The following is a 144,179-nucleotide window of genomic DNA, read 5'->3' as shown; positions in this document are numbered from 1 at the left end:
TGGAGAACTAGTCCCACGAGATTCTACCCTCCCCTCAATCTACCCCCTCTCTCTTGTTCCCTCGTGCGCGCGCTATCGCTCGCTCGCTTGCTCTATTCTCTCTCTCTCTGAGCATGGTGTTGTGTTGAGCCTGTAATATCGCCCACACGGACTAGGCCTCCTGGGTAGTCTAGCTTTCACAGGGTTTTTTTCTCTCCTTCTCAACCTCTTTTTTTTGATATTCACAAAGACTTCTTTCTGTGCCTCGTCTCCCCTGACATTGGGCAGATAGCTTTCATCTTAAGTCTCTCATAAAGAGAAAGTGTGTGTGTGTGTGTAAGAAAGAGGCAGAGATCAGACATGCAACATTTTATGTTTTAGTGTGTAGTAGTTTGAGGAAACCTTGACATCACCTTTTTGATACCAACATGAAATGAGAGATTTGAAATGTTTCTCCCAGAGTTGGTGTCTCCCTGTTAAACACATTCTCTGTAAAAACAAAATCAGAATGAAAGTGAATATAAATGTTGCTCTATTAGTTCTGGTGACCTACCTACTAATTATGATTGTGGATCTTTTAAAGTTAACAGCTGTTTGTATTGCTCACAATGACGCATCTGCAATACTACACACGCTGTGTGTATGTATGTACAGTGGGGAGGACAAGTATTTGATACACTGCCGATTTTGCAGGTTTTCCTACTTAAAGCATGTAAAGGTCTGTAATTTCTATCATAGGTACACTTCAACTGTGAGAGACGGAATCTAAAACAAAAATCACATTGTATGATTAAGTAAATAATTTGCATTTTATTGCATGACAAATATTTGATACATCAGAAAAGCAGAACTTAATATTTGGTACAGAAACCTCTGTTTGCAATTACAGAGCATGCGTTTCCTGTAGTTCTTGACCAGGTTTGCACACACTGCAGCAGGGATTTTGGCCCACACCTCCATACAGACCTTCTCCAGATCCTTCAGGTTTCAGGGCTGTCGCTGGACAATACGGTCTTTCAGCTCCCTCCAAAGATTTTCTATTGGGTTCAGGTCTGGAGACTGACTAGGCCACTCCAGGACCTTGAGATGCTTCTTACGGAGCCACTCCTTAGTTGCCCTGGCTGTATATTTCGGGTCGTTGTCATGCTGGAAGACCCAGCCACGACCTATCTTCAAGGAGGTTGTTGGCCAAGATCTCGCGATACATTGCCCCATCCATCCTCCCCTCAATACGATGCAGTCGTCCTGTCCCCTTTGCAGAAAAGCATCCCCAAAGAATGATGTTTCCACCTCCATGCTTCACGGTTAGGATGGTGTTCTTGGGGTTGTACTCATCCTTCTTTTTCCTCCAAACACGGCGAGTGGAGTTTAGACCAAAAAGTTTGATTTCTGTCTCATCAGCCCACATGACCTTCTCCCATTCCCCCTCTGGATCATCCAGAATGTCATTGGCAAAACTTCAGACAGGCCTGGACATGCGCTGGCTTGAGCAGGGGGACCTTGCATGCGCTGCAGGATTTAAATCCATGACGGCGTAGTGTGTCACTAATGGTTTTCTTTGAGACTGTGGTCCCAGCTCTCTTCAGGTCATTGACCAGGTCTTACCGTGTAGTTCTGGGCTGATCCCTCACCTTCCTCATGATCATTGATGCCCCACGAGGTGAGGTCTTGCATGGAGCCCCAGACCGAGGGTGATTGACCGTCATCTTGAACTTCTTCCATTTTCTAATAATTGCGCCAACAGTTGTTGCCTTCTCACCAAGCTGCTTGCCTATTGTTCTGTAGCTCATCCCAGCCTTGTGCAGGTCTACAATTTTATCCCTGATGTCCTTACACAGCTCTCTGGTCTTGGCCATTATGGAGAGGTTGGAGTCTGTTTTATTGAGTGTGTGGACAGGTGTCTTTTATACAAGTAACGAGTTCAAACAGGTGCAGTTAATACAGGTAATGAGTGGAGAACATGAGGGCTTCTTAAAGAAAAACTAACAGGTCTGTGAGAGCCAGAATTCTTACTGGTTGGTAGGTGATCAAATACTTATGTCATGCAATAAAATGCTACTTAATTACTTAAAAATCATACAATGTGATTTTCTGGATTTTTGTTTTAGATTCCGCCTCTCACAGTTGAAGTGTACCTATGATAATTTTTTTTACAGACCTCTACATGCTTTATAAGTAGGAAAACCTGCAAAATCAACAGTGTATCAAATACTTGTTCTCCCCACTGTATTTGTGTGTGTGTGTGTGCGTGTGTGTGTGTGTGTGTGTGTGTGTGTGTATATGCACGTACGCACGTACGTACGTACGCACGCACGCACGCACAGACATCTTTAATTATTGGCACCCTTGATATATAGAGCAGCAAAAAATTATGTATAGAATAAATAATACAAATACAGATCAATATTGCATGTTTAAAATAATTGTGACATTCTATCATTTTATATTAATATAATTTCTCAGAGAAAGAGATTTGTTTAACAAGCAATAACAATAGGTGTCAAATCTATTGGCCCCTCTTCAATATTCTGGCACACACCTCTTGTGAGGATAATGACACAGACTTTTTGGAAAGTGTTTTGTGAGATTGGAGAACATGTCTGACCATAGAGCTGCCTGGAGTTTGATAAATGGCATTGGTACTCGGATTGGAATTGGTGCTATGGTCAGGCGACATGAAAATAGAGCTCTGTGGCCATGCACACCAGTGGTGGGTTTGGCGTTGGAAAACAGAAACATATGCAGAAAAGTACCTCATACCGAAGGTAAAATGTGGGGGTGGATCTTTAATGTTAAAGATTCAACTGGTCCAGGGGCCCTTGTTAAGGTCAATGGCATCATGAACTTTACCAAGTACCAGGACATTTTAGCCCAAAAAAATGCTTGCTGCAAGTGGCTCTTCCAGCAAGACAATGACCCACTCACACATCAACATCCACAAGGAAATGGTTAATTGAGCACAAAAATCAACATCCGTCTCTGGACTTGAACCCCATTTGAAAACCTGTGGCTTGAATTGAAGAGTGCTGTCCATAAGAGCAGACAAATGATATTAAGGATCTGGAAAGATTCTGTATGGAGGAATGGTCTAAGATGTATCTGAACATGTTGTCCCATCTCATAGAACATGTTAGAAAACAATCTGTGTCATTGTCTTCACAAAGGGGGGAGGGGAGGGGGGTGCACTAGTATTGACAACAGGGGTCCCAATAATTTTGCCCCTTATCATTTTTAGATTTGTTTCTCTCTCTTTCTCTGAGCAATTGTATTAGTAAGTATAAAACAATATCATGTATACTTTTTTTGGAGCATACAATATAGCTCAGTATTTGTTTGATTTATTTTATACATTTTTTGCTCATATTTATTAAGGGTTACAAAATGTACGGACCTGTATGTGAGAGACATTGCACCCCTGCTTAGGACCTCCCCATCCATGTTATATCCTTACATCTGTTTTATGATGACAGACATGTTTGTGTAAACGTGTGCATTGTGTGGTTGATTTGACATGACCTTACATCTACCTGCTCTGTACCTCCCTGGTTAAAGAAACCGTACATTCCTTCCTAATACGTGTAGAAACACGGGCAGAGCCACGGTGCCAAACCAGGACAACGTGTGCGATCTGACACGGTCAAATGTTTTAATGGTGAAGGTGCCAAAACAAATGACTGCACCTCTAGCAACTCCAACATGATGTGTGTATTGTCTTATTGCCCAGTTCTTTGTTGTTTTTCTATCCCAGCCATTTTGTTCTTGGCTCTCTCTAATGGAGGTACTGAGAGAGGTAGTTTCTGGTATGGTAGTTAAAAGGGACTAGGGAGCGCTGAAAGAACAGAAACAACCAAGGTGGTGAGTGTGTGTGAGACCGCGGAACCAGCATTTTTTGCCGGGTTTTGTCCCCCCCCCCCCCAAAAAAAAAAAAAAAAAATGATACGCTGATAAATAAAATTGCTGCCGGTCAATTGTCCGAGAGAAGAAAAAAAAATCTCATTGCGAAATAATGCATTTTAGCCTGTTCATTGATTTGAAATACTAGTCGATGTAGCGCGAGAGATGCTCCTACAGCCCATCAAACAACTGTTTGTTGCTGCTGGAGTGAAAAGTGCTTTAATAAGCCAAGTCATTGTGTAACAATTCTGAAGACAATTTAGTGTAAAAAGAAAATTACATCGCCATGATTAAAAAGCACTTGGCCTACATCATATCTTTTTTTCACAAATTGATCATTGAAACGTGCTTCCCATTCGCCAAGTGCATAGGCAACACGTGACATTTTGAAAACATATACCTGATTGTTTGAAACCTGAACGTTTTACTACATCATTTAGGCTAATAATATAACTCAATCACTGTTCGCAAAAAAAAGACTGTTCAATGCAGTGTGTTGAGATACTTTTTTGCTTAATTAAGTTGAGAAATGTGATAGTTAAAAACAGATTGGAGTCGTTGTCTTCTATTTACAGCAATAGTCATTTTACTTTCCAAACTGTTTTTCCGTGATTTGCATTTTTTTATGTTGCTATATGCCTGGCTTGGGTCTCTGATTTTCACCGACAGTCGCAACTCAACAACTATCTATTTGGTATTTGCTGCGCGCTCGGCCCAAATTGTGGGCCCTTCAGCCTGTATTCTATGCGATTTAAAACAATCTACAATTTTTTAAATAAGCTAATGATCCTCTGGCCAACTCATGCTTTCTGGTGTAATAGCTTATTTTTAATTATTTTATTTCTGTATATACACGAGTAAGCTAATAATGTTCTATACTTTTGTCAATTAAATTTGCTTTAGGGAAAGTTTAACACCCGAGCCTTATGGACGTGCCGCTTATGTATTCTAACATCTTCAAATTGCTCATCGTAAGAATGACGCTCTCTGTTGCATGCTCTGTTAAGGTGAATTACCATGAATGTGTTTTCTGGCATTCTGAGCACTGTGGGTGGACACCTTAATCAGGTTGCAACATGAATCAAATACATTTATTAAATGTCCGGTGCCACATTTTCCTAACGAAAACCCGAGTGTGTGTATTTTTATGGGCCAGAAACCAGTGTTGTCCCTGAATCATTTTCTCAGGTCTTTTTAAATGAGCTTTTCCTGTGAGCACACACAGGAAATTGTTTCTGAGCACTTGGCTGTGGAGTCTGACAACTCCTGAGGCTCTATGCGTTTTTGTGTACTGTATGTGCTTGCTTGGACACTTCTGTATGACTTGTTGTGTGTGTGTGTGTACTTGGACACTTGTGTATTTGTGGAGTGGTTTCAGGGGGGTCATCACTATTTTCCCAGCCTGCACCTCTGTATTTCTGTCAGAACAAGCCTCTGTAATTGTTTAGTTACATTACCTACGTTCACTTAGTTACAACTCACCAGTGTATCCTGTAAGGGCCTCTTGAGTGACAGTTGCCTCTTGCACTATCCTTGTTAGTTCTCCACTCAAATGTTGTTGATGTTGACTCTTAACCCTTCTCAACGGAGTTGACATTTCAGCTTTTTCAGTAGAGTGGGTGTAACATTATGTCAGTGAAAGGGATATGTCATGATTTTTTATCCATTTGCCATATAATATAGTGTGTATAGCATCCCCTCCTATGCACTGCTGTGACCCAAGGCAAGGCTTATGACCACCACCTGATACACTATAGTCTCTATGGCACTACACTTTTTGGCTTCCTTCTCTTTCTCGCTCAGTTTTTCTGTCTCTGTTTTTCTCTTTCTTTCTCTCTCTTGGGTTTCTCTCTCTCGGGTTTCTCTCTCACTCCTTCCCTCTTTTCTTGTTTTGACCAACTGCAGAAAGATTTACTAGATGACAGGGAGATGGAAAACAGAGCAGAATTTGTTCCATTGTCAACTTTTTAAGCTAAACTGTTTTTGTAAGGGAAGCCATGAAAGCTTGACCTGTCAGCACTAGACGCCGATTTTTCACTATGGCTTCTCTGGGAGACCCCAGATATAACACACACAATACCTCAACACAAAACCACTGGTCAGTTAGGACACATGGTTGAAGGTTATTATCCTAGACAACACTTTAGATGTGAAGGAGATGAGCTGGGCGATTTAGAGATGGCGATATGGAGTGATTTAATGAGCCCGTAATTAGGGTAAAGGGAAGAGAAAGGTCGTGAAGCAGTGGGAGTGAGAGAATTCTGGAGGAGAGTGTGTGTGTGGGTGTGTGTGTGTGTGTGTGTACGCAGGGTTTAAATGTCAAACCTAATCACTGTAGAGAGATGGATGAACTTTACACGTCACATACCTGGCTGACTGATGCTGTTAGTTGCTCTTCACTCCTCATTTCTTCTTCCTTGTTTCATTTAGCTTTTCAAAGTGTGGTTTAGCACATCTTTCTCACTTGGCCACGATCTCTCTTCCTCTCCCCTTCCTCTATATTTCGCAAAGACAGTACCCATGTCTACTGACTATAACTGCCCCACATTTCACACAGTGTGACTGGATGCCCTTACGGGAAGTGCTTCTAAGTGTGTGAGGGGGCACATGTTTGCATGTCTGTATCTTTGTGTGTCCGGTGGGGTGTCTGTTTTCAGCCTCAGGGTTTAAAGGGGATTCTGCAGTATCTCTGAATTGGGGAATATATGACCAATGAGAGATAATTGGTGTGTATGCATGTTTGTTTTTGTTTGTTTGCTTTTGGCATCTGGCTGGGACGGTGAGATTTTTGCACAGCTCTCCGAGATAGCTCTCCACCTACTGGTCACCATATGTCATTGCAGGGTACTATCATCCAATCTTTTTACAATAAAGAGAACATTCCCTTTTATCACAACAATTTAATATGGGCTGTGGTTCCTTAATTTTGAAGGTGAAAATGCAAATAAATGAATAGCAACTTTTCCTTCTGTGTTTTAATTTCTTTTTCCACATTTATTGTCTGCATGTTTGAATGTATTTTGGATGGATCTGATGATGATTGGTGTGTTTGTAGCCTTTGCGGAGTAGCCAAAAACCGGATGTTCTTGGTTTTAGGGACAAAGCTATTTTCAACCTAGCTTCCTTTTCTGCTGAAAACCGCATGTGGGAACTCTGCGCAGGCGTTTCTCTTATGCCTGCTACGTTAGGTTAGTGTGTGTGTGTGTGTGTGTAACCTTATCACTTTTTCCTCTGGGTGTTTTGCAGGTGTGTGTGGTGTGGCGGCATGACTCGTGGGCAATTCTGGGTAGAGTGCTAGTTTCCTGAGGATTGGCTGACAGCAGGAGAAGGGAACAGAGGTGAACAGGAGGAGAGGAGTGCCAGCATGGCTCTGCCTGACAAACACAAAGTGAAACGCCAACGACTAGACAGGATCTGTGAAGGTAAGAGACACTTCTCTTTTCCAACTACTTTCCCCGTTTCCTCCTCTGTCATACTGCTGAAACTGAGTCGCCCAGTAATGAGACAAAGATGTTCTTAGCCTGAGTCATATCTGTTCCACTGGAAGAAGTACATCACAAAATCATGGGCATTAATATAAGTTGGGGCCCCCCTTTACTGCTATAAGAGCCTTCCCTTTTTCTGGGAAGCTTTCCACTAGATGTTGGAACATTGCTGCGGGGACCTGCTTCAATTCAGCCACAAGCATTAGTGAGATCGGGCACTGATGTTGGACGATTAGGCCTGGCTGGCAGTCTGCGTTCCAATTCATCCCAAAGCTGTTCGATGAGGTTGAGGTCAGGGCTCTGTGCAGGCCAGTCAAATTCTTCCCACCGAATTCGACAAACCATTTCTGTAGACGTTGTCATGATAAAACAGGAAAGGCCCTTCCCCAAACGTTTGCCACAAAGTTGGAGGCACAGAATGTCATTGTAGGCTGTAGTGTTAAGATTTCCGTTCACTGGAACTTAGGGGCTTAGCCCGAACCATGCAAAAACAGCCCCGGGCAGGACGCGCTATCCTGGCATCTGCTAAACCCAGATTCATCCATCGGACTGCCAGATGGTGAAGCGTGATTCATTACTCCGGAATGCGTTTCCACTGCTCCAGTGTCCGATGTCGGCGAGCTTTGCTCATTGGTGATCGGATATGGAAACCCATTTCATGAAGCTCCCGATGAACAGTCCTTGTGCTGACGTTGCTTCCAGAGGCAGTTTGGAACTTGGTAGTGAGTGTTGCAACCGAGGGTAGATGATTTTTGCGTGCTACGTGAGCTCTGTGAGCTTGTGTGGCCTACTACTTCTCAACTGAGTCGTTGTTGATCCTAGACGTTTCCACTTCACAATAAGAGCACTTACAGTTGACCGGTGCAGCTCTAGCAGGGCAGAAATTTGACAAACTGACTTATTGGAAAGGTGGCATCCTATGACGGTGCCATGTTGAAATTCACTGACATCTTCAGTATGGGCCATTCTACTGCCAGTGTTTGTCTATGGAGATTGCATAGCTGTGTGCTCGATTGTATACACCTGTCAGCAACGGATGTGGCTGAAATAGCCGAATCCACTTACTTGAAGGGGTGTCCACATACATACTTCGGTATTTGCTGCAGTGTGCAGGGGATATAGGCCTAGTGGTTGAGAAGATCTCTCTCTGTATCTCTCTTCCCCCTACCCCCACTCTCTCTCTGTATCTCTCTTTCCCCTACTCCCTCTCTCTCTCTGTATCTCTCTTCCCCCCAACCCCCCTCTCTCTCTGTATCTCTCTTCCCACTACCCCCCTCTCTCTCTGTATCTCTCTTCCCCCTACCCCACCTCTCTCTCTCTCTCTCTGTATCTCTCTTCCCCCTACCTCTCTCTCTCTGTATCTCTCTCTCTGTATCTCTCTCTCTGTCTCTCTCTCTCTCTCTCTCTCTCTCTGTGTATCTCTCTCTCTCTCTGTATCTCTCTCTCTCTCTGTATCTCTCTCTGTATATCTCTGTATCTCTCTTTCTCTCTCTCTGTATCTCTCTCTCTCTCTCTCTGTATCTCTCTCTGTATCTCTCTGTATCTCTCTTTCTCTCTCTCTGTATCTCTCTCCCTCTCTCTGTATCTCTCTCTCTCTCTCTCTCTCTCTCTCTGTATCTCTCTCTCTCTGTATCTCTCTCTCTCTCTCTCTGTATCTCTCTCTCTCTGTATCTCTCTCTCTCTCTCTCTCTGTATCTCTCTCTCGCTCTCACTCTCTCTCTCTCTCTGTATCTCTCTTCCCCCTCCCCCTCTCTCTCTGTATCTCTCTCTCTCTGTATATATCTCTCTCTCTCTGTATCTCTCTCCCCTACCCCTCTCTCTCTCTCTCTGTATCTCTCTCTCTCTCTCTCTGTATCTCTCTCTCTCTCTCTCTGTATCTCCTTCCCCCTCTCTCTGTATCTCTCTCTCTGTATATATCTCTCTCTCTGTATCTCTCTTCCCCCTACCCCACCTCTCTCTCTCTGTATCTCTCTTCCCCCTACCCCACCTCTCTCTCTCTGTATCTCTCTTCCCCCCACCCCCCTCTCTCTCTGTATCTCTCTCTCTCTCTCTCTCTCTCCCTCTGTATCTCTCTTCCCCCCACCCCCCTCTCTCTGTATCACTCTTCCCCCACCCCAACCCCCCTTTCTCTCTATCTCTCTCTCCCCCCCTTTCTCAGTATCTCTCTTCCCCCACCCCCCTCTCTCTGTATCTCTCTTCCCCCACCCCACCCCTCTCTCTCTGTATCTCTCTTCCCCCCACCCCCTCTCTCTCTGTATCTCTCTTCCCCCACCCCCCTCTCTCTCTGTATCTCTCTTCCCCCCACCCTCCTCTCTCTCTATCTCTCTTCCCCCACCCCCCTCTCTCTCTCTGTATCTCTCTTCCCCCCACCCCACCTCTCTCTCTCTGTATCTCTCTTCCCCCACCCCACCTCTCTCTCTCTGTATCTCTCTTCCCCCACCCCACCTCTCTCTCTATCTCTCTTCCCCCACCCCCTCTCTCTCTGTATCTCTTTTCCCCCCCACCCCACCTCTCTCTGTATCTCTCTTCCCCCACCCCACCTCTCTCTCTCTGTATCTCTCTTCCCCCACCCCACCTCTCTCTCGCTGTATCTCTTTCCCCTACCCCACCTCTCTCTCTGTATCTCTCTCTCTCTCTCTCTCTCTCTCTCTCTCTCTCTCTCTGTATCTCTCTCTCTCTCTGTATCTCTCTTCCCCCACCCCCCCTTTCTCTATCTCTCTTCCCCCACCCTCCCTTTCTCTCTCTCTCTCTTCTTCCCCCAACCCCCCTCTCTCTGTATCTCTCTTCCCCCCACCCCCAACCCCCCTTTCTCTCTATCTCTCTTCCCCCCACCCCACCTCTCTCTCGCTGTATCTCTCTTCCCCCTACCCCACCTCTCTCTGTATCTCTCTCTCTCTCTCTCTCTCTCTCTGTATCTCTCTCTCTCTCTCTGTATCTCTCTTCCCCCCCCCCCCTTTCTCTATCTCTCTTCCCCCACCCTCCCTTTCTCTCTCTCTCTTCCCCCCAACCCCCCTCTCTCTCTGTATCTCTCTTCCCCCCACCCCCAACCCCCCTTTCTCTCTATCTCTTTCCCCCCACCCCCCCTCTCTCTGTATCTCTCTTCCCCCACCCCCTCTCTCTCTGTATCTCTCTTCCCCCCCACCCCCTCTCTCTCTGTATCTCTCTTCCCCCCACCCCCTCTCTCTCTGTATCTCTCTTCCCCCCCACCCCCCTCTCTCTCTGTATCTCTCTCCCCCCCCGCTCAGTATCTCTCTTCCCCCCACCCACCCCCCTCTCAGTATCTCTCCTCCCCCCACCCCACCCCTCTCTGTATCTCTCTTCCCCCACCCCTCTCTCTGTATCTCTCTTCCCCCCCCACCCCCTCTCTCTCTGTATCTCTCTTCCCCCACCCCCTCTCTCTGTATCTCTTCCCCCCTACCCCCTCCTCTCTCTGTATCTCTCTTCTCCCTACCCCCTCTCTCTCTCTGTATCTCTCTTCTCCCTACCCCCTCTCTCTCTCTGTATCCCCCCACTCTGTTATCTGTAGCCCATCCATCAGCAGAGGTTAGCAGTAAAGCCTGCTGTCAGCACTGTGTTAGAATGGACATGGCCACCCTGGATAGAGTCACGGTGTATGAGTGGACCTGGGCTGGCTACTGTTCTACTTGTATCAGAGGGACAATATCAGTCACCCTGGCTGGATCAATCACTTGTACTGAGATCATGTCAGCAGATATCATCTTTGGCTGACCAAATGAGCTCGTCTTTGTGTGTGGGTGTGTGCGTGCATATATATCAAATCCCATCATGGACTTAAACCCTATAACTTCGTCAAAATGTAGAGACGGACTGAGTTAACCTACTTAATGGCGTAACCCTCTGTCATCGTCATGCGTCACTGTGATGACTCATCACATCCCTCACTCTACCTTCGAGCTGCCTCCCTCCACGTTAACCCCAACACTAAAAGTCAATGAGAGAGATGGTTAGTCACAACAGGGCCTGACTGTCACGAGGAATGACTCAATCCAGCCAGAGTTATCCAGGCCAATGTCACAACTTCACGGGAAAGCCGGGGGGAGTATCTGTTCCTAGGATAGTATGTGTGGGTGTGCGGGATTGGAAGGACGTTTTGATCCTTTCCCACCTCATGTGATAGGGACTTGTAGTACCTCCATAAGGTTTATTCAGGCTGGTGATTGGGTTACTGGCTGAGCTTTTGGAGGAACATCCACACACACTCTCTCACTGACAGGAACCATTATTCATGGGTATGTATACTGAAACAGCTATATTATACATACACACCACCTCCACCCCCTTACTGTACTGTAGCCTTCCAGAGCCTCAGCCCGCCATGCCCTGCCCTGTCTTTAACTGCCTTTACTGTGTGTGCTTCCGTGCGTGTGTGAGAGAGAGAGAGAGACCCGTGGGACCAACGGACCTGCCAGCCCTCCAAACCACAGCTTTGATGGTTGTCTTACAGGGCCTGGGAGAGTGGGTAAGGAGCCTCAGGCCTGGCCAAGGAGAGAGGGAGGGAGGGAGGGAAGGAAGGGAGAGAGGGGGTTTAGGAGGTTGGAAGTGGGTTAGTGAGAGACTCTTAAAATCTAGTTTGATGTTTCCAGATTGCTGCTGAGTAGGGAATTTGTAATAAAGGGATTATGTGCGTCAATGTGTGTCAGAGCAAGAGAAAGAGAGGGGGAGCGGCTCTCAGCGCTCGGCTCTGACAGTCATTTTTTGTTTCATGAGAGCCACTGGGGGTGTGTGTGCAAAGCACCACCACAACGCGTAATATTTGACCACGAACCGTGCAGCAGAAGCAAGTCCCTTCTCCGCTACTCTTTAATCCGCGTGAGGCTACAATACATTGCGTTTCCCAGGGAAGCTGTGAAGCCGAATGCTATTGAATGATTGTGTTTGAGTCTGTTATTAAAGCATGTGAAACAGTGTTCTGTATGCTAACTATTGCACAATTGTGTTCATGAGTCTTATTAAATGGGTACTTTGACTGCTTTTCATGAAATCATGTATGACTACAAATATGGTCATGGCCTAAAATAAAAGTTGTTCATCTGGGTATATAAAGTGTGGTGCCTTGAAAGCACATCAGCTACAGCATGTTTGTTTGTCTGAAACGCTACACTATGCCTTTTTAAATTCCCCCATGAAACCTCTGGAGAGTTTCGAACCACCACTGAATGGGCATTTAACTTGTCTGTAAAGGAATGCTGCTTCTCAAGTGGGGCTGAAGTCCATCACTAAGCAACCAGAACTGTCAATCAAAGTATCTCAAGCTGCCTGTGTGCAGACCACTCACTCCTAAGTACTTTGAAGTTTAAATACAATGACGTACCAATACATTTAGTAGAAAGAAAACGCATTACTTACCATAAATAAAAGGAAAATGGATGAAAATTGGTCTGTTTCATCCTGGGTCCGCAGGCTTCTCTCCTTCAGGCCATTCATCACCTTTTTGGATCCGAATCCGAGCATTGTCTGGGTTATCGTTGTGCTCTCCAGATAACCCTCACTGATGGGGTTATCTCCAAGTTATGCGACCTCTGCATTCGAAGCATCATATTCAGTGCACTTCCAGGAGGACTTTTTTGTGTCCCGTCGTTCCCGTCTGTAGGTGTGGCCTTCATGTGCCAGCATATTTTTTCTACACACAGAAAGGACACATTTGGGTTCCATTGATTGTTCTGCTCCTCTGAGAATAATGAATGTGGAAGGTAGCAGTGAAATATCCTTTTAAGCAGAATATTTGGATTATTAGCATATGAATGACTTGCAATTTGATTGCTGGACTATTGAAGCCATCCATCCAGTCTTTTTAATTGAAATGTCGGCCTTTTACCAGATACATTTTTCCCCCATTAAATTATTTATTTTCATAACTGATAACAATTCGGTATGTTATAACCTATAAATAATATTCTGCCCATATGAACACATTCATTTTAGGACATATAAAGAAAAGCAATGCATGATTTAATGAAAATTGTTCTACATTCTTTAATAAGACTCAAACAGTCTATATAGCTGGCTTCACAGTTTCCCTGCCAAATAGGCCCACAAGAACTTGATGTATCTCGATGACGTTGAGTATGCAAGGGGGTCTTTTTTTTAAATGATTTTCTTTTACCCCTTTTTCTCCCCAATTGTTAGTTAGTCTTGTCTCATCGCAGCAACTCCCATACGGACTCTGGAGAGGCGTCCTTCGAAACCCAACCAAGCTGCACTGCTTCTTGACACAATTCCCACTTAACCCGGAAGCCAGCCGTACCAATGTGTCGGAGGAAACACTGTACACCTGGCGACCGTGTCAGTGTGCACTGCTCCCAGCCCGCCACTGGAGTCGCTAGTGCGCCATGGGACAAGGACATCCAAGCTGGACAAACCTTCCCTAACACGGACGATGCTGGGCCAATTGTGCGCCGCCCCATGCGTCTCCTGGTCGTGGCCAGCTGCGACAGAGCCTGGACTCGAACCCAGAATCTCTAAGACTGTGTGATCACGCTCTCTGCAGCCGATGTGAGTCAGAGCTTTTGAAGAGGTCAACATTCACAAGGTCGCAGTGCCAGACTGATTTCCAGGACGTGTACTGGGGGCATGTGCTGACCAACTGGCAAGTGTCTTCTATGACATTTTCAACCTCTCCCTGTCCGAGTCTGTAAAGTAATGTTTTAAGCTGACCACCATAGTCCCTGTGCCCAAGAACACAAAGGTAACCTGCCTAAATAACTACCGACTCGTAGTGCTCACGTCTGTAGCCATGAAGTGCTTTGAAAGGCTGGTCATGGCTCACATCAACACCATTATCCCAGAAACCCTAGACCCACTTCAAATTGCATACCGCCCAAACAGATGATGCAATCTCTATTGCACTCCACACTGCCTTTTCCACCAGGACGAAAGGAGCACCTATGTGAGAATGCTATTCATTCACTACAGCTCAGCGTTCAACACCATAGTGCCCTCAAAGCTCATCAATAAGCTAAGGATCCTGGGACTAAACACCTCCCTCTACAACTGGACCCTGGACTTCCTGACGAGCCGCCCTAGGTGGTAAGGGTAGGTAACAACACATTCACCACACTGATCCTCAACAAAGGGGCCACTCAGGGGTGAATGGTCTGTCCCCTCCTGTACTCCCTGTTCACTCATGACTGCACGGCCAGGCACGACTCCAACACCATCATTAAGTTCGCCGATGACAACAGTGGTAGGCCTGATCACAGACAGCATCGAGACAACCTATGGGGAGGAGTTCAGAGACCTGGCCATGTCATGCCAGGTCAACAACCTCTCCCTCAATGTGATCAAGACAAAGGAGATGATTGTGGACTACAGGAAAAAGAGGAACGAGCACGCCCCCATTCTCATCGACGGGGCTGCAGTGGAGCAGGTTGAGAGCTTCAAGTTCCTTGGTGTCCACATCACCAACAACCTGTCATGGTCCAAACACCATGGTCCAAACACGTGAAGAGGGCACGACAAAACGTATTCCCCCTCAGGAGACTGAAAAGATTTGGCATGGGTCCTCAGATCCTCAAAAGGTTTTACAGCTGTGCTATCGAGAGCATCCTGACTGGTTGCATCACTGCCTGGTATGGTAACTGCTCAGCTTCCGTCTGAAAGGCACTACAGAGGGTAGTGCAAACGGTCCAGTACATCACTGGGGCCAAGCTTCCTGCCATCCGGGACCTCTGACACCGCCTGGTATAGAGGGAGGCCTTAAAACCTGTCAAAGACACTGGCCACCCTAGTAATAGACTGTTCTCTCTGCTAACTCACGGCAAGCGGTACCGGAGCGCCACGTGTAGGTCCAAGAAGCTTCTAAACAGCTTCTACCCCCAAGCCATAAGACTCCTGAACACCTAACTACATGTACCTCAACTAACCGGTGCCCCCGCATATTGACTCTGTACCGGGACCCCCCTCTATATAGTCTCGCTATTATTATTTTACTGCTGCTCTTTAATTAGTTGTTACTTTTATTTGATTTGTTCTGGGCATTCATGACAAGTTATAAATAGCTCTCTAAGGTCTGCATTGACTGACACGACAAGAGAAACTGCTGATGCACTGCCCATTTTCAAAATTGCACCTTGTGCATTTTACTATTTCAACTTTCAGGAGTAAGTTGAAAGCCAGACTGAGTTCCTTAAAAAAAAAAAATTCTAACCCCCATAATGCATCTCTCTCCTCCAGACAGATATGAGAGCCACATGTGTATCCCTGGCCTATCCAAGCCACTAACCCTCCACCCTGGGAAATGCTTTTCCAGCATGTCTTTTACAGAAGCATATGGGTTTCAACTCACTTTATTGGTTGATATAATGAAAATTTTTAACTGTGCTATTGGTGTTTTGCTTCATGGCCATTGGATGATTCGGCAACAGCAGGGTTTCCTCTGTTTACAAACAGTTAGGTCATTATATCAGATACAGTGCCTTTAGAAATGATTCATACCCCTTGACGTATTCCACATTTTGTTGTTACAGCCTGAATTCAAATTGGATTACATGGATTTGTTTCTCACCCATCTACACGCACTGTCCCACAATGACAAGTTTGAAAACACGTTTTTAGAAATGTTTGTACATTTATTGAAAATTAAATACAGAATATCTCATTTACATAAGTATTCACACGAGTCAATATTTTTTAGAAGCAACTTTGGCAGCGATTACAGCTGTGAGTCTTTCTGGGTAAGTCTCTAAGAGCTTTCCACCCCTGGATTGTGCGACATCTGCCCTTACATTTTTCAAGCTCTGTCAAATTGGTTGTTGATCATTGCTAGACAACCATTTTCGGGTCTTGCCATAGATTTTCAAGTAGATTTAAGTGTGAACTCTTAACTCCGCCCCTCAGGAACATTCAATGACATCTTGGAAAGCAACTCCAGTGTATATTTGGCCTTTTGTTTTAAGTTATTGTCCTTCTGAAAGGTACATTCAACTCCCAGTGTCTGGTGGAAAGCAGGCTTAACCAGGTTTCCCTCTATGATTTTGCCTGTGCTTAGCTTCATTCTGTTTTTTTTTTATAATCCTGAAAATCTTCCCGGTCCTTAACAATTACAAGCATACCCATAACATGATGCAGCCACCACTTTGCTTAAAAATATGGCGAGTGGTACTCCGTAATGTGTTGTATTGGATTTTCCCCAAACAACACATTTTTGCCAGTATTACTTTTGTGCCTTGTTGCAAACAAGATGCATGTTTTGGAATATTTGTATTCTGTACAGGCTTCCTTCCTTATTTTCACTCTGTAAATTAGGTTAGTATTGTGGAGTAACTACAATGTTGTTGATCCATCCTCCAGTTTTCTCCTGTCACAGCCATTAAATTCTGTAACTGTTTTAAAGTCACCATTGGCCTCATGGTGACATCTCTGAATGGTTTCCTCCCTCTCCGGCTACTTCGTTCGGAAGGATGCCTGTATCTTTGTAGTGGCTGGTTGTCTACCAATAGATGCCCTTCTTCGCAAGGTATTGGAAAACCTCCCTGGTCTTTGTGGTTGAATCTGTGTTTGAAATTCCCTGCTCGGCTGAGGGACCTTACAATTATCTTTATGTGTGGTGTACAGAGATGAGGTAGTCATGTTAAACACTATTATTGTGCAACTCTATAATGGGCCTGTTCTGCAGCCCTGAATCTAACTGTGTAGTAAATTATGCTTATTCATGTACTTCACACATTGTGCATAAGTCAATCAGATATTTAACATGCAATGTAAAACTATGAAGTAGGCCATGGGTCATACAGTACATGGTCTTTATGGACATGATGTAGATTGGTGATGTAATGCAGTTCTGGTCTATCATGATGTGTAAATAATTCCACACACCATTGCTTGCAAAGTACTTGAATGAGTAGTTGTGGGGGTGGCGGGGGGGAACAATTCTGAAGCAAGAAATGTTCTGTGTGCACATTTTATTTCCTTCATTAGAACAAGCTTGACAAGGTAAACAAACCAACTGCTTGAATCTATTACCAGAACTGAAGCACAAAATAAGTCAATATTGATGAATGAAAACAAGATTGGTCTTTGTAAGTATGTCACAGCCGTGGACCATAATGACAGTGTGATTGGGTGTTCCATTGGTCTCATTTGGAAAGCCGAGCAAACTAACTGCATTCCTGTTCTAAGAGTAACCGTGTCGATATAATCTCTGTTTATTAGCTGACTATTGATTACATCGTTAAAGGTCCTGAAGAGCAATTCCTTACCACTGAAGAAAACAGTAAGTGTTTTAGTTTTCAGTCTGATTCGTGTCCAAAGTGTATGTAGACTGAAGGGTGGTTTCATTTCATTTCCCAGGTGGTAACTCAAGGACACATATTTAAAGACATTAGCCAGGAATCAAAACAAAAAGCCTTCACTAAGACCCACACACTTGGTTTACAAAGAAGTGAAGGGGCCGCACATTTGACTAGAAATGAAAGTTACAGAATTGACCTTTAACCCCTTACACTCGTGGGAATTGGTCTATATCTATGGCACCCACTTAGGTGATGCCTCAGCAGCTCTGGGCGCCAGAAATGTCACCACACACTGTTGTAGCCAGTTGTCCTCATTACGAGCACTCTGCCTCAGCACCTCATTCCTTTACTGCATCTTCAATTCATCTCAAGCTTCAGGTGACTCTTCAATTGATGTTTTCAAAAGATCAGGAACCTGCAGCCAGGTGAAACTAAAAGGCTGGTACAGGCCTCCCGAGAGGCACAGTGGTCTAAGGCACTGCATCGCTGTGCCACTAGAGATCCTGGTTTGAGTCCAGGCTCTGCTACAGTCAGCAGCAACCGGGAGACCCATGGGTCCGGCGCACATTTGGCCCAGCGATGTCCGGGTTAGGGAAGGGTTTGCCCTTCGCCTCTCCCGAGTCCGTGCAGGAGTTGCAGCGATGAGACAAGGTTGTAGCACTTCAATTGGATTCCACGAAATTGGGGAGAAAAAGGGGTAAAACAAATAAACATTAGATCAAAAACAATTAGCCAGCTAGGCAGCTAGACAAGCCAAGAAGTGTTGACCTGCCAGTTCATTTGCAAATCTGTGGGTCAAAACCACCAGACATATGCAGAAAAACTCAATGTTATCAAAAACAAAACAGCTGATTAAAAAACTAAAAATATTTAAAAAACTAAAAATATTTAAATATGTAGCTACATATTTATAGGATCACTCTGCTTAGGCTGCTGCTGGGGTGCCATGGCAACTGCAGAATATGGGAAAGTGTTTAGACTAAGGGCACGTTTGCAAATTCACCCTGGCTATCTACTCCGATTTCAGACCATTCACGTCTGAGTGTGCCAGAGCGCAGAATTACTGATGAATTTTATGAACACTCAACACGCGTTGAATATGGCCGGTGTCAGTAAACATCGGCAAAAAAGCTTAATTAAATTGTTGCCAGCAGCACAGTTAGTCTGGATAACATTTAAACAGCCAGTAAAATGGTCAGTGAGGTGTTCTATCATTTATGTCTGGAAGTAGCTAGCAAGCTAGATAACTTTAGCCAGTTAGCTTGGGTGCTTGACTGTCATTGTAAGGTCAGAATACTTCAATCAACCCTACTACTCGGCCAGAGGGTCCAGTGAGCGAAACACTGAATTTACAACACCCAGAGCGCACTCTGAGCGTTCTCTGGCACTCCCGAGTGAATTTACGAATGCACCCTAAAGGTGAGGACACAGCAGTTCACCTGACATGACTGAATCCAAACATTACAAAGTTGATTTTATGTGCATTTCACATTATCTATACTTTCTGCCACATTTGTTGATATTGAAATGTGAAAATACTCTGGACACATTAGGTAACATGATAAGAATATTTATGGGAAAATCTGGGCTAGGTGCAAAATCAGAGAAAGAAATCACGAGGGATTGAGTGAGGTCTAACTGGTGTTTCCATGTGGCCACAAGCCTCCCCAAAATGTGCACAATTCCTAGGTCATTTCAATGCATGTTTATGACTCAGTCTTCAACTATAAGGTGCTTTTTAAAAATCTCTCCTAGCTGTGCCGTTGAGGAACTCTAGAGAAGCACACTTGTAGTTGTTTTCTTTGGAACACAGCCCCACATCCCCGCTTTTACACAATTATTGTTGTTTATACAATCCAAAAACGGTCCATTATAAATCACAATCTGGGTCAAGTAGGCATAATTTGAAAGGTTTTTCCATTGCCAACATGACTAGCTATACTGAACACAAATATAAATGCTACATGTAAAGTGCTGCTCCCATGTTTCATGAGCTGAAATAACAGATCCCAGAAATGTTAAATATGCACAGAAATCTTATTTCTCTTTAATGTGTTTACTTCCGGCGCCGACAGAGATGGCCGCCTCGCTTCGCGTTCCTAGGAAACTATGCAGTTTTTTGTTTTTTTTACGTGTTATTTCTTACATACCCCAGGTCATCTTAGGTTTCATTACATACAGTCGAGAAGAACTACTGAATATAAGAGCAGCGTCAACTCACCATCAGTACGACCAAGAATATGACTTTCGCGAAACGGATCCTGTGTTCTGCCTTTCACCCAGGACAACGGAATGGATCCCAGCCGGCGACCCAGAAAAACTACTTCGTAAAAGAGGGAAACGAGGCGGTCTTCTGGTCAGACTCCGGAGACGGGCACATCGTGCACCACTCCCAAGCATTCTTCTCGCCAATGTCCAGTCTCTTGACAACAAGGTTGATGAAATCCGAGCAAGGGTATCATTCCAGAGGGACATCAGAGACTGTAACGTTCTTTGCTTCACGGAAACATGGCTCACTGGAGAGACGCTATCGGAGTCGGTGCAGCCAGCTGGTTTCTCCACGCATCGCGCCGACAGAAACAAGCATCTTTCTGGTAAGAAGAGGGGCGGGGGCGTATGCCTTATGGCTAACGAGACGTGGTGTGATCACAAAAACATACAGGAACTCAAATCCTTCTGTTCACCTGATTTTAGAATTCCTCACAATCAAATGTCGACCACATTATCTACCAAGAGAGTTCTCTTCGATTATAATCACAGCCGTATATATTCCCCCCCCCCCCCAAACAGACGCATCGATGGCTCTGAACAAACGTTTTTTGACTCTTTGCAAACTGGAATCCATACATCCTAAGGCTGCATTCATTGTAGCTGGGGATTTTAACAAGGCTAATCTGAAAACAAGACTCCCTAAATTGTATCAGCATATCGATTGCGCAACCAGGGCTGGCAAAACCTTGGATCATTGCTATTCTAACTTCCGCGATGCATATAAGGCCCTGCCCCGCCCTCCTTTCGGAAAAGCTGACCACGACTCAATTTTGTTGATCCCTGCCTACAGAAACTGAAAGCGCGAACCACTGCTTTTAATCAGGGCAAGGTGACCGGAAACATGACCGAATACAAACAGTGCAGCTATTCCCTCTGCAAGTCAATCAAACATGCTAAGCGTCAGTATAGAGACAAAGTAGAATCTCAATTCAACGGCTCAGACACAAGAGGTATGTGGCAGGGTCTACAGTCAATCATGGATTACAAAAAGAAAACCAGCCCAGTCACGGACCAGGATGTCCTGCTCCCAGGCAGACTAACTAACATTTTGCCCGCTTTGAGGACAATACAGTGCCACTGACACAGCCTGCAACGAAAACATGCGGACTCTCCTTCACTGCAGCCGAGGTGAGTAAAACATTTAAACGTGTTAACCCTCGCAAGGCTGCAGGCCCAGACGGCATCAATCAATCCCTATCCCAGTCTGCTGTTCCCACATGCTTCAAGAGGGCCACCATCGTTCCTGTTCCCAAGAAAGCTAAGGTAACTGAGCAAAACGACTACCGCCCCGTAGCACTCACTTCCGTCATCATGAAGTGCTTTGAGAGACTAGTCAAGGAGCATATCACCTCCACCCTACCTGACACCCTAGACCCACTCCAATTTGCTTACCGCCCAAATAGGTCCACAGACGATGCAATCTCAACCACACTGCACACTGCCCTAACCCATCTGAACAAGAGAAATACCTACGTGAGAATGCTGTTCATCGACTACAGCTCGGCATTTAACACCATAGTACCCTCCAAGCTCGTCATCAAGCTCGAGACCCTGGGTCTCAACCCCGCCCTGTGCAACTGGGTACTGGACTTCCTGACGGGCCGCCCCCAGGTGGTGAGGGTAGGCAACATCTCCACCCCGCTGATCCTCAACACTGGGGCCCCACAAGGGTGCGTTCTGAGCCCTCTCCTGTACTCCCTGTTCACCCACGACTGCGTGGCCACGCACGCCTCCAACTCAATCATCAAGTTTGCGGACGACACAACAGTGGTAGGCTTGATTACCAACAACGACGAGACGGCCTACAGGGAGGAGGTGAGGGCCCTCGGAGTGTGGTGTCAGGAAAATAACCTCACACTCAACGTCAACAAAACTAAGGAGATGATTGTGGACTTCAGGAAACAGCAGAGGGAACACCCCCCTATCCACATCGATGGAACAGTAGTGGAGAGGGTAGTAAGTTTTAAGTTCCTCGGTGTACACATCACAGACAAACTGAATTGGTCCACCCACACAGACAGCATCGTGAAGAAGGCGCAGCAGCGCCTCTTCAACCTCAGGAGGCTGAAGAAATTCGGCTTGTCACCAAAAGCACTCACAAACTTGTACAGATGCACAATCGAGAGCATCCTGGCGGGCTGTATCACCGCCTGGTACGGCAACTGCTCCGCCCACAACCGTAAGGCTCTCCAGAGGGTAGTGAGGTATGCACAACGCATCACCGGGGGCAAACTATCTGCCCTCCAGGACACCTACACCACCCGATTTTACAGGAAGGCCATAAAGATCATCAAGGACAACAACCACCCGAGCCACTGCCTGTTCACCCCGCTATCATCCAGAAGGCGAGGTCAGTGCAGGTGCATCAAAGCTGGGACCGAGAGACTGAAAAACAGCTTCTATCTCAAGGCCATCAGGCTGTTAAACAGCCACCACTAACATTGAGTGGCTGCTGCCAACACACTGACTCAACTCCAGCCACTTTAATAATGGGAATTGATGAAAATTGATGTAAAATATATCACTAGCCACTTTAAACAATGCTACCTAATATAATGTTTACATACCCTACATTATTCATCTCATATGTATACATATATACTGTACTCTATATCATCTACTGCATCTTTTTGTAATACATGTATCACTAGCCACTTTAACTATGCCACTTTGTTTACATACTCATCTCATATGTATATACTGTACTCGATACCATCTACTGTATCTTGTCTATGCTGCTCTGTACCATCACTCATTCATATATCTTTATGTACATAATCTTTATCCCCTTACACTTGTGTGTATAAGACAGTAGTTTTGGACTTGTTAGTTAGATTACTTGTTGGTTATTACTGCATTGTCGGAACTAGAAGCACAAGCATTTCGCTACACTCGCATTAACATCTGCTAACATTTACATTTACATTTAAGTCATTTAGCAGACGCTCTTATCCAGCTAACCATGTGTATGTGACAAATAAAATTTGATTTGATTTGACATCCCTGTTAGTGAGTATTTCTCATTTGCCAAGATAATCCATCCACTTGACAGGTGTGGCATATCAAGAATCTGATTAAACAGCATGATCATTACACAGGTGTACCTTGTGCTGGGGACAATAAAAGACCACTTTTAAAATGTGCAGTTTTGTCACAACACAATGCCTCAAGTTTTGAGGGAGTGTGCAATTTGCATGCTGACAGCAGCAATGTCCACCAGAGCTTTTGCCAGATAATTGAATGTTAATTTGTCTACCATAAGCCACCTCCAACGTCATTATAGAGTTTTTGGCAGTACGTCCAACTGGCCTCACAACCGCAGACCATGTGTAACCACGCCAGCCCAGGACTTGCACTTCCGGCTTCTTCACCTGTTGGATCGTCTGAGACTAGCCACGAGACAGCTGAAGAAACTGAGTAGGATTTCTGTCTGTAATAAAGCCATTTTGTGCGGGGAAAAATAATGTTGCCTGGCTCCCCAGTGGGTGGGCCTATGCCCTAACAGGCCCACCCATGGCTGCGCCCCTGCCCAGTCATGTGAAATCCATAGATTAGGGCCTAATTAATTTACATTGACTGATTTCCTTATTTTACCTGCACCTCAGTACAATCGTTGAAATTGTTGCATGTTGTGTTTATATTTTTGTTCAGTATAAATGATAAAATACGTTCTTACAGAGTTAGGCTTTCACAAGGCAATTCAGAGAAGCAGATACAAATTTTGTTGCGCATTGAATTAAGTCATGAGTGCATTCAGATGCATAGTCCGTGGCCAATTTTCTACACAATACAACAAACAGGCTCATTCTGTTCAGGACAACCCAGGGTATAACCCCATATCATCTTGTAGCTGTACATCAAACATAATGATCATAAACGTTGACACTGTATATTACAAGTTTTAAGATATGGAAATGTGAAGTGCACATTTGGACTCACGGGTGTTTTGGTTTATCTCATCTTTCAAAAGAGTTCTCGTTATTGACAGCATTTCCCTCTCAGACAACAAACAATTTGCTAAAGTTGCCTAATTGGTGGGAGGGATGGGGGCAACTTCTGAATATGAGCACCGAGTGCAACAAGAACGGCTGTCACTCAAAACCCATACAAAGCTGTGTAGCGGAGACCCTTAGCTCTGATGTCATGTATAGCATGTTACTGTACAGCCACTGCGTTCCAATTTAGGCGCTTATATCAATGTCCAAATCTGCCATTTTGAACCTGTATACAGGTATGAGTGTAATGAGTTTAATGAGGAGATGGTTAGAAACATCTGCTGTCAGACATCAGTTGTCATCTGCGTATGACTGCATCATCTTATTCTTGGCCCAGCTGCAGCGGCTTGTTGCCCGACATCGCCCTCCACCCCACCTCACCAACACTGGAGCACCCCCTCCCTCGCCCCCTAGTCTCGTCTGCCTTCCCCATCTGTGTACCCAGCATGCTCTGGCTTTGCTACTTCTACGGCTGCTGGGTAACACTCCAGAACACAGTGCCACAATATTTAGTCAGACCTAAGTGATGTTGTAGGGTGAAGGTGAGGGTGATAGAACAAACCTAGATGGTGAGTGTGGTTATTTTCACATGCATGTACATGAAAATAATCACCACAAATGTTTGTTGTAAAATGTTTCAAAACCTCTAACAATGTTAGTTGGTCACTTAACATTTACTTCCAATTTGCAGTAACTTCCTGGGGTAATGCATGGCATCACATTTACACCAGATGGTAAAGCATTAGTTGGCTATTGCAGTGGAGAGGTGAGGGGTTTTTGTGCCATCAGCCATGATAACATTTTAGAGAGATAGAGAACAGGAGAGGTATCCTGACGTATACTTCCCCTGTATGGGAGCCTTTTACCCAGACTGTGAGCACAGCCTGGGCCCCTGATACTTCCAACCCCCTGCTCCTGGCATCCAGTCAGGCGATGAACTCACCCCAACCAACCCCCCCCCCCCCCGGGTTGTGTTCCAGGCTTCCAGCCAAACCCCACAGCCCCTTTATGGGCTTATGGAGATGGTCATAGAGGACTGTATGTTGGGGGAGAAGGAGAATAAATCATCTGGGGTCCATAATCTCACAAATCCCAGGGTAGGAGGAGTGTGTGTGTGTGTGTGCGTGCGTGCTAGAGTGCCCATTCTACAGTATTTGTGGGAGCTAGTTTGTATGTGTGGTTGCCTTCAAGACGTGGAAATTAGTTCTCGGAAAAACAAATCTACTGCAAAGAGAAAACAATAGGCTGTTTTAACAGAGCTGTGTCTGGGCTGGAAGGAGGAGGGGCTAATGGGAGATTGAACGCGGATAGATGAGCAGTGTGGGATGCAGGCTGTGACAGCTGTAACAGGGTTGACACCTAGGAAATCATTACCATCGGCTTTAGTTTCTGTTTTTTTTTTCAGTTTCTGCATCGTAAATTGCCCTCCTGAGCAGTGTATGAATCTTGGAGAGATGTTGTTTAAACATTAATACCATAGAAAGTAATATGATATGACTGTAGGTAAGACCAACTACATTTAGCAAGCGTATCCACATGCCCCATTACAATCTGATCAGTCACAATGCAGTCATGGTATTGCTATCAGAGTCGCATAGCTACATACAATGTGTTGAGGTCAATCTGTCCTGTGTAATTGAATCCCTCCCTTACAGTTTGCCTACTGCCCAGCTCATCCATATGTCAATGTGTGTTTAACATTTTAATCATGAAATGAGGGAACCGATGTGTATGAATATTAACATGCTGACTACACTGGGCACACACGTGCGTCTGTTGATTTTGTCTATCCACACCAGAACACCATGAAATATCAAAATTAACTCTGAACCAACTATATTAATTTGGGGACAGGTCGAAACACATGAAACATTCATGGACATTTAGCTAGCTAGCATGCTGTTGCTAGCTAATTTGTCCAGGGATATAAACATTAGGTTGTTATTTTACCTGAAATGCACAATGTCCTTTTTGTCCTGGATATTTGTAAAATATTTACCCATTTTGAGTTACACACAATTGTTGTGTTCTCGACAATTAATCCACAGATATAAGGGGAAACTTAGTTAGTTTATAGTAGTCTCTCCTTCAGTCGTCGTCTTCTGCATTACCAGCACCAACGGGACCCGAGTGTGGACCTCCATCCCGCATTCAATCACCCACGTGGGTATATGCTTCTAAAAACCAATGAGGAGATGGGAGACGCGAGCAGTGTGGTCAGCATGTAAGGCAGTTGTTTTTTTTATGTGAAGTCAGTATTCATGCCTTGTCCTTGTTTCATGTATTCATGTCAGAACAAAGCTGGCTACAGCAGTGGCATGTCTAAATGTAATGGGACATTAGCGAAGTCGCTGTAGCATGTCAGAAGACGAGGAAAGGAGTTGCCTTGAACAGGGTCAAAGGCTCAGAGCAGATCTAGGGTCACACATGCTTGCGGTGTACTGAGTACAAATGAGCTCATAGCATGTGAGCTTACACACACACACGCACACACACCCTCCACCCCTGCCTCTGTTTGACTGAGATGTATTATTAATATCGAGGCAGAGAACTAGGATTTGACTGACAGTGAGATGTAGGGGGCATATTAAAGGTAGGCATCTGTGTGGGTAGCCTCTTTCACAGATGTCAAGCATGCAACAACAAAGAACACCAAGCCCCTTATGAATAAGGAAGACCTTTTCTGTTCATGTGGCAAGTATTTACAATGCTAAGGTTTACCGAGAAATATTGTGTGGCGACTGAGGTATGTCTGCGTTGTATTGATTGATTTTGTTTCACCTTCCACTTGTAATGTATAATACTGGGTTTGTACAAGTGGCTCACTTTTGTGTCTTCTCTCACATAATTGTGTATGTGCCTCCACAAGTATTTACATTTGAATGTCACAGTGTTTCAAAAGGGAGAGTTCACCAAAATTACAAACTGTAAGCAGTCTATGGACAAGGTATGACTGCAATCCATTCTTTGGTTTTGTTTAGCTGGCTACTGTTTCAAATGCTAACTTTGCAGCATTTGTGGCACAAATCTAATCGATTTGTAGATCAAAACAATGTCATTTTGTAATTTGGGTGACGACCTACAGTCGTGGCCAAAAGTTTTGAGAATGACACATCTTAATTCCCACAAAGTTCTCTGCTTCAGTGTCTTTAGATATTTATTGACAATTACAAGAACTTGATGCAAAGAGTCAATATTTGCAGTGTTGACCTTTCTTTTTCAAGACCTCTGCAATCCGTCCTGGCATGCTGTCAATTAACTTCTGGGCTCCATCCTGACTAATGGCAGGCCATTCTTGCATAATCAATGCTAAGAGTTGGTCAGAATTTGTGGGTTTTTGTTTGTCCACCCGTCTCTTGAGGATTGGCCACAAGTTCACAATGGGATTAAGGTCTGGGGAGTTTCCTGGCCATGGACCCAAAATATCGATGTTTTGTTCACCGAGCCACTTAGTTATCACTTTTGCAATATGGCAAGGTGCTCCATAATGCTGGAAAGGGCATTGTTCGTCACCAAACTGTTCCTGGATGGTTGGGAGAAGTTGCTCTCGGAGGATGTGTTGGTACCATTCTTTATTCATGGCTGTGTTCTTAGGCACAATTGTGAGTGAGCCCACTCTCTTGGCTGAGAAGCAACCCCACACATGAATGGTCTCAGGATGCTTTACTGTTGGCATGACACAGGACTGATGGTAGCGCTCACCTTGTCTTCCCCCGGACAAGCTTTTTTCCAGATGCCCAAACAGTGGGAAATGGGATTCATCAGAGAAAATGACTTTACCCCAGTCCTCAGCAGTCCAATCCCTGTACCTTTTTGCAGAATATCAGTCTGGCTTCTTTGCTGCCCTTCTTGACCCCAGGCCATCCTCCAAAAGTCTTTGCCTCACTGTGCGTGCAGATGCACTCACACCTACCTGCTGCCATTCCTGAGCAAGCTCTGTATTGGTGGTGCCCCGATCCCAAAGCTGAATCAACTTGAGGAGTCGTTCCTGGCACTTGCTGGACTTTCTAGCCTTCTTCACAAGAATTGAACTGCTCTCCTTGAAGTTCTTGATGATCTGATAAGTGGTTGATTTAGGTGGAATCTTACTGGCAGCAATATCCTTGCCTGTGAAGCCATTTTTGTGCAAAGCAATGATGACTGCACGTATTTCCTTGCAGGTAACCATGGTTGACAGAGGAAGAACAATGATTCCAATGCACCACCCTCCTTTTGAAGTTTCCAGTCTGTTATTTGACCTTAATTAGTATGATAGAGTGATCTCCAGCCTTGTCCTTGTCAACACTCACACCTGTGTTAACGAGAGAATCACTTACATGATGTCAGCTGGTCCTTTTGAGGCAGGGTTGAAATGCAGTGGAAATGTTTTTTGGGGATTCAGTTAATTTGCATGGCAAAGAGGGACTTTGCAATTAATCTGATCACTCTTCATAACATTCTGGAGTATATGCAAATTGCCATCATACAAACTGAGGCAGCGGACTGAAAATTAATATTTGTGTCATTCTCAAAACTTTTGGCCACGACTGTACACACCTTGGGACTCAACAACACACCGGCCTGGGACCTTGCCGCAGCGTGGGGATCCATTTGTTGAGGCACTATGCTCCAAGGAGTGTGCAAAGATGAAAGATGAGTGAGTGAACTGTCCCATTAATGTCCTGTGTATACTCAGGCGTAGGGATCCTTCATCCTTGGTTTGGCGACAGTGTCTTTGCTTCGTGTTACTGTATGATTAGATCTACAAACCCAGAACACACATACTCTATCTAGAACTGTTCCACCCTGACTGTTTGATAAAGATGTGTAGTCTAGTCTAGCACACTCTTGGGAATCAGATCACAGAAGTAAATCAATGAAAGAGGGGAATAGCGCTGTTTAGGTTTACCCTGATGGAGTTGAAACACGGGTTGTTGTACACAGTCTACGTGGGTGTGTGTTGGCGGCAGGACAATGGCTTCCAGTGACCAATGTTATTGTTAGTTTTTTTGCTAAGTGAATTGAATCCTATTCCCACAAGGCATGTGCTACGTAGGGTTGCTGTTTCATAGATAACTGCGTGTGCATGCTTCTACATATGTGTATGCCTTTCGGTTTCCACAAAGTCCCCAAAGACTTAATTAGTTTACTTTTCACCCTGCTATTCATTCAAGCATGAAACTGAATTGAGAAACTCTCGCTCTCATTTTAATATCAGTGCCCCCAGCTGCCTCCTGTCTCTTGCTTTCTCATCCATCCATTTCCTTCTCTCTCCATCTCACTTGCCTTATTTCCTTCTGTCAACTATGGTTTCCTGGAACTATAAAAACACAGGGAAAAAGTCAGTTGGTCTGAAGTCAATTCCACTATCAATGATAATCCCCCCTTTCCTGTCAACCCATAATGCAACAGCATTGGGCGCATTAGCATTTCCTTTGACATCCAGTCCAGTGTTATCGCTTCTCTTCCTAATTACACAACACTGATTAAAGAACGATAGCACGATCCACCACTGCAATCCAGCAGGTCTTCACGATGGTCTAAAAACCGAATGCAGGGTAAACTCGAGTATAATTTGCCAATGAGGTGGGATATTTGAGAGGGTCCCTAGCTGTCATGGGAACAGAAAACATGATGCCCTAGCACTGATCCCAGGACAGGGTTAATGAAAATGGAGGCGTCTTCTCCGCCTTAACATCTGTTCTCATGCATTAGTTAACAGGGAACCTCTCCAACAGGAATCAAGTGTCAGCTGGCCAGGCAGGTAGGTAGGCCAAAGAATTATGTACCACAGGGGGACTGCGAGGATAGGAAGGATTCATAGAGGTTTTCAAGGATTGCTTAGGGAAGTGTGTGTGTAGTGACAAAAAGTGCATTCTCCCCCCAGGTCTCTCTGACAAGGGGCAAAATCCAGACACAGAGCTTCGCTTGGTAAAGGGGATCAGCAATGCTTTGGGTGGAGTGCTGTGGTAACAGCAGGTTGACAGATTGTGGTTGGAGCAAATGGCTTTAATCCAATAATTGTACATGCAAATAGTTGCTTTGAGGACAAGCCTTGCTTTTGTCACTTTCTTTCACGCTTATTATTTCTAAAGGGTTGCAGGCAGTATGCTTTAATAACGTTTTCAGATGTTTTTTTAGCAGTCAGTTTCCCATTGCCCCCTGTGGGTTCTGTGTCTCCGGGTGCCAGTCGTCTTGTGACATTTTACTAGGTCCTCTCAGTGAGGGGGGAGAGTGTGACAGGAGTTTCACAGGAGTTGCGTGGTCACTCTGTCAGCGTCGGCCCAGGCAACGGATTAGTGTCCAATCAGAGTGGATTTGATGTTTCCTGACGGCACATGAGATTTAGCAGGGAGATCTGTATTCATTTCAATCACCCGCCTGCCTGCCTTCCCCTCCCTGAGGGCTACTAGCGGGGTAGTGTAAATCTCTCATGCTCATTGAACGAGACCCAGCAAGTCATTGACAACAAAATCAAGTGATCAGACCCAGGTAAGTGTCCCGGGCCACGGATTTGGATGGAGGTTTGCCCTTACGTAAATGAGCAGAATCCTCAGAGATACTTTTTAGTTGGTTCACGTAACGTCACGGTGGGTAGCAGAATTAAGCCGTCTTTATTTAGACTGTAATCCCTCATAGCAATCGCCAGAGTGAGTAAAATGTCCCAGAGTAAGGGAAGGATAAACCCTACTGGATTAGTACAAGCCCCTGCCTACAATCCCATCCCACCCCCTCCAATATTCCCCCTTTCGTGTATTTTTCCTCTCACCGCATCCGGTAGCCTACATGGTTGGTGGCCAGCAAAAGCACGGACCCTGTCATTGTGGTTCAATGGAGTAGTTGGGGCTGCCTTTGCAGCATTTGCACAGTGTGGTGTCCTCTCACAACTAGCAACAATATTTCCATAGATTAATTATTCAAGGATTGCCTGTCAAGGGGGAGCCACTGAATAGAAAGGACCTCAGAAGAGCCCCCAAAAATTACAACTGGATATCAGGTGAAACAATATACCCCACTGCTTCATCTCTTTTTGCTCCTCCTCCGTCCTCCCTCCCTCCTTTCCACTCTTTTGATGTAAATTGTAACTGAAGACTTGAAAGAAAACACCATCTACTCCCTGCTTGTTTTTTGTCCTCTGTAAAGCTGTCCAGTTTTTTTCTCTCCAATGCTCGTCGCCAGCAAGCAGTTGAGTATCGGTCGCTCCCACAGTTGGGACACCCTGGGGGGGAATGAGGGTCAGTGGGCCGGGGGAGAAAGCGTGTATGACCAACAAGGCAGGATAGCGGGTCGACGAAACTCGCTGTCTTACGGGGCAGAGGGAGGAGGTTACTATGAGACTCCCCCTGGGATGCGTCCTCCGGACCTGGATCTAAAACGAGACCCCTACTCCTACCAAGACTCTCTGTACAGTCAGCAAGGCTACGCTACCGATCCCCGGGGAATGAGAAAGGGCTCAGTCCCTGAGCTAAACAGCTACGACCGTCCACCCATGGCTAATAGTCCCAGAGGATTCATCGCCTCTCAGAACTATTATCCCCATGACCCTGCTATGGCTCCCCGACCACCAGAGGACCCCCGGGGCTTCTACCGGGTGGAGCAGCAGACTCAGGAGCAGCCTCACCCGCTCAGCAGATCCCCGTCCCACTACGGGATGAACCCAGTGGGACGCCCACCATGGGACCAGGGACAGGGAGGGAGGCCCTTACCTCCGGGTCCTTCGTCTTCTTCTCCTCTTCCTCCTCGCCCTCTTCCGCCAACTGCCCATTGCATTAACCAGGTTTACAATCAGCCTGCAGCTGTAGCCGCAACCGCCGCTGCCAATATGATGCCAGATGGCCAAAGCTCTCCTGCTCACTATGGAATGGAACAAGCCTCTTCACCTCGTTACACATCTGAGCCAACCCCTCTAGCCGGCCAGACAGTCTATACCGACATCAACGGCCATCCCGTGGACCCTCGGCAGCAGCCTGCAGCCACCTGCCTGGTGGTGGACCCTAACACTCAGGGGCTGGATGGGAGCATGCAGCAGCGAGGTATGATGATAAGGCAGGAGTGCACATTGCCCTACAGCGTTCAACAACAACAAGCTCCGCAGCCCAACATGCAGGTCTACAACCCCAACCCTCCTCTCGCCGCCCCTGTTCCTGCACCTGTTCCTGCTCCTCTTCCTATCCCACCTGCCCCTGTAGCCCTCCCCGCTCCACCTCCCACAGCCCACCAGACACCTGCAGCTCCACTGGATCACAAGAGGAACGCCGACCCAGAGTTCCTGGCTCTTCTTCGAAACGAGGGTCTCTCAGAGAGTACCATCTCCTCACTCATCCAGCAGGGCTTTGACACAACCGGCATGCTGGCAGTCATGGAGGAGAATGACGTACGTTCAGTGGCTCCCAACCTAGGGCAGGCGCGGGTGCTGTCACGGGTGGCCATCAGCGTCAAGAGGCCCTTCGAGCCCCCTCCCACGCCCCAGCAACAGGCCCACATGCGGGGCCGCTCCAACAGCTTCAGCCACCGCTCTGACATGTACCTCCAGCAGCAGCAGCACCAGCAGGCCATGGGCATGGACCCCCGGCTGATGCCACCACAGACCCCTGGTACCATGCAGACCATCTCCCCCACCATGGCTGAGGCCCTGGCCAGGAGGCCCAACAGTGCTCCCTCTCAGCAACTTCTGGAAAATACACAGGGCTACCCAGGACCTCGTACTCCAGGGACCTACAATGGTGCCATGGTCCCTGTCCAGTCCCGGCCCATGTCTGCATTCTCCCAACACCCGGGTGTCCCCATGACGCCGGGCATGCAGATGATGGCTGCCATGCCCCAGCAGATGCAATCCATGCAACAACAACAAATGCCAGTGTGCATGCCGGCCCAGCCGTCACCTCAGCAGGCCCCAAGGGCATACTCCACCAACTACACAGTGCCCATGGAGCTGATGAAACGGGACCGCAGCCTGCAGCCCGTGCACAGCACCCACCCCAGCCCTCAGATGATACGCAAGCCTGGGGGCACCCCGTCCGATGGAGCCATGATGCCAGTGGGTACCAGCGTGCAGAACCAGAGTACTATGGCCACCAACCAGAAGCTTAGCCGCCGTACTGGCCCACCTGTCATCGTCTCCACCATGGCATCACCAGATACAAGTAAAGCATACTTTTATCCCCTCAACCATTCCCTCCTCTTCCTCCTCTCCCCTAGTCCTCCTGTATAGAATGTCTCTTGGCTGTAGTGTATTTGTTGGCTACTGAAGGAGTATGGTTACTGAAAGAGTATGGTTTCTCTTGGGTTATATAAAAAAACATTGGTTATAGATGTTTTCTATTTGAAATGGAAGCTCTGGTTAGATAACCATTCACTCTGTACTCTAAGACAACAATTAGGTTTTGTGTTTTTGCAATCAAGTTAATAATTATTTTATACCCTTATCAGGATAGCCCCTTTCTCAAATAACAGTTGAATATTTAAGGCTATGAAACTGCTCTCTTTATGACAGCTATTTGGCATGAATTGAATACAGGATACTGTAATGCAGTGCTCTTAAACCAAGTGCCCGAAAAGGGCCATTTATCTGGTTCCCACTCAACGTTGAAGTGTTTGAAATACTTTTTCTGTAGATTGATATGAATTTATCTCTTTGCTGCTTTCACATCATTTCAATCTACCCTTTGGCTGTGTGGAGCTCTGCTTATTGTTAACCTGTGTATGCGCCTTTGTATTGGATTGACAATGGAAAAACATCTCAACTTAATACGGGATCGGTGTCCCCTCCACGGGACAGTTGAGCTAACGTAGGCTAATGTAATTAGCATGAGGTTGTAAATAACAAGAACATTTCCCAGGACATAGACATATCTGATATGGACAGAACACTTACATTCTTGTTAATCTAACTGTAGTGTCCAATTTACAGTAGCTATTTCAGTGAAAGAATACCATGAAATTGTTTGAGGAGAGTGCACAGTTAGGAACTTGAAAATGTATTAATAAACCAATTCGACACATTTGGGCAGTCTTGATGCAACATTTTGAACAGAAATGCAATGGTTCATTGAATCTGTCTAAAACTTTACCAATACACGTCCGCCATCTAGTGGCCAACATTTAAATTGCACCTGACCTGGCATAGTACATTACCGCCTTTTTCTTGCATTTCAAAGATGATCATACAATTTTTTTTTTTTGTATTCTCTTTTACTAGATCTAATGTGTTGTATTCTGCTACATTAATTTCACATTTCCACAAACTTCAAAGTGTTTCCTTTCAAATGTTATCAAGAATTAGTTAGATTTGCAGTTAGGTTTGGTTATGGGTATGTCATTTTAGGCGAAAAATGAAAAAAAGGTTCCGATCCTTAAGAGTTTGTCTACCATATCTTCCGTGAATGGCGTTAGTTAAAGTATATCCATATTTGAGATCATGTTTTTTTAAATGAATGGCTTAATTAATGGCCTAAAAGTGTAACTTTTTAACAATATCAGCCTTTAATCCTCCCCATGCCCTAATTATTTATAGTCCGCTTTTGTGAACCTAAAATGACAGAGTCCCCATTGAAAAGCTCTGAGAGTAGCCCTACCTACCTCTTTCTGAATTCTATTTTAGACACTCGTGTACTGTCAGTCATCTGTGAGATGCATGCTGTTCTGTATTGTTTATTTTTTTTGCCACACATAATGGTTGTGATGACCAAGATGGAGGGTGGGAGTGGGGCAAGGACAGTGTGATGTGGTACGATGTGAGCTGTCATCTATCTGAGGTAACGCTGCTTTTTAAAGCAGAAACAGCCTGTCAGTAGTTGTATTTGTCCAACCAATCTGGGTGGACAGTATTCCATGGTCACGATTAAACATGGGAGAATTGGAGCCTTGAGTTTATGCGTGCCTGTGTGAATTGCATTGGGTGTGTCTGTCTGTGCGTGTGTGTGTGTGGGAGAGAGAAAAAGAGAGCTGTTTTTGCTGTTGAGCTATATTCCTTGCCCTTCACCTCATCTGTAGGCATTTGAAGCTTGTCCACACAGAACAAAGGCATAATTGTCCACATGCTTGTCCACACAGAGCATAATCTTCAGGACTGATGACTTGGTGGGAAGGGTTATGTAATATTGGTTTCAGCATCATCACAGCATCATTCTGCTTGTAGTGCATTGAAGTAGCCTGGAGCTGTACGTTATGTGTAGTGTTGCATACACTTTTATTGTCTCTGTTCAGGTGCAGCAGTGACCATTGTAGGGAATGTTGAAATGAACTATATTTTATACTGTAGCTCTCTAACGTTGGTGCTACAGAAATGTGGAAGATGTGAGAAATTACCAGCACTAGCTATGATTTCAACAAGTATGATTCATTATCAAAGTTGTTCAATAATAATGCTATTGGACAGCATCCATCGGGTTGGACAACATCCTAGCTGTGCTGCTGAAATGAAATGAATGTGATGATCAGCAATTGTGTCTTTTCTCTGAGTTACTGGAATGAGAAGCAAAATGGCTTTAGTCCTTTAGATCTTCTTTTTACAACACTGCTAATCCACAGATTCACTCCGTTATTTATGGACGAGGCTGACATCTTTGGATTCCCCCAGTACTAGAGCTATAACCATTGGCTCCGACAGCTCCCCTACAGATTGAGAACAAATGGATTTATGAAGTCTGTCTAGTCTCAGGGGGGGGGGAAAGATGGTACTTCTTCTGTTTATGTCTAAAGGACTCTTTCTGTTTAGCGATCTTTCTCTGCTGTAAAAATCTGCAGCCATGATAATAGCTCACCCTAGTTCGCTTTTGCACATAAGGGTTTCCTCATGTTAAACACATACTCAGTACAACAAATGAATGTGCATGCGGCTGACATTTGTTGCTTTGGTAATTTCATCTGTTAATGGACGCCTGCAAAGCCTCTCTGAAAGCATATTCCTTAATTGTGTGTTGCTAGGCAACAGGGGTTTGGTCATAATCACAGAATGATGATCTTTTAAGGAGCGGGCGAAAGGTTTCACTAGAGTGGGGACTGGTGGAAATGGCTGAGAATCTGCATTTTATGGCACTGTGTAGAAAAAAGGGTGCTTGAGCTAATACTGTGAGCTAGAGGAGAGTCATAATAATGACATTTTAGTCACCTCGTGTTGAAATATGACCACGGAGCAATAATGGCATGTGCCCTTTTTGAGAGCAGGAGTTAATATAATTTTGCATTGTAGAAATTGTCAGAGTCAACCGTTTTTTTTGGTTGCATGGAGTATGTCTGAGTATAATTTCTGACATTTGACAACATGATATAGGGAATATCTCAACCATTTGAGCTGTTCCTCTGTACCGTCTTCATAATTAGTAAGCCTATATAAATATTTAGATATGATATGCCGATAGCCTCAATATGTTCATTAGTAACACCTAGGGCTACACGATTTGGACAAAATATCTCATTGCGATTTTATGGCCAGATATTCTAATTGCGATTATGAATTGTGATTTTCAAACGCTTGGGTGAAAACGTAGTTATTCAGTCAGACGTGGTTAAAACAAATCTCAGGGTAGATTACATCACTTCAAAAATGAGATCATATGAACGAATACATACTGTGCTAACTGATTACAAAACCAAATTCAACAAATATTTTCCAACATTGTTATACATATGATAATAGGTAGGATTATTACACCTACATATTAACAAACATACATTTTTAACATGATCATCAAAATATACACTGAGTATACCAAACATCATAAAAACAATATTTATTTTTTTCTTTAACCTTTATTTAACTAGGAGAGTCAGTTAAGAACAAATTCTTATTTACAATGATGCGTACTGCGGCCAAACCCGGACGGCGATGGACCAATTGTGCGCTGCCCTATGTGACTTGGGTACTGCAGTGATGCCTCTTGCACTGAGATGCAGTGCATAGACCACTGTACCACTCGGGAGCATCTTCCCATCTTCCTAATATTATGAAAATCTTCCTAATATTGAGTCGTCAGCTTGAGGTCCTGAGCGCACTGGAGCAGGTTTTTAAGGATTTTTCTGTACTTTGCCTTGTTCATCTTTCCCTCAATTCTGACTAGTCTCCTAGTCCCTGCTGCTGAAAAACATCCCAACAGCATGATGCTGCCACCACCATGCCTCACCGTAAGGATGGTGCCAGGTTTCCTCCAGACTTGACGCATGGCATTCAGGCCAAATAGTTCAATCATTGTTTCATCAGACCAGATAATCTTGTTTCTCATAGTCAGGGTCCTTTAGGTGCCTTTTGTAAACTCATCACTCAACATGTGCCTTTTACTGAGGAGTGGGTTCGTTCTGGCCACTCAACCATAAAGGCTTGATTTGGTGGAGTGCTGTAGAGATGGCTGTCCTTCTTGAAGGTTCTCCCATCTCCACAGAGGAACTCGGGAGTTCTGTCAGAGTGACCATCGGGTTCTTGATCACCTCCCTGACCAAGGCCCTACTCCCCTGATTGTTCAGTTTGGCCAGGTGGCCAGCTCTAGGAAGAGCTCTAGGAAGAGCCAGGTGGCCAGCTCTAGGAAGAGCTTGGTGGTTCAAAACGTGTTCCATTTAAGAATGATGAAGACCAATGTGTTCTTGGGACCTTTAATGCTGCAGAAATGCTTTGGTACCCATGTGCCTCGAGACAATCCTGTCTTGGAGCTCTACGGACAATTCCTTCGACCTCATGGCTTGGTTTTTGCTCTGACATGCACTGCCAACTGTAGGATCTTATATGGACAGGTGTGTGCCTCTCCAAATCATGTCCAATCAATTGAATTTACCACAGCTGGACTCCTAGTTGTAGAATCATCTCAAGGATGATCCATGGAAGCAGGACGCACCTGAGCTCAATTTCGAGTCTCATACTTGCGTAAATATGTTTTTTTTGCTTTGTCCTAATGGGGTATTGTGTTTAGATTGTGGATTTATACTCTATCCATTTTAGAATAAAGCTGTAACGTAACAAAATGTGGGGAAAAGGGAAAGGGTCTGAATACTTTCCAAATGAACTGTACACAATCCATCCATGTCTCAGTTGTCTACAAGTTTTAAAAGTCCTTCTTCAGCATGTAGCCTCCCCTTCATCTACACTGATTTGAAGTGGATTTAACAAGTGGCATCAATAAGGGTTCATAGCATCCACCTGGTCAGTCTATGGCAGGGATCATCAAATAGATTTAGTCCGAGGTCCGGCGCGCTATCGACTGTGCTGCAAAAGCATGCTCAAATGGCAGAGTCGAATTCCGCGCTTATAATCCCAGGGTCGTTAAACATCATTTCAAATCTTGATTACTTGTGTCTCTCTGTTATGCGTGAATTCTTGGGAACAGTTTTCCAAAATTAAAATCACTTGGAGACGATTTCCTGGTCTTGTCTTTTATCTCCGACAAAAACCTGGGGAAACCTGGTCTATGGCATAGAACTCAAAGAAAGCAGTGGTATACTCAGTGTAGTGTGCTATAAGCACAGCACTGATTCATTATTTAATTAATATCATTGCATTACTATTTTTTTTACCATTATGAGTTATTAAATAACCTAAGTTAATTAGTTTCCAGGCAACCATAGGCTGCAGTGGGAATAGGAAGCTGATGATTGTGTAATTATGTACAAGTAGGCTACAATTGTTATTATAATAGAAATGAAGTCAAGGTCCCTTAAAAATATGTAACACGTATCCTACCGATTACAAGGTGCAGCCTGTGTCCAAAACATTGGAATCTGGTCCAGTCATTCAACGCGATGGCCTTTACCACATTTGCGCTGTTATAGTTATGCACACCTCATTCAGGCCCTAGGCAGCTAATGGTGTTTTCACACTTGGTCACTTTCAGCCAATCTTTGCAGTGTGAACACATTCCAAAGGAACTCAGAACCCTAAAAAGAGCCCCCGAAGTGAACCGAACTGAGACCATTTCGAGAGGTGGTCTGAGTTCAGTTCGCTTGAATTCCGTGTTCTGGTTCCCTTTTTTAGGGCAATGTAAACACACAGCCCCCCAGGTTCACTTGTCATTATTCCCACACCACACACCCTTCACATTGGTGCCACGAAATAGAGAAGATTATGATATCATTACGCCGATTCTGATGCAAAATGTTTTTTCAATTGATGTAGATGGAACGAAAGGGGAAGATCCTACCTGAATTTGTACAGTAGAAACTTTGTTTTTAGTTAACTGTTTGGCTAATGATTTGAATATTGTGAAAAGACAACATGTTTGGTAAGAATCATCACAACATAGGATACAACATCTATTCTAGCTCTTAAAGGGGCCTACATTGGGTGTACAATTTTCAATTACAGCATTATTTACTCTACAGTTATTCTTCTGCTATATATTCTGTTACCAATAATATTTACATTTTAATAGTATCTTCTGATTACAATTATTATGTCTCATATTTTAACAAATGCAATCTATTAGCTATTAATATGTAAATAGGTATATCTAGCTGTCCGATAACACATTCTGATGGAATGGCTTGACCTGCATGCACACTGTAAAAACGTAGAGTGCATTGAGTGAATGTTGCAATGAACACAGCTGCTGTCGGGAGAGAACGACTCGACACTGAAAACTTAGGAACTCAAGAACTTGGATATCTGTGTCAACACCTGCTACCAACTAGCCAGCCAGATAGCTAGCTAGGTTGCAATGGAGCCTGCTTCTCCTGGAATAGCTAACAAACATTTCCAGTGGTGTAGAAGCTATGCTTATTTTGGTCTTGTCCTCGACAATATTGACAATTGGAGTTCCAATGCGGTAATTGTTTGCTAGCGGAGGACTACAGAAATAAGGTCGCTATGCTTAGCAAGCAAATCTCAATACTACGCAAATTGGAACTTTCTCGTTCTCAACTCCTATGGATGCCGCTTGGGCCTAATGGATGTTTCCCCCCTTGTCATCTGTCCCTATCCGAATGGCCTGTGCTACCTGGAACTTGCCTGCCAAGGAAGTGGTCTCCTTCTGCTTCTCCTCCTCCATCCTATAGTGAAGTAGATGAAGAACAGCAAGAAGACTGTTCCAATCAGCTGCTGGTCAATGTCACAAGTCGTGGAAACCGCAGGCAGCAGCATACTGCTAACCGGACGGGGGTGACTGAGGGGTCCGAGCAGATTGACATTAGGAATAGCTTCACTGGTGCCTGATCTACCTGCACCTTCATCGCTGGAACTGCCTGTGTCTGCAACGGAGGTGTTAACTCTAACTACGCTGACTCCAGCAGCGCCGTCGTTGTCGTTCGGCTCCTTTCCCCGTCTCTGGATCTGACAGGGCACTGCCTGCTGAGGTCTGAACCTATTGCCGGGAGCAGCGGGTGTACCATATCCTGCTTCTCGTGGGCCCGTGAAAGGCTCAACAAATTGTGTGAGGGGTGGGAATGGGTGGATTTCTCAATTCCCTTCTCTGGCTGTTGTATTGGGCAGCTCAAAGGTGAGAAATGCCTCAGTCCCTGGAGCAAAAATGTTATGCTATTCAGGAGCACGAGAATAGGATATCAATAAGTCTCTCCCAAACAAGTATATCATAGTTCATGTGGGATTCAATGACATATGCTCAGAAAAGCTGAAGATGGATTTTAAAGAACTGATTGGGTCACTACTTGACAACAACAAACTCCCTATAATATTTGACCCTGTGCCCTCCCTAAATTGTGGTATTGAATGGTTCAGCAGACTTTTAGCCCTCCATAACTGGCAACGAGACTATTGCAGCTCTGTGGGTGTAACATGTATCTACACCCACATAATTTTGATACCTTCTGAAAACAAAGCTCGTATTATTATTATTATTATTATTATTATCCTTTCACAGCATTATAAGGCTGTGTTGAGACAATGACTTAACAAAGACCCAAGCCCAGCTCATTTAATACCTACCATTGTTTCACTGAGTTGTCATAATGCTTCAGCAAATGTACATTATCCCAGGAGCACTGGAAGACGCAATGTAATTAACCTAATTTATGTTCCTCTTACTGCCCTGAATGCCTCTGCTGATCCTACAGCTGTTGTATATATAATCATGTGCCTATGAACCAGAGTTATACTGTTAGCACTTAGTTGGTGTGTACTAGCAGGAAGTCCACTGTGTGCAGCTCACCCTGCACTAACATAAATAACCTGAGCATGTCTACCGCTGCTAAGCTTCTCAGTAAAGCAATTAAAACAATCAAGCATCCCAGAAAAGTGCAATAGCAATAGCCCACGTTAACATATGTAGCTTAAGAAACAAGGTTGATGAAATCAATAATTTGCTAGTAACAGATGACATTCAATGGTACAGTGGTAGCAATACATGGTTATAAGATCTACAAAAAATACAGAAATGTGACTCACCACCTGTATTCGGTCTTCTGTAGCAAAATTTGAAATGTTTTTTTTTATACATTGGATAAAAGTAGAGACTCAGAGCTACAAAATGGTATATCATACACTGCATTTGAGGAACAATGGGAAAGTAATTCTGCTTTGAGAGTTGATCAACTCACCTTTGAGATAATCACCGTTGAATGTTTTGGTATCTAGTGAAGAGCTCTGCTTTGGCTACACACATTCAGCATCGTTCACACCCTCTTAAGTTTTAGCCACACCCACCTTGTTTCGCTCTTGGAGCGCACACTTGACGCTCTGGTCGATGATTTGTTTACTTCTGGATAACATGAAAACAGCCTAACCAACTCTGCTGGCAACAATTTCATTACACTTTTTGCAGACGTTTGCTGACACAAGCCATATTCAATGGGGGTTGTACACACATCACTTAACGTTAGCTAACGAACCAACCAACTAACGTTAGCTAGTTAAACAACAAAGATCAGTGCCAGCAATGCCACAGTGCTGGGAACTAACCAACCGGGTTCAATGTTAGCTAGCTAACATTAGGCTCTAACTAGAAAAGCAAACAGCTCTGGGAAATGAATAATAACATCAGCTAGGGAGCCAGCCAGCTAACATAGGCTAGCTAGCTAACAGTACACTTTAGCTTGAAATGAAACCACTTTCTATCAAAATTTGAAACATGTAATATCTGAAAATGTTGCTAGCTAATGCTAGATTATCTTACCTGTATACATCATCATGCATGATGGACGCATCTCCCTGTCAGGAATGCCATACCACAGTTGCCCAGTTTGAAGACAGGTGTTTTCTCCATCTCTTTAGCTATCATACTCTAATTCCACTGATTTCAAAACTTGATCTTCCATAAAATGGAGAGCAAAATGTTTATGCAGCTCCAATGCATAATACAGAAAAAAAAACATAGCTAGTGGGAAGGTTGCCAACTTTTTCTGTGGCTTAACCAACAAGGCTCGCTATTTAACCATTTTATTAGTATTTACAGATGGCATACAAGTGTGCTATTAAGGCACATGAAAGTTCACATGTTCGAGAAGGCATTTCTGCCAAAAAAACGAGTTTTGATAAAACATTTTATATTCAAATGGCTCTCCTGTGAAGTTGTGACTTCCAACATACGCCTAGTTAACTGAATTGGGTCACAAATGCCGAAGGTGGGGGTGTGTGTGGCCATTTATATTCAGAACCACATCCCTGTAAAGCTTAGAGAGGATCTCATGTTAAATACTGTTGAAGTAATATGGCTACAGGTTCATCTGCCTCACCTAAAGCCCATTCTAGTGGGAAGCTGCTATAGACCATGAAGTGCTAACAGTCAGTATCTGGATAACGTGTGAAATGCTTGATAATGTATGTGATATCAACAGAGGTATATTTTCTGGGTGATTTTAAATATTGACTGGCTTTCATCAAGCTGCCCACTCAAGAGAAAGCTTCCAACTGTAACCAGTGCCTGCAACCTGGTTCAGGTTATCAGTCAACTTACCAGGGGAGTTACAAACAGCACTGTAATTAAATCATTATATATTGATCACATCTTTACTAATGCTGCAGAAATTTGCTTGAAAGCAGTATCCAGTATCCAAAGAAGAATCTACACTATGAAACAAAGCTAAATGACAAAGAATGATAGTAAAAAGCTTTGGAACACATTCAATGAAATGTTGGGCAAAAAGATGAACTCCGCTCCTTCATTAATTCAATCAGATGTCTCATTCATCACAAAACCCAATGATATTGCCAACTACTTGAATAATTTTTTAAAAAATTGGCAAGATTAGGAAACTTGGGCATGACATGCCAGCAAGAATTGCTGACACTACACATCCAAGTATATCTGACCAAATTATGTAAGACAAGCATTGTAATTTTTAATTCTGTGAAGTGAGTGTTGGAAGAGGCAAATAAATTATTGTTGTCTATCAGCAATGACAAGCCACCGGGGTCTGGCAACTTGGATAGAAAATTACTGGGAATAATAGGGAACGATATTGCCACTCCTATTTGTCATATCTTCAATTTAAGCCTACTAGAAAGTGTGTGCCCTCAGGCCTGGAGGGAAGCAAAATTCTACTACCTAAAAATAGTAACTGGCTCAAACTTTAGAAAAATTATGACCAGATACAATGCTATTTTACAGTGAACAAATTGACAACAGAAGTTCAGCGGGCTTATAGGGAAGGAAATTAAACGAGCACAGCACTTACACAAATGACTGATTCTTGTGTATAAAGAGTTACCTGTCTAACAGAACACAGAGGGTGTTCTTTAATGGAAGCCTATCCAACATAATCAAGGTAGAATCAGAAATTCCACAGGGCAGCTGTCTGGGCCCCTTACTCTTTTAAATCTTTACTAATGACATGCCACTGGCTTTGAGTAAATGCAGATGACTCAACACTATACACGTCACCTACTACAGCAACTGAAATAACTGCAACACTTAAAGAGCTGCAGTTAGTTTCATAATGGGTGGCAAGGAATAAGTTGGTCCTAAGTATTTCAAAAACTCAAAGCATTGTATTTGGTACAAATCATTCATTCACTAAACTTGAACTAAATCTTGTAATGAATAATGTGGAAATTGAGCAAGTTGAGGTGACTAAACTGCTTGGAGTAACACCGGATTGTTAACTGTCATGGTCAAAACATATTGATAAAACAGTATCTAAGATGGGGAGAAGTCTGTCCATAATAAAAAGCTTCCCTGCCTTAATTGCACTATCAACAAGGCGGGTCCAACAGGCCCTAGTTTTGTCGCACCTGGACAACTGTTCAGTTGTGGTCAGGTGCCACAAAGAGGCTAAGAAAATTCCAATTGGCTCAGACCGGGGCAGCACGGCTGGCCCTTAATGTACACAGAGAACTACAATGAATAATATGCATGTCAATCTCTCCTGGCTCAAAGTGGAGGACAGATTGACTTAATCACTACTTAATCACACCCATGCAGACCCCACGAGACATGCCACCACAGGTCTCTTCACAGTCCCCAAATCCAGAACAGACTATGGGAGGCGCACAGTACTACATAGAGCCATGACTCCGTGACTCTATTCCACATCAAGTAACTCATGCAAGCAGTCAAATTAGATTTAAAAAAAATACAAATATCCATTAGGGAACAGCGGGGACTGTGAAGCAACACAAACATAGGCACAGACACTTGCATACATAGGCACAGACACATGCATACAAACACACAATAGCATACACATGTACACATGGATTTTGTGTTGTAGATATGTGGTAGTAGAGTAGGGGCCGGAGGTCACACACTTTTGTTGTAAATGTATTGTGATGTTTTTAAATTGTATAACTGCCTTAATTTGGCTGGACCCGAGGAAGAGGGGGAGACATAATAAATAGAAATGTGAATGCAAAGAGGACTCGGACCACAATAGAGGTGAAGTGAACTGGCAAAAGAGTTGAATCCTCATTCAAAGGCAAGGGATGTGTGAATATAAAGTAAACTGAGTTCTTCAGATTTTTTTTTACCCCAGAGTTCACTTTAAAAAGGACTGGGATCGGTTCTTAAAATGACTATAATGAAAACACCCTTAAGCTTCTCTCAACCTCAGAGCGATGTTTTCTCCCATGTGATCTCCGGGGAAGTAGTCTATTATTTTTGCAAGCAGCGACCTTTCGGTTGAAACACCAAATCAATAAAGTGTACTTTCCAAGAAATGGGCTCGGGAAGCTATAAAATAGATGGCTCTCCTGTTCTTACCACTTTGCCCAGTCATATTCAAGGTTTGAACTACCTTTCCAGGGGTTCTAATACTTCTAGCCTTAATATGCATTTTTGATAAAATATCTACAGTATTTCACTTTTTAATGTGTATAATATTGCTTCCTAGCCACCATGCTTCTACACCTGCAATGCTTGCTGTTTTGTGTTTTAGGCTGGGTTTCTGTACAGCACTTTGAGACATCAGCTGATGTAAGAAGGGCTTTATAAATACATTTGATTGATTGCTTACTAGGTGTTGTCCAATGAATTCTGTAACTACTCCCTCTTCAAATCGGGGTTGATTGGGAAAAGCTGTTCAAAAGAGGACATTGTAATATATCTTTGTACTCTCTAAAGAAGGCCATGCAAATAAAGGCATTTTAATTAATTATATGAAGAGTGCCTTGGTCCTCCTTTATTTTTGTTGAACAGTTTACCCCTTTTACCAAAGAGCACCTTCTGTCTACAAAATTCCACTATTGTGGGTTTTGGGAGACCGAAGGTACCAGTCAAAGGTTTGGACACCCCGACTCATTCAAGGGTTTTTCTTTATTTTTACTTTAAAAAATCATTTTCTACATTGTAGAATAGTAGTGAAGACATCAAAACAATGAAATAACACACATGGAATCATGTCGTAACCAAAAAAGTGTTAAACAAATCTAAATATATTTGAGACTTGTCAAAGTAGCCACCCTTTGCCTGACAGCTTTGCACACTCTTGGCATTCTCTCAACCAGCTTCACCTGGAATGCTTTTCCAACAGTCTTGAAGGAGTTACCACATATGCTGAGCACTTGTTGGCTGCTTTTCCTTCACTCTGCGGTCCAACTCATCCCAAACCTTCTCTATTGGGTTGAGGTCGGGTGATTGTGGAGGCCAGGTCATCTGATGTAGCACTCAAGCACTCTCCTTCTTGGTCACATAGTCCTTACACAGCCTGGAGGTGTGTTGGGTCATTGTCCTGTTGAAAAACAAATTATAGTCCCTCTAAGCGCAAACCAGATGGGATGGCATATTGCTGCAGAAGGCTGTGGTAGCCATGCTGGTTAAATGTGCCTTGAATTATAAATAAATCACTGACAGTGTCCTCAGAAAAGCACCCCAACAGCATCACACCTCCCCCTCCGTGCTTCACGGTGAGAACCACACATGCAGAGATAATCCATGCAACTACTCTGCATCTCACAAAGACACGGCAGTTGGAGCCAAAAATCTCAAATTTGGACACATCAGACCAAAGGACAGATTTCCACTGGTCTAGTGTCCATTGCTAATATTTCTTGGCCTAAGCAAGTCTCTTCTTATTATTGGTGTCCTTTAGTAGTGGTTTCTTTGCAGCATTTTGACCATGAAGGCATGATTCCACAAGGTCTTCTCTGTACAGTTGATGTTGAGATGTCTGTTACTTGAACTCTGAAGAATTAATTTGAGCTGCAATTTCTGAGGCTGGTAACTCAAATGAAATTGTCCTCTGCAGCAGAGGTAACTCTGGGTCATCCTTTCCTGTGGCAGTCCTCATGAGAGCCAGTTTCATCATAGCGCTTGATGGTTTTTGCGACTGCACTTGAATAATTGTTCAAAGGTCTTGAAATGTTCCGCATTTACTGACCTTCATGTCTTAACGTAATGATGGACTGTCATTTCTCTTTGCTTATTTGAGCTGTACTTATCATAATACGGACTTGGTCTTTTACCAAGTAGGGCTATATTCTGTTTACCCCCTACCTTGTCACAACACAACTGATTGGCATTAAGAAGGCACACCTGTTAATTGAAATGCATTCCAGGTGACTACCTCATGAAGCTGGTTGAGAGAATGCTAAGAGTGTGCAAAGCTGTCATCAAGGAAAAGGGTGGCTACTTTGAATAATCTCATATAAAATATAATATTTTGAATTGTTTAACACTTTCTTGGTTACTCCATGATTTTGTATGTGTTATTTCTTAGTTGTGTAAAGTACTTAAGTAGTACTTTAAAGTATTTTTACTTAAGTCATTTTTGGGGGGTATCTGTACTTTACTACTTATATATTTTCACAACTTTGACAAACGCAAACACAAATGCATTGTTTGTAAATTATGTCTGACTGTTGGAGTGTGCCCTTGGCTATCCGTAAATAAAAACATTTTTTAAAAATTGTGTTGTCTGGTTTGCTTAATATACGTTACTATATTTAAAACCAAATACTTTTAGATTTATACTCCAGTAGTAATTTACTGGGTGACTTTTACTTGAGTCTTTTGCTATTAAGGTATCTTTACTTTTACTCAAGTATGACAATTGGGTACTTTTTCCACCACTGCATAGTTTTGATGTCTTCACTATTATTTTACAATGTAGAAAATAGTAAAAATAAAGAAAAAACCTGGAATGAGTAAACTTTTGTCCAAACTGTTGACTGGTACTGTATATAAATACGGTGTCTAAAAACCTGTTTTGACTTTTTCGTTATGGGCTGATCATTTATAGAGTAAGGCTGTAACGTAACAAAATGTGGACAAAGGCAAGGGGTTTGAATACTGTATAAGGCTGAGTGGCACCTCTTCTTAGGTGCCACTGGGAGTGCTTGCACTCAGATCCATGGATGCCAGCCACACAGCGTGATGCCAGTCCAGGTCAGTATGTGCGTGACACACGAGTCGCTCTTCCCTAGCGTGATGGGCATTATGATCTGTGGTTCTCTAGATGGTAGATTATATTTGAAATGGGTTCAGTTTTTACATCAACACGCAATTGTTCTAGGATTAAAGATGCACTCTCGAACTTTATATTTTCAGCCAGTAGTTTTGAGTGGTGCCTCACAATCCCAGTTTATTGTGGTCCCAGTTTATTGTGTACTACATCATCCGTTTCATTTAAGTCGTTTTATTTGATTATTTTTTTGCAATTTGTATGATATGAAACGCATCCAATTCATACTATATGTTACTCATTTGTTGTACTTAAAATCCTTGAGTGCATCTTTAAGAGGCATTGATTCAGTGTGCATTAGGCTAGATACTGTATACTACAGTTGTCTGCCCTATGCGCCAGCTGGCGGGACTGGGATGAGATGAGATTTATACTACAGTGGACCAGCTCTGCAGCCTGCATGGTGATGGGGGAGGGCCTTTGTGATGACGTAGTCAGACAACAGCTAAGGGTGGGGTTGCCATGGATGTGAGATGAGGCTGTCAGCAGCACCCGCCCCTTGTCTGAGGGTGAAGGTCAGGGTGTAATCTAGGTTGCAGGTCAAAGGAGATGACCTTTTATCATGCCTTTCAGTGAGTCCTCTCGAGAGGTTGTGTAGTGGGCAGGATTCACACAATGTGCTTGAGGTGCTTAAAGTGCTTGAATTTGGCACTCTGCAATTCAAGTACTGGAATACATTGGAAATCAGACATTTTCTCAAGTTAGTACTTGAAAGAACAGAAGATTATCAAATATGTTAACATGAACATTTTTGAGACATTTATTGGTCTTGCAAATTCATTTCCAGGCAGACTACCGAGTTTTATTTCATGAAGTGTTTTGCGTTCTGGTTGCCAGGCGAAGCGCGTTCATTCCACCCACACTGCCACTCTGCCAGGCAGGTACAGAACCGAATGATTAGGCACCGCCAAACGTCACGTTGATAGCTAAAATGCCGGGCAATTGTAGATTCATTCCTGCCTGGCAGGATATCAATGTTTCTGAATGGGTTTTGCCAGACCCAACCAGGGATGTAGTGGAGGGTAAATGTTTTCACACCTTTTTATTTGTGAAATAGTATTTACTAGCCTTCTAATTAGATAATTATTGTTAACCCACTTATTGCATTGATCAACGCTCAGAAGGCTTCTTGGTCAGATTTCGAACCGCGCTTACCTCTGCGAACGAGTGGAATCATGAATGATTTATTTATGCTCGTTATGCTCGCCTACTCCCCCGTATTTGCCTTGTTAGCAGCACATTCATTCAACGCTTTGCTCAACGGGAAACTCCACCCACGACATAGGCCGAGAGGAGAAACAAGCTCCCTTGGCCTAGACCTACAGTGTTAAGTAGCAGCGAGACACCGCTAACAGTGGGAATGTTTTTAACTTCGCTCGACTCCTGGAGTTTCAACAGACATCCCCCCCAACAAAAAAAAACCTGACTCTCTGAGAATGAGTGTACAACTGGTAAATAGTCGCTGATATTTCAATCAGATCTCCAGCTAGCTAGGTAGCTCAAGGGCTCTGGCTATTAGCCAGGTAGCTATCTATATCTAGCTAGCTAGAAGGATGAAGTTAGAAGCTAACGTTGAACGGAGCCAAACCTCAGCAGGAGCAGTTGACTGAAATGAAGCTAGCTATAATCAAAAGATTGGCTACTGTAAGTTCTCATAACAAAATAAATGTTCTTTATACTGAGTAGTGAGACAGAGAGTGGTGAGTCAGGCTGCAATGAAGGAGGCAAAAAAGATACACAGAGAGAGGTTAATAGTATAGTGGTTCCCAAACTTGGGGTCCGGGACCCATGTAGGGTCTCCTAAGATTTAAGTAGAGTTCCCTGAGAGAATATTTCATCTTATCATACACATGAATAAATAACTTGTTTCTCTTCAAATGGGTATAGAATACAATATTTTAGAGTCAATTATCAGGTCCTTTTACAGTGTCAGAATTCACTTGCATGTCATTATGTGTTGGGACAGCCTGTGGTACCTAAAATGTTGTGAAATATAAAGAGAATTTAGAGTTGTAAAGAAAAAGCCATATCTCAGATTGGCCAATAAAAATAAAATATTAAGATGGGCAAAAGAACAGACACTGGACCGAGGAACTCTGCCTAGAAGGCCAGCATCCCGGAGTCACGTCTTCACTTGTGACATTGAGACTGGTGTTTTGTGGGTACTATTTAATGAAGCTGCCAGTTGAGGACTTGTGAGGGTTTCTGTAACTAGACACTCTAATGTACATGTCCTCTTGCTCAGTTGTGCACCGGGGACTCCCACTCCTCTTTCTATTCTGGGTAGGGCAAGTTTGCGCTGTTCTGTGAAGGGAGTAGTACACAGTGTGGTACGAGATCTTCAGTTTCTTGGCAATTTCTTGCATGGAATAGCCTTCATTTCTCCGAACAAGAATAGACTGATGAGTTTCAGAAAAATATATTTGTTTCTGGCCATTTTGAGCCTGCAATTGAACCCCAAATGCTGATGCTCCAGATACTCAACTAGCCTAACGAAGGCCAGTTTAATTGCTTCTTTAATCAACACAACCATTTTCAGCTGTACTAACATAATTGCAAAAGGGTTTTCTAATGATCAATTAGCCTTTTAAAATGATAAGCTTGGATTAGCTAACATAACGTGCCATTGGAACACAGGAGTGATGGTTGCTGATAATGGGCCTCTGTACTCCTATGTAGATATTCCATAAACAATCAGCCGTTTCCAGCTACAATATTATTTAACAACATTCACAATATGTACACTGTATTTCTGATCAAATTGATGTTATTTAAAAAATTGTCAATTCAAATTTCTTCCAAAAACAAGGACAATTCTAATTGACCCAACTTTTGAACTATATATATAAATATAGTATATAATAATATATAATATCATAATATTCCATAGCAATTTATAATAACTTTTTATATGAATGATACACTATGCTTTGCTAGATGAGAAAGAGTGAGGACGGCTGAGGACTGATAGTGTGAGAGAGAGAGTTGGAGTATGAAAATGAAAATCAAAGGAGAATGAAATGAAATGAAAGAAAAGAAATGAGAAATTTGAAACCCTATCCAACCCCTCCACTCCTCCTCCCTCTTTCACACTCTCTCTTCTGCTTCTCTTATACTCTTTATCTCTCTGCCAAGCAGGAAGTCACATTGAATAATTCATCCAGAGAAAATGAAAACTTCATGGCTATTAAATTACAGAGCAGAAGTGGCTGCACTAACCTTGTTTTCCCCAGATGAGAATATATGGGAATATAGAGGCTTTGCATGGTTGAAATGCTTTCCTACACTGGCTGACTGTGTTTTACCAGAGGGAGGCCATCTTGGAAAAGGAACCTCATTTTCTGTGTGACTGTAGAGTAGTAGCCGTATAGGAATAGCCCTTCAGGGTTATGATTCCTGCTCTCCACCTCCACACGTGTCCCTTATTCTCTGTCCCTATTCTAGCTTGTCTTTTATGTTTCTTTCATACCTTGGTATCTGCCTGACAAAAGGAGTTATGCGATCTGATGATAATGTGTCTGGATCTAATGGCTTTGTACATTTAAAAAATAAATTATTTGCGATTAAGTCTTATCCAACTTCTGAACCTTATGGGAGGGATTTCGCAGAAACGACCTCACCTAGGATTTAATTCCACACACACCAGCAGCACATGAATGTGTTCACTCATTAAGGCTCTAGCGCTGAGTCAGTGACTATCATCAGGTTTCCGGCAAGACAACATCAGGACTGATAAGCAAGCTTCGCTACACCTCCTTTATCTTGTCCAGCTGTGTGTGTGTGTGTGTGTGTGTGAGTGTGTAAATGGTAGGCGTCTTCCTGTAACTCCATCCCTGGTGTTGTGAGCTGACATCTCCCCAAACAGCTTTCTGCCTTCAGCTGGAACAGAGCCCAGCTGTGTGTGTGTGTGCGCAGGCCTGTGCGTGTACTTGCATGTGCGTGTGTGCATGACTTATCACTCACTGTGTGTGTGTCTTTGTGCGTTTCTCTGTAGACAGTGTTTAGGTGGAGGGTATAGGGGAGCTTTTCTCTCTCTTTTTCTCTCTATCACTGTGTTACCAGGCCAGATGGCTCATGACACACAGAGAGGAAAGCGATGGAGAGAGCAAAATGAGAAAAGAGGAGCACCAGAGCTGAGACACCCTCCCCCAAGACACATCTGGAGTCCACCTGCTGCTGTGCCATCCTCGTCTGTCTCTCTCTCGATATAAATATATATATATCCCTCACAAAGCTGAGTTAACATCAATTAGCGACAATATGCAGAACGTGTGTTCTACTGGGCTGACCCATTTGATGTACATTGAGCATACCAAACATTAGGGACACCTTTCTAACATTGAGTTGCACCCCCTTTTGCCCTTAGAACAGCCTCTACAAGGTGTTGACAGCGTTCTACAGCGATGCTGGCCCATGTTGACTAATGCTTCCCACAATCGTGTCAGGTTGGCTGGATGACCTTTGGGTGGTGGACCATTCTTGATACACGCAGGAAACTGTTGAGCTTGAAAAACCCAGCAGCATTGCTGTTCTTGACACAATCCGGTGCGCCTGGTACCTACTACCATACCCCATTCAAAAGCACTTACATTTTGTGGTTTTCTCATTAACCCTCTGAATGGCACACATGCACCATCCATGTCTCAATTTGTTTCAAGGCTTAAAAATCCTTATTTAACCGGTATCCTCCCCTTCACTGACTGAAGTGGATTTAACAAGTGACATCAATAAAGGATCACAGCTTTCACCTGGATTCACCTCGTCAGTATATGTTATGGAAAGGTGTCCTTAATATTTTGTATACTCTGTTTGGGTTTGGTTAATGAAGTCATTGAAACAAGCTTTGTCATTGATATGTTAGGCATAGATGCCATTTCTAACATGTGTCAATTAATAGTGTTCCATTCTTGCACACTGAGGTGTTTGTTTGTTCCTAGACGGTTGGGGTGTGGTTGTAGAATAACCTCTAATTGAAGGCGGACTTCTTAACCTGAATTTCTAAATCCTTTTAAGTCCTATTGTAGGGCATTTTGTCGGTGAGCTCCAGCCCTGCCTTAAATTTACTCCTTCAGAGTACTAGCCCTAGAAGTAAACCATCTGTAAGTCCTGTGTTGGGGTTTACTCCTTCAGAGTACTAGCCCTAGAAGTAAACAATCTGTAAGTCCTGTGTTGGGGTTTACTCCTTCAGAGTACTAGCCCTAGAAGTAAACAATCTGTAAGTCCTGTGTTGGGGTTTACTCCTTCAGAGTACTAGCCCTAGAAGTAAACAATCTGTAAGTCCTGTGTTGGGGTTTACTCCTTCAGAGTACTAGCCCTAGAAGTAAACAATCTGTAAGTCCTGTGTTGGGGTTTACTCCTTCAGAGTACTAGCCCTAGAAGTAAACAATCTGTAAGTCCTGTGTTGGGGTTTACTCCTTCAGAGTACTAGCCCTAGAAGTAAACCATCTGTAAGTCCTGTGTTGGGGTTTACTCCTTCAGAGTACTAGCCCTAGAAGTAAACAATCTGTAAGTCCTGTGTTGGGGTTTACTCCTTCAGAGTACTAGCCCTAGAAGTAAACAATCTGTAAGTCCTGTGTTGGGGTTTACTCCTTCAGAGTACTAGCCCTAGAAGTAAACAATCTGTAAGTCCTGTGTTGGGGGTTACTCCTTCAGAGTACTAGCCCTAGAAGTAAACAATCTGTAAGTCCTGTGTTGGGGTTTACTCCTTCAGAGTACTAGCCCTAGAAGTAAACAATCTGTAAGTCCTGTGTTGGGGTTTACTCCTTCAGAGTACTAGCCCTAGAAGTAAACAATCTGTAAGACCTGTGTTGGGGTTTACTCCTTCAGAGTACTAGCCCTAGAAGTAAACAATCTGTAAGTCCTGTGTTGGGGTTTACTCCTTCAGAGTACTAGCCCTAGAAGTAAACAATCTGTAAGTCCTGTGTTGGGGTTTACTCCTTCAGAGTACTAGCCCTAGAAGTAAACAATCTGTAAGACCTGTGTTGGGGTTTACTCCTTCAGAGTACTAGCCCTAGAAGTAAACAATCTGTAAGTCCTGTGTTGGGGTTTACTCCTTCAGAGTACTAGCCCTAGAAGTAAACAATCTGTAAGTCCTGTGTTGGGGGTTAGAACACCACTGAGCCAAACTAAACTTTTAAAGAGTGCAAGTGTGTTTAATACCTTGATTACATTGTGCCTCAATTTAATCATGGTATGAAATTATTGTATTTGAAAATAATCATTTCTTACCTTGATAACATTGAGAAACGATCACCTATCTATTTTTTTTATTTGTGGGAATACTTGGGACAGATTTCCTACATTAAACACATTTTTAGCTTAATTCCTGGTGATTAAAAAAAATAATGTTTTTGACCAAAACTAAAATCCCCCTCACCCGGTTTCGGCCCCTTGCCAACCCCTGCTCTACAGTGTGTGCATTCTGGCAGGGGAAGCTCAGCTCTATACGCTCCCTCTGTGTTTCTGACCTGGTTTTGTCTGACTGAGTTTGACTGAGAATTAATTAACCCTTCACTGCTGTCACTGCCACCAAGACCACAGGAAGAGTGGGTTCAGAAAAGGGTTTAACAGTGTGTGTGTGTGTGTGTGTGTGTGTGTGTGTGTGTGTGTGTGTGTGTGTGTGTGTGTGTGTGTGTGTGTGTGTGTGTGTGTGTGTGTGAGAGCACATGTTTCTATGTAGGTGTGCATGTCCTATGGTTGTCTACGTTAATGTATTGTCATTACAAATTGGTGACAGACGCCACCAAACCATGTGAGGTTGTGAACATTAAGGGACAACATGCAGGTGATTGTAGGAGAGGTTACTTTCCTGGGAACATGCCAGTGATTTTTCCAGATTTCCAGTTCTTTGTCAACTTAATCGTTTAGGAATCCTTAACTGCAGACTCATTCTTCTGTGTTTTTTTGTGTATGTGTGTGCATACATTTGTTTATTTTTGTTTATTTGTCGTGTGTCGGTTATACTTAATGTTGGCAGGTGATGATGTTGATATTTTACTGTAATCTTTTGTTGATCCGTTAGACATTAGATGGAAATACACCATATGTGTACTTCACTGATTTGGGTTTGAATAGGGTTGGGGAGTAACTGATTACATGTATTCTGTTACATGTAAGGTATTACAAAATCAGATTAATCAGATTACAGATACTTTTGCAAAACTGATTACTTCGAGGGTCACTTTTAAATTCAGGAAGGATGTTTGCGGAACAAAATCCTTGACACTTCTGTTATCTCAATGACATTTCAAATCAGCATTGAAAAAAGGCACAAATGTAAGTTTGTTCCACCTGAGCGAGTCTGACAACGAGTCAGAGACCACTATGATGACACACCAAATAGGTTTGATGGATCGCAGGAAAAGAGCAGGAATAGGCTTTTGTAGGCTACAGTCCAAGCTATGTCTTCCAATGGTGTGACTGCTTTCGGCATCCAAAGATTATCCAACTTGAATAAATGCTTGGAGGTATGGATGACAGCAGTGGTGTAGTTTACGGTGATACTGACATCACGTATTATTGATATCTGCATAGCGCATTGATGTGAATCACACTGCTGCTCTCATTTAGCTATTTGCGCCTTATGGATTGTGGTTGTTGTGGATGGCTGTTCACAAATCTACATGTGTATTTGAACCCAATAATAGTTGAATTCAAGAAGTTTAAGCTGCCTATCGATCATTGTTTTTGAAACCAGTGGACAGCCAGTGAAAAATGTGCTCTTGCAACAGCTGCATAGTGCGGATCCCAGCCTATGGAATCTACTGGGGCTTTTATTGCTCAATCTAATTCATACTGATAAAAAAATTTAAGCCATAGGCCTAATGGACACATGCTCAAACTCGCCCACTTTTAATAGACTTAAAGGGAAAATCTGTAGTTGCTACATCAATTGGACTTATATATATATTTATATATAAAATGTATATTTCATTCTTGAAGAATATAACTTCAGTGCCTTATGAGCTTAGTTCAACTGTCACACTCCATGAGAACCCAAAATATGTTCTTGTTTTTCTCCAATGTTTGTAAACATTGTAAATGTAAACACATAGTGTATAGCCTCATAACATGGATAAAACAATAATTTTGATATCATGGATGGTCAGTCCTTGCATCCATAGCTCTGTCTTAATCTGAGAGTGGTTACATTTCTCCAGGCCCATCCCTCGGCTGTTTACCAAAACAGAGGCGGGGCGACCATTTTGTTATTGTTTCATCTGTGGATTTGCCCTTTAAACCGCTGCATATTATCAATATAAAGTGTCACCAACAAAAAGGTAAACAATAGGCCTATAGCAAATGCAGTACATGACATTCATTTTTCACATGTAAATAGCTCTTTTCAGTAGTGCTCAAAGCATGCCATTCCACGAGCGCAGCATTTATTTTTCAACTCGAATCAATGAGCCCAATCAGTCCTCCATGACAACACAATAAACAACAGAGTAGGGCTGGTTATTAAGTCCTTAGTTTTGGGGTCATGTTCAGGTATAACAATTTGTCTAATCTATACTTCCATATTTACCGGTCCTATTCTTGAAGATCAAAGGGCATAACATTTATTGGAATGACTGGACTTCTGATAGACTTTGGTTTTTAATGTAAAGATATAATTTAATCGTATTATTATATGTAGTAGAAAGCGATGGGTTAGAAGAAACCTACATATCCAACCCATAAAGTCAAATTTAACATCCATATATGGCCAGCTATGTTAACTTTAACATTGATTTGTCCTGCAATAGATGTCGTTCAATGGGTAACATACGTTTTTGTCTTCTTCTAATGCCTGCCACCCCCTTTAACTAGGCAAGCTAGTTAAAAACACATTCTTATTTTACAATGACGGCCTAACCTGGACGACGCTGGGCCAATTGTGCATCGCCCTTTGGGACTCCCGATCACGGCCGGTTGTGATACAGCCCCGGATCGAACCAGATGCCTCTAGCACTGAGATGCAGTGCCTCAGACTGCTGCCTGACTCGGGAGGATTACAACTGTAGCAGATTACATTTAGAAAGTAACCTACCCAACTCTGGTTTTGAAAATAAATGGGATGTTTTGTGAAGAAAGGAGGAAGGGGGAAGCAGGAGGGAAATAACAGAGTGTGAAAAGGAGGGAGAGGGAAAGTGGGGAAAAAAGGGGCTGGCATTCTTAAAATGCTGTGAAGGCCAGATCACAAATAATAAAACTGAGAGTGAGGGGAAAGGGGGAAGGGGAAAAAATAAGGGAAGGAAAATGTGTTGAGTGCGAGCAGAGCGAACGGAAGAGTGAGTTGTCCACGCCAGGAGCAGAGCGCCACACCACACCACTCGTTTTGACTGGAACTCCTTTATGGATTTTTTATTTTATTTTCATTTTTCTCTTTTTTTTTCTCCTACGTAGCTGGGGCTCTCTGGTTTGCTCACTTGTTTTCCCTGTCTTTTCTTCCTTTCTTTCTTCCTCGCTCTCGGCCTCACACAAAGGCTGGTGGAGAAAGCCTGCGATCTAAATAGCCAGAACGGAGTGTGCAGTAGGGAGGGAGGGATAGAGAGGAAGACAAAGACGGAGAGAGGAGATATTTGCGATCGACGAGAGGAGAAGAGAGAAGATTTGCTGGCGGATGCTGACTGGAAAAGAGCTGTTTATGCCCCGGAGGTAAAAGAAGTGACGCTTCTTCTCAGTCCGAGACTATTCATAATCCACCCTGTCCTGACCCTGTTACCCCCCACACAGCTCTCAAGTATGGAACAGCTGAGGGTAAGGTGAAGGGTGCTTTTGGACAACGAGTGGCGGATAGAGACTGAGCAAGAAGAAAGGAGAGAGGGAAGAGGAGGGAGGGGGAGAAAGAGAGGAGGCGGCCGCGGAGGGGATACCCTCAGGACACACTCGGAGAATCCCCCCTGCCCACTTCTTTTTTTTTCTTTCGTTCTGCCATTGTCATGTGCCTCCCTTAATCTGAAGAATGTGGAGACCGCATTTCCCAGGCAAGGAGCATGTTTCCTGTTGGTTGTTCTGTGTGTGTGTGTGTGCACGTGCGTGCGTATGTGTACGTGTACCTGTGTGGGGTGTCATGTATGGAAGCATGTGTGCAGGGGGGGTCTGTACGGCTCGAGGCAATTGAACCTCAGCCTTTCTGCAATGACGTGTGTCATGAAAGAATGTGTGTGCATCTGCCTCTCTACTTGGCTTGAAACCAGTGAACCCTGTAAATCAAAAGGGAAGGAAGGCGAGTGAGTGAGCAGAGAAGAACGAGGGAGGGGGGGGTTGTAATTGAGTGTTGGGAGTGTTGGGGGGTGGTCATTGAAGAATGGTCATGTGTGTTTCCAGGAGTATGAGTGAGTGATGTCTGCGTTTGTCTGTGTGTGTGTGGTGTGCATGCATGTTCTTATACAGTGTTTAGCTACATTGTAAACCGTATGTAGTTATTACCACATTAAATCCCAGAGAGTCTGTCTACATGGCAGGCAGTTGTGTGTGTGTGTGTGTGTGTGTGTGTGTGCGTGTGTTTTCCTCCCTGTGGTGTATGTATGGTCCATGTGTGGTAGTTTCCTGTGTAAAGAATGCCAGTGTGGTTGAATGGGAGCTGAAGTGTGCTGTCCACTAGTCGCCTGCTTTTGTCTCTGGCCCCCCAACTGTGCTCTAGAGAGTGAGCCTCTCTGGGGAAGCACAAAGGCTGCCATTTAGGAAGACGGACGTTCTTTCTCATCTTCCTCCCTCTCTCTATCATGGGTCTCATTATCTCTCATTCGCTCTCCCCCTCTCCAGCTCCTCCACTCTCTCTAGTTTCCTTGTATCTCTTCTCCCTTTCTTTCTCTGTCCCCATTTCTGCCCTTTCTTTTGGCAGGGGAGGGGTTGGTTGGTGACAGGGGAGGGGTTGGTTGGTGACAGGGGAGGGGTTGGTTGGTGACAGGGCAGGGGAGGGGTTGGTTGGTGACAGTGCAGGGGAGGGGTTGGTTGGTGGGGCTGGTGACAGGGCAGGGGAGGGGTTGGTTGGTGGGGCTGGTGACAGGGCAGGGGAGGGGTTGGTTGGTGGGGTTGGTGACAGGGGAGGGGTTGGTTGGTGGGGTTGGTGACAGTGCAGGGAAGGGGTTGGTTGGTGACAGGGCAGTGGAGGGGTTGGTTGGTGGGACTGGTGACAGGGCAGGGGTGGGCTTGGTTGGTGGGGTTGATGACAGGGCAGGGGAGGGGTTGGTTGGTGGGGTTGATGACAGGGCAGGGGAGGGGTTGGTTGGTGGGGTTGGTGGCAGGGGAGGGGTTGGTTGGTGGGGCTGGTGACAGGGCAGGGGAGGGGTTGGTTGGTGACAGGGGAGGGGTTGGTGACAGGGCAGGGGAGGGGTTGGTTGGTGGGGTTGGTGGCAGGGGAGGGGTTGGTTGGTGGGGCTGGTGACAGGGCAGGGGGGTTGGTTGGTGGGGTTGGTGACAGGGCAGGGGCAGCAGGGTGGTGATGAGAGTGGGGAAGGATGGCAGGCAGAGGGAGGACAAGCAGGGGCTTTGTGTGTCTACAGGGGGGATGGGGGGGGGGGGCGATATGGTCCAGATGGGGTCTGGAAGGGGAGAACCTGCCAACAAAAGAAGATGATATGTTCTTTACCCTCTTGCTCTCTCTCTCTCTTTCTCTTGCTCACATACACGCATATACTCACACAGTATGCACCTTGACTCATGTTATGGCCCCGTGCTGATTCATCCTGTACAATAGTGAGTCCTGACCTTTTTCTTATTCATTCTATATCGGGGGTTAGAGGAGGTGTACCTGGGAAACGGTGTTTTGTGTGTGTCCATGTGTATTGTGCGTGTGTTTTTATTGTTTATTTTATGCATGTGGATTGAGAGCTGGCCCTCTGAGGCAGTGCAATGTTCCAGTGCTCTGGCAGAGCTCCAGTAGAAATGAGAGAGAACTCCAGAGAGAGAAACGCTGCCGTCTCACTACCCATCCATGTACTGTCTCTGCACCAGGACTTAAACCATGCTGCTTTTGGCTACTGACCAGCAAAAGAGACACATTACACTTATTAATTTTCCTGGCATATATTGTTACACAAAGACATAACACATTCACATACCTCTCTTTATTATTTTCTTAGTTGGAGTCAGAACCTCTTTCTCTCGGTGTACCAGGTTTGAAGGTCTGTTAGTTTGAGTGAAGATGTCTGTCTCACCACTGGTTGCCATATTGAGTCAGGAGAGTGAGACCCCCACTCTGAGCCAACCTGTAACCATGGCCTCAGCTAGGGAGTTGCTAGGTAACAAGAACCAGCTGTTGGTCCTAAGCCATTGAGCCGTCTTGGCTCTTCATCTACAGTAGGAAAGAGAGCAGTTTCTATAAAACCCCATTCTGAGCTCGGCGACCGCACCGCGGCAGAGCCCTGACATCACCATGCCATGGAAAATCCTCCTCACTTCCTTTTGTTTTCTCCGTTTTTTATTGTTCAACGGGCTGATGACTTGAGGCCAGGGTAGAAATATTGACTCCTTCACACACATATTTGAGTCATTGTGGCTGTGTTTGTTCATCTTTCACACACTCACATCCAAGAAAGAGAAGGAGAGAAGGGCAGAATGAGGGTGGACGGATGATGAAAGCCATTACGAGCTATTCCCGTAATTAGGGATGGGGTTTGATTATTTGTATTTTTTTACTATTCAAATAGAATCATACATTGTTGGTGGATATCAGGGTATTCGAAATACATGTATTTTATTGTATATGTTTGTTTATGTATACTTACGTTTTTAACCTGAGCACTGCTGTTCAAGGGAGAGAGGCTGGCGCTCTATTGGTGCAGCTGCAGAGGTGCCCGGTGTGTGTGGTCAGATTAGTGGAAGCAGACGGAAGGAGAGAGAGGCAACTCGGCCACAGACAAGATTATCCATCTCATATAACTGCCTGTCTTGACTAGAGTAGCCAGTTAGCTATAGCTAGCTAGGCAAATTGAGACCACATGTTGTGATTTCTCCCCAATTATTCAGATAAAATAACAACCTACCTGTTGGTTGGTCATTGTAGCCTACTTTTTCTCATTTTGCTAACTTTAATTTCATAATTTAAATCCCATCTTGCATGGCATTAGTAAACAAACTCTCTCCACAAGCTAGACATTGAGCCTCTTTGCCGATTTGATTGGCTAACATAAACAACAAGCTACACAGGTGAAGGCTACCGGTCGGCTACCAGTCTTTTTATGGGGGCACGTCATAACTAAATTGAAAAGTTTGTTGTTTTATAAAATGCATCATTTGGGGCCTCTCGAGTGGCGCTGTGGCCTAAGAGAGTTGCTGGGCACAGTGCACGCTGACGCGGTCGCCAGGTTACGGTGTTTCCTCCGACACATTGGTGTGACACATTGGTGTGACTCATTGGTGCGGCTGGCTTCCGGGTTAGTGGGCATTGTGTCAAGAGGCAGTGCGGCTTGGTGGGGTTGTGTTTTGGAGGACGCATGGCTCTCGACCTTCGCCTCTCCCGAGTGCGTTCAGGAGTTGCAGGGATGAGACAAGACTGTAACTACCAATTGGATACCGTGAAATTGGGTAAAAGTAAACAAAAAATATATGTATTATTTGAAATGTCGTGGTATATGCATGTATGCAACAAAGTCACATGGATATTTTAATAAAATTTAGAAAAGGCCTTTTCAGTGTTATCATTTTTTTTCTTACAAAAAGGAATACTCACACAGGTATTCGAATACTAAAGTCCGTTCGGATATTTGAATAACCCTGCACATTTCTCCCCATAATCTATTGCGGAAAACCTGATCGGAAGATAGGGGGAGTGCAACACTCCCTTATTTAGTCAAACTATCTCACTGTTTTATTAGCAAGTATGCTGAACTGTTTGTTTCCAGATAGGACATTGTTGCTGGAGCTATGCAGCATGTAAACAACAACGTATCGGGTATGTGAGACAGTCTTTGGTGTCTCAAGGTGGTTCATTTCTACCTCAAAGCTGGGTCTTGTGTCAGGAAACTCGTACAAACAGCTGACAGCTATAGAGTCTTTTAAAGTAACGGGGAAATGAGGCACACAGAAATATCACATCATATCACTAATTATTTTATTTGAAGGGTGCTTTGAAAAAGGGTACAAAGTGAGTTAGCTTACAAATGACTGCATACAAAAGGATGGCAGCTACTAATGAAATACAACTCAAGTTCCAAGAGAAACTGATGAGAAAATTAAAATGAGGGATTGTTTCTCAATTGTTCTGCTCTCATTTGGATACGATTCTCCTCTAAATCTGTGACTCTCACCCTCTGGCAGCGGAGAATAAGAGTTGTCTGATCAGGCATCCAAATGGGAACTAGACACCCCATCGTATTTTCTGAGGGAAAAGCACATTTCTATTCATGTTTTTTTCTATTTCTGTTGTCAGAATCCAGAAAGGTTTTTAGTGGCAGAAAATCTGGGCTTTATCTGTGGTTGGATGCTCATGTCTCTCTGCTCTCTGACAGCTTCGTTCATACTGGCCTGGTGTCAATCTCAAGGTCATCCCGGGAGCAGTAGCACAGCAACACTGCATGGTGTTGACACACTCCCTTGTGAGTCTCAGAGCAACATCATCTATTGGTTGTGTTAGTGTTCTGTGATAATAATGCAGAGGAAATCCTCGTAAAATTGTCTACATTTGTTTCCACTTAAGCAAATAGACCATTACGTAGCTCAGGGTGTAGTAATTGATTATATATTAACTATGAGGTGTGTCATTGTATCAAATTGGTGGCTTCAAAAGTTACAGTGGCATCTTTATTCACTAAAACAAAGGGCTCATTTTTTTTTTTCTTCCCCCTCAAAATGAGCCTAATATTTTGTCTAGTGTGGAGTCTCTCCACCCTGTTTTGACTAGTGTTTACCCCTGCAATGGTTTCCTATGACACAGGTGTTGGGTGGGGCTCTGGCTAGCCTGCCAAACTCCCACGGTGCTAAACAGACCAGTGCCTTTAGTACAGAGGAGGGTGAGACACATTGCCAAGTTGGATTAGAAGCCTGTAAGTGCTGATCTAGGACCAGCTGTGGTGGTGGGTTTGATTGGACACACAACTGTAACTTCGTGTCTGGTTCCCGGAACACACAGGTTCCTGGCGGAGGAAAAATATCGGGACCTAGGAACTTCATAGTTTCACTTCACAACTAGGAACTTCATAGTTTTCCTTGGGTAGTTTTGATTTCAGTGATCCTCAAGGGAGAGAGTCCGACCCTGTTAGCTGTCTATTCCTGTTAGCAAATTGGTTGAGAATCACTGCTTGGGTAGCTAAGTCTTGGTGTCTCTGGCAATGTTACTTATCACATGAGTGTGGTTCACAGAACCACGTGGGTTGCACAAGCACTGGTCCTGGACCAGCTGTGGTGATGAGATCCCAGAGGACACATCAGTTCTGTAATGATGTGGGATCCCATGGGGAACAGAGCTCGTCAACAAGAGCCGCTGGACTGGATGGATCCACTCCAACTGTGTGTGTGTGTGTGTGCCTGTGAGCAGTGTGCACATACAGTGCCTTCGGAAAGTATTCAGATCCCTGGACTTTTTCCACATTTTGATAAGTTGCAGCCTTATCGTATAATTGATACAATGGTTTTTTTCACTCATCAATCTACACACAATACCCCATAACGACAGGGCAAAAACTGGATTTTAGGACCTTTTGCTAATTTAGATATTTTTCAAAATAACTGAAATATTATATTTACATAAGTATTCAGACCCTTGATTTAGTACTTTGTTGAAGCACTTTGGGCAGCGACTACAGCCCTGAGTCCTCGTGGGTGTGACACTACAAGCTTGGCACACCTGTATTTAATTCTTCTCTGCAGATCCTCTCAAACTCTGTGAGGTTGGATGAGGAGCATTGCTGCACTGCTATTTTCAGGTCTCTCCAGAGATGTTCAAGTACGGGCTCTAGCTGGCCACTCAAGGACATTGAGAGTTGTCCCGAAGCCACTCCTGCATTGTCTTGGATGTGTGCTTAGGGTCGTTGTCCTGTTGGAAGGTGAACCTTCGCCCCAGTCTTAGGTCCTGAGCGCTCTGGAGCAGGTTTTCATTAAGGATCTCACTGTACTTTGCTCTGTTCATCTTTTCCCTGATCCTGACTAGTCTCCCAGTCCCTGCTGCTGAAAAACATCCCCATAGCATGATGCTGTAACCACCATGCTTCACCATAAGGATGGTGCCAGGTTTCCTCCAGACTTGACGCTTGGCATTCAGGCCAAAGAGTTAAATCTTGTTTCTCATGGTTTGAGAGTCTTTAGGTGCTTTTTGGCAAATTCCAAGTGGGCTGTCATGTGCCTTTTACTGAGGAGTGGCTTCCGTCTGGCCACTCTCTACCATCAAGGCCTGATTGGAGGAGTGCTGCAGAGATGGTCGTCCTTCTGCAAGGTTCTCCTAACTCGACAGAAGAACTATAGAGCTCTGTCAGTGACCTTCAGGTTGTTGGTTACCTCCCTGACCATGGCCCTTCTCCCCCGATTGCACAGTTTGGCCAGGCAGCCAGCTCTATGAAGAGTCTTGCTGGTTCCAAACCTCTTCAATTTAAGAATGATGAAAGCCACTGTATTCTTGGGGACCTTCAATGCTGCAGGCTGCATAGCCCAAGGCTGGATTTTAACAGGCTAATCTGAAAACAAGGCTCCCTAAATTTTATCAGCATATTGAATGAGTGACTCGGGCTGGCAAAACCCTGGATCATTGTTACTCTAACTTCCGCGACGCATACAAAGCCCTCCCCCGCCCTCCTTTCGTAAAATCTGACCACGACTCCATTTTTATCGCTCCCAGCCTTTAGACAGAAACTAAAACAGGAAACGCCTGTGCTCAGGTCTGTTCAATGCTGGTCCGAGCAATCGGATTCAACACTTCAAGATTGCTTCGATCACATGGACTGGGATATGTTCTGCATAGCATTGGACAATAACATTGATGAATATGCTGATTCGGTGAGCGAGTTTATTAGCAAGTGCATCGGTGAAATTGTACCCACAGCGGCTATTAAAACCTTCCCCAAACAGAAACCGTGGATTGATGGCAGCATTCACGCAAAACTGAAAGCACGAACCACTGCTTTTAATCAGGGCAAGGCGACCGGAAACATGACCGAATACAAACAGTGTCGCTATTCACTCCGCAAGGCAGTCAAACAAGGTAAGCGTCAGTATAGAGACAAAGTAGAGTCGCAATTCAACGGCTCAGACACGAGAGGTATGTGGCAGAGTCTACGGTCAATCACGGACTACGAAAAGAAAACCAGCCCCGTCGCGTACCATGATGTCTTGCTCCCAGACAAACTAAACAATTTCTTTGCTCACTTTGAGGACAATACAGTGCCACCGACACAGCCCGCTACCAAAACCTGCGGGCTCTCCTTCACTGCAGCCAACGTGAGTAAAACATTTAAACGTGTTAACCCTCGCAAGGCTGCTGGCCCAGAAGGCATCCCTAGCCACGTCCTCAGAGCATGCATAGACCAGCTGGCTGGTGTGTTTACGGACATATTCAATGAATCCTTATCCCAGTCTGCTGTTACCACACGCTTCAAGAGGGCCACCATTGTTCCTGTTCCCAAGAAAGCTAAGGTAACTGAGCTAAATGACTATCGCCCCGTAGCACTCACTTCCGTCATCATGAAGTGCTTTGAGAGACTAGTTAAGGACCATATCACCTCCACCTACCTGACACCCTAGACCCACTCCAATTTGCTTACCGCCCCAATTAGTCCACAGACGATGCAATCGCAATCACACTGCACACTGCCCTAACCCATCTGGACAAGAGGAATACCTGTGTAAGAATGTTGTTCATCAACTAGAGCTCAGTATTTAACACCATAAAACCCTCCAAACTCATCATTAGTCCTCTACCTTCTGACAGTCTGCCCCCAGGTGGTGAGGGTAGATAACAACATCTCCACCCCGCTGATCCTCAACACTGGGTACCCACAAGGGTGCGTTCTCAGCCCTCTCCTGTACTCCCTGTTCACCCATGACTGCGTGGCCATGCACGCCTCCAACTCAATCATCAAGTTTGCAGACAACACTACAGCTTGATTATCACCAACGATTAGACGGCCTACAGGGAGGAGGTGACATCCGAGAGTGTAGCCCCCTATCCACATCGACGGGTCAGCAGTGGAGAAGGTGGAAAGTTTGAAGTTCCTTGGCGTACACATCACGGATAAACAAATGGTCCAACCACACAGACAGCGTGGTGAAGAAGGCGCAGCAGCGCCTCTTCAACTCAGGAGGCTGAAGAAATTTGGCTTGTCACCATAAACACTCACATACTTTTACAGATGTACAATCGAGAGCGTCCTGTTGGGCTGTATCACCGCCTGGTATGGCAACTGCTCTGCCCACAACTGTAAGGCTCTTCAGAGGGTAGTGAGGTCTGCACAACGCATCACCTTGGGCAAACTACCTGCCCTCCAGGACACCTACACCACCCGATGTCACAGGAAGGCCAAAAAGATCATCAAGGACAACAACCACCCAAGTTACTGCCTGTTCACCCCGCTATCATCCAGAAGGCGAGGTCAGTACAGGTGCATCAAAGCAGGGACCGAGAGACTGAAAAACAGCTTCTATCTCAAGGCCATCGGTGTTAACAGCCATCACTAACATTGAGTGGCTGCTGCCAACGTACTGACTCAAATCTCTCGCCACTTTAATAATTACATTATGGATGTAATAAATGTATTACTAGCCACTTTAAACAATGCCACCACTTATATAATGTTTACATACCCTACATTGCTCATCTCATATGTATATACTGTACTCTATACCATCTACTGCATCTTGCCTATGCCACTCGGCTATCGCTCATCCACATATTTTTATGTACATATTCTTATTATTATTATATTCTACACTTGTGGGTATAAGGTAGTTGTTGTGAAATTGTTAGATTACTTGTTAGATATTACTGCATGGTCGGAACTAGAACCACAAACATTTCACTACACTCGCATTAACATCTGCTAACCATGTGTATGTGACCAATAAAATGTTAGTTGATTTGATTATCTGTGCCTCGACACAATCCTGTCTCGGAGCTCTAAGGACAATTCCTTCTACCTCATGGATTGTTTTTTGCTCGGACATGCATTGTCAAGTGTTGGACCTTATATAGTCGTGTGTGTTCCTTTACAAATCATGTCCAATCAATTGAATTTACCACAAGTGTACTCCAATCAAGTTGTATAAACATATCAAAGGATGATCAATGGAAACAGGATGCACCTGAGCTCAATTTCGAGTCTCATAGCAAAGGGTCTGAATACTTATGTAAATAATGTGTTTTTGTTTTGTCATTAGGGTGTAGTGTGTAGATTGCTGAGGAAATTGTAACAAAATGTGAAAAAAGTCAAGGGGTCTGTATACTTTCTGAAGGCCCTGTATATGTGTGTGTGTACTGGTGAGTTTGTGCACTTGTGTGTGTGTGTGTGTGTGCATATCTGTTAATCTTCACTCTATTTTCAGATTGCCCAGAACATGTATGCATACATTAGTATTGCATTATGGCATTAAGAACATATTGGCACAGTATGACGCTGTAGCCCATTTGAAGTGATGTGACTTGCATTTCACACAGGGTGGATGCGTGACTTGCCTCATGTTCTTTTCTCCCAGGCTGCTTTAAGAAGCTCTTCAGAATTTGTGACCAGGTTTTAGGACCTCATTAGGCTCTCATTAGTAGCTAATTAACCAGCAATGTATCATGTATTTAGCACAGTCTTATTAGGGTGCTAGCATTAGCCACAAGGTAATAATGAATCGTAAGTATATTGACCCACTTCCTACAGTGTTGCCAGTTTTTTGCCAGGCTCTTATGGGGGGAGGGAGGGAGAGGGGGAGAGAGAATATCTTCCCAACCATAAGGCCTATTGGACCTGCACACTGCAGCAAATACACTACATGGCCAAAGATATGTGGACACCCCTTCAAATGAGTAGATTTGGCCGTTTCGGCCACACCCGAGCACACAGCTATACCGAAGGAGAGAGACCTTCTGCTCCCAGCTAATAGGGTATTTGAACTAAGTTATTTTCACCCATTCTGTGCTATGTTAATGGGGGTATTAGGAGACTCTGGTGTGTCTCTGTGGAGCACTATAGCTATATTGACCTCACTCTTCCAGGGATATTGATGCTGTAGGTACCCTATTCACTCAATTGTAAAGAGCAATGTTGTCATGGCAATTCCCTTCCTCTGCACTCCTTCATGTACAAGGCAGTGAGAGTTTATTGACACAGTGACTGACACACTAGCCCATGATCAAATCTATGCACTAGCCTTTCCGAGCTCCTCCACACTCACATGGCTCGTTGGGGACCTCAGTGGATACGGGCAGTCTGTCACAGCTGTGACATTATACAGGATGTCTGTAGGTGCGTTCTATAGGGTGTACTGTGTGAAAATATGTTCCTCTACCATCCCCTTATGATTTCACCCTCCCTGGTTACTGCCACCAAGGTGAAAATTCATATATTTACTAGGCTGGGTTCAGTTTAGGATTTAGTGGTTAGCTGTTTTTTGTTATTACAAAAAAAAACGAATGGAGAACAAAAGAGTGTTATTGTGAAGCAAAATATTTTGGTGTTACATTCTGACACATTTCTTTGTATTCTCTTTTTGTATTCCTGATGCTATCTTGTGTTCTCATTCGACGGGCACAGGTTACAGTTCTGGAGACAGAGTGCCGAGAGAAAAGCTCAGATCTGCTCCCCAGCAGCACAGATGCCACTAAATAAAATATTTTATAATCCTGCCCAAATCCTGTAATCACCATGACAACAGCAGTAGGGAGCGATGGTGTTCACTTCCCCACTTTCCCTTTTTTTGTTCCATTCTGTCCAGTCACTCTTCTCTTTTTTTCTCTGTTTCCTTATTGAATTGTACATCTGGAGTTGGCTAGGTACTGTAGCTCACTGGTGTGTTACCATTGAAGCTCCAGGGATGGTGGTATTGTGCAGTGTGTGCAGAAGGTTGAGAGATTGTGATCTATAGTATGAGGTTGTAACAGATACAGAAGACAAGTGCGTGAGTGATTGCTTAGGTGTGTGTGCGTACACACACACACACACAAACTGCCCCTGCGGGGTTGTGATAGGGTGGGAGTGACCTCATGGGGTGAAAGGCCTTGTTACCTGGAGTGACATCATGAGACACAGAAGAGGTGTTGGTTATTTCAGGAAGTGTTGAGTGTGTGTTGTTGATCTAACTAGGTGAGAGGGAGATGATTAGTGGAGAAGAGCACTCAGTCCAGTTTGAGTCAGAGCATTCATTGTATCAATCTGTCAGTCTTCACATCAAACGTCTTGTTTATGTGCATGGTTGTGAAAAGATTGCATATGCACATCCAATGTCTCTGAGAAGGTTCTGTTAAAAAGAGACTCTGCACATGGCAGTCTATACTCCCATGTGGTTTATTTTTGACAATCTCCGTCCCTTCAGGTTTTCATGAGGTTCCCTGTGTGTCTTACAGTACTCTACTGTAACTGCTGTGTGTCTTACAGTACTCTACTGTAACTGCTGTGTGTCTTACAGTACTCTACTGTAACTGCTGTGTGTGCTTTAGTGAGGCTCCATAATTAAAACCTCTCTCGCTCTCTTTCTCTGTATCTCTCTCTGTCTCTATCTCTCTCTGTCTCTCTCTCCGTCTCTCCTTGTCTGTAGGTATCCGTCCCCAGATCATGAATGGGCCCATGCACCCTCGCCCCCTAGTGGCCCTGTTGGATGGACGTGACTGTACAGTAGAGATGCCCATCCTCAAAGACCTGGCCACTGTCGCCTTCTGTGATGCCCAGTCCACACAGGAGATCCATGAGAAGGTACGACACATACTTACCCACGTACGCACACTGTTTCAGGCACTGACATGAGCATGCGTACACATACATGCACACGCTATACACTGAGACTGCATGGGCTTCCACAAGAGAATAAGCCTTAACAATGTGCATGTCCTCAATTCAAACTGTAGCTCCTTTCACCTCCCTCTCCTCTCCTCCTTTCCCCTGTACCCACACCCCTCTTCTCTTTCTGTGACATAAAACTGATATTGCAGTAGAGTATATTGGCTCTCCCAGTGATTTCATTATGATTTAATGTCATTGGGTGACAGTGTGCTCCTCCTCTCCTCCTCTGGTTGTTAAATAGAGGCTGGTTATGGTAAAGGAATGTCAAAGTATACTGAGCTATATATCTGCAATATACCAGTGCAAGGTCAAATCTTCCCCTCTTTGTGCAAAGTACTAAATGTGCAAAAAGTTTAAAGCTGCAATATGTAATGTTTTGGGCGATGCGACCAAATTGACATATAAATGTGAGTTATAGATCTGTAATTACAATTGAAAGCAAGGTTAAGAAGCGGAAGATCTGTTCTATGTGTACTATTTCTATGCTTCCCATTCTTATTTTTTTGCGTATTTTGCTTTCAGTTTTGCTCACCAGCTTCAAACAGCTGAAAATACAAATTTGGTTATAGAAAATATATTTCACAGCGGGTTAGATGGTACAATGATTCTCTGCACAATGACTGCTTGTTTTGTCACATTGCTAAAGGGTAGAGCTGCTGCTTTCAAGGAGCGGGACTCTAACCCGGAAGCTTATAAGAAACTTTGCTATGCCCTCCGACGAACCATCAAACATGCAAAGAGTCAATACAGGACTAAGATCGAATCGTACTACACCGGCTCCAACAATTGTTGGATGTGGCAAACTATTACATACTACAAAGGGAAGCACAGCCGAGAGCTGCCCAGTGACACAAGCCTACCAGACGAGCTAATCTACTTCTATGCTTGTAACACTGAAACATGCATGAGAGAATCAGCTGTTCCGGAAGACTGTATGATTGTGCTCTCGGCAGGCGATGTCAGTAAGACCTTGATACAGCTCAACATTCACAAGGCCTCAGGGCCAGACGGATTACCAGGACGTTTGCTCCGAGCATGTGCTGACCAACTGGCAAGTGTCTTCACTGACATTTTCAACATCTCCCTGTCAGAGTCTGTAATACCAACATGTTTCAAGCAGACCACCATAGTCCCTGTACCCAAGAACACTAAGGTAACCTGCCCTTTCACACCTGGACAAAAGGAACACCTATGTGATAAGGTTATTCATTGACGACAGCTCAGCATTCAACACCATAGTGCGCTCAAAGCACATCACTAAGCTAAGGACACTGGGACTAAACACCTCCCTCTGCAACTGGATCCTGGACTTCCTGACAGGCCGCCCCCAGGTGGTAAGGATAGGTACCAATACATCCGCCACACTGATCCTCAACATGGGGGTCCCTCAGGGGTGCATGCTCAGTCCCCTCCTGTACACCCTGTTCACTCATGACTGTACGGCCATGCAGGACTCCAACACCATCATTAAGTTTGCTGATGACACAACAGTGGTAGGCCTGATCATTGACAATGACGAGACAGCCTATAGGGAGGAGGTCAGAGACCTGGTTGTGTGGTGCCAGGACAACAACCTCTCCCTCAACGTGATCAAGACAAAGGAGATGATTGTGGGCTGTAGGAATAGGAGGACCGAGCACACCCCCATTCTCATCGACAGGGCTGCAGTGGAGCAGGTTGAGAGCTTCAAGTTTCTTGGTGTCCACATCACCAACAAACTAACATGATCAAAGCACACCAAGACAGTCGTAAAGAGGGCACGACAAAACCTATTCTCCCTCAGGAGACTGAAAAGGATTTGGCATGGGTCCTCAGATCCTCAAAAGGTTCGACAGCTGTACCATCGAGAGAAACGCAACCTGACTGGTTGCATCACTGCCTGGTATGGCAACTGCTCAGCCTCTGACCGCAAGGCACTATAGAGGGTAGTGCGAACGGCCCAGTACATCACTGGGGCCAAACTTGCTGCCATCCAGGAATACTGTACCAGGCGGTGTCAAAGGGAGGCCCTGACAATTGCCGAAGACTTCAGCCCCCTAGTCATAGACTGTTCTCTCTGCTCCCGCACGGCAAGCGATACCGGAGCGCCAAGTCTAGGTCCGAGAGGCTTCTAAACAGCTTCTACCCCCAAGCCATAAGACTCCTGAACAGCTAATCAAATGGCTACCCAGATTATTTGCATCCCCCCCTTCTACCCTGCTGCTACTCTCTGTGTTTATCTATGCATAGTCACTTTAATAACTCTAGCCTAGTGGTTAGAGCATTGAACTAGTAACCGAAAGGTTGCAAGTTCAAACCCCTGAGCTGACAAGGTACAAATCTGTCGTTCTGCCCCGGAACAGGCAGTTAACCCACTGTTCCTAGGCCGTCATTGAAAATAAGAATTTGTTCTTAACTGACTTGCCTAGTAAAATAAAGGTAAAAAAAACAAAAAAAAACATATTACCTCAATTACCTCGACACCGGTGCCCCCACACTTTGACTCTGTACCACTACCACCTGTATGTAGCACCGCTATTGTTATTTACTGCTGCTCTTTAATTATTTGTTATTCTCATCTCTTACTTTTTGGGGGGGTTTTCTTAAAACTGCGTTGTTGGTTAACGGCTTGTAAGTACGGTTGTATTCAGCGCATGTGACAAATAAAATTTGATTTGGATTTGAACCTGACAACTATTAGAATTTCTGCAACTAGGAAATGGCGGTGCAATTTCTGTATATTTCACCTTTAACAAAGCAAAGCAATTTCCATGTATTGTGTATGTTGACCTTACAGTTGATCAGCGTCAAAAGCCCAAACAATCCGTGATAATCATGTTGTCTGTGATCTTGTCAACAAGGTTTGTTGACATCTTTTGTCAGAAAAGGAAATTTTGAACCATTTAAAAAATATATATTTATATTTGGGTGTAACGCACAGAGAGGGAGCAAGTGAGATTGGAAAATAGAAAAGGCTAGATGGATGGAGGGACTGGAGGGACGGAGAAAGTGAGAGGAAAAACAGGACCCGGGTTCTGTTGACCCCTTGACATGCTTCTCTCTGGACCCTGGCCTCTCTGTGCTACCCTGTTCACACACACCAAGGCTTTCTGTCCAAACAGCTGTTGTTTGCACATACATTACACAGCGAGGCAGCCTACCCTGGGTGTAGAAATATTGACAGAGCTCCCGCCTTTTTTCTACGAGTCAGCAGAGACAGCAGAAGTGGCACTTCACACACACGAAAGGAGAAAGGGCCGCACACTCACACGCAAACAACCCACTAACATTGGCTCAAACACAGAGGCTCAAATACAAACCAAACCATACACACACATGCTGACTCACATTTACACATACACACACAGACCTCACCTCTCAAAGACACAAATTCACCCACTTTCATCATACATACTGAAACGCACACTACTGCCTCTCTGCATGCATCGCCTGAGAAAGATGAGCCAAGTTAGTTCCCTGACAGGAGCCCGAATCTGTATATTTCTCCCCAAAGAATTACATAGCCTTAGAGCACTATTAGGAGGTTACAATGACTCACTATCCATTTCAAAGCAGTGCTAGCGTGCTCTCGTCGTGTTTTGGTGCTGACTTATCACTCTCGTGTTGTGTTGTGTAGGCTAAAGGGTTTGCGTGCTAGCACGTTATCTCTCCCTCTGATGTCAGAACAATGTAAGCAGTTTAACCATCTGTTTGTGGACTGAGTGAATTGATACAAATGAGTCTTTAGCGTTATATCAGCTTTGATCTGTACAATAGAGTGGTGTACTGATACCATTCCACACCACACAAACTCTCCACGCAACATTTTGATCTGGATAAGAAATTCTGAAAAACATCTATTGGGTTGAGTCCATCCCTCTATGCCATATCAAACTGCTTTTTTTACAACTTCTGTATATTTTAATACTGGTCCGCCATCGTTTAAAAATAATCACTCGTTCAGTTTTTCCATTTAGTCTGACACATTGCTCAGTGATTACTTGCTTAATGACTCACACGGCATTGGCCATTACAACCCACAGGACGTGTTGTCTCCAGCCAAACTTGCCTCTGGCTAGCAACACAGCCTAAGCATAGATGAATGCATGAGGAGAGATTTAACCTTGAATTAGCATCTAGTGCTGACTCCAGCTAGCTCTAATAAAACTGTTATGGAAAGTCACAGCTATGCTAATCTGGCAGGCCAAGCTAATGCAGCTAGCCTGAGGAGAATTTAAATCTATTATTTACCAAAAACGCCTGACAGGGTGCACTTGCTATGGTATCTGGGGATCTGGATAAAACATCAATCCAGTTTATGACCCTGCCCGTCTCCACCTTCACCTTGTTTCCATATACACATTCTGACAACACAGGGCTTTTGACACGTACACATGTACACATACGCCAACAAAAAAGGGTTTATTCCACATTTTTTAACATAATGATGAAAAGCCTTTAATGATGATGACGATGATGATGAAGGTGCCTCTCCATCAGGTGCTGAACGAGGCAGTAGGGGCCATGATGTACCACACCATCACCTTGACCAGAGAAGACCTGGAGAAATTCAAGGCTCTACGCATCATCATCCGCATCGGCAGCGGCTACGACAACATCGACATCAAGGCAGCCGGAGAGATGGGTAAGAAGGGAAACAGAGAGCAGAGCGGTATAAGATTAAACTTTATTGATGCCCTAAAAGGGGACATATTGCATCGGCCATTATGACAGACACAACATAGAAACAACAACAACCCACTCCTCTGCACTGCGCCCAAGACTTTATGGAATGTAGCCTAACCAAACATTTCTTGTATACTTCAGTACATAGCATATGTAGTTGAAGTATTATCCCCTAAATACACAGACAACTGTGAAAACATTATTAAGACATACTCCCCCACAGATGTCATTTTTGCCCCAGGCATGTCACTTAATAATTAAAACAAAAATCCTCAATAAACATAGTAACCTGGTGTGAAACGTGTCTTTCATTTAAAAATTGTTTTCACTATAATTATGAAACGCTACAATTTGAATCAATTTGAATCAATCATGTTTCTTGGATACTTAGTTGTTCCTTCCATAACCAGCACATTGCTGTGCACAGGGCTTCTATACATTTTTGTTGTTCTTCTTCTCTCATCCTGTCTTCACTTTCTCTTTGCCAGGCATCGCGGTGTGTAACATCCCATCGGCGGCGGTGGAGGAGACAGCAGACTCCACTCTGTGCCACATTCTCAACCTGTACCGGCGGAACACCTGGCTGTACCAGGCGCTCCGGGAGGGCACACGGGTCCAGAGCGTGGAGCAGATCAGAGAGGTGGCATCCGGAGCCGCCAGGATCCGAGGAGAAACGCTGGGCCTCATTGGCTTTGGTGAGTCACAGGAGATGTTGGTATCTGGCAAGAACACACTCAGCTGTAATAGTGCTTGGTCCACATACACACACAGCCATAACTTTGTGATCCTTTTCTGACACTGTATTCATGTGTACGTCCACAGGTCGTTCAGGGCAGGCGGTGGCAGTGCGGGCCAAGGTGTTTGGCTTCAACGTGATCTTCTACGACCCGTACCTGCAGGACGGTCTGGAGCGTTCGCTGGGTGTTCAGCGTGTCTACACCCTGCAGGACTTGCTCTACCAGAGTGACTGTGTCTCCCTGCACTGCAACCTGAATGAACACAACCACCACCTCATCAACGACTTCACCATCAAACAGGTACACACACTTGCAGGCAATTAAAACATACACACACATACACACACACACACACAATGCTAAAATAGGCCATCATTTACCATGTACAGTACAGTGCTGTGCACCCAGCCTCGTGGCCAAGTTGGTGATCAACACTGTCACCTACAGTCCGCTTTTAAAACTGCATGCTGCTTTAGAAGACTAACATCCATTTCCTCTTTGAAATGTGAGGGGTGGTCTCATCAAGGCAGAACCTGGTTAACGTGCTAATTATATATTCATATAAATCATAGAAAAGTTTCTTAAAGAACATGACTACTTTGCTGCCAAAAGATCTTTGTGTTTGTACGTGCGTTCGTGTCTATGGCTTGTGCCTTTTACAGATCAGATACAACTAGGACCCTGAATTTCAGCTTTTGTCAAGATGAAGGGATTACTTTTATCCAGATACTCTCATTTAATCTCTGTTTCTCTCTTTTGGTACACAGAAGTTTTATTCCGTTAGCTCTGTGATTTGAATCTAAGCTGTTGGTACGAGGAGCATACTGCAGGGCACCTTAGGGCTTTATGGTTGAAAGCACCACTGCAGGCACATACTGTACAAGTGGGCTCCAACATGTGTATTCTCCAGGAGAATGAATATCACTTAATCTCATCGCAGATATCTACTATCTATTTGATGTTAGTAAAACGGGTTTACTTTTGTTTAAGATGCGCCAGGGTGCGTTTCTGGTTAACTCTGCGCGGGGAGGTCTGGTGGATGAGAAGGCCTTGGCTCAGGCTCTGAAAGAGGGCAGGATACGGGGAGCCGCCCTGGACGTCCATGAGTCAGAACCCTTCAGGTGAGTGTGTTTATCTGCGTGAAAAGTTGGTCAACTCCATTATCCAGTTCAGTTAGCCAATCCCTTTCTCTGGTGTGTGTAGTTTTACCCAGGGTCCTCTGAAGGATGCTCCTAACCTGATCTGTACTCCTCACACGGCCTGGTACAGTGAACAGGCCTCGCTGGAGATGAGAGAGGCAGCCGCCACAGAGATACGCAGAGCCGTCACTGGTACACACACAAACACACATATATTTATCACACTTATAATAAACTCATTTGGAGCTGATTCTTAACTGGAATGTTTTGGTTTTTCCGACGCAGGCCGTATTCCCGACAGTTTACGAAACTGTGTCAACAAGGAGTTCTTTGTTACCACGGCACCTTGGACAGTGGAACAGCAGCAAATGCACCCCGAACTCAACGGTGCCGCGTACAGGTATCAATCACAACCAAACTGACAGTTATGTAGGGAAACACTTATTTTGGGTCAGGTCCACCTCCTCTTGCGTATATTATCCACATAAGCAGGACTTAATCATTTTGATAAAAAGGGGGATATATTTTTTAATTTTTTATTGGTACAGCAGGAGTCATTTCCATGCTCAGATATATACTTTGTTGTTCCCTGTATTCAATATATGATAACTTCTTGTCTTTTCTATTTAACCTTGGTGGTATTTTAGTCTTGGTTTCCATAGTGGCATATAGTGGAAATGAAGCGCTATGGGGAAACATTGATACTACCATCCCCTGCTATTGTTTGTCAGGAATTCACAGTATTGACCTCTCACCCTATACCTACTGTCTCAACTGGACTGAACTACTTCTCTTACACAGCCGAGTCAACCAAACCATGGTACAGGCCATAGGAACGGGGGGAATACAAGACAAATTATATACCTAATAGAGAACCAGGTAAATACTACCGATGCTGACCCACAGTGATAGGCTCAGGACCACCTGTGCTGATCAAAGCAGAACTGCTGTTGGTTTTCATGATACTGAAAAGTATAGTCTCTGTCTGATTTATTTCCCACCCAATATACCTGCTCTGCCCACCCTCTCATTGCACCCCTCATTTACTTCCCCAAAACCAACAAATGTGGCCAAACCTAGCCACTAGTACCATGCCAAATAATACACAAATCTATTGCAAGGTAGCACATAATGGCAACCATTTGATTGTAGGACAGTCAGCGTTGTATTCCATATTCCTGCACAAGAAGTATGAGGTCTACTTGGGTATATTTGTGACATTTGTATCATTTTCCTTCTAAACCCCCCTTTTTCCTCATACAGTTCAGTGTTTGTCCCCTGAGATATTCTATCAGGAATCTTTCCTAGCCCTGCCATCCCCTTATGCCAACTATAACTATATATTGTTGATATCTGAGTGGTTCAGTAAATCAAGATATATTTCTCTGATACGTTTATCAGTTTCCCAAGAACAACAGATGAGGTCTTGTGGTCGTTTTGAATCCTGAATTGACATGTAAGAGTTGAATCAGTTTTCAGATTTCATGTGATGTCTGTTTTGCACCACACTCTTTCTCCAATGTGTGACTTTACTTTCTTTGATTATAAAATTCACCACTGAATTTGATCCTTTGCCTCATTTCTAATGTGAGGCAACACATGTTTTTAAATGTAGCAACTTAAAATGGCAATTTAAAGGATTATCAGGTTGTTGTAACCTATGAGGTAGTGTTATGGTACCGTGTGACCTCACCAATGTCTCCCTGGCACAGGTACCCCACTGGTGTGGCCTCTGGTGGGATCCATGGGCCAATGGAGGGGATGGTGCCTGGGGGGGTGACAATCGCCCACACCCTGCCCTCCGGTACCCACCCCTCCCAGGCCCCGTCCCCCAACCAACCCTACAAAAACGGGGAGCCCATGAGAGAGCACATGACCGAGCCATAACTCTGCATCCAGAGACAAAGGAGTTCATATGTACACAACTGACCCACCCACTCTTCGACCAGCAGACTGATCGTTAGGGTTCACACAGAACACCGGAACCAAGTGGGGACAGTGAATATATTCACAACTGCTTCTCCAAAGTGGGGACCGTCAAAACTCATGTTCTAAGGATCCTCTTCTTTTTAATTTTTGTATTCCTGTTTTCTGGGACACGTTGTTACCGCATGCCAGAGTTAAGGCCCGTCCACCTTGACTGACCCACCAATAAGAGAGCGTGGAAGGACAATGACATCATCTGTTACTTGCCTTCCTCTAACCCCACCCTGCCCCATTCCATCATTTCAGTTCACATGTGTCTATTGGTCTTTCCTCTGTTCTGAGACCCCCCTACAAATGAATATGTCTTTCTCTTCTTCAATGTGAAAAAAGAAATTAAGAAATGACATAGTTGTCAGACAAGTAGAAAAAGACAATTGGTGTTACCAATGCCATCAGCAGTCTCAATGGGGACCTCTAAACCCTGTCCTAGTCCATCTCTCACCCTGTAGGTTGCTGGTTCCTGAATGTACAGACAGGATTTGATGGACACATCAGGGTTGCCAGATCTCTTGAGCCTCATGACCAGTACGAGAACAAAAACAATAAGCCCAAATTTAAGTGAATATGGGACCTGAAACCGTTTGGATTTGTCCATTGTGAACATCTCTCAACCCCTGAGAACACCCAATATATTATAGAGAAGATTTTGATCTGGTAAACTCCTTTTAGACATCTAGTTTCTCTGAAGAGCTTCTTCAAAGCTCTAGGTTCTGACGCACAAGGGGATTGAGAGACTTGCTGTAAAGGTCATTATCGCAATCTTAAGACAATGTAAACTTTTAACTGTTGATTGATTGACTTTCATTCCAACTCCGGATTCAGTAATCATGTGGTGGTCTATCACTAAAATATTGAAATAAGAAATGCATGCAAAAGCCATTCTAACTGTTAAAAAGCACCTCTGCTTTTACATAGACCTCCACACCATGGATTTGGACATTGTCACAGGTGTTTGTATGCTAGAGGGCTCTCTTAAAATGTCAATTTTTTTTCTCTCACCAAAAGGACCTACACAGTAGCACCAGCCAGACAGGAAAGGGTTTGGAAATTGAGGTTACTGACTCAGGAAAAATAACTTTTGCAGATATCTTTTTCCCCAAATTGTCTGAAAGAAAAAAGTCTGGATCGTTCTGCGTGTTTCCACCTTTTCTTCATTGTGGTATTTTTATAAATCAAACCTCTGTTTTTTGGTGTTCAAGGTTTTTGCAGAGTCCTGTTAGATTTGTATTGCCTAGTTAAATGTTCTTATAATCATAGTCTTATGTGAACCCCCCCCCCCCCCCCCCCCCGTTCTTATAATGAAAGCCAGTTGGAGCTCTTGGAGGCATCGTGCACTCTGTGAGCAACATCCCTAGTGCCCTGACTTTAGCAAGACAAGGCTACTAACAGATTGTTTGGTTTTTAGTGTGAGTATTTGTACAAGGTGATCTATAAAATTCAGTGCAGTTCAAATAAAAACAATGCTGTTCTATCAGGCTCTGTGAAAGTGTTTGACTTTGCTGCTTATTTATGTAATGACCTTCAGTTGACCCTTTCTGGATTTTGTGGTGTAATGGGTTTACTGGCCACACGGAGGTTCTAGAAGTTCCCATTATATCATTTGATATTGTTATAGTACTCTCCTTTTCAGACATCCCAATAACCAGGTGCACCACACGAGTCAATGTATACTGAAATGGTTTTCCTTTTTTTTCATCTAGCTGGCACTATAGTGAGGTCAGGCGTTTACCTAAATCTGCAACTATTGCATTACTACAAAGCAAGATACAGGCGATGCACAATGTGTGTGTATATACCTAATTGTAATACACCAAAATAAGTTACAGTACAACTCAATGGCAAGGAAACCCAACAAAAAAGTATGACCATGATATTTTAACTTTGGTTCATGTGCAGTCTCACAAATACCTTAATTCAAGATGGGTTCACATAGACAAGAAGCATACATTATAGGAAAAACACAGGTACCATGGGTTAAACTTGACAGGGAAGAATAGCAGGACAGAGAAAAAGAAACATGAGAATTGTTTTAATGTAGACGTTGAATGTGACTTACTCACACTCCTCCAAAGCACCAAACATGAGGTGCTGAAGTAAACTTCCACAGATGGTTATTTTCCTCACAGCAAAAAGGTCTGCCACAAAACATCAAGATTGAAAGAAATGACAATCTCAGCTCAAAAGCTCCCAAACATAAGGAGAATTAGTTGAGATCAAGAAAATACTTAATTTTAGCCATTCTGGGGAAAAGGGTAAACTAAACACCAATGTGTATGATCCAAGACCTTAGTGACACTAGTTGAGGTGAGAAGGGAACTTAATTTATGTAGCTTTGAAAATGACCTTATTTCAAGCAGTTAGTCAAATGTGTAGTGCTTAGTTTTAAAAGGGTTACTATGGGGATTTTGTCAATGAAACCCTTTATCTACTTCCCCAGATGAACCTGTGGATACCATTTGCCCCTGCATTTGAATGAAGTTGCTAACGAGCATTAGCACAATGACAAAGCCTATGATAACTGCTAGTAGATACCATTCACTGCGCTAATGCTAGTTAGGATTGGCTTGCGAAACTACCTCTAACTTCCTTCATACTGGATACAGAGACAAATGGTATCTTCCATGGGTTCATCTGACTCTGGGGAAGTAGATAAAGGGCTTTGGTGAGAAAATCCTGAAGTATCCCTTTAAGAATTAAATTCATAGTACACAATTGCAGCAGTTTTCTGTTGGATGCCCTGACAAAGATATGTTGGCCTAGACCATGCCCGTCAAAAAACAAGAACTATTTCAACTGGAAAAACTACTAAAAAGGACAGTCATTTAGGAAGTGTACTTTCATCGATGGCCATCATAAACCAATACTGGTATATTTCCTTATACTTTTTTAAACAACCACATGCATTTACATTTGAGAAGATCATTAGCATTTGAAATCTACAATCCATTATTTCTGTCATCCCCAAGTTTTTTTGCAGCAACGGAGTTTTTCTTATGTGTGTCCTCTGCCATGGTAAGGTGATTCCCTGCCCTTTCACAGTTTGTCCATGTAAGTAAAAGAGGAAAAACAAAAAAAAGAGGGTGGACTCCTGCCTACTCCAGTTGTCACTCATCATCCTCCTCTTCCTCACCGTCGGAGAGCGAAGCACAGGGGCGGATCTGTCGGTAGCCGTCCAGCCACTTCTCTACCATCTGTGTTACCAGGGGGTGGTTCCGCCGGCGGGAGCTCTTCTGCATGGCCACCAGCACTCCACCCTCTGTCACGCAGCAGTCCAACCACTCCCTCAACAGCTTCTCCTGCTGCTCCTCGTTCCCCATCTGACACACAGACAAGAAAACTATCAGCCATGAGACTACATCTCATATTTTAGAGAATGCTCTCATACAGAGAAAAAGTGCAATTAGTGCAGCCAATCCCCCTTACTTTTCACATTCCAGTCACTTCACGAGAATAGCGACATACTATAGTCACTTAGCAGATGGTATAATAGAACTACATAATCAGCTTGAATCAGCATGAATAGTAGACTCAGACAGAATCCTTGAAAAGCAACCCGTCAGGGGTCCATATAAATATTCATGATTCCACAGCGGGCGCTCCCTCCTACCTCCTGTGCTGAGAGGAAGTGGATGTGGAGCAACTTTCTCTCACTGTCCACCAGCGGTAGGAAGGTGATGGTGACATCATCGTCTGTGTTGAGGTTGGCGCCTGCGCCCCGATTGTTGAAGCCGTCATTCTCCATGGCCACCAGTGCAGAGAAGTGGCCGCGCGTGTAGCCCAGAGCAATGGGACTCTTCCAACAGAAACTCTGCTCCCACAGCAGGGGCAAGTACACACCTGGAGAGAGATAGGGAAGAGGGTGAGAAATGGAATCAAGGGAGGTGGTAAGAGTCAAAGGGACATGGGGATGGACAAAAAGAAAGAGGAAGAGAAATAGAGAGTTGACAAACCAAAATGTCAAAACAGGCTGACATATTGCTTACCAACAGTTTCCCAAACACAATGGACACTTCCTCTGAGCCTATTCCATCAGCCTCAAACCACTAGACAGCCTCTAAAAGTGAACGAGACACTTCACCTTGTGACCTTAACTGAAACCACAAACCACTGTTTTTGAGCATCTAGAACAGTTACTGTCGCTCACTGCTCAACAGTCTGCCATTGTGTGTTTACTGGGTTCACCTGGCAACCACTTTAAACAGAGCTTTCTCCTTCCCTCCCTTTCCTTGGCAACACAAACAGTAGCCTATATCGTCCCTCTGTAATGAATGACATTACCACAGGCAGCCCATCGTTACAGAGAGCTGTCTTTATGGCTGCACGAGCTCTTCAGGCTAATTAAAGCCAGACTGTTTTTACTAGGGACCATGGAGGTGGACCCCGCCCTCAGCCCTTATTGGACACCCGCTTTAAACTACCACTCCCTCTTCCCATGATGGCTAACATATGCTGAAAGACATGGCTACTAACAGTACGTACAGTGAACCTTCCTCCTGCAATGCTTCAAAGTTAGGGGGTAGGATTATTTTGGCAGAATTGTTCTTCGACTGGTTTTAGAGAGAGTCGCATGCTGTATCAGCATTGGAACAATCACAACGAACAATTATAACCCCCCTCCCTTTACTAAACAGATTGTAATCTACTTGGACTGATTCTTGATGGGGCTACGGTTCCTATAAGAATGAGAAGACCGATTATGTGAGCTACGCGAAGTATGCAGACACGCGTGTGCCATTTCACACTGGGACTTTGCATCTAGGCTCAGTAGTGGACAGCTACAAACTAGGGATGTGACAAATGGAAAAACATTCTTAATGTTTAAGCTACATTTAAAAAAAAAATAGATTTCCATTAAAACAATTACAGTTTTTTAATCCATGTGAATTGGCAATGAGCTTGCACTGCTCTCAGCAATGGTTTGGGTCTCACGGTGCGCCCCTTTCAGATGGTTAAACATTTGCACCTGTACTACCATTACTGTAGCTCAACACTGTCAGACTTGACCACTGTCGCTTGCCTTTCTCTGCCATTTTTCCAACTGTTAACGACAATGACGTAGTGGTGGAGAGTCGACTCCAAAATAATTGATTCCTCGACTCCTTACACACAGACTCCTGGTGTCGACTCCAATTTCTGAGTGTCAAGATTCAATTCCGCTAGGAATCGACTCATAAGATTCTGTATTTTTAGAACAGAGGAGACTGTTCTCGGAAATATGCCAACTAATCAAACTCTTGCATCTTAGCAAGCTACCGAGGGAAGGAGAGAGAAGGGAGGGCACAGTTGAGGCAGGTCAGCCACCAGTCAGAACTGTGCACTAGGCCTATATCGGCAATCAAAAGCTGTATCTCGTAATTTTTCTTGCCTTGCAATGTCTCGCACTTAACCTTCACAGTCACACATGGTATCTACACATGTGCACAGGTTTACTTCATGCTGCTCACAGCATGGTAGCCAGGGCATTAAAACAGTGGGGAGGTTGAGCTTCGTGCTTTCAATGCTCTTAGTTGTTTTTCAGTTAAGGATTTTTCTTAAAGTTAAGAATCCAAATTTCGTTGAAACATTTCAAGGTTTTAATGTTCACACCCCGAATAGACTACAGCTACACTGGCTTGTGTTCACTGGGGTGCAGCGTGCAGAACATTAAGAAAGGAATAGGATATATTATGGAAAACAACACATTCTTCTGTCATGTACATTAGGGAATTGTATCAGGGAATCATGTCATACAGTGGCAAGAAAAAGTATGTGAACCCTTTGGAATTACCTGGATTTCTGCACAAATCGGTCATAACATTTGATCTGATCTTCATCTAAGTCACAGCAATAGACAAACACAGTGTGCTTGAACTATTAACACACAAATTATTGTATTTTGATTGTCTATATTGAATACAGCATTTAAACATTCAGTGTAGCTTGGGAAAAGTATGTGAACCCCTAGGCTAATCACTTCTCAAAAAGCTCATTTGAGTCAGGAGTCAGCTGACCTGGAATCCAATCAATGAGACGAGATTGGAGATGTGTGGTTAGAGCTGCCCTGCCTTATAAAAACAAACAATATGTGAGTTTGCTATTCACAAGAAGCATTGCCTGATGTGAACCATGCCTTGAACAAAATTAATCCCAGAAACCTAAGATTAAGAATTGTTGACTTGCATAAAGCTGGAAAGGGTTACAAAAGTATCTCTAAAAGCCATGATGTTCATCAGTCCACGGTAAGGCAAATTGTCTATAAATGTAGAAAGGTCAACACTGTTGCTACTTTCCATCCTGCAAAGATGACTGCAAGAGCACAGTGCAGAATGCTCAATGAGGTTAAGAAGAATCCTAGAGTGTCAGCTAAATACATCACAAAATCTTTGGAATATTCTAACATCTCTGACGAGTCTACGATGCATAAACCACTAAACAAGAATGGTGTTTGTGGGAGGACACCACGGAAGAAGCCACTGCTGTCTAAAAAACAAACATTTCTGCACGTCTGAAGTTTGCAAAAGAGCACCTGGATGTTCCACAGCGCTACTGGCTAAATATTCTGTGGACAGATGAAACTAAAGTTGAGTTGCTTGGAAGGAACAAACAACACTATGTAGAGAAAAAAAGGCATAGCATAGCACAGCACACCAACATCAAAACATCCCAACTGTAAAGTATGGTGGAGGGAGCATCATGGTTTTGGCTGTTTTGCTGCCTGGACAGCTTGCTATCGTCGACGGAAAAATGAATTCCCAAGTTTATCAATACATTTTGCAGGAGAATGTAAGGTTCTGTCCACCAATTGAAGCTCAACAGAAGTTGGGTGATGCAACAGGACATCGACCCAAAACACAGAAGTAAATCAACAACAGAATGGCTTAAACAGATGAAAATACACCTTCTGGAGTGGCCTGGTTAGAGTCCTGACCTCAATCCGATTGAGATGCTGTGGCATGACTTCGAGAGCGGTTCACACCAGACATCCCAAGAATATTGCTGAACTGAAACAGTTTTTTAAAGAGGAATGGGCCAAAATTCCTCTTGACCTTTGTGCAGGTCTGATCCGCAACTACAGAAAACATTTGGTTGAGGTTATTGCTGCCAAAGGAGGGTCAACCAGTTATTAAATCCAAGGGTTCACATACTTTTCCCAACCTGCACAGTGAATGTTTATGCAGTGTGTTCAATTAAGACGCGAAAACATATAATTGTCTGTGTGTTATTAGTTTAAGCAGACTGTCTATTGTTGACTATTGTTGAAATTTTATGACCAATTTATGCAGAAATCCAGTTAATTCCAAAGGGTTCACATACCTTTTCTTGCCATTGTACAATACATTTCTATCTGCAATGCTAAGGGTCATGCTACGAGACTGACAGTTTCGAAATCAAGTGGCAACTCCCTCCAACTATGACGCACTGCTGTGTAAATCAAAACGCTTCTGAAAGCGCTATCCGGAAATCCACTATTGATTGAATACTGACCTTTTGAGCAAAACTCTCAAATCTGCATATTAGCAAACGCAATCAAAAATTTGCATCATCCTTGTGCCACGATTCTTGTGCTAGGGCAAATTCAAATCAGAAGGGCTTTGTCTGACCCAGCAGATATGGTCCAACCCATGGACACAGACTGGGTCGTCAATCTAATTGGACAAGGAGAGAAATCTGCAACACTGCATTTTTAGAGAGCCTTTTGCTTGTCAGGATTTTATTTATTAAAAAAAAAGTCTTTAACCTTTAACTAGGCAAGTCAGTTAAGAACAAATTCTTATTTACAATGACTGCTTACACCAGCCAATCCCGGAAGACACTGGGCCAATTGTGTTGCACCCTATGGGACTTCCAATCACGATCCGGTTGTGATACAGTCTGGACTCCAACCAGGGTGTCTGTTGTGACACCTCAAGCACTGAGATACAGTGCCTTAGACTGCTGTGCCACTAAGGAGCCCACTACGTCACAGGGAGAAAAAAAGAGCCTCAAAATCAGCCCAAAGAAAGCAGACATCTCACCTTGAAAACGGGTGTACCCAAGTGTTTCACCACGGAAACTTTTGTAGTACTTCACTCCATAGACGATGATTGGTCTACGAAGAATGTGTGCAAGAACAAAAATATGAGTCTGCTCCAGGCTGGCTCCAGGCTGTAGAGAGAGAAACAACACAAAGAAAGAGGCACATCAAACTACTTTTTTGGTGGATAGCTGCAAAATATACTGTTAGGATTTGAGCTATTACTTACTATCAGTTGTTAGTCTAAAATTATTGGATGTACATCGAGCAATACTGTTAGCCGGATTTCTAATCATGCCATGATACTATAAATAAATGTGATCAAGACTAATTTGATTGATTGTTAAAAATGAAAACCTTAGGTCAATGCCTCTGTTGGTTCTACATCTTGTGATTGATATAGTAGAGGAACAGTTGATTACACAACTGTCAAATGAAAATGAGATAGTGGAGGCTGTCACAACACTTTATGGGCTTTCCTATATGGTCAGAGCAGTATGGCATTGCATAATTCATGGGCAGTAAATGCTTTTTATATGTTATATGTTACAGTCCAGATGTAGGATCTTAATTTCACCTATATTGTCACAGCCAAACAATCCTGCAGCAACAGGATTTGAACATTTAGTCAATTTTGCTTGATCGGTTGTTTGGCTATTAGCTGGCCAAAAGCAGGCTACATAAAAATAATTTATGTAAATCAAAGTTCATCCGTATTTTCTGCAGTGCAAAAAAAAAACAGGTGTGATCAAATTAAGATCCTACATCTGTACACTGATGATCCCAAGTCCTTCCACCTAAAAAGCTCAAAGCTTTATGTTTTATATGCATAAGGAAGTGAGTGAGTGACTGAGTGACTGAGTGACTGAGTGAGTGAGTGAGTACCTGGCTGGCCAGTGAGAGGATGAAAGCCCAGTCTTCCTGCCACTGTTCCTCTCTGAGTGAGAAGTGCAAGCCGAAGCTTTGGGAATACCACGACTCCCACTCCTTCCAGCGTGTGTAGAACCTAGACAGACAACACACACACACACACACACACACACACACACACACACATCAGTGACCCTGTATCAACTCCATGTGGAAAAGGTCAAGTGAGTGTTACTCAAATGCTTTAAACCCTTTTGCAATGAGAACAGGTTTTCTTTATTCCACAATTAAATAATTGGTTTGCACAAACAAACACAGCCTTCTCATCCTATCCCCAGACAAAGTTACACACCCCAGACCCAGGTCTCACCAGTGGGAGCAGTCGTGCAGAGTGTCGTGAAGGGTCTTGCGGAGGACAGAGTCCTTGTCATAGATGCCCCAGGTGGCCTGCAATACTGAGTCTAACAGGCAGTCCCCAGCTGTGCGGTTCCACAGGGCATACAGCCTGCTGTCCAACTGCGTGCCAAGCTCTATAGACCAGTTGATGATAGGAGATTCCTCCTCCAGCTCTGAGAGAGAAAGTGAGGCTTTGAAAGGGCAATGGGGTCATTTTAAAAAATGAATCACTCCTTGGTTTTATATGGTGTGCTGGCTTTCGTTCCAGCCCAGAACTAACATCAAGTCTTGTAAAGTATAGGGATGTACAGTGATTAGAGACATGCAGATTGCAAACAATTCTTTCTTTTTGAACGACTCTTCGTCGTAAAGTCAAAAGGCACTGGAGGAAGTAGTCATTCGTTAAAGGGCTCTACACAGTCTACGCAATGGATCCGACGGAGGTTGGTTTGCGTTGCCCTCTACGTAGTTCTAGGTACTTTGAGGCAGAATTTTTTCACCGCGATGCAAACTGACCTCCGTAGCTCCATCAAGACCATGAAATCCCTGTGGAGAGCCCTTTAGGGATCAGTGAAATCCTAAAACTCAATTAGCATGATTAGCACAGATGCAAGTACACACGATATGGGCAGGTAAAATGTCAGAAAGGCCAGCAGGGAATGCACACTGTTGGCAGGCAGTGAACAGACCTGTAGTACAACACTATAGAGCAGCATTCTAATTTAGTAGAGGGGATAGGAAACTATACAGATGCCACCCAGTGTTGACTATGACAACGGTCTCTCACTCACACACAATTCAGTAAAATAGTGGTATTTTAAGTTACTGAAATAAGTCAATATTTCACCTTTCTGTACATCTCGGTCCAGCACCTCGTCAAACAGTTTTTCCTGAACTGTTGGGGGCAAGTCCTCGATATCTGCAGACAAAAACACACTTAGGGTGGTATTCAATTGATTTAGTTACACAACACAAGGAAGACTTGATACAGTTCATCATCAAAGAACTTCAAAAAGGGCAAGTTAGAGGGCAAGTATTTATTTGACAGTGAAATTAATTTCACTTAACAGTGTAATTAAGTTTAGGGCTTGGAGAAGAAAGTGAATCAGTCTTAACCTCTTGATCTACACACACGTTAAAAAAACCAAGCCAGGCTGAAGTGATTAGGGTTTAATACCCTGAGGTTGCAGGAGTCAAAGCTGCCGTTTTACAGGCACCGGATGAGATGGCTGCCATTTTACGGGCTCCTAACCAACTGTGCTTGTGTTTTTTGTAACTTATTTTGTACATAATGTTTCTGCCACCATCTCTTATGACCGAAAAGAGCTTCTGGTTATCAGAACAGAGATTACTCACCTCGTACTGGACAAAGATTTTTCTTTAAACAAGTTGGAAGCGAAGGATTTACTTCAGAAACCAGACAAGGCTTCATTAAATCCCCATCATTCACATGAAGAAGAGACGTAGGTCGGGGGGCCTAAGAATCTGATGGTGAGTGTGTAACCCGTCTCTACCATCAGTCCCATTAGCCAACGTGCAATCATTGGAAAAATACACTGGATGAGCTCCGATCAAGACTATTCTACCAATGGGACATAAAAAAAAACGGTAATATCTTATGTCCTGCTGAACGACGGCATGGATAACATACAGCTGGCTTGATTTTCCGTGCCGGCAAGACAAGGGGTGGCGGTATGTGTCTATTTGTCAATAACAGCTGGTGCACCAAAATCTAATATTAATGAAGTCTCGAGACTGAGGTAGAGTATCTCATGATAAGCTGTAAACCACACTATTTACCAAGATATTTTTCGTAGCTGCTTACCACCACAAACCGATACTGGCACTAAGACCACACTCAACGAGCTGTAAAAGGCCATAAGCAAAAAAATAATAATGCTCATCCAGAGGCGGCGCTTAGTGGCCGGGGACTTAAATGCAGGGAAACAAATCCGTTTTACCTCATTTCTACCAGCATGTTACATTTGCAACCAGAAGAAAAAAAATCTAGACCACCTTTACTCCATTCACAGAGATGCATACAAAGCTCTCCCTTGTCCTCCATTTGGCAAATCTTACCATAACTATCCTCCTGATTCCTGTTTACAGGCAAAAACTAAAGCAGGAATTACCAGTGACTCACTCAATACGGAAGTGGACAGATACGCAGATAATAAGCTACGAACCATCAAACAGTCAATACAGGACTAAGATTCAATCCGACAACAACGGCTCCGAAGCTCATCAGATGTGTCAGGGCTTGCAAACGATTACAGACTACAAAGGGAAGCATAGCCATGAGCTCCCCAGTGACAGGATTCTACCAGAGGAGCTAAATGACTTCTATGTGCTCGTCGAGGCAAGCATGAGAGCTGTTCTGGACCACTATGTGATCACGCTCGCTATAGCTGACGTGAGTAAGACCTTTAAACAGGTCAACATTCACAAGGCCACAGGGCCAGAAGGATTACCCGGACGTGTACTCCGAGCATGCGCTGACCAACTGGCAAGTGTCTTCACTGACATGTTTAATCTGTCCCTGACAGAGTCTGTAATACCAACATGTTTCAAGCGGACCACCATAGTTCCTGTGCTCAGGCACACCAATGTCACCTGCCTAAATGAATATACCGACCAGTAGCACTCACTTCTGTAGACATGAAGTGCGTTGAAAGGTTGGTCATGAATCATATCAACACCATTATCCCAGAAACCCTGGACCCACTCCAATTTGCATACCGTACCAACAGATCCACAAATGATGTAATCTCTATTGCACTCCACACTGCCCTTTCCCACCTGGACAATGTGAGAATGTTGTTCATAGACTACAGCTCAGCATTCAATAACATTGTGCCTTCAATACTCATCACGAAGCTAAGGGCCCTGGGACTAAACATCTCCCTCTGCAACTGGATCCTAGACATCCTGACGGGCCACCCCTAGGTGGTAAGGGTAGGTAACAACACATCTCCCCCGCTGATCCTCAACACGGGGGCCCCTCAGGGGTGCGTGCTATGTCCCCTCCTGCATTTCAATTAACAGATGTGTCTTGTTAAAAGTTAATTTGTGGAAGTTCTTTCCTTCTTAATACCTTTAAGCCAATCAGTTGTGTGTGACAAAGTATGGGTGGTATACAGAAGATAGCCCTATTTGGTAAAATACCAAGTCCATATTATGGCAAGAACAGCTCAAATAAGTAAAGACAAACGACAGTCCATAATTACTTTATTAGGCTGCCTGTTGTAAGTGTAACTGATTACTCAAACATTAAATATCTAAAAGAAACTTTGCAGCATACTACCCAATGACATCTATTGGCCTCAAATGATTGACCTCAATGGCCGACCTGCGCAGTTATTTTGGGTTTAAAACGATGCTAAAACACTCAATATCAAGAGTTAAGAAATACATGCAATTACCCCCCAAAAGATGAGACCCTCTTCTCCATAAACAGTCACAAAAGTTGCTTTCAGATTTCTTTTCTTCTGCTATTGCATTTTTCTCTTTCTTTCGTAGTAATGAGCTATTAGTGCTATTGAATACTTCAACACATAATAAAACAAAAGTCCCATTAACCATCATTTATTCAAATTACGTCAAAATCACAATTTTAGTAGTTCTTCCAAATAAATAAGGCATTATTTTATGACTGCTGAATACCAACTATCAAAATCACTTAGATTAAGTATTTTCAGGTAGAGATACCTCATGACGCAACTGCTCTCCATCCTTCGATTGCGGATCCTTCTGTCTCTTTTACGCAGCAGGTACAAAAGTAACACAGACCGGACAGGTAGACACCCAATGGATTATGGTCATTGTAGTTAATTACAACTTTTTCTGCACTAAATTGGCCTGTTGGAAGCTACAACTCCCTAGTACATCGCAGAGTTCGCGCTTGATCTGATTTATCAATAGAGAATGTGCACATTGAGCTCACAGAAAAAAATGAACTAAATGGAATTCAAATAATTGAACCAACGTTGGTCAATTAGTAATAAAAAAAAACAACAACTGAAAAATAGCCCATTCAGCACTATCCTATATTTTAACCTACTCGGAGCACCCGTGTGGGAGAGGGAGTGACAGTGGCTTCCGCCAGCGAAACAGGCACAGGGCAGACACTTTCATTACAGGAAGGATAAGGACGATAATGAGGATAATGCACACTGTTTGACCAAATCATGGTTTTATCCTCCTAAACAAATTGTATAATTGGATTGAGGTGACCATGTTGAATGTGCAGCATCCAAGTCAAAGGGTTGCAACATGTGACTAAATGGTTGCAGTCTGGAGCCTTGTGTTTCACCAAATCATAATTGTAGCCTCCCCCAAAACAGAAAATGTTGACTGAAGTGACCAGCTAGAATTTCCAGCTCGCACAGTTCCAAGCAATTCAATATTTTACTGGCTTAGCCAAGTCAAAGTGTGGCAAAACGCAAGCAAATTGTCACATTCTGGAGCCCTGATTTGGGAAATAAACACAGTTGGCCTGTTCATCCGACAATACCGTAAGATGGTGCCAGGGAAATTATTTATCTCGAGTGGTTGGAAACAACCATGCAATTACCTAACACAAAGCATGCATTCTACCATCATACAGGCCTAAGACATGAAGCTTTAATGTAGAAGAGCAGAAAAACAGGACGCCACAACTATACACAGTAACTAGGCTAAATAAAACTACTGCAGTAGTATGTAATAGGTCAGTGGGAGGCTGACCTGCTGGCAGGGTGAAGGTGACCGGGTCAGTGAGAAAGTAGCAGGTGAATTCTCCCTTGCGCTGGTGCAGGGAGGCAGCCACCTCACGACGGATCTGCTCTGTCAGCTCAGGGCACACCATGGCTGGGATACACTTAGCTGCCTGCTGGGACACCTAGACACAGACAGAGAATGTGACACAGGAATGATAAAATGTCTCCTACTGCAAATATAGCCTAGGGAGCACGAAAGCCAGGTGAAACATTCAGAGCGTTCCAGGGTGAAATCTAATGAGTAGAATCCCTGACTCGATTCCCTGTTTAACACAATCTATCTGAACGTTTGGTAACGCTGCACCCTTCTGAACAGGCCCCAGGTAGACCCTGATAAGAGCTTCAAGTCAGCAGTGGGATAATCTGGGATCATGTTTACACTCCCATTGATCTGCCACACACACACACACACACACACACACACACACACACACACACACACACACACACACACACACACACACCACAGCTCAATACAACACATCCCATCCACTGTGTCCTCTCCCGGTAGATAGAGGTGAACACAGCTGGATCTTCAAAACATTGACAAGTAGAAACTAACTCAACCTGGAGATGGAGTGACTATTTACCAGCACATTTAATAGATTGGCAGGGCCTGTATGTCATCCTGACCTCAGTGAGGAGCACGGCCAGCATGTCCTTCCTCTGGAAGCGGATGGCCAGGTGGACCAGGGTGAAGCTGTCGTCAAAGGCCGAGGGCCGGTTGAGAAGGCGCACCTCGTCGGACGTCAGCTGCCTGGCGATGTCCCCCCCTGACGATTTATAGGCCTCTACTGCAGCCAGGTCCCCCTCTACCACACCTGCAGAAAAGGAGAGGGGGAAATTAGTGAGCAGTGAAAAACAAGTCACACACACTACACAAACTCAATGTACAGTTTACAAAACACGAGGAACACCTTCCTAATATTGAGTTCCACCCCTTTTGCCCTAAGAGCAGCCTCAATTCGTTGGGGCATGGACTCTACAAGGGATGCTGGCCTATGTTGACTCCAACACGTCTCACAGTTGTGTCAAGTTGGCTGGATGTCTTTTGAGTGGTGGACAATTCTTGATACCCAGCAGCGCTGCAGTTCTTGACACACTCAAACCGTTGCTCCTGGCATCTTACTACCATACCCCGTTCAAAGGTGCTTCAATCTGTTATCTTGCCCATTCACCCTCTGAATAAAACACATGTATGTCTGAAGGCTTAAAATCCTTATTTAACCAGTATCCTCCCCTTCGTCTACACTGACAGGAGTGGATTTAATAAGTGACTTCAATAAACGGATCATAGCTTTCACCTGGATTCACCTGGTCAGTCTGCCATAGAAAGAACAGGTGTTCCTAATGTCTGGACACTCAGTGTATCTGTATATCAGTCATGGTGGAAATTCTTTGCATTCACCATCCCAATCATTTGTAGGCTATTCCTTACCAAAAACAATAAGCACCAGGGTAGATTTACTACTACAGTACTGAAACAAAACCACCATTTGAAAAAGAACAGCATTATAAAAAGTGTGGGGGAAGATACAATTAGAACATTTCCAGTGCTACCAGCCTTATCATTTTTGTTCAGATTTCTGAAATACCCATGTAGCAGTCTCTGGCACATTACACAACAACATTGCTATGACTAACTATTATTCTACAATCAAAAGGGTAATCAGTGTGAGTGATAAAAAAATAAAAAATAAATCAGGGTAAGGGTTTCTTTCCAGAGAGACATCAGGGATTGTAACACACTCTGTTTCACGGAAATGGTTCTCTCGGGATATACTGTCAGAGTTGGTCCAGTCATCTGGATTCTCTTCTACAGGGAAGTCAGGAACCAATACACGCAGTCAGTCAGGAAAGCAAAGGCCAGCTTCTTCAGGCAGAAATTTGCATCCTGTAGCTCGAACTCCACAAAGTTCTGGGACACTGAAGTCCATGGAGAACAAGAGCACCTCCTCCCAGCTGCCCACTGCACTGAGGCTAGGTAACACGGTCACCACCGATAAATCCATGATTATCGAAAACTTCAACAAGCATTTCTCAACGGCTGGCTATGCCTTCCTCCTGGCTACTCCAACCTCGGCCAACAGCTCCCTCCCCCCGCAGCTACTCGCCCAAGCCTCTCCAGGTTCTCCTTTACCCAAATCCAGATAGAAGATGTTCTGAAAGAGCTGCAGAACCTGGACCCATACAAATCAGCTGGGCTTGACAATCTGGACCCTCTATTTCTGAAACTATTCGCCGCCATTGTCGCAACCCCTATTACCAGCCTGTTCAACCTCTCATATCGTCTGAGATCCCCAAGGATTGGAAAGCTGCCGCAGTCATCCCCCTCTTCAAAGGGGGAGACACCCTGGACCCAAACTGTTACAGACCTATATCCATCCTGCCCTGCCTATCTAAGGTCTTTGAAAGCCAAGTCAACAAACAGGTCACTGACCATCTCGAATCCCACCGTACCTTCTCCGCTGTGCAATCTGGTTTCCGAGCCGGTCACGGGTGCACCTCAGCCACGCTCAAGGTACTCAACGATATCATAACCGCCATCGATAAAAGACAGTACTGTGCAGCAGTCTTCATCGACCTTGCCAAGGCTTTCGACTCTGTCAATCACCATATTCTTATCGGCAGACTCAGTAGCCTCGGTTTTTCTGATGACTACCTTGCCTGGTTCACCAACTACTTTGCAGACAGAGTTCAGTGTGTCAAATCGGAGGGCATGCTGTCCGGTCCTCTGGCAGTCTCTATGGGGGTGCCACAGGGTTCAATTCTCGGGCCGACTCTTTTCTCTGTATATATCAATGATGTTGCTCTTGCTGCGGGCGATTCCCTGATCCACCTCTACGCAGATGACACCATTCTGTATACTTCCGGCCCGACCTTGGACACTGTGCTATCTAACCCCCAAACGAGCTTCAATGCCATACAACACTCCTTCCGTGGCCTCCAACTGCTCTTAAACGCTAATAAAACCAAATGCATGCTTTTCAACCATTCGCTGCCTGCACCCGCACGCCCGACTAGCATCACCACCCTGGATGGTTCCGACCTAGAATATGTGGACATCTATAAGTACCTAGGTGTCTGGCTAGACTGTAAACTCTCCTTCCAGACTCATGTCAAACATCTCCAATCTGAAATCAAATCTAGTCGGCTTTCTATTCCGCAACAAAGCCTCCTTCACTCACGCCGCCAAACTTACCCTAGTAAAACTGACTATCCTACCGATCCTCAACTTCGGCGATGTCATCTACAAAATAGCTTCCAACACTCTACTCAGTTTATCACAGTGCCATCCGTTTGGTTACTAAAGCACCTTATACCACCCACCACTGCGACCTGTATGCTCTAGTCGGCTGGCCCTCGCTACATATTCGTCGCCAGACCCACTGGCTCCAGGTCATCTACAAGTCCATGCTAGGTAAAGCTCCGCCTTATCTCAGTTCACTGGTCACGATGGCAACAACCACCCGTAGCACGTGTTCCAGCAGGTGTATCTCACTGATCATCCCTAAAGCCAACACCTCATTTGGTCGCCTTTCGTTCCAGTTCTCTGCTGCCTGTGACTGGAACGAATTGCAAAAATCGCTGAAGTTGGAGACTTATCTTCCTCACCAACTTCAAACATCTGCTATCTGAGCAGCTAACCGATCGCTGCAGCTTTACATAGTCTATTGGTAAATAGCCCACCCAATTTTACCTACCTCATCCCCATACTGTTTATATACTGTTAACAATATCTCTACCTGTACATGACCATCTGATCATTTATCACTCCAGTGTTAATCTGCAAAATTGTAATTATTCACCTACCTCCTCATGCCTTTTGCACACAATGTATATAGACTCTCTTTTTTTTTCCACTGTGTTATTGACTTGTTAATTGTTTACTCCATGTGTAACTCTGTTGTCTGTTCACACTGCTATGCTTTATCTTGGCCAGGTAGCAGTTGCAAATGAGAACTTGTTCTCAACTAGCCTACCTGGTTAAATAAAGGTAAAATAAAAATAAATAAATAAAAATTACATCGCGCTGACAGGGATAAACATCTCTCCAGGAAGAAAAAGGGTATGTCTCAAGATTAACAACTCATTGTGTGATTGTGCTAACATTCAGAAACTCAAGTCCTTTTGTTCACCCGACCTAGAATGCTTCAATCAAATGCCGACCGTATTATCTCCCAAGAGAATCCTCTTCGGTTATTGTCGCAGCCGTGTCTCCCCTCAAGCTGATACCACGACGGCCTTCAAGGAAGTTGAACTTTATGCAAACTGGATATCACATATCCCGAGGCTGCATTTAGAGGTCATTGCCTCCGCAAGGCAATCAAACAGGCAAAACGTCAGGATAGAAACAAAGGAGTCGCAATTCAACGGCTCAGACAAGAGACGTATGTGGCAGGGTCTACAGACAATCATGGACTACAAAAGAAAAACCAGCCAAGTCGCGGACACCGACGTCTTGCTTCTGGACAAGCTAAACACGTTCTTTGCCCACTTTAAGGATAACACTGCCACCAATGCGGCCAGCTACCAAGGACTGTGGGCTCTCCTCCTCCATGGCCAACGTGAGTAAGACATTTAAACTCGTTAACCCTTACAAGGCTACCGGCCCAGACGGATACCCTAGCCGCGTCCTCAGAGCATGCGCAGACCAGCTGGCTGGAGTGTTTACAAACATATTCAATCTCTCTCTGAGTCTGTGGTCCACACATGCTTCAAGATGGCTACCATTGTTCCTGTACCCAAGAATGCAAATAAAATAAATGACTATCGCCCCGTAGCACTCACTTCTGTCATCAAGTGCTTTGAGAGACTTGTCAAGGATCAAATCACCTCCACCTTATCTGTCACTCTAGACCCACTTCAATTTGCCTACCGCCCCAATAGGTCCACAGACCTATTGCACACTGCACTATCCCATCTGGATAAGAGGAATGCCCATGTACGAATGCTGTTCTATGCTGTTGAAGGCTGAGTTATAGTCAATGTACCATCCAAGCTCATCATTAAGCTCGAGGCCCTGAACCCTGTCCTGTGCAATTGGGTCCTGGACTTCCTGATTCCCCCCCCCCCCCCGGGTGGTGAAGGTAGGATACAAAACCTCCACTTCGCTGATCCTCAACACAAGGATGCGTGCTCAGTCCCCTCCTGTACTCCCTGTTCACCCATGACTGTATGGTCATGCACGCCACCAATTCAAATAATCAAGTTTGCAGACGACACTACAGTAGTAGGCTTGATTACCAACAACAACGATGTATCCTACAGGGAGGGGGTGAGGGCTCTGGGAGTGTGGTGTCAGGAAAATACTCAACTTCAACAAAACAAAGGAGATGAGCACCCCCTATCCACATCGACGGGACAGCAGTGGAGAAGGTGGATAGTTTTAAGCTCCTGTGTCCATAATCACTGACAAACTGAAATGGTCCACCCACAAAGAAAGTGTGGTGAAGGCGGCGCAACAGTGCCTCTTCGACCTCAAAAGGCTGCAGAAATTTGGCTTGTCACCGAAAAACCTCAAACTTTTATAGATGCACAATTGTGAGCATCCTGTCGGATTTATCACCATCGGGTATGGCACAACCGCAGGGCTCTCCAAAGGGTGGTACGGTCTGCACAACGCATCACCAGGGGAAAACTACCTGCTCTCCAAGACACCTACAGCACCCGATGTCACTGGAAGGCCAAAAAGATCAAGGACAACAACCACCCGAGCCACTGCCTGTTCACCCCCCTACCATCCAGAAGTCGAGGTCAGTACAGTACAGTACAGCATCAAAGCTGTGACTGAGAGACTGAAAAACAACTTCAAGGCCAGACTGTTAAATAGCCATCACTAGCAAAGAGGCTGCTACCTACATACAGACTTGATATCATTGGCCACTATAATAAATGTAACACTAGTCACTTTAATAATGTTTACATATCTTGCATTACTCATCTCATGTGTATATACAGTATTCTATACCATCTACTGTATCTTAAGTCTATCCCGCTCTGATATTGCTCATCCATATATTTATATATTCTTAATTCCATTCCTTTACTTTAGATGTGTGTGTATTAAGTTTGTGTTGCGAAATTGTTAGATATTACTTAGAAGATATTGCTGCACTGCTGGAACTAGAAGCACAAGCATTTCGCTATACCCGCAAAAACATCTGCTAAACAAGTGTATGTGACAAATAAAATGTGAATGATGTGTTATATATATATATCACACAAGTGTGTGTTTTAGAAAGTAACTAAGAGAAAATGTGAGTAGGAAGAGAGGGAGTGGGAGGACAAACTGTGTTGTTAGGAGCTTGCCAGAGAGTAATAGAGAGGGCGGGAGAGAGCTCAGACAGGAATGTGAGAGACAAGACCACAAGCACTTCTCACAGCAGTCCATTATTGTGGGTGTGCTTGGCAGCCGGCCGGCCGGCCTGCACAGTCAGAACTGCACTCACATCGTTTGCAACACATACACAACACATTAGGAAGGAAATGGATACAAAAAGAGTTGCTCTATATTTGGAAGGGTCGAGAACTTTGAAAAATAATCAAGACAAAATTCATGAAAGTGCTAATTTCCCCCCACAGAAAATGTCCACATAAAAAGGGTCTATTTAAATCAACTTATATCTATAACGTTGTTGATATGATATAGATATGCAATTTAGCACACCCTTTTATCCAAAGCAACTTAGTCGCGCAAGCATACATTTTTACTTATGGGTGGCGCACAGGAATTGAACCCATAGTCCTGGACTTGCAAGCCCCATGTCCTACCAACTAATCTACAGAGTACCATTGTTGTAAATTAGCGTCAGCAATCTAGGTACTGATGTAGATCAGTAGGCCTACACTAAACATTCAGAAGATAAACTCCAACAATATTTTCATTACCGCATTGAGTTACATATGCAAAAAATAATTGTACTTAAATGAATTCACCTGGCACAAAGCATCTAGACCTACCACTTTCCTTTATTTTCTCCAGTCCACTCCTTTTCTCTCGCCTGTTTGTCCAGATCTCCAATTGACAGTCAGGAGACCCTTTTTTTTTACAAGAAAAACAAATTTGATTGAATTTCCCCTGACAGTAACACCAAATCAATTGAATTAACTGAAGGCTGGCTATGAGCTTGCATAAATAGGAGTCTAATTGATCTCAGGGCAGCAGAAACCCAGGGCCTTCAATGGTCTGTCAAGGAAGAAGTGCAGACAGAGAGCCAGATGAACAGTCAGCCTGTGTGTTACTGTAGCTCTCAATTGTTTTGACTGATTTTCAACTGGCAGCGTCGGCACTACTTTGCAGGTCGTCTGCCGCAACAGTAGCCTCTGACAACCAGTGGCACATAGGCCAGCACTTCAGAATAGGGGGCAACATGCCATCTACAGCACACTTTGTGCCCGTTTACAACTTCTTTCCACAATGGCTTCATGGCTAAATTAACCTACAGATATTATGCATGACATAGCCTAGGCTAGGTAGTGTGTGATTCAGAGCTCAGACTACTCGTGATAGCAACCAAAGAAAATAGATTGCCTGATCTATACATTGCATAGAGTGGGTTTATCCAAACCGGTTCATCCCACAGTACAAATTCCTGTTCAATCATTTCACCAATGATATCACATTTCAGGTTGTGTTGCAGCTTTGCAGGCAAGTCATGTAGCCTAGTTGATGTGCTAGCTATGCCCAGGGGTGTTCAATTCCAGTTCTTCTGGGCTGACGTGTCTATGGGTTTTTTCATCTTGGTACCAATAGATCTACCCACTCACAGACAAGACTAGTATTGTAGCCTCTGTGCATTCACTCCTTTTACCGATTCATTCAGGTGTAAAACTGGCAAGCAGACACACATCCTTATGTGGAACAGATACTTGCAGACACACACACCATAAGACAGGTCATCAGAGAAAGCTTCCTGAAGCATAGGGACCACTTGAAACCTGCATGCGGTGTTCAGGCAATGAAGAGTCTCTCTAATAAAATGAGAAAGTCCGATAAACCTGCTGTGGCACAAGCCAGTGGGCTGTAAAGCAGACAAGGATATCCTCAGTCAAGCAGACTGCCCTTAATACAAACAGGCATCTTGTCCTACAGTGGAGCAAACATCCTCAATCGCTAGCTTCTGGAGAGTAAAGGCTTGGAATGCATCATAGCAACATGACTAAAACTGCTCCTGGATACACAATTTTTATACAGGGTACTTCCCACAATGCATTGTTAATCCGACCATGTTACAGATTTAGCTTTGTTTTAAACAAACATTCAAAAGCTTAGCCCGTGTAATTATATGGCAGATTTTACTGAGGAAAGTGGCACTTGCAGTTTCCAATAAGGATCATTGTGAAGCTAATGTAGGCTCAAATGTGATTCATTAAGTCCAGATGAGATGCTTGTTTAAAACAAGTTGCCTAATCATGTACACAAATGACATGTAATGCTACACCAGCAGAGGGTAATTAACAGGACTCCAGTCATGCAAACAGCAGGCTGAACATCCTCTTCGATGTGAATGCATGTATATTTTTGACTTGTGCACCAGTCAGTTATTTTTAGTGCAGGCGCTGCCAGGCTGCCTGGCCCCGCATGCTGGGCCCACTGTTTACCAGCCCCTGGGACCTAAGGGCAGGGTATATATATATATATATATATATATATATAGCTCCATAAAATAAAGGGAACACTAAAATAACACATCCTAGATCTGAATGAATGACATATTCTTATTAAATACTTTTTTCTTTACATATTTGAATGTTTGAATGTGCTGACAACAAAATCACACAATGATCAATGGAAATCAAACCACACAACAGGCTGATCCAACTTTGATGTAATGTCCTTAAAACAAGTCAAAATGAGGCTCAGTAGTGTGTGTGGCCTCCACGTACCTGTATGAACTCTCTACACTGCCTGGGCATGCTCCTGATGAGGTGGCGGATGGTCTCCTGAGGGATCTCCTCCCAGACCTGGACTAAAGCATCTGCCAACTCCTGGACAGTCTGTGGTGCAACGTGGCGTTGGTGGATGGAGCGAGACATGATGTCTCAAATGATGATGCTCAATTGGATTCAGGTCTGGGGAACGGGCGGGCCAATCCATAGCATCAATGCCTTCCTCTTGCAGGAACTGCTGACACACTCCAGCCACATGAGGTCTTGCATTAGGAGGAACCCAGGGCCAACCGCACCAGCATATGGTCTCACAAGGGGTCTGAGGATCTCATCTCGGTACCTAATGGTAGTCAAACTACCTCTGGCAAACACATGGAGGGCTGTGCTGCCCCCCAAAGAAATGCCACCCCACACCATGACTGACCCACCGCCAAACCGGTCATTCTGGAGGATGTTGCAGGCAGCAGAATGTTGTCCACGACGTCTCCAGACTGTCACGTCTCTCACGTGCTCAGTGTGAACCTGCTTTCATCTGTGAAGAGCACAGGGCGCCAGTGGCGAATTTGCCAATCTCGGTGTTCTCTGGCAAATGAAAAACATCCTGCACGGTGTTGGGCTGTAAGCACAACCCCCACCTGTGGACGTCAGGCCCTCATACCACCCTCATGGAGTCTGTTTCTGACCGTTTGAGCAGAGACATGCACATTGGTGGCCTGCTGGAGGTCATTTTGCAGGGCTCTGGCAGTGCTCCTCCTGCTCCTCCTTGCACAAATGCAGAGGTAGCGGTCCTGCTGCTGGGGTATTGCCCTCCTACGGCCTCCTCCACATCTCCTGATGTACTGGCCTGTCTCCTGGTAGCACCTTCATGCTCTGGACACTACGCTGACAGACACAGCAAACCTTCTTGCCACAGCTCGCATTGATGTGCCATCCTCGATGAGCTGCACTACCTGAGCCACTTGTGTGGGTTGTAGACTCCGTCTCATGCTACCACTAGAGTGAAAGCACCGCCGGCATTCAAAAGTGACCAAAACATCAGCCAGGATGCATAGGAACTGAGAAGTGGTCTGTGGTCACCACCTGCAGAACCACTCCTTTATTTGGGGTGTCTTGCTAATTGCATATAATTTCCACCTGTTGTCTATTCCATTTGCACAACAGCATGTGAAATGTATTGTCCATCAGTGTTGCTTCCTAAGTGGACAGTTTGATTTCACAGAAGTGTGATTGACTTGGAGTTACATTGTGCTGTTTAAGTGTTCCCTTTATTTTTTGAGCAGTGTATATGTTGACAAGAGATCCCCTGGGCTCCCATTCACAGTATTAAGTGGGGTCCCCTCAGACAATGGGGAATCCTTTGCATCAGTGGACAAACTGACTGGGAGGGGCAACTCCACTAAAAACAGAGAGGCTAGCTAGCCAATGGAATCCTCTCTGCCATGTAGTCCAGACAGCAGCAGTGGAATCCACTCAGTCACCATTAACTCCAGGTGCAGTGCCACTGACTGGACCAGACCTTGATTCAAAAGCTTCAAGGGACACTCTCTGAAAGGGAAAGTAGAGTATCCTCTTCACTTGGGTTGCAAATGGTCGGAAACCTCCCGGGAAATTTCTTAAAATCTCCCATGGGAAGTAAAGGAATTTGGGGAATTTTGCTTAAATTTATCAAAAAAAGTTTGCTTATAACAGTGAACCTTTTTTGTGGGATACACACAAGGCAATTCTAGATATTATGGTATATTTGGTTAAACTATCACTAATTCAATGGAATTGCAACCCTCTGCATGCACAGTAAATTCTTCAATCACATGTGCTGTGCACTCAAGGTCTTGCGCACTAATGAGATGCTTTTGAGCCCACACCACTACACTGTCTGAGCCAAGGACTACATTCTTTCTGGTAACTTTTGATTACAATACCGGGTGGGGTGAAATACACACACACACACACACACAGTTGAAGTCAGAAGTTTACATACACCTTAGCAAAACACAGTTTTTCACAATTGCTGACATTTAATCCGAGTAAAAATTCCCTGGTTTAGGTCAGTTAGGATCACCACTTTATTTTAAGAATGTGAAATGTCAGAATAATAGTAGAGAATTATTTATTTCAGCTTTTATTACTTTCATCACATTCCCAGTGGGTCAGAAGTTTACATACACTCAATTAGTATTTGGTAGCATTGCCTTTAAATTGTTTAACTTGGGTCAAATGTTTCGGGTAGCCTTCCACAAGCTTCCCACAATAAGTTTACATACACTTAGGTTGGAGTCATTAAAACTCGTTTTTCAACTGCTCCACAAATTTCTTGTTAACAAACTATACTTTTGGCAAGTTGGTTAGAGCATCTACTTTGTGCATGACACAAGAAATTTTTCCAACAATTGTTTACAGACAGACTTTCACTTATAACTCATGGTTTCACAATTCCAGTGAGTCAGAAGTTAACATACACTTTGTTGACTGTGCCTTTAAACAGCTTGGAAAATTCCAGAAAATTGTGTCATGGCTTTAGAAGCTTCTGATAGGCTAATTGACATTATTTGAGTCAATTGGAGGTGTACCTGTGGATGTATTTCAAGGCCTCCCTTCAAACTCAGTGCCTCTTTGCTTGACATCCAGGGGAAATCAGCAAAGACCTCAGTAAAAAAAATTGTAAACCTCCACAAGTCTGAAAGAAATCATTCTCTCTACTATTATTCTGACATGTCACATTCTTAAAATAAAGTGGTGATCTTAACTGACCTAAGCCAGGGAATTTTTACTCTGATTAAATGTCAGCAATTGTGAAAAACAGTTTAAATGTATTTGGCTAAGGCGTATGTAAACGTCCAACTTCAATTTTCATTTTAAAACATTTATCTTACAAAGGAGTTGTTTAATCTAACTTTTCTAATCTTTATAGGAAAATTCCATGGGCACTATCTGATGTGTGGAGACATTTCACTGCAGCTAATGCAGAAGCAAAAGCTGTGTACATTTGCAAATACTGTGCCAAATAACATGTGAAGAATGCAACAAAGACACAGAATCATCTGGCCAAGTGCATAAAGTTCCCTCAGCGCTCACAACAAGCAACCACTGACAAAAGTCCTACTTCTATTCGAGGTGAAAATGATGAATCAGACACCTTATCGGTAGCAACATCTCATGGTCCTCCTGGACTCAGAAGTTGGTTTGACTCAATGGAGGAACGTAGTCAGAGAAATGCTGATGAATGTCTTGCTCAAGCTGTGTATGCAACTGGTTCAACTCCAATGCTCACAGGTAGTGTATTGGAAGAGATTACTGAATGTTCTTCGCCCAGAATACACCCCTCTAACCAGACATGCTTTATCCACTAGTTTGCTGGACGCAGAGTTCAAGTGAAGGTCAAGCAAATCATAGAGAAAGCAGACTGTGTTGCAATCATCTCTGATGGGTGGTTGAATGTTCGTGGGCAAGGAATAATTAACTACATAATCTCCACCCCTCAACCAGTATTCTTCAATAGCACAGACACAAGGGACAACAGACACACCGGTCTCCACATTGCAGATGAGCTGAAGGCAGTCATCAATGACTTTGGACAAAAGAAGGTATTTTCACTGGTGACAGACAATGCTGCGAACATGAAGGCTGCTTGGTCTGAAGTGAGGGGAGTCCTAGCCTCACATCACACCCATTGGCCGTGCTGCTCATGCATTGAATCTGCTCTTCAAGGACATCATGGCACTGAAAACAATGATACACTCTACAAGAGAGAAAATGAAATGGTTAGGTATGTGAATGGTCATCAAGTTATAGCAGCAATCTACCTCACCAAGCAAAGTGATAAGAATTAGAGCACCACATTGAAGCTGCCCAGCAAGAACTCGTTCGGGTGGTGTTGTCATCACGTTTGACAGTCTCCTGGAGAGGAAGGAGTCACTCCAAGAAATGGCCATATCACAGTCTGCCGATATGGACAGCCCCATCAAGAGGGTCCTCCTGGATTATGTATTTTGGGAGAGAGTGATAAGCAGCCTGAAACTCCTGAAACCTATAGCAGTAGCCATTGCACGGATTGAGGGAGACAATGCCATTCTGTCGGATGTTCAGACTCTGCTTGCGCTTGTATGAGAATAAATCCATACTGCCCTGCCCACTTCATTGTTGCTCCAAGCAGAAGAAACTGCTGTTCTGAAATGTATCAAAAAGCATGAAGACTTCTGCAAAGACATCACTAAAGTATCTCGCCACCTTGGCCTGGATGAGGGCAAGGTTCTTTGCAGTATGGCGAAGTACACTTCCAAGCAAGGGCTTTGGAATGGAGATGAGATATGTTGGCACGACTGCCATATTGCATCAGCCACCTGGTGGAAGGGACTTTGTGGATCTGAGGCGCTTTCCCCTGTTGCCTCCATCAGCCTCCAAATCCCACCAAAATCAGCTTCCTCAGAGAGCAACTGGTCCTTGTTGGGGAACACATATATCAACGAAACAGGCTGACCAATACAAGGGTTGAAAAATAGGTGGCCATCCAGGCAAATTTGAGGCTTTTTGAGCCTGACAATGAGCCATCCTCAAAAAGGTTGGAAAGTGACAATGAAGATAACTTCTTACGGCTGGGGGCATTATTGAGTTGCTTGGATGAATAAGGTGCCCAGAGTAAACTGCCTGCTACTCAGTCCCAGTTTGTAATATATGCATATTATTAGTACATTTGGATAGAAAACACTCTGAAGTTCCTATAACTGTTTGAATGATGTCTGTGAGTATAACAGAACTCATATGGCAGGAAAAAACCTGAGAAAAAAATCCAACCAGGAAGTGGGAAATCGTCATCGTTTTTCAACTCATTCCCTATTGAAGATGCAGTGGGATATTGGTCATGTTGAACTTCCTAAGGCATCCACTAGATGTCAAGTCTTTAGAATCTTGTTTGAGGCTTCTACTGTAAAGGAGGGGCTCATAAGGGCTCAGAGTCAGTGGTCTGGGAGATTGCCACAAGCTCATGACGCTCGTTCACGTGAGAGGTAGCTCGCGTTCCATTGCTTTTCTTCAGACAAAAGGAATTCTCCAGTTGGAACATTACTGAAGATTTATGTTAAAAACATCCTAAAGAGTGATTCTATACATCGTTTGACACGTTTCTACGGACTGTAACGGAACTTTTTGACATTTTGTCTGCTCCTAGTGAACACTCTTCTTGACTTTGGACTTGTTTACAAAATGCGCTAACAAAATTAGCTATTTGGACATAAATTACAAACATTTATTGTGGAACTGGGATTCCTGGGAATGCATTCTGATGAAGATCAAAGGTAACTGAATATTTACAATGTTATTTCTGACTTCTGTTGACTGCACAATATGGGGGATATCTTTTTGGCTTGTTTGGTCTGAGGGCAGTACTCAATATTATTGCATGGTTAGCTTTTTCCGTAAAGCTTTATTGAAATCTGTCACAGCGGTTGTATTAAAGGAGAAAGTTCCATGCATAACACTTGTATTTTCATCAACATTTATTATGAGAATTTCTGTAAATTGATGTGGCGCTCTGCAAAATCACGAGATGTTTTTGGAACTACTGAACATTTTTCTGTGACTTGGGTCTGACCTACCATAATCGTTTGTGGTGCTTTCGCCGTAAAGCCTATTTGAAATCGGACTCTGTGGTGGGATTAACAAGAAGTGCATCTTTAAAATGGTGTGAAATACTTCTATGTTTGAGGAATTTTAATTATGGGATTTCTGTTGTTTTGAATTTGGCGCCCTGCACTTTCCCTGGCTGTTGTCATATCGATCCCGTTAGCAGGATCTCTACCCTAAGAAGATAAGGCCTCAGAGTCTGATGTTCAAGAGGTGGACATTACGGAGGTCCAGGGAGAAGACATGGAAGCCTGAGAATGGAAGCCATTGAATGTTGAAAACGTTTTGGGGAGATGCTCATTGGGGATCATTCAATATTATTTCTAGTGTTGTTCAGTGAAATCATCCCATGTAAAGAATCAACTCATTTAATTAAAGTTAAATTCATAACTAAATAGTTATTTAAAATTTCTATTGGAAGGATGTAATCATTTGCAAATATGTCTACATAAAAGGTAAAAGCTTTATGTTTTTGTCTCCATATGATATGGTCAATATATCAAATGCAAAAAAACATCTACAGTGGGGAGAACAAGTATTTGATACACTGCCGATTTTGCAGGCTTTCCTACTTACAAAGCATATAGAAGTCTAATTTTTATCATAGGTACACTTCAACTGTGAGACGGAATCTAAAACAAAAAATTCATACAATGTGATTTTCTGGATTTAAGTAATTAATTAGCATTTTATTGCATGACATAAGTATTTGATCACCTACCAACCAGTACGAATTCCGGCTCTCACAGACCTGTTAGTTTTTCTTTAAGAAGCCCTCCTGTTCTCCACTCACTACCTGTATTAACTGCACCGGTTTGAACTCGTTACCTGTATAAAAGACACCTGTCCACACACTTAATCAAACAGACTCCAACCTCTCCACAAATGGCCAATACCAGAGAGCTGTGTAAGGACATCAGGGATAAAAATTGTAGACCTACACAAGGCTGTGATGGGCTACAGGACAATAGGCAAGCAGCTTGGTGAGAAGGCAACAACTGTTGGCGCAATTATTCGAAAATGGAAGAAGTTCAAGATGACCTCGTTCTGGGGCTCCAAGCAAGATCTCACCTCGTGGGGCATCAATGATCATGAGGAAGGTGAGGGATCAGCCCAGAACTACACGGCAGGACCTGGTCAATGACCCGAAGAGAGCTGGGACCACAATCTCAAAGAAAACATTAGTAACACACTACGCCGTCATGGATTAAAATTCTGCAGTGCACGCAAGGTCCCCCTGCTCAAGCCAGCGCATGTCCAGGCCCGTCTGAAGTTTGCCAATGACCATCTGGATGATCCAGAGGAGGAATGGGAGAAGGTCATGTGGTCTGATGAGACAAAAATAGAGCTTTTTGGTCTAAACTCCACTCGCCGTGTTTGGAGGAAAAAGAAGTATGAGTACAACCCCAAGAATACCATCCCAACCGTGAATCATGGAGGTGGAAACATTCTTTGGGGATGCTTTTCTGCAAAGGGGACAGGACGACTGCACCGTATTGAGGGGAGGATGGATGGGGCCATGTATCGCGAGATCTTGGCCAACAACCTCCATCCCTCAGTAAGAGCATTGAAGATGGGTCGTGGCTGGGTCTTCCAGCATGACAACGACCCGAAACACACAGCCAGGGCAACTAAGGAGTGGCTCCGTAAGAAGCATCTCAAGGTCCTGGAGTGGCCTAGCCAGTCTCCAGACCTGAACCCAATAGAAAATCTTTGGAGGGAGAAAGTCTGTATTGCCCAGCGACAGCGCTGAAACCTGAAGGATCTGGAGAAGGTCTGTATGGAGGAGTGGGACAAAATCCTTGCTGCAGTGTGTGCAAACCTGGTCAGATAAGTGTGAATAAGCCCACTATGCGCTCTATGTAATTTGTAGTCATTATATCCAGAATAATTCATAGGAATAGCGTTGGGTGTTGTGCAATAGTCTATCCTACACAATTGCACACAGTAGTGTCCAATCCGAGGCACAAAAACATGAACTCATTACATTGATGCTTTCTCTGTTAATTCTAATGAGAACCTGCTGTAAATCAAGCAGAGAACCGATGATCAACATCAATTCACTAGAGATATTAGATCCAACGTGAATCCAGGCACAACTGTCTTCACCGGCGTAACGAATGAGACACCAAAATATTTAGGACATTCCTCGCAAACACCTTTTTTTCCAGCACTTGGGCTGTTGCATCACATGCGCTATCACAACAGCTGTTCGTCACTTGACTGTCATTCAGAAAACTCCTTCCTGGATCAGATGGTGTGAAAATATCACGGCGTAAATAAACAGCGCGACCCCAAATGTTCATCTAACAAGTAATATGCATACATATTGAAGAGGCATTCTGGTTAGAAGAATTTGATTTTGCAATAGCATTGATTTTCGGGTATTTGTGTGCCCATGAAAACTGTGTTCACCACATAACATAAAACAGACACTAAATGTTACACTGCATTTCTGAAATTTCCATAGAATTTTTTTAAACTGTCCAACAGATAGTGCCAGGATTGTCACAGGGTTCAAGTTCAATGTCTAATTTAACTGATTAATATGACATAAACAACTTACACTGCCATAAATGCCAGGACAGAAAGGTTAAAAGTTATAACATGATTTGACATCACAATACACAAATCTAAAAAGTAAAAGAATGGAATTAAGAAATATATAATTATTAGGACGAGCAATGTCGGAGTGGCATTGATGAAATACAGTAGAATACAGTATATACATATGAGATAAGTAAAGCAGTTTTTCAGTCTCTTGGTCCCAGCTTTGATGCACCTGTACAGTCCTCGCTTCTGGATGACAGCGGGGTGAACAGGCCGTGGTTTGGGTGGCTGAGGTCGTTGAGGATATTCTTGGCCTTCTCATGACGTTGGGTGCTGTAGGCAGTGTGCCCCTGCTGATGCGTTGGGCATGCCGTACCATCCTCTGGAAACCCCTGCGGTTAAGGGCGGTGCAGTTGCCGTTCTAGGCGGTGATACAGCTCGACAGGATGCTCTTAATTATGCATCTGTAAAAGTTTGTGAGGGTCTTTGGGGCCAAGCCGAATTTCTTCAGCCTCCTAAAAGAAAAAGGGTTGAATAGGCACTGTTGTGCCTTCTTCACAAAACTGTCTGTGTGGGTGGATCATTTCAGATTGTCAGTGATGTGAATGCCAAGGAAATTGAAGCTTTCCACCTTCACCGTGGTCCCGTCGATGTGGATAGGGGCGTGCTCCCTCTGCAGTTTCCTGAAATCCCCGATCAGCTCCTTTGTTTTGTTGATGTTGAGGGAGAGGTTATTTTCTTGGCACCACTCAGCCAGGGCCCTTACCTCCTCCCTGTAGGTGGTCTCTCCATTGTTGGTAATCAGGCCTACTACTGTACTGTCGTCTGCAAACTTGATGATTGAGTTGGAGGCGTACATGGTCATGCAGTCATGGGTGAACCCGGGAGTACAGGAGGGGGCTGAGCACGCACATTTCTGGGGCCCCTGTGTTGAGGATCAGCAAAGTGGAAGTGTTGTTTCCTACCTTCACCATCTGAGGGAGGCCCATCAGGAAGTCCAGGACCCAGTTGCACAGGGCGGGGTTCAGATCCAGGGCTCCAAACTTAATGATGAGCTTGGAGGGTACTATGGTGTTGAATGCTGAGCTATAGTCAATGAACAACATTCTGACGTAGGTATTCCTCTTGTCCAGATGGGATAGGGCTGTGTGCAGTGCAATGGCGATTGCATTGTCTGTGAATCTATTGGGGCGGTAAGTAAATTGAAGTGGGTCTAGTATGTCAGTTAAGGTAGAGGTGATATGATCCTTAACTAGCCTCACAAAGCACTTCATGATGACAGAAGTGAGTGCTATGGAGCAGTAGTCATTTAGCTCAGCTACCTTTGCTTTCTTGGGTACAGTAGACTGGGATAGGGAGAGATTGAATATGTCTGTAAACACTCCAGCCAACTGGTCTGCGCATGCTCTGAGGACGCAGCTAGGATGCCGTCTAGGCCAACACCATTGCAAGGGTTAACATGCTTAAAACATCCTACTCACATTTGGCCACAGAGAATGAGAGCGGGCCGCGTCGGTGGCACTGCGTTATCCTCAAAGCAGGCTAAGAAGGTGTTTAGCTTGTCTGGGAGCAAGACGTCGGTGTCCGCGCTGTGGCTGGTTTTCCCTTTGTAATCCGTGACTGTTTGTAGATCCTGCCACATACGTCTCGTGTCAGAGCCATTTGAATAGTGACTCCACTTCGCCGCTATACTGACATTTTGCCTGTTTGCCTTACGAAGGGAATAACTACACTGTTTGTATTTGACCATATTCCCAGTGGTTAAATGCAGTGGGTTGCACTTTCAGCTTTGTGTGAATGCTGCCGTCTATCCATGGTTTCTAGTTTGGGTAGCTTTTTTATAGTCACCATGGGAAAGACATCCCTTATAAGCGTCAATTTTATTCCCAAAGGCTACCCGGAACATATCCCAGTTCGCGTGATCAAAACAATCTTGAAGCATGGATTCCGATTGGTCAGACCAGTGTTGACTAGACCTTAGCACGGGTACTTCCTTTTGAGTTTCTGCCTATAGGAAGGGAGAAGCAAAATGGAGTTGTGGGGGAAGGCCTTGTAGGAATCTCGAAAAGACAAGTAGCAGTGATCTAGTGTTTTTCATGAGCGAGTACTACAGTCAATGTGCTGATAGAACTTCAGTAGCCTTTTCCTCAAATTTGCTTTGTTAAAATCCCCAGCTACAATAAATGCGGCCTCAGGATATGTGATTTCCAGTTTTGCATAACGTCCAGTGTAGTTCTTTGAGGCCCTCGTGGTAACGGCTTGAGGGGGAATATACACGGCTGTGACTATAACCAAAATAGAATTATCTTGGGAGGTAATACGATCAGCATTTGATTGTGTGGTATTCTAGGTCGGGTGAACAAAAGGACTTGAGTTTCTGTATGTTTGCACAATCACACCATGAGTAGTTAATCATGAAGCATACACCCCCGCCTTTATTCTTCATGGAAAGTTACTTATTCCTGTCTGCACGATGAACTGAGGACCCAGTTGGCTGTATGTGCAACCGATGTGAAATGGCTAGCTAGTTAGCGGTAGTGCGCGCTAATAGTGTTTCAATCGGTGACGTCACTCGCTCTGAGACCTGAAGTAGTTGTACCTCTTGCCCTGCAAGGGCCACGGCTTTTGTGGAGCGATGGGTAACGATGCTTCGTGGGTGACTGTTGTCTGTGTGTGCAGAGGGTCCCTGGTTTGAGCCCAGGTAGGGGCGAGGGGACGGACTAAAGTTAAACTGTTGCATTGATGCTGTTGACCCGGATCACTGGTTTCTGCGGAAAAGGACGAGGTCAAAAGGGGGGTGAGTGTAACCAATGTGAAATGGCTCGCTAGGGTCCCTGGTTCGAGCCCGGGTCGGGGCGAGGGGACGCACTAAAGTTATGTTACATATGGACGGGGATTCCTTGAAAACATTCCGTGAAACAGAGTAGGTCTCTCTAGAAGGAAATCCTCGCTTTGAGCTCGTCTACTTTATTGTCCAGAGACGGAACATTGGCAAGTAATATACTCGGAAACGGTGGATGGTGTGCCCGCCTCCTGAGTTGGACTAGAAGTCCATTCTGAATACCTCTTCTCGCCGGTGGAGACTTGGAGCAGTTCAATAATGTCATTCGTAATGTTTGTGAGTTACCACCGCTCTGATATCCCAAATTTATTTGTATGTAATAACACAAAACAATGTTCTGGGCTAATAATGTAAGAGAACACACAAAAAAAATACTGCAAAGTTGCTTAGGAGCAAGAAGCAGAGCTGCCAGGTCTGTCGGCACCATCCTGGGTTAAAACAGCAGATTTAATCTTAATGTAATGACATTAATGACAAAAAAATGGCAGATTATCATCAATGATTTATCAACAGATGTAACAAGTTGTCCAGTGTAGGAAATACTCACTGGTACACTAGTTTACAGAAAGACAAACAGTCTGTTCAGTCTAGCAAACAAGAATCTGTCAGGTGAGGGTAAGGGTTGGAGGAACATAATGAACCAAAAGACTATGGATGAGTTCCTGCCTGACATATTGCTATATATTATGATGTGGTTAGCTGATATGGTGCCTATCTGGCATTCAACTGCACTGTAGTCAGACAGGGACTCAACCTATGGCTTGAGTCAACACAGCAGTTCCTAACTGTTCATCCATCCACCCACTCAGCTTGCACAGGCTGCAGCCTCACCTCTCAGAGCATGAGCACTAACTCACTGCATAAAATGTATAATGAACTCCCATTTCACAACAGAAGTACATAAATACAGGGGAGTTGTTTCTCAACCATAATGAGCATAACATTCTCCACAGCAGGCAATGCAGAGAAATAAACAGGGTTGGAGATAACATCGATTTCCTTGCATCCATTCACACACTGACTCACCTGCACACGCATTGAGAAACAAACAGTCAGTCCTCCTCATCCTGTTCTTCATCTGTTTAAGCCTCTTAAAGTCCACCTGCCGCTCCTCTATGCTCCCAATTCCGGCTCCCAATGCCAGCTCATTCCTCTGAAAGTCCATTTTAGCCTCAACCTCCCGTTTGGAGGTGGGCGGGGACCTCCTCTGGCTGCCGCAGCACCCCACTACTCCACTTCCGCCCCTTCCCACCCCCCCCCTCCTGTTGTCACTGTCCTGCTCGTTGAGTATGGAGGGTGGTAGGTTCTCGGGCTTCAAGGCCAGTTCGATGGGTTTTGCCAAGCTCTTGTGCCTGGAGTGGTCACACACCACACATTTGCACGCTTTAGTCCAGTTTGCATAAGTGCAGGCGGCACAGGTCCAGTGCTGGGCGTGGGTGTTGAGGCGGTTGCGGTCGTTATACTCCTCACAGGGGTCCGTAGGGGTGCATGGGGGTGTGGGTCGGCATCCTGAGCCTGAGGTCTGGGGTGACTCGGTGGAAATGCGTGGCTGCTGCGCCAGCCCCTGGTGGCGCTGATGTCCCTGATGCCGCTGGCACAGACACTGAGTGCAGCGAATGGCACAGGGCCAGTTTAAGTAGGTGCACATGTGGCAGGACCATTTGCTGGAGGGGGGCTCGGGGGAGTCTGTGATGCGGACACGGGGGCGGGCACTGGAGTCTGGGCAGATTAGGAGACTGGAGCCTCCCTGGGGTGGGTTGTTGCTGTGACTCAGACGTTCCCACTGGTGGCTGGAGTCCAGGCCAGGGGTGCTCCGAAAGGGCTCCTCGGTGATGATGGCACCAACGCTGGGCCTCTGGGCGCGGCACATGGTGCACTTGATGGCAGAAGGCCAGTTCTCAAACGTGCAGTACTCACAGGCCCACTTGGCACCCAGCTCAGTCATCGTCACTCCACCGCTGGGTGATGGCTGCTGCTGGGAGGGACTCTGGTTGGCAGCTCCACTCAAGGAGGCACAGGCAAGCAGGTTGCTAGGGTAACAACAGAAACACAGGATAGGGTGAGAGGCCATACTGGTCTTTAAAATCAGACTGACTGCACTGTGACACATGCAGAAACACACAGAATAAAGATCACAGATGGATCTAATATACACATTTAGACTTTAAATGGATGTCATGTTTGAAAGGAAACAAAAACATCAGTTAGGCTAGTTAAGCCTAATCTATTATAGAGTAACACATCTGATATTAGAGACCTCGCAACTCTGACACAAAAACTAAGAAAGCTACTTGTATTTCATCAACCATGCTCAAACAGCTACAATGATGTGCGCTCTTGACCCGGCACAAATTCTCAGGCTTTGATTTAACGCACTGAGAGGCTCAGTGCAGATTAACCCACATAGCAAGAAGCCAAGAGCAGCAGGCTGCGACCCAATCTTCTGCCTCCATGCCTCTTAAAACTGATACTGTAAACACATCCGGAAATACAGAGAAAATGTGCCCTACAGAGCAGTGTTACCTGACAGATGAAACCAAACAACACTCAAACTCATGCCAATAATGAACCTTAAAAAGGTAGACTCAGCGAAATGATGTTGCCACGAGCAACACCGCAGATGTTGCAATGAGCAAGATTCAAGACTTTGCTATCACAGGGACACAGTTTCTGCTCATTTGTGTAGGTTTGCTTCACGCTGGTATGGCATGGCAGGTACAGGACCAAAATAGCTGGGAAGTTAAGGCTCCAAAGTCTTTAATTTCGATGGAGATCTCTTCTTAATTATTCATACTTTTTTGTTGGCACTTTTTACCCCTTTTCCTCCCCAATTTCGTGATATCCAACTGGTAGTTAGTCTTGTTCCATCGCTGCAACTCCCGTACAGACTCGGGAGAGGCGAAGGTCGAGAGCCATGCCACACTGCTTCTTGACACACTGCTCACTTAACCTGGTTGCCAGCCGTACCAATGTGTCTGAGGAAACACCGTACAACTTGCGACCGTGTCAACGTGCATGCGCCCGGCCCGCCACAGGAGTCGCTAGAGCGGAATGGGACAAGAACATACCGGCCAGCCAAACCCTCCTCTAACCCGGACGATGCTGGGCCAATTGTGCCCCGCCTCATGGGTCTCCGGGTAGCAGTCGGCTGCGTCGCAGCCCGGAATCGAACCCAGATCTGTATTGACGCCTCTAGTACTGCGATGCAGTGCCTTAGACCGCTGTGCCACTCGGGAGGCCAGTTCTTCGTACTTTGTGTGGTATGATTTTTTTAACTTTGCGTAGACTGTAATCACTGTGGAGAGCCCTATGCGTTTCAACGCTGTTAGCAGATATTGACCCACTATGCTGTTTACTTTATGCAACTACGTCATGACGCTGAGTCTACCTTTAACAATGCAGTTGAGAAGTTTCCCCTAGCTCTGACCTAGGCCCGTCAGATAGTTTAACCAATAAAAACCTATCTAAAAAGGTTCTCAATTGGGGTGGGATAGGTTGGTCCTAGATAAGTGCAAAACAGTCTACTCTGCACTTAGTGTAATTTTCACGGATCGTCTACACCTATTGTTTACTAAGCATGTGACAAATAAAGTGAATTGTTCTTATTCAATATGTTTGAAATATTCCTTGACAAAAACCAACACCATGCTAAATTAATATTAGTGAAATGTTTGCGATTACAAGAAATTCAGACAGGCAGCTAGCTATTATTACAACAAAATGCTGTGAGATGCATTTCAGCACATTTAAAAAGGTCTGCAAAACCAGGTTGAGGAGGAACTTACATTTGAAAGTTGAAACCACCAAAAGCATAGATTCACACGGCTAGGCATGGCTTAATGCGACCACACCCCCAAGTGGGGTACAGCCATATGGTACCCTGTTACTCCTACGATAAATTGCCTGCTTTACTCATAACCTGACAATGGCTGTTTTTTTTGTTTTTTTATCATTATGGATATGTTTGGTTGGTCATTTTTAACATACTTCTATCTACATCATACCTAAAAACACTTTCATTCTAAATGTAAAAATGTTAGCATGAACAGAGATTGTCGCATGGAATGTATGTCACAATTATGGGGCCAAGCAACGTCTCCAGACTAACTAGCTATCCTTGCTCGAAAAGCTGACACTTTTACATTTCCATAAATGTTCTCAGCAGCATCATGTGTCGTTATTAATATACTTGGTTGTCATGACAACAATTAGTACGAGAAAAAGACCACAAAATTAAGTTGAATCAACTGTCCAAGGACCAGGTTAGATGAACCTCATGGTTTCAGGATATTACAGCACATTCGGAAAGTCTTCAGACCTTGACTTTTCCCACATTTTGTTACATTACTGCCTTATTCTAAAATGGATTAAATAAAAATCCTCAATCTACACACAATACCCCATTAAGACAAATCAAAAACAGTTTAGAAATTGTAGCAAATGTATTAGAAATACCTTATTTACATAAGTATTCAGACCTTTTGCTATGAGCCTCAAATTGAGCTCAAGTGCACCCTGTTTCCATTGATCATCCCTGAGATGTTTCTACAACTTGATTGGAGTCCACCTGTGCTAAATTCAATTGATTGGATATGATTTGGAAAGGAACACACCTGTCTATATAAGGTCCCACAGTTGACAGTGCATGTCAGAGCAAAAACCAAGCCATGAGGTCGAAGGAATTGTCCGTAGAGCTCAGAGACAGGATTGTGTCAATGCACAGATCTGGGGAAAGGTACCCACAAATGTCTGCAGTATTGAAGGTCCCCAAGAACACACATCTCTGCAGCACTCCACCAATTAGGCCTTTATGGTAAAGTAGCCAGACGGAAGCCACTCCTCAGTAAAAGGCACATGACAGCCCACTTGAAGTTCGCCAAAAGGCACCTAATGGACTCAGACCATGAGAAACAAGATTCACTGGTCTGATGAAACCAAGATTGAACTCTTTGGCCTGAATGCCAAAGAGTCACGTCAGGAGGAGACCTGGCACCATCCCTACGGTGAAGCATGGTGATGGCAGCATCATGCTGTGGGGATGTTTTTCAGCGGCAGGGACTAGTGAGGATCGAGGGAAAGATGAATAGAGCAAAGTACAGAGAGCTCATTGATGAAAACCTGCTCCAGAGTGTGCAGGACCTCAGACTGTGGCGCCGGTTCACCTTCCAACAGGACAACAACCCTAATCCCACAGCTAAGACAACTCAGGAGTGGCTTCGGGACATGTCTCTGAATGTCCTTGAGTGGCCCAGCTAGAGCCTGGACTTGAACCCAATCAAACATCTCTGGATGTATTGAATACAGCTTGCTAGTTCGCTTGTAGTTAGGACCAGTGAGCTGTATAGTCCAAATAAAAGCTATAATATTCTTCCGCATTTGGATATTCATGCAAAACTGGAGATTCCGCCATGTAACGTTAGGTGTAGGTATCAACATTGGCTAATTTGGGCCATTTGGTAGGGTTGTCTCCCCAGCTGGTCTCTGGCAAGTTGAAAGGCCATATAAGCAATCCAACAAGAATACACTTCTCTAAATACCTAGACCGTTCAAGGGCAGGTAGTAGTTACGCAACATATCGGACTAGTGAATTAGATAGAAATTAATTTCTTGCTAGCCAGCCTGCTAGCTATCCAGCTAAAAAGCTAGGGGTAAACAAACAGTGAAGTAAGTATAATGCGACAGTTTTATTATATTTTCTGTCAGTGTTAGCAGGTCAGGTAAATTATTGGCTGAATAAGTATCATGCAAATTATTGTCATGACAGCCAAGTATATTAATAACAACACGTGATGCTGCTGAACACTTATGGAAATGTAAAAGTGTCAGTAGTTTGCTTCGGAGGCCAGAGCAACATGAGTACCCTATGCCTGTACCTACTCCGGGATGTGGTCACGTGAAGCCACGCCTCGCTGTCTATCTATATAGCCTGGATTGGTAGCTACCTGATTGGTTTAAAAAAAAAAAAAGCATCTGTGCATTGTGTCTACTTATTTCAATTGGGCAATGTTACAAGTCAACTACTGTAATTAGCTAGTTTTGCTACTGCATATTGGGCTGGGCGTGTCGAATAAAAATCCATGATGATTATAGTTAGCTATTTACAAAGTAACAATGGTAAAAACACAACTACGAGACTAACTATTGTAACTAGTTAATTTAGCGTCTGTCTAATAATTTAGATATGCGAGACGACTAAAGTTAATGTGCAGGGCGAAATTCACATTCGTTTAAGGCAATATTTTTTAAACAGACAATGTTGTGCCCATTAGTCTCTTAATTTATGAAACTGTTTTTGACAAATCAAATTCTAACCAACGTTAGCACATATGAAAATAATCTAGTGTAGCTAGCCAACTACAGTACAGTAAAGTACCCAGCTAACGTTATCTATTCAGTGCAGCTATGATGATTGCAGTAAAGGTAACGTTATGGCTTTCGTTCTAAACAATATCTCACACAAGGGGTGACAACTGTATCTAACTAACATTTAACAGTGGCGTCTGCTGGTTTTAACCAAAGATGGAACTGTGTTTTACCTTTTCCTGTGTTTACACTCCTTCAACGCGCAACCACAACAAACCGCTCTTGAGCTTCAGTCCAACATGAACGTTATATCGCTCGCGCTTTCCCAACGAAACCCAATCTGGATGTCCCGAAGTCAAGCTTTCAGTTGGTCAAAAGACACATATTTAAGTTTCCGTTTGTACGTAGCTCCGATACCTATGCAATAGAACAACACCCCCGATGCAGTCTCTCCAGGGCTTTAAATCATTTTAATCCCAAATTTCAACCACCGTTCTGTCGGTCTTTAATGGCGGCGTGGGGGGACACTGGAAAAAAAATACACTCCAGAGAGAAGCAGAAGGATTTAGCACCTGGATTCACCGGGCAAATTGATTGGATCGTTTTTTTGTATTCCTCCTGTTTGCTATGCAATACGTCGTTCGTTGCCAATAGTTAACAAGCTTTATCAAATATGTATACCTCTTTGTTATACCTGTGGCTTTATTTTAGCCGTCTCTGAAGTCAAAATAATATGAAACAGTAATGAATTGCTGTAGTCTTGGCTCAAATTATGAACCACGGAATATTACATTTACACCCCATTCCCGGAGCCACCGTCATGTAATTTGTTTACGTCTGTATCTCAGCTGTATATCTTTAAGGGACATTAGGATGACGTCATATTTTGGATTTAAAAAAAGATATATACTGCAGCAGTCTGCAGTAAAGGGCAGGTTATTAAAAAAGTAATCGATGGAAGTTCTAGACCACCATCAATCATCATGACTATTTTACCAATGACAGACTGTGACCCTGCTTTAAACCTATTTCAAGCATTGGCATAAACAATGGCAAATTAGCAGAACAATAAATACATCTTTCAAATTCTGCATGGTTCATGCGACTGTTTATTTCAATGATTTATTTACATGAACGTCCCACCCACTTCCCAGAAGACCACTCTGCTTTTATACATTTTTTACCTTTATTTAACTAGGTAAATCCTTTAAGAACAAATTCTTATTTTCAATGATGACCTAGATTTTTTAACCTTGTCAACTCGGGGATTCGGACAGTGGGCCTTGTTCAGGGGAAGAACGACAGATTTTGACCTTGTCAACTCGGGGATTCGATCTGGTAACCTTTCGGTTACGAGTCCACTAGGCTACCTGCCGCTCTCGAACGACTGCGAACGGCTCTCTGGAACTGTCCAGGGCGATAGGAACGCATGGAATATTTAAATTATCTGGAATTCTGGGATTTTTTCATGTATAGCAATGCCATATGTATAATATTTTATATTTGCTCATATGATTTCCTTAAAAAAAGACATGCAATCTCTATGAATAATAATAATTATCTTGGAGATTTATACAATAAAAATGTTCAATAACTCCAGAGAATGACAACTGTTTTCTCTAATTCAAAAGTCCCACTAATGAATGCGCACATTAACGAATTTGTATGTGAGAGATGTGAATTGTTAAAAGTGTAATGTGGCTTTTTTTGTTTTGTTATCTCAATATTAAATAATTTCTGGGTAACAGTGTAGTACCTTACTGTGATTGTTTTCAATTCAAATGTTAAAAAATAAACAAAATAGCTTCTTAGGAAATAGTAATTTCTCAGGCAAGAATTTTCCTTGGACTGTCTGGGAGTGGGGAGGGGAAAACTGAAAATTAACTCATTGGTGGAAAGATTAGGATCTCTCTCTTATTGGTCTATTAACTCATTTACTGCATGGTGATGTCCAAATGGGAAGGCCAAAAACTCCACCCTGCCAAAACAGGCCAAAATATCAGCTTGTCTTTTCAAACAACTCTTACACTTTATTAAGAGTATTAGCATACTTTTCACAATGTCATCGTATTATCCTAACCTAATAGTGTGAAAATATATATAAAACACAGGTAAACCTAGTTTTGACTGTACTGGGCCTTTAACAGTTGGTCTTTCTGAACAACCCTTTACTCAGGCCTAAAAGAAAGTGGGTAGAAAAGGTGAACAAATAACTCTGCAAAATAAATAAGCATGTCTCTTTTATTACACCCCACATAAGAACCGTGTTCTCTGTGAGAGAACAACTGTGACCAAAAGAGCTTGGTCTATCACTGTCCCGCCTATGATAGACATGTTCAGACATCAGGGATTTAATGGGACTTTGTGCTTCAGAGAGAAGGATCTCAGGGGCCGCTTTCAGCTTGGGGCCAAACCGTGTTGTTTAGAGTACTTTCACCCTCCTCTCCTGCCAGCCACTTCCAACATGACTGAGATGCTCATAAATAAGTGCTGTTTGAATGCTACCCCCTCCCATCTACTGTACAGTGTACATTATTATTTGTTCTTAACTCCCATTATTTATTCCAGTGATCAAGTGGGAACCACTCCTTTCACTCTCAATTTTGTCATTATAATCAGTTGTGACTTTGTTATTCAGTGATTAATTTGTAAACAATAAAATAAAAATGGAGTACCAGTCCGCCACGTTATGAGTTGACATGGCTAAGTGATGAAGGAAAGCTAGATGACCTTAAGACAGAAAGAGCGACATACAAGAAATGGGCTGTACATGGGAAAAGCTGGTTGCAGTAAAAATAACAAACTGCTTTACATGGTAAAGCTCCTCCCTACATCCCTTCTGGCTAATTAGCAGACTATTCCTTGCACATTATCATGCTAAATGCTTAAAACCATCCATGGAGAATTGAGCTGTGTCATTGTCTGCCTCAAACGTGCAAGGTCCCCTAAAGTCACTCAAGTCTCCCCTCACTCACTAGCTTATCTCTGAAAAGTCAATGGGCCATCTCTAAATGTGTCACACACTCATCGTTCTGGGCTTGACTCAGAACCCATCTCTCGATCTATATATGGGATCATCAGCTGTCTGGGTGGCTGGTCTCAGACGATCCCGCAGATGAAGAAGCCGGATGTGGAGATCCTTGGGCTGGCGTGTTTACACGTGGTCTGCGGTTGTGAGGCCATTTCTCGAAAATGACATTGGAGGCAGTTTATGTCTCCAATGTCATTTTAACATTGAATTCTCTGGCGGACATTCCTGCAGTCTGCATGCCAATTGCATGCTCCCTCAAAACTTAAGACATCTCAAGTGTGTGACAAACCTGTAAGTTTTAGAGTGGCTTTTATTGTCTCCACAAGGTGCACATGTGTAATGATCATGCTGTTTAATCAGCTTGTTGATATTCCACACCTGTCAGGTGGATGGATTATCTTGGAAAAGGAGAAATGCTCACTAACAGGGATATAAACAAATTTGTGCAAACAATTTTAAAGAAAAGCTTTTTGTGCATATGGGAAAAAAAATGTCTGGGATCTTTTATTTCAGCCTATTATGAAAAATCAGACCAACTTGACGTTTATATTTTTGTTCAGTGTAATTCCAGTTTCAAACAGCAATATTGGGATTCTGTGAAGGGTCAAGGAAGAAAGTCTACTGCAAAGTTGGTTTCTAACAGTACCCATCCAACGTGACAGTAGCCTCTGCAGAGTCCCCAACAACCGTATGTTCCGGTTTTCAGGGGAAATGGAAAGTGAGCAAGTGATGCAACTTCTCCTTTTGGACATTAACAAGGCGACACTCCCACTTAACTCCTCCACATTTACTGGATTGATTGAACAGTGCAGAAGAGAACCTCCTACGACAGTGTTTTTTTCTTCGAGTCAAGACTAGTATGTAGGGGATCTAGCTTCAGGAATTTATTTTATGCCTGCTACGTTAGCTTAACTAACATGACTGTAAACAACCAAATATGATGTGGGGTAAGCAGAGAACAAATATATACCCGGCGTAGGTTAACACTGCAGGGTAAAGGATCCTCTCACCACAATTGGAACAAACTTCTTTCCAGTCGCTTGCATTGTGTGTGTAGTTACGAGCCAGTGTAACTGTCAAAATGGAAGGCACTGGACTATGAATTGAGGTCATATTTGTCACATTATCAAAAGGTCCATACACATTTAGCCCAACCAGCTTTGAGTGTGTGAGGTCTATTGGTTTTGACAGGACAGGCAGGAGTTGCCTTGTTCCCAGGCTGTAACACATTTAGACACTACAGGGAGAACCTTTCCATCAGAATTACCCAGGGAGAAGCCATTCTAGTCAGTGTCAGCAGTAATGGAGGCAACCAGCAGTGCAAGGACAACAGGTGGAAGAAGCAGACAGGTCTATGTAGAAGCAGTTTCTTGTTTACTCTGATGCAGCAGAGTTGTCTGGTTAGTAAAGCTACAGTAAGTTGTGTTTTCGCCCTGTCGACCCCATACAATGCGCAAAAGCTGAGCTAGCTCTGCTCAGGTGGTCAAAGCATACTACTCAAGTAGCACAACTGAACTGCATTGGTAAAGCACAATAAAATAAATCAACTACATTTGTTAAGTGCAGCAAAGCGCATACAGTTTCAGTGTTATTGTAGAAGAATGAGACAGAGTGACATTAACATTGTCATAAAAATAATATAAGCACCCATTATAGTAGTGGCAAAAGAAAACTTTGAATAAAAACTATTCTTCGTCATCTAAATAGGCAACCGCATGATTCATAAAAATACATTGATGTTAAAAGGAAATTAAATCCTAATGACAGTTCAAAGTTGAGTGTCTAGAACCGTGCAGGCTACCAAAATGATAGTTTACACACATAACTGACAATAAAGGAAACACCAACATAAAGTGACTTAATAGGGCGTTGGGGCCAGAACAGCTTCAATGCACCTTGGCATAGATTCTACAAGTGTCTGGAACTTGGGAGGGATGCGACATGGATGGTGGTGAAAAATGCTGTCTCAGGCACCGCTCCAGAATTTCCCATAAGCGTTCAATTGGGATGAGGTCTGGTGACAGACAGCATTGGAATATGGTTTACATTGTTTTCATGCTCATCAAACCATTCAGTAACAACTAGTGCCCTGTGGTTGGTGGCATAGCCATAGTAGCCAAAATAATGGCCTGCCAAGCATTTTTATACATGCCCATAGGCATGATGGGATGATAATAGCTTAACTCAGGTTCCCCACCTGTGTTTGGAAGCACCTGCTTTGAATATACTCTCAAGTGTTTCCATTACTTTGACAGTCACCACCATCTCTCTTCTTTTTTGTAATAAGCTAATCACGTCACCACCATCTCTCTTCTTTTTTGTAATAAGCTAATCACGACCACCAAAAATATTGAAAAAAAAAATCTCACCTGTCTCACATAAAAAAAAAAAAAGGTTTGAAGGCCGCAGAACATTTTCCTTTTGCTTTTCTTAAATTGTTTTTAAAAAAAAGCAAAAATAGTGCAAGAGGTAATGGTACAATTGGATGCTTAAAGTTCGTGATGCAGATGTGACACAGCATGATCCTGGAAAAGCGGAGTGGGTCTATCCATTCGGAGAGGTCGGACAAACCGGTTGGCATTTATTCCATTATAACGTCCTCCGTCCCTAAATCAAAACACATCCACTGAAGAGAGCCAGGCTCCAACGGACTATCTTTTCCATGCTAGACAGAAAAGTAAAACCACATGAAGCTTGACATTCCCCCCAGAATAGAGATAAAACTAAGACAAACAGATATACACAGCAGAATACCCCACCTGCGCATGCCTTTTATTTTCAGGGCTGGCACTTCCTCTGTAATATAGAATAATTATCTTTGATTGGTTTGGATGCCCTCCTATCTCGGTGCGTCAGTTAATTGAGCCCCCCCCCACATCCCCATCTACTAGGTCTGTGAACCATGGACTGAGGCGTCGCCGTCCGGACTGAGGGCGGTTGGGCGGCCCTGCAGTAACACACTGGCGGAAACTGGGGGCAACTGCCCCACCTCGCTCACAAGGTTCTCGTACTCGCTGCTGTCCTCACCATAATCATTTTCCTCCTCGTCATCATCCTCTTGCCCTGCGGCCTGTCTGTCCAGGGAGTCAGAGCTGGATCCGTCCCCGTTTCCCAGGTATGGTGTACCAGGGCTAGGAGCAGGGTTGGGGCCAGCACTGAGGCCCAGACCTAATGGGCTGGGAGAAGGGTGGCCTGGGGAGCCCACAGCCTGTGGCCGTGGGAGCAGCGCAGCACTGGTAGGGGAGGATGAGAAGGGGAGAAGTGAGTCATTCTGCAAGGAGAGGAGGTCTGCGTAGGCAGGAGGGTTTGCGGAGGGATCTGGCCGCTCGGGGGTGGATGGGGTGTGGAAGGCCACTCTGGACAGGAGGGAGGTCTCCGGGGGCTCTGTGTTCTCCTCAGGAGTGAGACGTGGCTCAGGGTTCTGCGCTTCCTGGAGTCCTGAGTGACAGAGAGAGACAAATAGGCTAATATTAAAAAAGAGGAGGGGTTCAATAAGCAACAAAAAACATTTTCTTTGCGCAATACCACATTGCAAAATACCTCACCGCATATAGTTACAGGGAGATTAGTTGATACAAGAATCATTTTTTATGAGAATGAATTTGAGTAGCCAAATTCATACCCAAATAAGTTACATACTTCTCTCTTCATCTGTGGTTTTTCGTTTCCTGAGAACAATTTGCTGTTTGAGTTTGTTCACCTCCTCCTGGACTTTCTCTTTCACACGTTCACTCTGCTCAACCTCTCCACATACAGACTGAAACAGGAAAAAAAGCTAACAATTCAAGAATCATATCATCACTATTTTTCTGTGCCTTCAGAAAGTAGTCAACCTGTTGATTTTGTTTTGTTACAGCCTGAATTCATTATGTATTAGATTGTGTGTCACTATTCTACACACAATAACCCAAAATGTGAAGGAATTGTATTTTTTGGAATGTTTACAAAATAATTAAAAATGAAAAGCTAAGAGTCAAAAAGGTATTCAAGCCTTTGTTATGGAAAGCCTTAAGTTCAGTAGTAAACATTTGCTTGACAAATCACATAACTTGCATTGACTCAGTGTGCAATAGTGGTTTACATGATTTTTGTTATGACTATCCCATCGATGTACGCCTAACACAGAATTACGTAAGGCCTCTCAGTCGAGTTGTGAATTTCAAGCAGATGTTCAACCATAAAAGACTGGGGAGGTTTTTCAATGCCTTGCAAAAAAAAGGGCACCAATGGTAGATTGGTAAAAATAAAAGCTGATACCGAATATCCCTTTGAGCATAGTCAAGTTATTTATTACACTTTGGAGGGCGTATCAATACACCCAGTCAATACAAAGATACAGGCATCCTTTCTAACTCAGTTGCTGGAGAGGAAGAAAACCGCTATGGGATTTCACTAGAAGGCCAATACACAGGAGATTGGTGGCACTGGTAATGGCTGGAGCGGAATAGGCGGAACGGTATCATGGGTTTGATGCCATTCCACTGGCTCCGTTCCGGCTATTATTATTAGCCATCCTCCCCTCAGCAGCTTCCTGTTGGCCAATAGTCATTTTAAAACAAAGAAGGAGGCCTGTACAGCATACTCAGTACTGCTATTCCCTGTATATAGCCATGTTATTTTTACTCTATATCGTTATTCATTGTGTACCTATTCCTCGTGTCACTATTTAAAAATATATATTGTTAAAAGGATTCGTAAGTAAGCATTTCACTGTTATTCTACACCGGTTGTTTAAGAAGCACATGACAAATAAAATGTTTTTGGATTTGAAAAGATATTCCAAAACTTGCATCATGTTTGCAAGAAGGAACTAAATGAATACTGCAAAGAATGTGGCAAAGAAAAGTAACCTTTTGTCCTGAATACAAAGCATGAAGTTTGGGCAAATCCAACCATACTGAGTAGCACCACTCTTCAAATGTTCAAGCATGGTGGTGGCTGGCTGCATCTTGTTATGGGTACACTTGTCATCGGCAAAGACTAAGGAGATTTATGGGGGGGGTGGTGAGCAGAAACGCAATCGAGCTAAGCATAGGCAAAATTCTAGAGGAAAACCAAGTTCAGTCCACTTCCCAAAACTGGAAGACAAATTCACATTTCAGCAAGACAACAACCTAAAACAAGGCCAAATATACACTGGAGTTGCTTACCAAGATGACATTGAATGTTCCTGAGTGTCCTAATTACAATTCTGACTTAAATTGGCTTGAAAATCTATGGCAAAACTTGAAAATGGCTGTCTAGCAATGATCAGCAACCATCTATTGACTCACGGGGTTGAATACTTGTCTAAATCAGGATATATTAGAGTTTTATTTTTCATACATTTGTTGACAGAGTATTTTGTGTCAAAATAATTACATTAGTTTTAAAAATCGCACTTTGTAATGCAACAAAATGTGGAAAAGTTCATGGGGGTTGAATACTTTCTGAAGGCACTGTAGCTATGGTGTCAACCAAAGCACTACATTGCTGTTTATGCAAGTATAGTATGTGACTTGTATCAATTGAATGGTATGAATAGGAAATTTGCTGGCAGCCAACTCACTTGCACTTTATCTTGTAGTGCACCGTAGACTTGAAAAATTGTTCTGATATCCTTCATCACACCATCTTTGTCAAAAAATTCAGCCCTGCAAAACATACAACATATCCCATTTCCATCAAACAAGATTTTAAATCATTAAAAATAAACAAATTGACAGTGTCTACATGTGGGAGACACTCACCCATGCTCTTTGATGACCTTGGCGTAGTTGAGTGAGGTATTGGGGACAGAGGAGACCTTGTATTCCTGCTGGCTGGTGTTGCCCAGGTTTGGGATGCTGAGGGTCACCCTCTGGTTGTACCTGCTGGGTAGAACCAGAGAGTTGGTCTGATGATGCACTACAGGCAGCCTTCCCCAAAATACCCTTAAACCCATTGATGGCTGGGGCCCTGTAACTTGTAAGTAGGGCAGCAACAGCTTTGATTGATGCCCAGATCCAATGGATCTTGTTGGGAGTTCAGAAGACGTAATAATTTGCTAATGTCCAATTTCACCCACACACAATCCCGCCAGGCCTCCACCAACCCACTCTGAGCACTCGAGCCAGACAGAGTAGCATTTAAATCCCCAGCTTGATTCCAACACACAAACCATGAATCCCTACAGACAGAACTCCAGCTGTGCTGTCCATAGATATAGAATTGCTAGACCTGACATAGTTCATTAATCTATGTATGATGCATCTGAACAGTCATTCTATAAAGGAAAGCAGTCATGTGAACGTTAAGACATTCTGACTCTTAAGATGTCCGATACTGTTGGACATTTAAACTCTGGTTTAATATAAATATATGTTTTCTTCCCAGGGACAACAGACAAATCTGGTGCAATGGCATGCTGTACATTGTGCCTGACAAATAAATAAAGGAATAAAATAAATTATGCCTATGCACCTGAGGAGCCTCCACAACGAGCAACCATTTTGTCTCAAAGTAGAGGCCACTACTGTTCGCCGCCTCTGTGGTATCTGTGCCACTGGGTATTTATGCTTTTATCCAACTCACATACACTGACCTGCAAGCACAGGGTGAGCAACAGCCTGTGAATAATCACAGAGGAGGGTGGTTCAACAGCTAACTTGATGTACAGTTTGAATGTGTGGATTATAAAGGGCTTCATTGCCAAAATCCCTAAGAATCCCTTTAAAAAGGTGTGAATTGTTCAGCATCGCCAACATATGCACCAGCCTGTTTGTGCATGCTGTTTGGTACTGCGTGCGTATGGCTATGTGTAGGTAGTCCTACCTGCGGTTGGGTCTGAACAGCACATACTCCAGGGCGTGTGTGGAGTTGTTGGCTGTGGAGATGAAGCTAAAGAGGAGGAAGACTAGGTCAGGCACTCCTAGCAGCTGGGTCAGCTGCTTATGGATGATCTGTTCCCTGAACGACATCTGCTGCTGCGTGTTCCTCCTGAACCTGTACCAGCCGATGACATTCTACACGCGCAGGGCGGGGGGTCAAGTACAAGAGGGTCATTTAGAAGATGTGCAGCCAGTGTTTTAGCTAGATACTACTGGCAAATAATACCACTAAATGTTCATACAAATAGACCTACAATTCAATAAATACTCACTTTCCGTCTGTCTTTAAGAATTCTGTTAAGACTCTCTTCATTGACTTGTCCAGCATAATCATAAAAGCTGGTGGGGGAAAGATAGACAAAAAGTCAATTTCCTCCAGTAGCTCTGCATTTGTTACTCAAAACTCATGGTGGCGTGGGGCCACCTACTGTTCACTGACAATTACATCCCTCATTTGTTGAATGAAAGTACTGTGCGGGATTTATTAACCTACAATGTACATGAAGACAAAGCTTAATCTCTGATTGGATAAATAATTGATCAAATGTATCACTAGTCTAATTATATTCAAGCCCATAACTTGCACATAAACATTTTACTTTTTGTTCTGTCACAAAATGTCATTAAGGACAACAAATTCCATCTAATTTTAAATAATATAAGATCTTACCTAAATAGCTGTGCACAAGGTTCATGATTGTGGACTTCTGTTAAAAAAAAAAAAAGAACACAGCAAATGTATGTTATTAAACTCCATCGTATAGGAGTTAGTCTAATGTCATCCTGTGTTGCTCAGTTGGTAGAGCATGGTGCTTGCAACTAGGTTCGACTCCCGAAGGGGTCCAGTATGAATATGTATGGACTCAAAAATCAAGTCGTTCTGGATAAGAGTGTCTGCTAAATGAGAGATATATATATATATTCTTACCACTATAAAAATGTTGAGATGACTACAAATTGTAAGACTTTAGACAGCCTACAGTAATATTGCATACAAAATACATTACTAGCTACATAACATATTGAACAGCTGCAGTAAAGGTCTTCCACTATAAACAGAAAAAACAAAAGACACTCCCTTTGATTTGAAACCTGCCAGTCCAGTTTGACAGAATTCCACAGTCGCATGGAGCATATAACCCACCAAGACAAGCCTGGAAACAAATAGGTTGGTTTCCTTGAGTGAGCTACCCAAGGCCTTACCTACTACTTGGAGTAGTTCAGAACTGCTGATCTGTGTATCACTGATGCTGACAGTTTCTTCATGCCTAACTTCTCCTAAAAGGAATCCCTCCTGTAGGATCAAAAAGTTGTTTATAATTATAAAAATAGGCCTAGAATATATTGGGCAGAAGACAATTACTAATAATAATAAACAATCAAGCAGCACTATGAGGCCTGACACTTTTCTAGCTCTCACTACACAGTCACACATTTTTATTTTACTAGGCAAGTCAGTTAAGAACAAATTCTTATTTTCACTGACGGCCTAGGAACAGTGGGTTAACTGCCTGTTCAGGGGCAGAACGACAGATTTGTACCTCGTCAGCTCGGGGGTTTGAACATGCAACCTTCCGGTTACTAGTCCAACGCTCTAACCACTAGACTAATCACGTGTCAAATGTCAGGTGAAACATTAGGCAGCATCGACACACAACTGTTTACTGACAGGCGTCAAGCCAGTCTTCTAATGATAAACAAAAACGTGTGGCTTGAATGCATGCTTATTTATTTGATCAATTCACTTCCTAGTGGTCCAACTAGCTAGCTTGCTAACTATGTGGTAACAGTGCTAGAATAAAATTACTTTACAAAAACAATACAACGAACAATTACATAGCAATAAATATGGAACTACAATTTTGGCCAGTTAGCTAACTAATGTTAAGTCAGATCATTTAACATGACTGGCTAGCATAACCGGCTACAGTAGATAACGCGGAAACAATCTAGACAGCTAGCTTGTTCTACCTGTCTGATGATGACATGCCCAGAATCTAATTAGTTCATTTTTAGTGCTTGATTTGCAGAAGGTGATGCAATTGACATTTTTCAAATATAGTTAAATCAACCAACTAATTATAGCAACATCAATGTTGCATTGTCAAACATATACATATATTATATATACAGTCGACACCACGGAAGTCATTTGGGTTGACATAGATAGCATAGCAGGCTAGCCAAATAACGTTAGCTAGCAAATGTCTCCCTATGTAAGTGATTGCGCTTAGTTTGCAGCTAGCGAGCAACAGGAAGATGACACTGGGAAATCCACTGACTTAATTTCAGACAATAACATCCAAATATATACCCAAGTTGTAACTAAACAAATGTATGCACTCTCTCCCAATTCATTAACATGTTCCCTCTACTTACATGATCAGAGTTGCTGTTAGCGCTGTGATAACACACAGAACTAAAAGTATATCCCGAAATGGATGCCGCCATGATGGAAACATCCCATCTATAACTCAATGATTAGCACCCCTCCTAGATGTTTCACCGGATGTATAAATATGAAGCATCCGGTTGGCGTTCCCACTCACCACCAAATATGGTGAGGAGAGGAAGGCCAGTGGCTAGTAGTAGGAGAAAATGGAGCGAAATGGATTTTGGACGATATTCTGCTAATTTTCTCATCGATTAAACATTCGATCTCCATACAGTTTGTTTCAAAAAACTAAAATGTGTTACGAATAGTGGACTAAGTTTTGTAGACTTGACCCTTTAAATGTCATAGTTGAGAAGGGCGAATTGAGTCAGTGCACACGCGCACTTCACATAGTAGGCGTTCCTAACGGAAACATCGAAATACATGCTTAGAACGCGTCAATAGGATCTCGCTTGCTCGTACTTGCCTCTGCCCACATCCTTGCTTGTTCTGCCTACTACGGTCTAATCTGGAGTTACTTATACAACTCTTTGGTTGCACGCTCGCTCCTCTGGGCGTCATAAACACAATGGGAAACTTATATGTCTGTGCATTATTATAAACGATAACGCATATCGCTTAATTTACGTTGCCTAACTAGCTACAGTAGTCCTCTTCTTTAAAACATACAGAATATGTGCACATGAAAATAGAGGAACACGTTTTGATGCTTGCTTCCTGCCCGCGTTTTCTACTTGGCTAGCTAACGTTAGCTACTTTGGTTTATACAGCAAGAAGCTTGCTATCTATCTGGTATGGAATCCATTGAATGCACGCGTGGCTGTCCTAATACCTCTAAAATCAATGAGGACTTGGTCAAAGATGATTTTACACCCTCGAAGCTCGGAACGAAAGAATAGTGAGTGTTCCAAATGACACCACTGGTCTCATTGCCCAGCATAATTGCTAATGTTACATTTGTATTTATTTGCGATTCCCATACAGTCCAAAAATCATTTAGGCACTACGCCACACGAGCTGTTTTACGCCAGTATTTATAGAAACGTTGTATATTTCTGTTCCTTGCGAGGTTACATTATTTTAATTTATTTTTTGTTAGCTGGGATGATGCGTACCAGAGGGAATTGCAGACGTTTAAAGACATTGGGGACGTCGGTGAGATATGGTAAAGATAATTCTGGTTGTAGTGTACATGGATTTGCAGCCCCATATCAACTTTCAATTGCAATGGATTGGGGAGGTGGAATTAATGTCTATGGGTGGAATGTTAATTTGCCTGTAACACTTTGCCCCAGTGAACTACCTAGTACAATATACAGCAACCAAGGACACATTGTGCTGCACTGTGCCCCATATCTATTTCCCAAGGTTTGGAGAAGAGAGTATGGACCGTGTGCTGCGGTGGATGGAAAAAGAGGAAATCCCAGAAGACGCTGCTATACTTGATATTGGCACAGGGAATGGTGTCCTCTTAGTAGAACTGGTAGGCTTTGTAAAAAAATGAAAGGTGTGGAATTACTATGCTTTAAAAATGCCTATTAGGCCTTCACCTGTAGCATATACTGAATGTACAAAACATTAAGAGCACCTGCTCTTTCCATGACCGACTGACCAGTTGAAACCAGGTGACATCTATGATCCCTTATTGATGTCACTGGTTAAATTCACTTCAATCAGGGTAGATGAAGGGGAGGAGGGTTAAATAAAAACGTTTAAACCTTGAGACATGGATTGTGTATGTATGCCATTCAGAGGGTGAGTGTGTCAAGAACTGCAACTCTGCTGGGTTTTTCGCTCTACAGTTGCCCCGTGTATCAAGAATGGTCCACCACCCAAAGGACCTGCAGCCAACTTGAAACAACTGGGAAGCATTAGAGACAACATGGGCCAGCATCCCTGTGGAATGTGTTCGACACCTTGTAGAGTCCATGCCCTGACAAATTGAGGCTGTTCTGAGGTTAAAAGGGGGTGCAACTCAATATTAGCAATGTTTTGTACACTCGGTGTAGGACAACATTTGATTAAATACTCTCTTCACCTATGTCAATAATTTTTGCCTTTGCATGACTATTCATGTTCTTCATGCATTTTGATTTTTTTTCTTCTCTAGGCCAAAAGTGGATACACAAATCTCACAGGAATAGATTATTCTGCTGCCTCTGTTAAACTTGCAAGAAGTGTACTGCAGACAGAAGACTTTTCTAACGTGGAGGTCAAGGTAAGCCCTAACTGCTGTGTGTAGAAATAATTGCTACAGTAACAGCGTAGTATCTATCTGCTGTTGCACAGTACATAAGCAGGCTTAATTATTTATTTTTACCTTTATTTAACTAGGCAAGTCAGTTAAGAACAAATTCTTATTTTCACTGACGGCCTAGGAACAGTGGGTTAACTGCCTGTTCAGGGGCAGAATGACAGATTTGTACCTTGTCAGCTCGGGGATTTGAGCTTGCAACCTTTCGGTTACTAGTCCACCACTCTAGCCACTAGGCTACCCTGCCGCCCCAATAGCTTTGTAATTGCAGTGCACAGTAAGGGAGTTGAGTGCTTTTTGTTAATACACAAATGATAAGGGAGAGTACCTATCTCTCTTTTGCAATAACAACAAATAGCCAGTGTTTTGGTCATGTGTATACCAGCAATTGTTATGTGCATGGGACACATGATTACAGCAGATGGTATACTGTTGGTGGCACTATTTGATTGTATTGTGAGATCTATGCACAGACACCAACACACACCTCCATACAGTATGTCTATACCTCATACCTATTCATTATACAGTCATATTTTAATAAATGAATAACATTATATTGTTCGCTAATGCTTTGGAAGAAAAATAGGTGTGGTGCACTGCATACAGCTGAAGTCAGAAGTTTACATACAGTTAGGTTGGTGTCTTTAAAACGTGTATATTTTTGGCAAGTCAGTTAGGACATCTACTTTGAATGACACAAGTAATTTTTCCAACAGTTGTTTACAGACAGATTATTTCACTTATCATTCACTGTATCACAATTCCAGTGGGTCAGAAGTTTACATAAGTTCACTGTGCCTTTAAACAGCTTTGAAAATTTCAGAAAATTATGTCATGGCTTTAGAAGCTTCTGATAGGCTAATTGACATCATTTGAGTCAATTGGTGTACCTGTGGATGTATTTCAAGGCCGACCTTCAAACTCAGTGCCTCTGCTTGACATCATGAGAAAATCAAAAGAAATCAGCAAAGACCACAGAAAAAAAATCGTAGACCTCCACAAGTCTGGTTCAGCCTTGGGAGCAATTTCCAAATGGCTGAAGGTATGACGTTCATCTGTACAAACAATAGTACACAAGTATAAACACCATGGGACCACACAGTTGTCATACCGCTCAGGAAAGAGACGCATTCTGTCTCCTAGAGATTAACGTACTTTGGTGCGAAAAGTGCAAATCAATCCCAGAACCACAGCAAAGGACCTTGTGAAGATGCTGGAGGAAACCGGTACAAAATTATCGATATCCACAGTAATACAAGTCCTATATCAACATAACCTGAAAGGCTGCTCAGCAAGGTAGAAGCCACTGCTCCAAAACTGCCATTTCAAAAAAAACTAACTACGGTTTGCAACTGCACATGGGGATAAATATCGTACTTTTTGGAGAAATGTCCTCTGGTTTGATGAAACAAAAATAGAACTGTTTGGTCATAATGACCATCGTTATGTTTGGAGGAAAAGGGGGGATGCTTGCAAGCCGAAGAACACCATCCCAACTGTGAAGCACGGGGGTGGCAGCATCATGTTGTGGGAGTGCTTTGCTGCAGGAGGGACATGTGCACTTCACAAAATAAATGGCATCATTAGGGAGGAAAATTATGTGGATATATTGAATCTACATCTCAAGACATCAGTCAGGTATTTATAGCTTGGTCGCAAATGGGTCTTCCAAGTGGACAATGACCCCAAGTCTACTTCCAAAGTTGTGTCAAAATGGCTTAAGGACAACAAAGTCAAGGTATTGGAGTGGCCATTACAAAGCCCTGATCTCAACCCTATAGAAATTTTGTGGGCAGAACTGAAAAAGTGTGTGCGAGCAAGGGTCCTACAAACCTGACTCAGTTACACCAGCTCTGTCATGGCGGAATGGGCCAAAATTCACCAAACTTATTGTGGGAAGCTTGTGGAAGAATATGTGAAATTGTTTGACCCAAGTTAAACAATTTAAAGGCAATGCTTCCAAATACTAACTGAGTGTATGTGAACTTCTGACCCACTGGGAATTTGATGAAAGAAATAAAAGCTGAAATAAATAATTCTCTACTATTATTCTGACATTTCACATTCTTAAAATAATTTGGTGATCCTAACTGACCTAAGACAGGGAATTCTTACTAGGATTAAATGTCAGCAATTGTGAAACTGAGTTTAAATGTTTTTGGCTCGGTGTATGTAAACGTCAACTGTATATGTGACATATCTGTCAGAATGACCATTTCGTGAATAAAAAACCTCATTGTTAATTTTGTTTATGATCTAAGCATACTGTAATGGTATAATGCCACGTGCAGGACTGGAATATAAAAATGTCCATTTCCAACATTTATAAACAGTCCCTTACTCCATCCCAGTAATATTATGTTTAGGACTGAGGGTCTCTTGGATGGACTCCAGGCCACAGACAAACCCAGCCATTGATGCTTAGCTCTGCATGAAATCTTCAATTGCCAGTGACACAAACTGGCTTTCAGCGCACCGTATCCCCTGCTGCCATAAGGGGAAACTCTCCTGTGTTTACCTTTCGGGGGGGCTTTGGATTCAGCCACCTTGTGCCTGGGAGAGCTGATGGGATTTAACACATCTGCAGGAACACATGTACAAGAAAAACAGATTTTAAATGCCGCTCAGCCATACGATACCGTACCTAGGGATGAGTGAGGTTTCCTCCGTCATACACACACATGCATAGTATAATATCTTACTGTACACCTTCCTGTGGAGCTATGTTCCTTTTAAAAAACAAAATGCCACTGAGCTAATTTCAGGTCTGCTGAGAGCAAACTTGAACTTTGTGAAAGTTCTGTGCAACTTCCAGCGCTTGTTTACTGTGAACACTGAGGTTGTACCCGCTTTAAATTAGTTTTAAGTGGCCAAGTAGGCTACTGTGGCTATTTGATCATAATGTAGTCCTACCAGAGTGGCCTAACATCAAAAACAATGGAGAAGGTGGGTTTATCATTTTTTTTTTTTTTTCACCTTTTATTTAGCTAGGCATATCAGTTAAGAAAATTTTTTTATTTTCAATGACGGCCCCATTCGGCCTACAGTAGCAGCCAATGTGTGGTGTTCAATGTAGGCCTATGTTCCATGAGACTTAAAAAAATACATGCAGGGCAAGGAGGTAATTGAAAATGTTGTTTGATGCAAAGAAACCACTTTACAAAATATAATGCATTATTATTCCCATATCATTATTACGGACAATCAACAAATGATGCTACCATCTGGCTGTTGACTACTTAGTGTATTGCTGAAAACAGTCCAGTTCAAAGTAAATGGCACAGATCCATATATGGCCATGGCTTATTTGCATATAAGCCTACTGCAGCTCTGATTGGTTATGCCCCACGGGTCTGTGTAGAGCGTGTCAATGCAATTGAATCCTACTCCGATGTGTTCTGCCTACAACAAAATCTATTGCGTAGTTAGTTTTGCATACTAATAAGTCTTGCATAGTTAGTTTTGTTTTGGGGTGTTTATATTGAAAGTGGCTGACATTGCATGGGTCAATCACAACTGCCACAGTAAACGGATTGAACTTCACTCAACTTTCTATCATGCTTCTCTCTGTGGGCTAGAGGGATCATTGCTCTGGAGCTGTGTACTGTATACTGTACTTGGTCAGGGTGCTTGCTGTTGAAGTCAATATTTACCCGAGCCTGGCAACATTCCTGTATGGGTAGCAGTGGGTGTGTATGTCAGATGGTATGTTAGCATCATGATCCATACCCCCAGAGCAGTAGAAGACAAAGTGTGTGTGTGAATGACTAGCCTGGAGTGTACCATCTAGTTGGTGTCTGCCTGGGACAATCCCACCTCTGTCACCATTTGGATGTGTGTTTTTCCACTGTTTTAAAGCCTTGCCCTCCCACCTCTGTCCTAAATCACATCACTGAGGTTTATGGCCGCATCCGTCCAAAACGAAAGCAGCCATTCCAATGGACATAGAGATTTCTCTCAACACTGAATCACTGCTAACCCCCTCATAAAATGCCAATGATGTGACCCTTAGGTGGTGGTGAGTGTGTGGCTGATTGGCTCACCCCAGAGGTCTAGTGTTCCATGGCCTATAAGGATAAGAGGTCTTTCATTGGTGGTAGGTCCTCAGCAATGGTCAGTTTTGACCACAGGGGCAAACGTGCTCTACTTTTTCACAGATATTAGCCTCTGTCAATCAAATCAAATCAAAATTTTATTTGTCACATACACATGGTTAGCAGATGTTAATGTGAGTGTAGCGAAATGCTTGTGCTTCTAGTTCCGACAATGCAGTAATAACCAACAAGTAATCTAACTAACAATTCCAAAACCTTTTTCTTATATACAGTGTAAGGGGATAAAGAATATGTACATAAAGATATATATATATGAGTGATGGTACAGAGCAGCATAGGCAAGATACAGTAGATGGTATCAAGTACAGTATATACATATGAGATGAGTATGTAAACAAAGTGGCATAGTTAAAGTGGCTTGTGATACATGTATTACATAAGGATGCAGTAGATGATATAGAGTACAGTATATACGTATACATATGAGATGAATAATGTAGGGTATGTAAACATTATATTAGGTAGCATTGTTTAAAGTGGCTAGTGATATATTTTACATCATTTCCCATCAATTCCCATTATTAAAGTGGCTGGAGTTGAGTCAGTGTGTTGGCAGCAGCCACTCAATGTTAGTGGTTGCTGTTTAACAGCCTGATGGCCTTGAGATAGAAGCTGTTTTTCAGTCTCTCGGTCCCAGCTTTGATGCACCTGTACTGACCTCGCCTTCTGGATGATAGCGGGGTGAACAGGCAGTGGCTCGGGTGGGTGTTGTCCTTGATGATCTTTATGGCCTTCCTGTAACATCGGGTGGTATAGGTGTCCTGGAGGGTAGGTAGTTTGCCCCCGGTGATGCGTTGTGCAGACCTCACTACCCTCTGGAGAGCCTTACGGTTGTGGGTGGAGCAGTTGCCGTACCAGGCGGTGATACAGCCCGCCAGGATGTTCTCGATTGTGCATCTGTAGAAGTTTGTGAGTGCTTTTGGTGACAAGCCAAATTTCTTCAGCCTCCTGAGGTTGAAGAGGCGCTGCTGCGCCTTCTTCACGATGCTGTCTGTGTGGGTGGACCAATTCAGTTTGTCTGTGATGTGTACACCGAGGAACTTAAAACTTACTACCCTCTCCACTACTGTTCCATCGATGTGGATAGGGGGGTGTTCCCTCTGCTGTTTCCTGAAGTCCACAATCATCTCCTTAGTTTTGTTGACGTTGAGTGTGAGGTTATTTTCCTGACACCACACTCCGAGGGCCCTCACCTCCTCCCTGTAGGCCGTCTTGTCGTTGTTGGTAATCAAGCCTACCACTGTTGTGTCGGGTACTCAAGTTCAACAGATATTGAAGCCAAAGATTGATGCTGAAAGTCGCTTATATGCTGTGCCTTCAGAGAGTATTTATACCCCTGGACTTTTTCCACATTTTGTTGTTACAGCCTGAATTTAAAATGGATTAAATTGAGATTTAGTGTCACTGGCCTACACACAATACCCTATAATATGAAAGTGAAATGATGGTTTTAGACATTTTTACAAATTAATTAAAAAATAAATGCTGAGATGTCTTGTCAATAAGTATTCAACCGCTTTGTTATGGCAAGCCTAAATAAGTTCAGGAGTAAAATGTGTTTAACAAGTGAAATAATAAGTTACATGGACTCACTCTGTGTGCAATAATAGTTTTAACATGATTTATTAATGACTACCTCATCTCTGTACCCCACACATACAATTATCTGTAAGGTCCCTCAGTCGAGCAGTGGATTTCAAATACAGATTCAACCTTAAAGACCAGGGATGTTTTCCAATGCCTTGCAAAGAAGGGCACCTATTGGTAGATAAGAAAGCACACATTGAATATCCCTTTGAGCATGGTGAAGTTATTAATTATACTTTGGATGGTGTATCAATACACCCAGTCACTACAAAGATACAGGTGTCCTTCATAACTGTTGCCAGAGAGGAAGGAAATCTCCAATGGTGACTTTAAAAGAGTTTAAAAGACTTTAATGGTTGTGATCTGAGGACGGATAAACATTGTAGTTACTCCACAATTATCACCTAAATGACTGAGCAAAAAGAAGGAAGCCTGTACAGAATAAGGCGCTAAAGTAAAACTGCAAAAAATGTGGCAAAGAAATTAACCTTATGTCCTGGAAGCAGACACTTATGTTTGGGGCAAATCCAACGCATCACTGAGTTCCACTCTTCATATTTTCAATAATTATGGGGGCTACATCATATTATGTGTATGTTTGTCATCGGCAAGAACTATGGAATAGAGCACAGGCAAAATCCTAGACGAAAACCTGGTTTAGTCTCCTTTCCAACAGACACTGGGAGACAAATTCACCATTCGGCAGGACAATAACTTAAAACAAGGCCAAATATACACTGGAGTGGCTTACCAAGAGGACATTGAATGTTCCTGAGTAGCCTAGTTACAGGTTTGACTTAAATTGACTTGAAAGTCTATGGCAAGACTTAAATGTCTGTCTAGCAGTGATCAACAGCCAACTTGACAGAGCATCAATTTTTAAAAGAATAATGTGCAAATATGGAATAATCCAGGTGTGCAAAGCTCTTAGAGACTTACCCAGAAAGACTCACCTATAATGGCTGCCCAATGTGATTCTAACATGTATTGACTTAGGGTTGTCAATACTTATGTAAAAGAGAGATTTCTGTATTAAATTTTAGATAAATTGGCAAAAATGTATGAAATGTGTTTTCACTTTGTCATTATGGGGTATTTGTGTGTGTGTGTGTGTTGGTGGGTGATGAAAAAAATCTATTTAATCCATTTTGAATTCAGGCTGTAACAAAAAATGTTGAAGTCACGGGGTATGAATACTTTCTGAAGGCACTATCAGTTGTTTAATGCCAAAGAGTTTGAGAAATGATAGACGTGTTGTACAGGCTCTCATACAGCCATAATGTAGCTCAACACATCTGGAGTACCAGGCTATTGTATATAAATGTAAATATGAGTCAAGCATATACTGATATCAACTCACTCACTGTGCCTTTTGCATCACACTAGGAGGTGGACTTCTTGAGCTGCTCTGGAGAGTTGAGCGACTTTGACGTATGCATCGACAAGGGCACATTTGACGCCATAAGCCTGAACCCAGAGAACACTGAGGAGGGCAAAGCATGTTACATCCAATCCCTGAGAGGGGCACTGAAGGAGGAGGGGCTGTTCGTCATCACTTCCTGCAACTGGACTAAGGAACAGCTACTACAGATGTTCAGCCAAGGTGAGTGAACCATCCGAGACACTGGAATGTTATGAGTGTACAGCCTGAATTATTACACTTTTCAGGACGCCTCCATCCCACAGTCAACATAATGATAACCTAAATATCTGTTTGTTTCATGAATGCAAAGTCAGTTCTCATCAGTAACCTTGATTGTTTATGGCATCTTTTATGCCATTATGATGATCTTTTTGATTGCTCAATAGCAAGTTAAGTATTATCAGCAGGGAGTAGGGCAGTCTGTTGGGCTTGTAAAATCTTTGTTTGGGTGGTTTATTTCAGTGTCTGGCCTATTATTAAAATGTTGCTATAATGCCACAACCAAGAAAGCTCTCTGGTCAAACGTCAGGTTATAACAAAAGCAGCCTTGTTTAGCCAGTATTTAGGCAAGCTCCCATTTGCTGTCACACTTCAGCATGAGTAAGAGCTGGGGAGATGCTTTTGGGACCAAGGCCATGTGAACATCATCTGTCAAAATGACAGCTTCTCTCTACTGGCTTTGAAGATGCACCACAGATGGTGAATGATAGTTGTTTAAAAACCCACACAAAACCATAGTCTAGTGCAAGGGTTTTGAGGGAGTTTCACAGCTTGAAAAGCAATGCTAGCACAGCAAGGTATTAACTCTATGCTTGCTGCTCATAAACTTATTGTCTTTGACTTGCAGGGTTTGATTTTGTGAAAGAGCTACCAACACCCCGCTTCCAGTTTGGTGGCAAGACTGGCAACAGTGTGACCGCAATAATCTTCAAACGACTACACTGACTTTTGCCCACAAGCAAAACAGCATTCTGAAATGTTGTTTTTATGCTTATTCCTCAATTTTAAAAGTTTGTGAAATGTTTTTGAGAAAGGACAACACCAACAATCAGTATTCCCCCAAATAAATAAATATTATTTTTCTTGCACATTGACATTTTTCCACTTTCCTTCCCTTTTCTCCACATTGTATCAGATCCCAGACATCTGACATCTAAATTCTGCAATGAGAATCCAACCTGCAATGTAAAATCCTTCACCTTCTTTTATGTAACCGTTCAGTCTTTCTGGCATTACCATATCACTACCATATCACTGTACCCTGATGTTCTTTCACAAGGCTTAGGAGGTAAACTCAGCAAAAATGTCCTCTCACTGTTATTATCAGCAAACTTAAGGTGTAAATATTTGTATGAACATAGCAAAACTCAACAACTGAGACATAAACTGAACAAGTTCCATAGACATGAGACTAACAGAAATTGAATAATGTGTCCCTGAACATAGGGGGGGTCAAAATAAAAAGTTTGTCAGTACCTGGTGTGGCCACCAGCTGCATTAAGTACTGCAGTGCATCTCCTCATGGACGGCACCAGATTTGCCAGTTCTTGCTGTGAGATGTTACCCAACTCTTCCACCAAGGCACATGCAAGTTCCAGGACATTTCTGGGGGGAATGGCCCTAGCCCTCACCCTCCGATCCAACAGGTCCCAGACGTGCTCAATGGGATTGAGATCCGGGCTCTTCGCTGGCCATGGCAGAACATTGGCATTCCTGTCTTGCAGTGAATCACGCACAGAACGAGCAGTATTGCTGGTGGCATTGTCATGCTGGAGGGTCATGTCAGGATGAGCCTGCAGGAAGGGTACCACGAGGGAGGAGGATGTCTTCCCTGTAACGCACAGTGTTGAGATTGCCTGCAATGAAAACAAGCTCAGTCCGATGATGCTGTGACACACCGCCCCAGGCCATGACGGACCCTCCATCTCCAAATCGTACAGGCCTCGGTGTAACGCTCCTTCCTTCGACAATAAACGCGAATCCGACCATCACCCCTTGTGAGATCACCCCGACTCATCAGTGAAGAGCACTTTTTGCCAGTCCTGTCTGGTCTAGCGACGGTGGGTTTGTGCCCATAGGCGACGACGTTGCCGCGGATGTCTGGTGAGGACCTGCCTTACAACAGGCCTACAAGCCCTTAGTTCAGCCTCTCTCAGCCTATTGCAGACAGTCTGAGCACTGATGGAGGGATTGTGCGTTCCTGGTGTAACCTGGGCAGTTGTTGTGCCATCCTGTACCTATCCCGCAGGTGTGTTGTTCAGATGTACCGATCCTGTGCAGGTGTTGTTACACGTGGTCTGCTACTGTGAGGACGATCAGCTGTCCATCATGTCTCCCTGTAGCGCAGTCTTAGGTGTCTCATAGTACGGAAATGGCAATTTTTTGCCCTGGCCACATCTGCAGTCCTCATGCATACAGCACATTCACGCAGGTGAGCAAGAACCCTGGGCATCTTTCTTTTGGTGTTTTTCCAGTCAGTAGAAAGGCATCTTTAGTGTCCTAAGTTTTCATAACTGTGACCTTAATTGCCTACCGTCTGTAAGCTGTTAGTGTCTTAACGACCGTTCCACAGGTGCATGTTTGTTAATTGTTTATTGAACAAGCATGAGAAACAGTGTTTAAACCCTTTACGCTGAAGATCTGTGAAGTTTTTTTTCGATTTTTACGAATTATCTTTGAAATACGGGGTCCTGAAAAGGGACGTTTTTTTGTTTTGTTTTTTTTGCTGAGTTTACAACTGTCACAAGGAAATGTGGGGGTTAATGCCACTAAATATGATAGACACAGCAGTGGGGGGAATTTCTCAACATTAGAAATGCATCAAGCCTTGTCCTCTAATCAGCAAAACCTTGTTACTTATCACATCAAATTTGACACACTGACCCAAGCTGTCTGGTCACATTCCTATACAAAAAATTACTAAACGATTTCACATTAATTCAAGAGTCTCTGGTATTATGTGATGTTAAACCATGCAGAATCAAAACCAGTTTTATAAAAAGTCCAAAATTTAGATAATGTCATGTTTTGAATTGATGAATCCAAAAATATAACTAACCTGTAATCAAACCCACAAATGCTGATGCTCCAGATACTCAACTAGTCTAAAGAAGGCCAGTTTTATTGCTCCTTTAAATCAGCACAAGTTTTCAGCTGTGCTAATATAATTTCATTTTTATTATTTTTTATTAGCCTTTTAAAATGATCAACTTGGATTCGCTAACACAACGTGACATTGGAACACAGGAGTGATAGTTGCTGATAATGGTCCTATGTAGATATTCCATCAGCCATTTCCAGCTACAATAGTCATTTACAACATTAACGATGTCTACACTGTATTTCTGATCAATGTTATGTTAATGGCCAAAAAATGAGCGTTCTTTCAAAAACAAGAGCATTTCTAAGTGACTACAAACTTTTGAGCGGTATTGTATGTCAACCTTTTTCATTCACAAAGTCCTCAGTTTTGCAATCCACCTTACCAACCAGCTCGCAATGAATACACAGACATGGTTCAAAGAAAGCGACATGATTTCCTGCCGTAACTCTCTGTCATTAATAACTGTCAAACTCAACCTCTAATTGGAATCTGGGCATGTGGCCCAATAGAAGCAGTCGATGTGAGGCATGCTGTTGAATAAACGCGTTACAAGAATTGCTGCCTGGAAATTTACAAGTACTGAATACCCTGCCTGGATGTGCATCATAGAATATCAAATCAAAGTTTATTGGTCTCGTACACAGTTTAGCAGATGTAGTAGGTGCAGCGAAATGCTTATATTGTATTCCTTTACACAACTTTTTCCCATGAAACAAGATGCTTATTGACTATTCACTCAGATCAATATCGTCACATTGACATTTATACTGTCTCAGAAGAGACCGTGTCTAAGGAGTCTTCAAATGGTTCTTTGGCTGGCAGAGAAACAATGTCTTTGTTCTGCACCACAGATTATTTATTACAAATAAAAAATAAAAAAAAGTATTCAGACCCTTTGCTATGAGATTTGAAAATTGAGATCAGGTGCATCCTGTTTCCATTGATCTTCCTTGAGATGTTTCTACAACTTGATTGGAGTCCACTTGTGGTAAATTCAATTGATTGGACATGATTTGGAAAGGCACACACATGTCTATATAAGATCCCACAGTTGACAGTGCGTGTCAGAGCAAAAACCAAGCCATGAGGTCGAAGGAATTGTCCGTAGAGCGCCAAGACAGCCTTGTGTCGAGTCACAGATCTGGGGAAAGGTACCAAAAAA

General features: G+C 43.5%; 4 protein-coding genes across 5 annotated transcripts; 2 read left to right on the top strand and 2 right to left on the bottom strand.

The window, feature by feature from the left end:
• Positions 1–31,018: 31,018 nt before the first annotated feature.
• Positions 31,019–79,510, top strand: LOC135511397 (uncharacterized). The gene is made up of 9 exons (XM_064932922.1): positions 31,019–32,996; positions 69,271–69,425; positions 73,992–74,136; positions 74,666–74,872; positions 75,000–75,214; positions 75,905–76,035; positions 76,118–76,245; positions 76,339–76,453; positions 77,766–79,510. Exons 1-9 carry the CDS (start codon positions 31,019–31,021, stop codon positions 77,938–77,940), a joined length of 3,249 nt encoding a protein of 1,082 aa, XP_064788994.1. The 3' UTR covers positions 77,941–79,510.
• Positions 79,511–79,899: 389 nt separating this feature from the next.
• On the bottom strand, positions 79,900–119,267 carry LOC135512309 (ubiquitin thioesterase Zranb1-like). The gene is made up of 10 exons (XM_064934212.1): positions 118,492–119,267; positions 112,982–113,985; positions 92,689–92,876; positions 92,024–92,177; positions 88,146–88,217; positions 87,273–87,471; positions 86,918–87,038; positions 86,034–86,163; positions 81,647–81,876; positions 79,900–81,356 (listed from the first exon to the last, which is right to left on the bottom strand). Exons 2-10 carry the CDS (start codon positions 113,898–113,900, stop codon positions 81,144–81,146), a joined length of 2,226 nt encoding a protein of 741 aa, XP_064790284.1. The 5' UTR covers positions 113,901–113,985; positions 118,492–119,267; the 3' UTR covers positions 79,900–81,143.
• A 1,214-nt stretch (positions 119,268–120,481) lies between these two features.
• LOC135512308 (BRISC complex subunit abraxas 2-like) lies at positions 120,482–130,626 on the bottom strand. Of its 2 annotated transcripts, none has more exons than XM_064934210.1 (9): positions 130,517–130,626; positions 129,341–129,431; positions 128,808–128,844; positions 128,410–128,476; positions 128,082–128,272; positions 127,019–127,141; positions 126,838–126,922; positions 124,929–125,046; positions 120,482–124,727 (listed from the first exon to the last, which is right to left on the bottom strand). In XM_064934210.1, the coding sequence occupies exons 1-9, from the start codon at positions 130,586–130,588 to the stop codon at positions 124,177–124,179; spliced, it is 1,335 nt and encodes a 444-aa protein (XP_064790282.1). In that variant the 5' UTR covers positions 130,589–130,626; the 3' UTR covers positions 120,482–124,176. The 2 variants fall into 2 exon arrangements, with proteins under 2 accessions (XP_064790282.1, XP_064790283.1); XM_064934211.1 differs by having other exon boundaries at positions 127,019–127,138.
• Positions 130,627–130,943: 317 nt separating this feature from the next.
• eef1akmt2 (EEF1A lysine methyltransferase 2) lies at positions 130,944–141,008 on the top strand. Its single transcript, XM_064934209.1, has 6 exons — positions 130,944–131,430; positions 131,632–131,697; positions 131,901–132,015; positions 132,643–132,750; positions 139,878–140,094; positions 140,762–141,008. Exons 1-6 carry the CDS (start codon positions 131,327–131,329, stop codon positions 140,857–140,859), a joined length of 708 nt encoding a protein of 235 aa, XP_064790281.1. The 5' UTR covers positions 130,944–131,326; the 3' UTR covers positions 140,860–141,008.
• Positions 141,009–144,179: the final 3,171 nt, after the last annotated feature.

Source organism: Oncorhynchus masou, chromosome 24, assembly GCF_036934945.1.
Source record: "Oncorhynchus masou masou isolate Uvic2021 chromosome 24, UVic_Omas_1.1, whole genome shotgun sequence".
Lineage (NCBI taxonomy): Eukaryota > Metazoa > Chordata > Actinopteri > Salmoniformes > Salmonidae > Oncorhynchus > Oncorhynchus masou.
Note: the sequence above shows the minus strand (reverse complement) of the source record. Positions and strands in the feature narration are given on the sequence as shown.

What these genes read in the sequence shown, in the direction of transcription:
- LOC135511397 (XM_064932922.1), top strand. Translation starts at nt 31,019, where the DNA reads ATGCTCGTCGCCAGCAAGCAGTTGAGTATCGGTCGCTCCCACAGTTGG. An exon ending in CAAGGCAGCCGGAGAGATGG is followed by an intron (nt 74,137 to 74,665) that starts GTAAGAAGGGAA and finishes TCTCTTTGCCAG; the next exon opens with GCATCGCGGTGTGTAACATC. An exon ending in ACGACTTCACCATCAAACAG is followed by an intron (nt 75,215 to 75,904) that starts GTACACACACTT and finishes CTTTTGTTTAAG; the next exon opens with ATGCGCCAGGGTGCGTTTCT.
- eef1akmt2 (XM_064934209.1), top strand. Translation starts at nt 131,327, where the DNA reads ATGGAATCCATTGAATGCACGCGTGGCTGTCCTAATACCTCTAAAATC. An exon ending in GTGTCCTCTTAGTAGAACTG is followed by an intron (nt 132,016 to 132,642) that starts GTAGGCTTTGTA and finishes TTTCTTCTCTAG; the next exon opens with GCCAAAAGTGGATACACAAA. An exon ending in ACTACAGATGTTCAGCCAAG is followed by an intron (nt 140,095 to 140,761) that starts GTGAGTGAACCA and finishes TTTGACTTGCAG; the next exon opens with GGTTTGATTTTGTGAAAGAG.
- LOC135512309 (XM_064934212.1), bottom strand. Translation starts at nt 113,900, where the DNA reads ATGACTGAGCTGGGTGCCAAGTGGGCCTGTGAGTACTGCACGTTTGAG. An exon ending in CTGCACGACTGCTCCCACTG is followed by an intron (nt 87,039 to 87,272) that starts GTGAGACCTGGG and finishes TTGTCTGTCTAG; the next exon opens with GTTCTACACACGCTGGAAGG. An exon ending in TGGGTACACCCGTTTTCAAG is followed by an intron (nt 81,877 to 86,033) that starts GTGAGATGTCTG and finishes ATCTCTCTCCAG; the next exon opens with GTGTGTACTTGCCCCTGCTG.
- LOC135512308 (XM_064934210.1), bottom strand. Translation starts at nt 130,588, where the DNA reads ATGGCGGCATCCATTTCGGGATATACTTTTAGTTCTGTGTGTTATCAC. An exon ending in AAGGTCATCAAAGAGCATGG is followed by an intron (nt 126,923 to 127,018) that starts GTGAGTGTCTCC and finishes TATGTTTTGCAG; the next exon opens with GGCTGAATTTTTTGACAAAG. An exon ending in AACCACAGATGAAGAGAGAA is followed by an intron (nt 124,728 to 124,928) that starts GTATGTAACTTA and finishes TCTGTCACTCAG; the next exon opens with GACTCCAGGAAGCGCAGAAC.